This window comes from Heteronotia binoei, chromosome 7, assembly GCF_032191835.1.
Source record: "Heteronotia binoei isolate CCM8104 ecotype False Entrance Well chromosome 7, APGP_CSIRO_Hbin_v1, whole genome shotgun sequence".
Taxonomy (NCBI): Eukaryota; Metazoa; Chordata; class Lepidosauria; order Squamata; family Gekkonidae; genus Heteronotia; species Heteronotia binoei.
The window spans coordinates 65,439,497-65,551,124 of NC_083229.1; the positions used below are offsets into that span (position 1 = coordinate 65,439,497).

General features: G+C 42.0%; 2 protein-coding genes and 1 long non-coding RNA gene across 13 annotated transcripts; 1 reads left to right on the forward strand and 2 right to left on the reverse strand.

Moving 5' to 3' along the window:
• Nucleotides 1-7,032: 7,032 nt before the first annotated feature.
• LOC132574731 (uncharacterized) lies at nt 7,033-9,328 on the reverse strand. The gene is made up of 2 exons (XR_009555644.1): nt 9,153-9,328; nt 7,033-7,069 (listed from the first exon to the last, which is right to left on the reverse strand). It is a non-coding gene; the product is annotated as an uncharacterized LOC132574731 (long non-coding RNA).
• Nucleotides 9,329-13,950: 4,622 nt separating this feature from the next.
• Nucleotides 13,951-25,288, reverse strand: CHCHD7 (coiled-coil-helix-coiled-coil-helix domain containing 7). Of its 4 annotated transcripts, none has more exons than XM_060243776.1 (5): nt 25,234-25,288; nt 22,396-22,504; nt 21,575-21,696; nt 20,257-20,355; nt 13,951-14,323 (listed from the first exon to the last, which is right to left on the reverse strand). In XM_060243776.1, the coding sequence occupies exons 3-5, from the start codon at nt 21,626-21,628 to the stop codon at nt 14,219-14,221; spliced, it is 258 nt and encodes an 85-aa protein (XP_060099759.1). In that variant the 5' UTR covers nt 21,629-21,696; nt 22,396-22,504; nt 25,234-25,288; the 3' UTR covers nt 13,951-14,218. The 4 variants fall into 4 exon arrangements, with proteins under 4 accessions (XP_060099759.1, XP_060099760.1, XP_060099761.1 ...); XM_060243777.1 differs by having other exon boundaries at nt 25,015-25,288; XM_060243778.1 differs by lacking the exon at nt 25,234-25,288 and adding an exon at nt 24,742-25,039.
• A 165-nt stretch (nt 25,289-25,453) lies between these two features.
• PLAG1 (PLAG1 zinc finger) lies at nt 25,454-69,204 on the forward strand. 8 transcript variants are annotated; one of them, XM_060243764.1, is made up of 4 exons: nt 25,454-25,792; nt 60,951-61,113; nt 65,697-66,055; nt 66,568-69,204. In XM_060243764.1, the coding sequence occupies exons 3-4, from the start codon at nt 65,814-65,816 to the stop codon at nt 67,829-67,831; spliced, it is 1,506 nt and encodes a 501-aa protein (XP_060099747.1). In that variant the 5' UTR covers nt 25,454-25,792; nt 60,951-61,113; nt 65,697-65,813; the 3' UTR covers nt 67,832-69,204. The 8 variants fall into 8 exon arrangements, with proteins under 8 accessions (XP_060099747.1, XP_060099749.1, XP_060099748.1 ...); XM_060243766.1 differs by having other exon boundaries at nt 60,951-61,092; XM_060243765.1 differs by having other exon boundaries at nt 60,951-61,054.
• Nucleotides 69,205-111,628: the final 42,424 nt, after the last annotated feature.

Genomic DNA, 111,628 nt, shown 5'->3' on the forward strand with positions numbered 1-111,628 from the left:
GCTTTCTAAATCTGTCTCCTCAAACACTAAGCTATCCAAACTATTTGAAAAATACCATCTGCACGATACTTGGGGGGCTTTAGATGGGAAGCGGTGGTGCGCTTCCGACGAGTCGCCAACGATGGAGCGTTCAAACAGAGAAATTCCGGATTTAAAGTAGTATCAAATTAGTCCGCGCCCCAGTCGTCTCAACACGGGACTCGAATGAGCTAACCACCATTCACAGATGCTGACGTTTGGACAACCGCTTAAAATCCGACACACTTCCGGACTCCACTCATGCCCGTAGTGGGATTTTCTGAACATCTGACCTCACCCTTGGTGTAGCAGGGTTCCTGTACCTTTGAAAACTGTATAGCCAGAACACAGGCAGAACTGTCCCTATGATGGCATGTCTCTGATAGGTACAACTGTGCTAGTCAAATAGATTGCTATGGTGCAGGACCAGGACAACAAGAGAGCTGACCACATTAGCATAACAGTGCTCTAAGTAACTCAGAAACAGAATAATCATATAATACCAAAGTAACATGGAAGATCAATATAAAAAGCTTGCACAAACTACTCACTTTTAAAGAAATGATACAACAATTTTAACATACGTAGATCATAGGTATGGCATGTACACTGGCACTCTGCTTCCCATTTCAAGCATAAATATTAATGAATAAATTAAGCTATTTATTTTAGGCTTAGTAGTTGTTGAAGAACCTGTTTGACTAAAGACTTTTAAGGGCATCCCTATCCAGCATGTCTTGAAACTGAGAATCATAAGCAAGTTCCCGTATTCAGACTTTAACTTCTGCTTGCATATCTCACCACAAGGAGGAGATAGAACTCTTTGAGTATATGTGAGCCACACAGTTCATTTGAGGCAGGCTTATGGGAGGTTCAGTTGTCCTAGACAAAACTTCAACAATTCAGCAGAAGAGGCATATATACTGTGTCTGATGGGGCCATGAACAAGCTTGCAAGACACATCAGGAGGGCAGACTCAGAAGCGGGAATAGAATTCTTTCTTAAATTATAAGGCAACTAGAAGTGACATGGAACACCCACACACACATACATAGACATTTGGTTGGCTTTAGATGAGGGAAATGTTTTCAGAGCAGACATGCTAAAATAAACAGGGAAGGTTCATTTTGTGGCCAAAGGCAAACTAATATAGTTACCAGAAGTTCTTAATTGTGATCTGAACATCTCCAAGCACTGGTATCTTGAGTGAAGAATGCCTCCTGCTTCCTTAGGCTTTTCTAGAGATTGCCATTCTGTTCCAGCAAACGTTGGTCCCTCCACAAGCCAGAGTTTTATTCCATCACCTTGATTCAGGTTTAATGTAAGTCAGGGTGAAAGCACACTTCAACACCAGAGCTGGGTCCTTTATATAACCTGAGACCATTTGTGCGCCGGTCATAGGCTCTACCACTGGGACACTGCTTCTAGATTCTCCTGTAGATATTCTATTCCTAACAGTGACCAAGACACAGGAATATGGTTGTGGCTCCAAGTGCCTGGTCTTGGCAGTGAAAAGCAATACTGAAATATATTCCTTTTTTCCCATTAAGCTCTTATCTACAATCTACCTTTGCTGTTGCACCCTGATGTTGAAAAGCAAAAAGGAAACTTTGGACACCACCTATTAAAACATTTCTGTACGTTCAAGAAGTCTAAAAGAAAGGCTTTCAATAGGATCATATTTCTACCCAGAAACTGGCAGAGAAACTGGTGAGCACCATGCAATTAGAATATCAGCCAACAGCATCTTTACGAAGGATCCAAGTTGATAATATAGTTCATTGAGATAGTTCTGGGCTTCGGTAAAAGCCATTTTTATTGACCATTTTCCTCTGATTTTTAGTCTGCAACAGAAATTTACTAGATTTGGTGAACAAAACTCTCTAGATGAATATCTGAGAACTTTATTGCTGTTAAAGGCATAGGACTATGGACAACCACCCCCCCCCACACACACACACACACAAACACTTAAATCTGGAACTCTCTCAGAACCCTTGGCATCAAAGCTTTCATTTTCCCCCTCAGCTCATCCAATTATTTCAGTATATATATTTTAGTTCATTCTCTTCTTAGAGGTACAGTCCTCAAGCCACTCACTTTGTAGAGCTTCTACAATACTGGCAAATTGGCTATGTCATAGAAGTGATTTGAATATTGCAACTAACTAGTCAAACTTCATAAAACATTTATTTTAGAAAATTAAAATGATTTCATCTCAAGAAAGCTTTATCTCCTCAAAAGGTTATTTTTTTCTAGGACCTTAGATAAAGGAGTATCTCAACTTTGCAAATACCTCCAATTTACTGAATGCACGCTCCTGCTTTTCAGAGAAAATCAAAGCTCCCTCTTAATGAGAACCATGTGATTGGCAACAAAAGGAAGCATTGTTCCAGCTTCAGTAACCAGGAAATGATGAAAGAACCAGAAGAATGTATATATGTTCAGAAGTCCAATGCTGAACTTTGCATTCCACAGTATCCGCCGCTCACCCCATAATATATCTTTCTTTTTTGGAGCATGGTAATCATAAGCAACCACTGATACCAGCAAGATGGAACTAAAGTTCTTTTAGCTATTTGAGAAAATATGTTTAACTTTTTACTTTGTTTTTTAAACTATGTAAATATAGCTTGACTCTTAGGAGTATGAAGAAACAGGAGAATATACTATAGGTATAAAACAGGATAGTACTTGAAATCAGGGGAAATTAGGGAAAAACACAAAGTTCACATGAGACTAATTAAGTTGATACAATTTTCAATAAGAGGGAGAAAGTCTAGTATCTGTTGGTGATATGGAGATAATGCTGACATATAGAATGAACCCAGAAAGTCTAGGCCTAATTCTGAGTTCATTTTGCACTTTCTAATATTTTTTCTTGTTTATGAAGATACAGAAATTCTTCTTACCTACATGTTTAATGTGGTACTTAATTAAGTTTTGATCTAGAAATATTAAACTTCAGCTGTTAACTTTCTGTATAGAAAACTAAAATGCTGAACCAACAGCTCTTATTCATTTCAGACACATAGCTGGGCAGCAGTAACCTCTGAGTGGTGGAGCAGGTTCACCCCATGGTCAGGATACCCCATTCCTTTTTTTAAAGGAAAAAAACAAGTTGTGATATTTGCACAACTGAACACAATGCTGTACAGTATGACAACTTCCACTGCCTTCAGTGTCTATCTGAGCCAAGCCAGAGAGCAGCATCAGGAATGCCAATGTCATTACTGAGACATAACTGGTAGGATAGTGGGGAAACCTTGCAATAGAATACAAATATTGGCATTTTCATATAATTAGTATTACATTTTGCCCACTGTATAGGCAGCAAAACCTTTGACATTTTTGAACTCCACAAATTATATCAGATCAGTCCCTGAATAAAAAGCAGTTAATTATCTCATGCTCTTTTCTTGTGGTGAAGTTTATAGCCCATAAAATAGCTCATCCTCTTTTCCAGATAATTTCTTCTGGGAAAGGGGAGACTATAAAGGACTAACAGCTTTCAGCTATTGTGGTTAGTGGTTAAGAGTATTGGATTAATATCTAGGAGAACTGGATTTGAATTCTCACTCATTCCATGGAAGCTCAGCCTAACTTATCTCACAGGGTTGTTGGAAGATAAAAGCGACAAGAGAGCAATGATGTAAGTCATGTTGGGTCCCAATTGGGGAGAAAGGTAAAGTGCAAATGAATTAAATGAATTAAAATAAATACTAGCTGTAGAATCCAATTGCACTAAATCAATCTTATTCCATCATAATATTTTCTTCATTTAATTTCAAAAATAATTTACAAAATGGCTTCTCATTACATAGGTACTCATTGTGACCAGTGGACATGAACAAAGAAGAGAAGTTTAGGTGCTTTGAATAATACTCCCTCCTCACCCCAAAAAAGACAGAGAGAAGCAATTTGTCCTGGACTGTGGAGACAATGTGTAAACCCCCTCCACACACCTGGAACATAGGTTGACCCCACCTAAGGGGTGAACATAGGTCCACCCCCTTTTAAACAAAAAGCTTTTAAATTTGTGGTATTAAAGAATGTGAACGTTTTTTAGAATAAGAAAACCCCACAATGTCAGTTTTTGTAGTCTTCTCCCCACATTGTAGTACACTAAAATCCACTCACCTTATTTAGAATTTTTTTTTCACTGAAGGGACCCAAAACATTTCACAATAGTACAGAAAATACATTTAAAAAAAAAAGTACAATTTGAGTAAAACAACAACAAATACAACTAGTTATATCTTGGGCTGGCCCCAGATCCAAAGACCCAGTACGTCCAAGACCAGACTTTATGCCTGGAGACAGGAATAAGCAAGCAAATGCATAGCTTAGTGTTGTTCCCAGTCCTCCCTTCCCGACCTTGGTTTATGATGGATTTTTTCAAGATTAGTATAGTCCTTAATGTGCTTAAGTAGGGCTGACTCAAAGTTGGGGGGGGCACTCCCTTCAGCAGACCTCCTTTGTATACAGATACACTCCTATACCTTGCTGCAGAACTTGGGCTCATTTCTCTCTCATTCTCACTGAAGCAGCAGCTGCAATACCACCAGCCAATCCAGACTCTGGGATCTCACGTGCTGGAGTTAGTAGGGGGCCTACTAGTATCTTATTGTTAGATCTGCTGAGTGAAAGAAACAATCTTAATCTTCTTTCATGCAGTCATTGCCTGGTTCTTCACAGTGGAGCATATACTCCTTGAGGTACCTTCTTCAGTCTTGCCTGCTCCTTAAATACAATGGAGCTGCCTGGGGTATTCTCCATGCCTGATCATACTTGCCACCAGTGTAGGTCTATACTTAAGCCTTTAGTTCCTGTGTGAACATGACAGGATGCTTGCAAATGGTAAGAGTGCAGCTGAAGATACAAATCCTTGCCAGTCAAGCTGCTCAGGAGCTGGACTCCCCCTAGAGGGAAGGCTTCCCCCACCCCACCCCTGTGTTAAGTGTGAAGGTGCTGATTTTCCGCTAATTTTCACTGAGTGGAATACCAGAGTAGTCTTAGCCAACAGGCAACAAGGGCAGTTGCCCCAAGCCCCACCCCGGAAGAAGCAAATGTTCACAGCCTCAGCCCCCTGACAGAAAATTCCCAACACCACTGTTGCTCATGCCTTCCCTGTCTGGAATTTGAGCAGCTTGAGGTCATTCACAACCATCTCAACCAGGGCTCAGGGCTGGCTTCCAGCAGTCAGGGCCGGATCTAGGGTGGGGGGGCAGAGGGGGGTGCTTGCCCCGGGTGCCAACAGAGGGGGGGGCACCAAACTGGGTATGGAGTCCATTGTATTCTGTGGGACCATAGGATAGAATGGCCCATAAGAGGGCGTCTTTTTTTAAATTAGCCCCCCCTCAAAACACTTGTAGATCCGGTCCTGCCAGCAGTAGTTCCTATTCATATCGCATAGGGGGCCACCCCTTGCTGGGTCCTGGTCAGAAATGGTGGCAGTGATTGTAGGGCCCTGTCCTGAACTTTTGCCTAGGGTCCCAGAAGCAGTAAGATGATTCCTGGTACTAGGCAGAGCTGCCTTTTGCCTGACCACTTTTCCCTGACCACAGATTCCTGACACTGGTCCCATTCTCATTTACTTCCCTCAAACTATTTTTCCATCCCTTTCCTTCACGTTGCAATTACAGGCCTGGTCCTAGACTGTCTGGCACCCTAGACAAGGCTACCTTCTGGCACCTCCCCCCTGCACTGATAATGCCACCAAGTCACATGAGGGGTGCCCAGTTCAGCACCCCCAGAAGACTGGCACCCTAGGCAATTGCCTAGATTGCCTAGGGGCAGGGCTGGCCCTTGACAGGACACTTCAGGACCAATGGAGATACTACGGATAGTGTCCTTATTTTAATTTGGTGCCTACTCAATGAGTAATGTTGCCTCCTGCCTGGAAAAATGCTGCATCTGACATTTCTACCATGGTGTTTTATCACTGGGTTAGAATCATGCTTTAGACGATGCTTTAAGTTCTCAGCAGTTACCATGCACAAGAAAAGAGGACATCTAAGAAGCCTTTGGAACTTTTAAAAATTACACTACAAGGTAGTGACTTCAAGAAGAAAAACTAAAGGAAGAAGCAGTAATAAAGGGGATATTGAGAAGGAAGTCCAAGAATGGTGCTAAACAGACAAACAACAGACTTCCCTTCCAGCAGGTAAGACCCTCCTCCCTCAAGTGAGATGCAGGGAGAGCTACAGTAAAATTGGAGAAAATCCACGTTGCTCCCAGTTTATGGCACTAACTTAAAGAATGCATTTTCAGGCTCATTGACTTTTAGGCTCATTGATTTCAAGCCCCATCCACCTTTACACATTAGTATTGCAGTGTTTAAAAGGTATTTTCAAATATGATAGTGATCACAAGGGATGATTATGTACAATTAAGCTCCAGTATGTTTAGTTCAGTTCCATATTAATATTCCATTACACCATTCAACTTGTGTATAGCTTGCACAAACTAAACAGTAAATCTGCACAAAATGTCTAGTTGAGAGAAGTGCTTTTAATAAGTATTCCTTCAGAACGTTAACACTTTTCACTCACACAAAGATGTTAACATTCATAAATACCCATTGACACTTTGGCTTGGCATCAAGGTTAGTGAAATTCTAGAGGGATGAGACTGCTGCAAACTGTTGGCAAAGTAATTCACAGCAACGGTGCACAACCTGATTAAAGAGCAGATTTATTATTAAGGTAAGATTATTAAGATTTATTATTAAGGTATTATTATTAAGGTTTATTTAGGAAAGAGGAGAGACAGAGATAGGTTCCTAATTGTTTCTCTAGCAGAGAGAGAGGGTAAGACTGAGTGTGGCACTTCTGAAAAGAAAGGGGAAATTGCCCTAAGAGTAGCAATCTGAAGACAGACAAGGAACAACAAGGAAGGTGCTGACCTCACTATCCTAACTGTCTTCTAGATGCCCCCTGCAAGGTCTTCTTCTCTTCTTTGTACATCAGGCATTGCCTTTTCCAACACAGCAATGTAACAGTCTTGTGGCACCAAAAACAATTTAAGCATAAATTGTGCAAAGTACTTCCTTGCATGCCAATCACTTCCAATAAATGATCATGAGTTCTAGTATTACAAAAGCTCTCTAGCCACTTTGTAAACCAATTTCTCGTCTTCTTGACTACTTTGGCCATTTGTGTTTTTTAAAGCTAAAAAGCACCAAATCTTCCTTGTTGGAAAGATGCTCCAGCTCCTCAATCATTTTAATTGCCCTTCTCTGCAACATTGCTAATTGTTTTGTCCTTTTTGAGATAGAGTGACCATAAGGTTGGATGCAGACTAAATTTTCCATTAACCTAAGGGGGGGGTATGTGCCAGGCCTCATTTCCTGCTGCAGACCCCCAGTTTCCTTCTCATGCTGTTCTGAAGGGTCCTCCATCTTATACGAGTGGCGTTTGGAGTAATCAGTGAGTTGCAGTGGGGAGAGCAGCTCTCTTCCACTGACAGAAGTGTCTTCTGCTAAAAGGAAATGTAGGGGGAGATCCAACCAATAGCACTGCAAATGTGGATATACCACATGTTTATATAAGGGCAGGGTGCCATAATATTATATTATGGCAGGGCATCTTGCCCTATCAGTATTGGTATCAGGCGGTTTAAGAAGCTCTAAAAAGAGAAAACAATAGACAGATTAGACTGAAACGTGCTACTTTTTTTCTTTGTCTCACCACTGGCAAGAGAGAGAAGAAAGGAAATGACAGCTCTGGCACTGCTTCTTCAGGGCTGCAGTTGAGCTCTTTAGATATAACTTGCCTACATTATCTACCTTTAATAATGCTTTCCATCCATTTATCCAGAGCAGGCTTTAGGGTAACTAGCCTGTTATCTCTAGATTTCTTTTCAAAATCTGAGTGACATTTCCTACTTTCCGGTCCTATGTCCAGGAGTTTGATTTTTAACCATAAATTTCATATTTTCATTTCATCACAATTTCACATCTATGTTCGAGAACACTTGGTTTTGTGTCATCTGGACGCAGTAGCTTGTTGGTTTTTCAATCTTCAGTCTGTTCTAGAATTTTCATCTTGTCACCTCTTTTTGACTTAATTCTGCAGACATCCTTTGCCAAAGCAAAAGAGTAATAGACAGAGGGTCCAGGGTAGAGCTGTGGCTTTCCCCCCACCTTTGTGGAGACCAGTCCCACAGCAGTCAGGCAGGGGTGGTACAAGGCCCTCTTCACTGAGGTTGGAGCACCATCTACAGAGGTGCCTGAGGTAAGTACCAGCACTGGGCAGGGGTCAACTGTTCAGTCTATCTTTCCTCCAGCTGCTGGGACTCAGCAGAACAAGGAGCAGACTGAGCTGTTTTTGGGATAAATTTGAGGACACAAGGAGTTCACTCAGGGACCCACAGGCTGCTGGAGGAGAGACTAGGCACCCCTCTTCCACCTCCTCTAGAGTCCAGCAACCTTTCCAGTGAGAGGGAAGAGGAGAGCCTGGATGTTGCACATGATAATGAAATGAAGGTATATGTCAAGGTGCTGCCATCTCAACCCTTTCTACCTCTGGCATCTCCTGTCCCTTTGACATGCAATGTCTTCCTATAGCCCCTTCAGGAGGTGACTCCAGTAATGCCCACAGCTGTTAGTTAGCATTGGGTGCCTTTATTCCTTCACAGTCTGAAAGCACTTCCAGAGGATGCTCCACAGTGCCAGCTGTGTAGTGCTAGGATCAGTTGAGGGAAAGCCTTGGTCATCTCAGCGACCAGGCTCAGAAACCATTTGAAGAAGCACCACCAGGCAGTGCTTCTTCAAAGGCTCGGAGAAGTTGGTGGGGTGGCTGTGTGGCTGCCGGCCAGCCAAGAGAACAGTTGCTTCCAGATCTCCTGTAGGGAAGGGACACTGAGCATCTCAGACAGAAATGCTTGGTGTGGCTGGCACTAGTGTGTCAAGGGGTGGGCAGAAGCAGACAGGGTAGAGAGTCACCAAATTGGCAAGATGATTACTTTAGAGGTTACTTCTTTCTGTACAAGTTACCTCTTGCACAGTGTGAAGACTACATGTCTGCTGCACCAGAAGCAGATACTTATAGGCATGCCAGAGCACTGCCTGATCAGTCAAATCAGCACTTGCAGGAACTACATCTGTGCCACACTTAAGCATCTGGTGGAACGTAAGAACATGAGAAGAGCCCTGACAGAGCAAACTAGTGTTCCATCTAGTCCAGCAATCTGTCTCATACAGTGGCCAGCCAGTTACTCTGGAGGTCCAACGACAGGGCATGGAGGCTGAAGCCTTCCCCTAATGTTGCCTCCTGGCACTGCGATTCAGAGGCTGACTGCCTCTGAAAATGGAGGTTCCCTGTAGTCATTACAGCTAGTGGCCACTGATAGATCTCCCATGAATCTGTCTAATCCCCTTTAAAAGCCATTTATGCCTGTGACTATCACTGCATCCTATGGCAGCAAATTCCACATTTTACTCACTTTCTGTGTAAAGAAGTATTTCTTTTTGTTTGTCCTCCTGAATCTACTGCCCATCAGCTTCATTGGATGCCCTCACGTTCTAGCATTTTGGGAGTGGAGAAGAAGTTCTCTTTAACTTTCTCCACAATGTGCATAATTTTATAAATTTTTATCATGTCTGTTCTTAATTGTCTCTTTTAAAGTTGATATATGTAAATTATGGTTTTATGTTTTATTGGATTGATTGTTTTTATGATGTTGTAAGCCGCCCTGAGTCCGCTTACGGAGAGGGCGGGATATAAATGGAAAGTAATAAATAAATAAATAAATTTTCTAAACAGAAAAGTTCAAGACTCTTCAACCTTTCCTGATAAGGAGGGAAGGTGCTCCAACCCCCAATCATCTTGGTTACCCTCTTCTGTATCTTTTCCAGCTCTGCAATGTCCTTTCTGAGATAGTGAACAAGACTTTGAACAGTATTTCAAATGAGGTCATATCATTTATCTATTCAAGGGCATTATTATATTGACTGTTTTCTTTTCAATCCGTTTCCTAATACTCCCTAACATGGAGTTTGCCTTTTTCACTGCTACAGCACACTGGGCTGACTTTTTAATTGAGCTATCTATGATCCCAAGATCTTTCCACTCTGTCATCAAGTTCAGATCCCATTAGCCTACACTTGAAGCTGGGATTCCTAACATGCATCACCTTACACCTATCAACATTGAACTTCATTTGCCACATTATTGCCCACTCACCCAATTTGTGGAAATTCTCCTGGAGCTCTTCATAGTTATCCTTTTCCACCATCCTGAATAATACTGTATCATCTGCAAACCTGGCCACTGCACTACTCACCCCTAGTTCCATATCATGTAAGAACAGACTAAGTAGTAATGGCACCAATACTGATTCTTGAGGGACCTTATTGCTTATTTCCCCCCATTGTGGGAACTGCCATTTATTCTCATATTCTTTACTTCCTGTCATTTAACTAGTTTTAAATCCTTTTATCCCACAACTGCTCAGGAGTCTTTGGTGAGGTATCTTGTCAAAAGCCTTTTGAAAGTCCAGATATATAATGTCTACATGCTTATTCACTTTCTCAAACAACTCCAAAAGGTTGGTGAGGCAGGACTTCTCTTTGCAAAAGCCATGCTGATTTTCCTTTATCAGGCTTAATGGAGCAGAATGCCCTGTATAAAGTAGCCTCAGTGGGAGAGACAGCATTCATCAATGAGGGGTGCCTGACTCTCTCCCAGACAGTGGAGATCCTGAAGCCTTTTAAGGAGCTCAGCAATGGCAGGCTAGGTCTCCTTATTCCCTTGATCTGAACACTTCAGGGTAGATGGTCAATTTTCTGGACCCAGGCACAGGACATGCAGATATTCTTCCAGCAGTGCCTGCACTGATGCAGAGGCTGCAAGGGAAATCAAGGCCCACCAGAACCCTCTCACCAAGCAGAGGACTACATGTTGGTGACCCATGCATCAATGGCAGCCTCATTCTGCACGCCTGCCAGCTCATTCACTGGAGATGAGCTCTCTCAGCACATGGGGCATTTGTAGGCAAGAGAGGCATGCTGCTGTCAGATGAAGAGCATGAAAGCAGCTCTGCTGTTCCCCTATTGCCATGCTCTGGATGTCCATTGTGATGGAGGCCACTGAGGAGGCATTAAGTTTCCAGTTTTCCCTGATGGGACCTGAATTAGTTTACAGCATCAACAGTACTTTATCCTCACAATAATACTGTGATGTAGAGATCGGCCCAAGGTGACCCATCAGGCTTCAGTGACTGGAGATTCACACATGGGTCTTCCAGACCTTAATCATGCCCTCCAAACACTACATCACTCTGGCTAGCTGATCTCTGATTATCTTTCCCAACACTTTTCTTGAGGGTTCTTTTTCATACCTCATGGGCATCAAAGGACCAGAAATTAAAGCTACTAAAAACAGTAAGATTAAAGCAGACATTCAATGCAAGGGAGTGGTAGTCAGAAGCTCTGCACAGTGAAATGGGACCAAAGTTTCAGGCCTTGCAACCCATAATATATTTTATACTTTTAGGGAAATGCCTGGCTTGTTCCTTCTTTGGAAGAACTTTATGGGACTTTGTTGTTGAAGGACTGAAATCATTCCATCAAGAATCAGGTAGAAAGAAATGGGCTACTGGGCAGTCAGCAGCAATTAAAACTGTATTAGGTGAAGTTTGCATCTACTCTGAATGATCTGCTTCACATACTCTGATTGTATGTCTTGGAATAGTATAGTGTTTTCTAAATGGCCCAAGGTGCCACTAAGATCATCACAGATCTCAAGTCTTATAGTTTTTGTTTTTCCCCAAGGCTGTAGTAGGACCTTACCTAGATTTTCAAGTTTGTTGGAAATTATCTTTTTGTACTCTGTACATACTTAAAATACACCTGGGGGCATTGGGGTTATAGCCAGCCATTCTTTTTAGGTAGAACTGCCATACTTCCAGAAAGGGTTCCAAAGAAGTACACGTGATTTACTAGTAACCAACAATAATCTTCACAACATCCAGCTAAGTGAGCACAAACTCATGGAAACTTGCATCACAGTATATTCATTGCCACATGATGCAATGATAGCCACTTGCTTAGATGGCTTTGAAATCAAAATGAAGACTAATCAAGGATGTTTATCACTATTACCCAAGATGCATAACCAAAACCTTCATTCTCAGGAACTATGTGCCTCTGACCACTACAACTGGGGGGATGGCAGTAGGAGGAAAGCTATCACTTACTTGTGAGCTATTGCCTGCTTTGTGAAAGAGATCTGTTTGGCCATTGTAAAAGAATACTGGAATAGTCTAACAGGGCTCTTATTGCATAGTTTTAGTTATTTTAATATTTGCCAATGAAGAAAGGCTGCATAACCAATAGCCTAGGCATATTGCAAGACACTTCTTAGCATCTTTCCAATAAGTTCCTCCCCTCTTTCTTTTGCACTGTGAACTTTTCTTGTCTAATACTATAGGTTCATATCTCATTTTTAAGTAGAATTTGAGAACATGGAACAGGCATTGAGTGGAATCAAAAGAATTGGGCTCAGATGAATGAGCACAAACCTGAGGTTATACTGAAGCTTTCTGGTAGGTAAGCAGACATATTAAGTGTTTCATGATGTAGCAGCAACTCCTCTGTATCTCAGAAAGGATATTACAGAGCAGGAAAGTGTACTGAACAAGGCAACCAAGATGACCAAAGGCTTGGAGAACCTCTCTTATGATGAAATGATTATGTGCATGCAGCTTTCTAGTTCAGAAAATGGTAAGTAGTTCCCTCCCAATACTAGAAGTTTAAAATGTATGGGATTGAGAAACTGAGTTTTTTTCTTTCTACCCCAATTCAGAGGCACCATATGAAGGTGATATATAGAACAGACAAAAAGAAATAATCTACTCACCCAGTTAAATAGTGGAATTCACTGCTACTGGATGTAGTGATAGCCATAAGCAGATAGTTTTAAAAAGGAGTTGGACAGATTCATGAAGGATAAGTCCACCATTAGTCACTAGCCATGGTTTGGTTCTATGGTGGATCTCCATATTAAGGCAATAAATCTAGTGCTAGAAGGCAACATCAAGTGATAACTTTGGCGTCTATGTTCCGTTTGCTGGCCCTCCAGGACAATTCATTGACTCCTATGTGAAACAAGACACTGGACTAGATGGACCTAGATGTCTCTTCCAGCAGGGTTCTTTACGTTAACTAGGCCCTGTTGTGCCAAAGACTGACATCTAGTAAGTGATAGTACCAGCTTCAGTTGCCCAGCTTCAGTATGTGAGCTGTACACTTAATTTATCTAGTATGTTTTAGAGCTCCTATAAGGGCAGCTGATACCTTTATTTCAGAACTTCTACAGATACCATAATCCAGATTGCAGGCATGAATTGAACATTGGGCAGGTACAGCCAGGAAATCCAATATGACTGTAGTAGTTTCTTCCCTACCCCAACAGAAGTCATAACACACAGTGCTGGATTCATATACAGGTGTTTGTATAAAAGGGAGATTTTGAACCTTGTAACACTTGTGGGAGAAGAGCAAAAAAAAATATCAAAGGATGGAATTGAATTCAAGTCACTCCAAAATTCTGGGGATCATGGAAACTATGGTTACTACAGCACTACTCAAAAGTCTCCAATACTGTTTGCACTGCAGTACTGCAGCAGCTATCTTCCTTCCTTTCAAAGCTCCTCTGAACTGAACCTACAACTGGGCCACAGATAATATACAAAAAAGGGCTGTTTACCTGTATGGTTTAGTAATTCTCATGGCTTACATGGCTATTGCCCAGGTGTGGGCCTAGCTTCATGGGTGTGCATATAAATGTTCAATGGTATGATTCTTCAGGTCCAAGGCCATTGGTGTCAACAGGATTCCTGAACAGGATTACAGTTAAACTTTTTTCTGGCCTACATGCCTTGGCAACGGGAGCATGGGATGCAAAAACTGCTCTTTTCCTCACTAAGCATGGTTATAAAAAGGTCAGAATTTATTAATGAATTTCTGCTATATGCAACAAAGCCCTTCATTTTGATAGAACCAAAGCTTCACATTTCTGCTTTAGTTGTAATATAAACAGTTTGTACAGGGAACAGCCTAAATTATACTTCAGAAGAATAGTATATAGAAGAATTTACAACTTGTCACTCTATAATGGCAGTTTTCAATATTCTTTCCAGAACACCTTATTTACAGTAAAACCTCCATACATCTTAAACTACTAGCACTGGTCTATCAATACGGTATTCTTTCTCTTGATTCCAGGATGTTTTTTCTTTCTTCTGCTGTAGGCATAGCTGGTTTTATCCCATCCTTTCTTCTCTGGATCATGATCCCATTCTAGTAATATAAGAACTGGTATGTTAATACCAATTTAAATCAATTTCATTTAAACCAAACACATTTTTAAATGTTTTAAGTATCAGACTCTCAAAATGTTTACTAGCATGAAGAAAATCTCTGTTAAAACAAGTTGCAATGCTTGAGGTAATTCAGAATTGAAGCACCTTGCCATGAAGATGTGAAGGACAGACTGGAATAAAGCTGATTAAATGACAAAAATATCAAGAATTAAAAACCAAATGAACATCAAGTAGGCTGCTTGTGATCTACAGTTAGCAATGGCCAACTGGCTGCCTGCACATTTAAACCAGAAAGTGATTGTGGTTTCAGAAACACCTAGAAAGAACCATCATTTTCTGTCTTCTGTTTTGACTATACTGCCAGAGAGGAGTCAGAGATACACTGACATTTAGGTGGCTCAATTCAATAAGGCTATCAAGCTGAAAAGTTTTTTTTCTGGACTAACCTGAGAAACAAAGAATGTGATATCGCATTGTTTAGCTACTAGCAAGAATTCCTTGCCAGCTCTACTCAGCTAGAGTTTTAACTTACATTACCTGCAGAAACTCACACCCTGGCAGACTAGTTAGCCAACTGGCAGACTGGCACACACTAGTTAGCCAACTCCTGATCTGCATTAGGTTGGCTCAGCATAGCACAAAATCATGCTTGATTTCAACTATGTAAGGTGATACCACAGATCAGCTTACAGACAGATGATCAGTGAAAATCTTCGCTTCAACACTGTCACTATTTCTTCTGCCTCTGTTGGAGACTGAGCTGCTATCCTAGCTTGCCTCATGAGCCCCACTAACACATTACAGTGAACATACATGAGTATGTCCATCTGCAAGAAAGAACACATTCACTTTACTAATGAAACCAATGACTTGGATCTCGATAAATATGGGATTTAAATCATACATTCAGCTATACATATGTTGAACATGAGAATTATTCAACATACCTATGAAAAAATATCAGTTGTACCCAGATCATACATGTGCTCACTAAATCCTGGGAATGTGGTTAAAGGATGGAAAGGCCATACCATATCACCAACATGCTTACCAGCGACAACTGATGTGTGTGAAAATTCAAGGCCACTTGCAGAATTTCAGTCAGCTGCCAAGTTGTACACCACCCCCCGCCCCACTCAGAGCTTAGTCAAGATTTGGCAAGGCTTTCATACTAACACTTTGCTTGCCAAAACACCAAGAAAATAAACTCTCATTGCCAACTGCAGTGCAAACCCCATCCAAGGAAACTAAAAAACTCATCTCAACTTTCTCACCAGTGCTCTAAGGTGTACAATAGGCTTGCAGCAGACTATGGATATCACCCCCGTCTTACTCGTTTGTCCTGGCATGTTTCTGCCTCCATGCATCACCGTGTGCCTGCCACATACTTAGAGTACAAACAAGTGCTTATATAAAACCTTGTCATACTGCTGGAGAACAGGCATCCAAGATAGCCAGGGTTCCCCTGGAATTTTTTATTTTCCTTACAAATGCCTGGAAGAAACTTGCCACGTTGTATCTTTCAGAGAGCCAGGATGAAAAGAGTCCTGTGTTATTAGACAAACTGGGAACTGAAGGCAGAGACAGCCTTGATTCTAGTGAGAGTAGGGTAGTGAGAGTGGTTTCATTGTAAGCTGCTCTTTCCATGTAACTCATTCGGTGGGGTGGGCATGAAATATTGATCGGAAACAAACAAGGATTATGTCAAAATGTTATGCTCTATGTAACACAAAACCATGATGACCATAGTTGATAAACTAGCTTCATTTCCAAGCCACAGATTCTGATCTGCACTCAGGAGCCTGGGAGTTTTACTGGAGCCTTCACTATCAATGGAGGCCCAGATTGCAGCCACTGCCAAGTCAGCCTTTTTCCATCTGAGGCGGGCAAAGCAGCTGGCCCCCTTCCTAGAGCGCCAAGATCTGGCAACGGTGATTCATGCAACTGTCACCTCGAGACTAGACTACTGTAATGCCCTCTACTTGGGGCTGCCTCTGTACCAAATCCGGAAGCTGCAGCTAGTGCAGAACGCGGCGGCTAGATTGCTGTTGGGGCTCCCAATGTGGGGTCACATACAGCCTGGGCTGCGCGAACTGCACCGGCTGCCAGTTGTATACGTTACAAAGTGCTGGTTATTACCTTTAAAGCCCTATATGGTCGAGGACCTGCCTACCTTAGGGACCATCTCTCCCCGTATGAACCCCAGAGAGCACTGAGGTCAGCCGGGAAAAACCTGCTGAACATTCCCGGGCGAAGAGGTGACGTTGCAAAGCACCTGCAACCGAGCTTTCTCTACTATGGCTCCACGCCTATGGAACCAACTTCCAGAGGAAATGCGGGCCCTGCGGGACCTTGAACAGTTCCGCAGGGCCTGCAAGACTACCCTCTTCCAATTGGCCTTCACTGATTGAGAGGGAAACTGGTAAAGAACTCGCCATCATAAACGTAAACGTAATTATAGCACTAATGTATTTTATTAATTTTAAATTTTAATCAGAATTTTAATTAAACTGTCAATGTACCGTATTTTTCGCGCCATAAGGCGCTCCGGACGATAGGACGCACCTTCCTGCGGCGGGGGGGGGGGTGTGATCTGCTGCCTCCGCCTCCGATCCCGGTGCTTCCCCCGCGCCTGTCTGGCTCCAGCTTATTGCAGCAAGCGCTGGGATCGCTCCACGTGGCCCCACCGCAAACCCAGCACTTCAGGAGCGCCGGCTGCGGAGGGGGCAGCGTGCTTCCTCCTTGCCTGACTGCCTGGCTTCAGCTGTGATGCTTAAAGCAAGCGCTGGGATCGCTCCCTCCGCCCTCCAATCCCAGTGCTTCCTTTAAGCATCACAGCTGAAGCCAGGCACACAGGCAAGGAGAAAGCACCCACCCCCTCCGCAAACCCAGCGCTTCGTGAGCGCCGGCTGTGGAGAGGGGAGCGTGCTTCCTCATTGCCTGACAGCCTGGCTTCAGCTGTGATTCTTAAAGCAAGTGCTGGGATCGATCCCTTCTCTAGCCAGGCAGCCGGAGGAGACCGTTTTGTCAGCGCAGCGGTGCGGAGAGGGAAGCAGATCCTGCGGAAGGCTCCCGATTCGGGTCACTCTAAGGCATTTCCCCGGCGGCACAATCAAGGTGCCGTTCTATCCCCTGCCCTAGGTTTACCCAATGTCCCCCGCATTGCCGTTGTTCTTTTCTGTGTCGGTAGAACGAGTTCAAGAGACATCATGCGAAGTCGCGATCTCACCAAATTTCTGTCCCCCACCCTGCACTCCACTGGTGATATGATTTCTTCTCCCCCCCCATTCTCAGTGGCATGGGAAAGCTCCCTTTATGGGGGCGGGCGGGCGGCTTGGGAGCTGACGATCTGCTGGAGCCCTGAAGCGGTCTTCAGCCTCCCTGCCCTCACCCAGCGGCTCCCCTGCCTTGAGTCCTCGGTCGGAGACTGCCAGGCCCCGAAGGGTAGCCACCTCAATCCTGAGGCTCTGCCCTCCTTCCGCGCCCGGTCGCACCTGAGGGCTTCCTCCCTCCAGTTAGTCTCCGGGGCGCCCGGGGGGCATCGGCCAGGAGCCGGTCGAAGAAGGAAGGCCAAGGAGGAGGAGGAGGCCCATGTGAAGCTCCCGGACTGTGAGGCACAGGCACTGGCGCGGCAGGGGGTGGCGGGCCAAGAGAGGGGGGTGGCCGGCCGGTCTCCTTGGCAACCCCATTGAGCAAGGCCGGCTCCCCCGGGAGCGCCATCCCCCCGCGCCGCCCAGCCTGGCCGCTGCAGCTGCTGGAGCCCAAGCCCAAATCCAGCTCGCCAACGCCCTCTGCTCCGGCTCCAGCGCCGCGCGCTGCATCCCGCGGCGGGTCACTGGGGGACCTCTCCGTCAGCATCCTGGCGAGAAAGCGGGGAGAGCAGACGGCTGGAAGAGGCGGCGGCGGAGGGGGCGCGCACCCAGCCAGCCACTCGCCGCCGAGGGGAGGGGAGCCCAAGAGGAAGGGAAGGAGGCGCGCCAGAGAGGAGGGGGGCGGCAGGGAGAACACCAGCGGAGAAATGCCCAATCGAGACACGCAGCCAGCAAGGGCTGGGCGAGGAGGGCGAGCCTCCTCCCAGCCGGCTGGGCTGCCTTTCGGCCCGGGAGAAGCGGGGGGGAGGATCTGGCGCAAGGATTTCCCGGCCCCGCTTTCCCCAGGCCGAAGGGCAGCCCAGCCGGCCGGGAGGAGGCTCGCCCTCCTCGCCAGCCCTTGCTGGCTGCGTGTCTCAATTGGGCATTTCTCCGCTGGCGTTCTCCCTGCCGCCCCCCTCCTCTCTGGCGCGCCTCCTTCCCTTCCTCTTGGCTCCCCTCCCCTCGGCGGCGAGTGTCTGGCTGGCTGGGTGCGTGCCCCCTCCGCCGCCTCTTTCAGCCGTCTGCTCTCCCCGCTTTCTCGCCAGGATGCTGACGGAGAGGTCCCCCAGTGACCCGCCGCGGGATGCAGCGCGCGGATTTGGGCTTGGGCTCTGGCAGCAGCAGCGGCCAGGCTGGGCAGCGCGGGGGGATGGCGCTCCCAGGGGAGCCGGCCTTGCTCAATGGGGTTGCCAAGGAGACCGGCTGGCCACCTCCCTCCCTTGGCCCGCCACCCCCTACCGCGCCGGTGCCCGTGATCGAGCTGGTGCACGGCAGCCACCCTTTAAAAGGCAGGGAGACGCCGGCTGGAGCCATGCAGAGCCAGCCGGGAGACAGCGGCAGCAGCGCGCCCACAGCCCTCGCCATGGCCTCCGCTGGCAGCGGCAGCAGCAGCTACGACGCCCGCATGGTGCAGCTCAGCCCTGCTGCAGCGCCCTCCCTCCCGCTCCAGCCGCCCACCAGAGCCATGCTCTAGGGCCTCGGCGCCCCACTCAGCGCCGCCAGCAGGTCCGTCGCTCCCGCTCGCCAGCCGGCCTCTGTGCTCCGAGGCAAGGAGAAAGCACGCTCCCCTCTCCACAGCCGGCGCTCGCGAAGCGCTGGGTTTGTGGAGGGGGTGGGTGCTTTCTCCTTGCCTGACAGCCTGGCTTCAGCTGTGATTCTTAAAGCAAGCGCTGGGGACGGAGGGAACGATCCCAGCGCTTGCTTTAAGCATCACAGCTGAAGCCAGGCAGTCAGGCAAGGAGGAAGCACGCTGCCCCCTCCGCAGCCGGCGCTCCTGAAGCCGGCTGCGGTTTGCGGTGGGGCCACGTGGAGCGTTCCCAGCGCTTGCTGCAGGAAGCTGGAGCCAGGCAGGCAGGTGCGGGGAAGCGCCGGGATCGGAGGCGGAGGCAGCGGATCACTCCCCCCACCCCAGGAAGGTACGTACCTTCGCTCCATAAGATGCATCCACTTTCCCCCCCACTTTTTGGGGGGGGGGGGAAGTGCGTCTTATGGTGCGAAAAATACGGTAGTTTTATTAATATTGTATGACCAATGTATGAAATAATGTTGTTAGCCGCCCTGAGCCTGCTCCGGCGGGGAGGGCGGGATACAAATAAAAATTGTTGTTGTTGTAAAGTTCAGATAATCAATTAGTTTTGATTAGTTTAATTAAACCATGGTTATCTGTTATGACTGCACCAACTCATTAGGTTCCACAATCCCACTGAATAGAATCCAGTCTGTATACTTAGTAAATATACATATTCTACTGGTTTAAATGTCTATATATATATATTTTGAAGATGGTTATTAAGAAGTTAGCTTTAAAATTATTCTGTTGTTTTCAATTTAAGATCACACTGCAGAGCACTGAGCAAGAAAACATTTTTCTATGCTGTTATGTGCTGCCTTTAACACATACTGTAAGTGACACATTTTCAATTTAAGTAGAATATTTTTCATTGTTAGATGTAGTTTCAACCTTTTACCATAATGATCTTGAATATTCAGATATGAACACACCACACATGCAAGAACATCACAGTGCTATTAATGCGGGATGTTTCTCAAGTATACCTACCCAAAATTTTCTGCAGTTTTTGTATCTTAAAAAATGGACAGTACACATATCCTTATTGTAGTTACTGTCATCCATGCATTTTCGAGAAGCATCTGATTCCTTCAATACAAAAAGAAATTACAGCTGAAGAGCCAACAGGGACCAAAAGTCTAATTTTATTTCACTAATAATAATTACAATTTTCACAACCATTTTTCTGAAATGTTGTACACTGACTGAAATATTACTGAACACCAAGGCTGAAATCCCAAGCACACATAGCAAAAAGCATATTGTGCTACATTCACTGGGATATGTGTCTGAGTTTAGGCTGTACATGAAAGGCTTGCTGAGATGTGACTCCACAGTGTTTTGCAGTTTTTAAGACTTAGGTAGCAATTTGTCATGTAAATTACACTCAAAAATACATATGCAGCAGACAGGGCATCCTGTGTGACTGTACTAAAATGCCATAAACTGACTGAGCTGTAATTTAATGCTATCCTATCCTTCTGAAACTCCATAACATGGAATTTTAGAAATAAATCTCATCTTCAGCTGAATGTATATTTATGTCCTCTACTGTATTTTAAAGGAACGGTGGGAAACTTGGGTCAAGCAGTTATCATAACTGTTTATGCCAAACTTCTGCCATAACTGTCAACGGCAAACTTCTAGCCATTGTACAGGAATAAAAGCAAATGGGTCTCTATTTGTTGGCTTGAAAACATTCTATCTCTTTGCAAATTTAAAGATCTGAAGTACTGCATATATTATAACAAGCTGATATATTAAACAAGTCAAAATGATACATGTTGTATGATGTTCCAGACACAATACAATGTGAAATTTCTTACAGGTTAACTGATACAACTGTATAAATAGAGAGGATTTGATTCTTAATACCCTCACTTTAACTCTTAAGCTAACTGCATCAGTTAAATACAGCTAATCCTACTTGGTACTCAACTATTTGATGATTTAACAATTTCTGCTAAAATTCCACTACCTCCCACTGAGAGACAACCAATATAGCTTAAACAGCACAGAATTTATGATTATGTCTTTTCTACTCCAAATGGTTGACCTCTCTGTCAACTTTGAAACAAGTACATTGACAAAGAAAAAGTGTAAGTGCCTGATTACTTATAAATTAGTAGCAAGGTAAAGTTAGCCGCAAGCATTAAGCTATAGATTCAAAGAAATCCCATTAGCTTTCTTTTAGTAATACATCATGTGAACACTGCAGATGCATTCATTATAAAGAGAAAACAAATTAAATGCCAAAATAGAAATGGAAAAATTATTATCAGTACTATATTAAAGTTCAGTTTCCTACCAATATACAGGGATTGGTATCCTCATCTCGAAGTTGCTGCAGTTTTCTGGACATGAAGTTTTTGGGGTTTGTTTTTTTTTAAATAAACACAGCTACTAGAAGAAGGTGGCTTTGAAAGTTTCCTAAAAAGCACACATTCCATCTTGGTTAGAATTTAACAAGTTGTTTTCCTACTGAAATATTATGTCAAAAGTAGTGAATGATTATAAAGCACATATGCCCTTCAGCTCTATCAAGAAATTTAGCATTTAATATTGTCACACATACTTCTTAACTTAGAAATGAGACAGACTTTGGGAAGCAAGCCACTTCACCACACTGGATAACTAAGTACCTTAAGCATATCCATCTATGATTAACTATCTGGAAAAACTGAAGAAACCTCTTGTTTTTTTCTCAGAATTTTAGTTAAATATTTTGCATCACAGTTTTTAAACATCCTACTCATACTAGTAAAAATTCTACATTGCCATTTTAAAAACTAGAATCAGTGCAGGTACTTCAGGGAGTCCATGAGCCCTTTAACAATAGAAGCCAAGCCCTTCTTATGACTATCTGGCTAACATGGAAATGGGGCTCTCTAAGTTTCATAACAATGTGAATATAATCAGTTTTCCCTTGTTCGGAGAGCCTGCAGTCACTTAACTTTCAGATAACCTGAGAGCACTAGCCAGAAGGGGAAAAAACACATCATCAGCACTGGGAATTCATATTATTCTGCTGACTGGAAGGGCTTAGCTATAAGTGTTAAACTGAAAGTTCTCTCTTCCCTTTTCCCTATGAGAGATCTATTCATGTAAATGTTAAGGATAGGTTCTTACATGTAATCCTTTTGCTTCTCTTTTTGGGTGCAAGCTACACAGTTGTAAAGAACAACAGAAGAACGCTTCAGGAAAGATCAGTTCTTCTCCCAGCAAGAAACTCCACAATCTGAAAGCAAAAAGAAAGCAGCCGTTTAAGTATATCGGCACCAATGGGATAAGAGTCAGATAAATGGTAGACTAGTAGATTCCTTAAGAGGTACAACCAGTCCAAGGCAGTCATCAGAAGAGACGACTGTTCATGTACAATTCAAAATGCAAGCCATTTTAACACACTAGGGCTAAAGCAGAACTGGAAGAACATTTCAGATTCCTACCTATTGGCACTCTGGATTTCCACATCAAAGACCCTAGCATAATTAAAGAATTATCCATATGCATATTGCTTTGTTTTACAATGTTCATAAAAATATATAAAAATTAAATGATTTAAAATACAAATATTAGTAAGAAACAATACATAATTTTAAGCCATTCATGTAACCATGCAGCTGTTGCAATAATATGGATCAAGCTCTTTGTTCAGTTTTACTAGATCTATAGTGCAGTCCAAAGCAGATTTATGCTTTTCTACTTTCAGAGAAGTCAGTGAGCTTAGAATGGTGTTACACTGTGCTTATAACTGCAATGCAAGTCTCATAGCTAAGGGTCCCCTAATATTATGATGACTGATATTGCAAGTTTTTTTTTAAATTAAAGACTGTACATGGCTCGCTACCAAATCCCAACATTCCCTTTAGAGCAATGGTTTTATTTAGTGAAAAGTCTAAGTCTGTGAACATGGGATCAAATCCAAACACCTGTCTAGAGTGTTTATCCATGTAAAAAATTTATTTCTTACCATACCCATTAATACTAACATACAGACAACAAGTTTTCTTACAACCATTGGCCCCAGGCTGTTTTTTTCTGTTTAGACCTACCAGAATATTTCCTGCTGCCTTCACCTGTGAAAATGTTTTTGGCAGTAATTAAGTATGTCAGCAATGGCAGAAGCTCTGAAACCTACAAGGCTGTTTTTGTGCAGTAAGTAAACTCTGGCATGAAAGTTTAGGCTGCTTCCACATGGAAGCCTTCACCCATGGGAATACCACTGCATTTGCCTGTTCTCAAAATGTACAAGGGAAAAAGGTTAGTCATGCAGCCTGAGAAAAACATTTCAGTGATAGAAGTATTTTATGCCCATCACTGTGTATCACAAACAAGCACCATTTACTAACAACTTGGAATCCACGTTTTAGTACTGATAAACTGTGATTTCCCCCACAAACTAGTATGGAATTAGCCACCTACTTATCTCATTCTTCCTGATATAGATTCTGACAGTAACAGCCCCAAGGATTTTTTCTTATTATTCCACACTGAAAGTCTGCTTGTTTTGTAACTGGGTAGAAAATCTTGAAGATATGGGGTTGGATCCAACCAGCTTTCCATCTGCTAAAAAAGTGAAGAAGCCACCTAAAAGACTATACTGAGGATGTGAATGAACAAAAGCCTTGTGGGACAGGGACTGTAGAAAGGAAACAAAAGTAGATGACACTGAGAAGGAAAACTGGATGGATCAAACTCAACTAACAAAATAAAACTACCCCCCCCCCCATTTTTAGTTTTCCAAACTTAGTAATACCCCAATAGATATTTATTGTTTACAGAGGTCTGTCTTAAGTTTTATCACAACAGCTAAATGCCAAGTGGAAAGGGAGAACATTAACACAGCACTATGTGTTTCTGGGAAGTGAGAGGCCATATGGAACCTCAAGAAAAAATTATTTATACTGACAGGAGGCACTCCAAACTTGCAGCATGCAGGCAGCCACTGGCTTAGTTAAAGTTTCACGTTAATATTGCTGCATACAGCACTTACTAATTAGTCGTGACCACATAATACTTCATAAAGACAGCAGGGGGTCTAATCCAGCAATCCGTTCTCAAGAATGGCCAAGGAAACACTCCAGGAAGCCCACAAGGGAGCCAACAGCCCCTCCAAATGCTGAATAAACTGCATTCCCTATAACTCACGAAAGAACCTCCAAGTTATAAGGTGGCGTTTAGGCATCAGGAATGAAGAGGCAACATTCCGATTGCGACCTGAGACCTAAACGTCTCCTCCCCACCCCAATTTCGATCCGAAACCGCTGGCAGATCGAAGTACTTCGAAAGTACTGCAAGTGGGGTGAACTCTTCCATGCACTGTGACTGAGCAAACCGCGCAAGTGGTCACGGCCATCTTGTCCCCACACATGCAGGTAAATCGACCTCACGCCGAGTCAGACCCATGATCGGCCCAGCTCAGTATTGTTTTCCCGGAAGGCGAAGAGAAAAAGGTCTTTCTCAGTACTCGCTTACCCGAGTTCTTTTTCGCCCTGAAGTTGCCAGGGAGGGATCCCCACTCTTTCAAAGTCACGGCGAAGGATATCCAGCCAGGAAGGGCAAAAGGAGGAGGAGAAGTCAGTCCTGACTGACTGACGGAGCGACAGGAGAACAGCCACGGACTACACCCCCCTCCCCCGGCGCCTCTCAGGCCTACAACTTCTATCAAACCGGCTGCTTCTCCCGCGCAGAAAAGGTTCCGCCCCTCAGCCAGCACCCCTCTACCTACCGCTGCCCCCTCGACCTCACCTCTGTTCCTGGCTCCCTCTCGAGGGCTAAGCGCGCTCCCGCCCCGCATGATCGATGAAAGAGCTGCTGGGGGAGGGGGGAATCACCCTTAGTAGATTTTTCGTCACTCAAGGGGCACCAGCGGCCGGCGACCCTAGGTATGTTAGCGCACCACCGCTAAAACGGCTCCGTTTGTGCTAAACGGCTCTCAGGTACGACTCCTCGGGAAGCGACGCTCACCTCAGCATCTACAAGCCCAGCAGACAGGCGAACTGAACACTGGTCTCCAATTCGAAAGACGTCAACGGCTTGGGCAACTACCTTATAAGCAGCGCAGCCTACCCCAGTGATGGGCCTCGCAACCCGACAGAAATTGACAAGACCTGTGCCCAATCGATCTCGCCCGAGCTCTTGGAGTGACAACTCGAGGGCGCTCTATGGTCGCCTATCCGCGCGGCGTTCCTCCTCCGCCTCCCTCGAGCGGCGTTTCCTTCGACCAACCCGGCTAGCTGTCAGGGCCAGAAGCGCCACCGTCTGGGTGAGGCTTGAGAGCTGAGTGACAGAGGGAGGTGTCCAACCCGCGGCGCGTGTGGGCGGCTGGGGGTGTGGGCGCGGCGTGTGCGGCAGGCTGAGCTGCACCGCAGCGCATACACTACAATGGCTGCTGGAAAGAGGGGAAAGCAAACAATTTCCAGGCCCGCCGCGTCCAGCCCGAAATATGGGGAAAAAATTACAGAAAAATCGGAGAATCCTGTAAAAGGCGGGAAGAGGGCGTTGAGGGGATGCTGAGGCTCCCGCGGTGAGTCTGCTATGGGTTTGGGAGTCAGGAGCCGGGGTTCAGCAGGGAAATATTAGGGTTATTTAAATTCTGAAGGGGGAGGAGGAGAAGGAGGGGGGACCGAAAAGAGCGGCGCGGCGGCGAGGGAAAAGTTTGTGCGGCTCCATCTCTGTCCCTTGCACCTCAGGGCTCTGCCGTCCTCCTTGTGTGGGTTCCAGAGCGCGAAGTGAGAGAGCGCCCAAAAAATAAGGCTCACTTTTTCTCAGCTCTTGGGCTGGAGTTTCCCTCTCCCCCCCCCCCCCCCCCTGGTCTTCTTGAGAGAGCTGTAGGAAGAGGATCTCCTCTCGCGTGCTTCTCCCTCGTCTCTCGTTTAGTGGATGGGGGAGCTCGGATGTAACTTTGCGAAAAGTTTTTGGTTTTGTCCCCTTCCCACCTTCTGCTCTCCGTGTGGCTCTCTTTCCTCCCCCCCCCCCCTCTCAGCTCCAGGGTATAGTGACAGCAGCGGTAGCCGCCAGAAGGGAGCGGAAGACATTAGAGCCTGTGGTGCCCAAAAATGAGAGAAAATTAATATAAATTCACCCGAATCGCCAAACCGGCCACATTTTGCCCAGAAACATTCCGGGGGGGTTGCACTCTCTGGAGGGGGCGCCAGGGACCCCCTTGACAAAAGCTTGAGGGGGATCTGGAGTCACTTTGGGGCATGCAGCGCCCTTTTCCTCTCTCTTTTTATTGGACAAAACTTCCCCCCTTTCTTCTCCACCCTATAAAGAAACGAAATTGCCTGCTTTTCTAGCTCCGACCGGCCCGTGAGACTTTCTCTTCGCTTTTTGTGTGAGTTTAAGAACATGAAGGCAAGCAGGATTGGAGGGTGGGTTGCACTGGGGAGAGGCGGGGGGTGCGTTAACTGAAAGCAGGAGAGATCCGGAGAGAGAGCAGGGACAGCTTGTTGTCAGTATCATAAACAACCAAAATGGAGGGAGAACTGAAACATATAACAAAATAAAAAATAGCCAAAAAATTATCCAAAATTGCCCCAAATAAAATCCGATATCCAGTTTCTTCGTAGGAGATCAGGCTCAGCCTCACGGCTTCTTATGTCGTGTTTTAAACTCTCAGAAAGCAAGGAGTTAATATTGATGCCTATTTTTGTTGTTGATGACTGCTTTGGAAGGCAAAAGCCCTTTTACAGCTCGTTCCCGGCAATGCGTGAACGTGAAAATCCCCTTGCTCCCTTGAATGGTGGCGGGAGGTGGGAATGCACAAGCTACTCAACTTTGGGGCAACGTAGAGCAATTGCAAAGAAGATAAATGCTGTATTTGCCGCTTTGTTACCTTACTTTCATGTCTTTTGTTTGTGGGGGGAGGGGGTGGGCGGATAGAAGAAGGGGGAGGTGGCGGGAAATGTAATACCTATGTATTTGCCTTTCCTCGGTTCTAATTGGGATGTGTAAAACAGAAGAGTAAATCTTCTCGTTTATGAAGTACTTTTGCTGCCATTGGATCCCAAGGTTATTTCTGGTTTCTGACTCTAAAGTGCATTCTTTAAGAATAGCATGGACTTGAAGTAACGTGCCATAGAGAATTTTTTTAAGTGCACCATCATGAGGTCACTAGTTCTGGGGGAGAACTGGTGACTCTCCTTTGACTGTTATTTCATTTGTTTGACTTTCATAAATTATCTCCAGTGTTCTCATTTTATTTATAAAAATGATGCGTGTCTTGCATCACATTGAAGTTGGTAAAGTGCTGATGATGTTGGTTTCCACGTGGGATCAGCGACAGAGTAGGGTATCTTAAAGAGACAGCTCCTTTTTTCTTCTCTCTGTTCTCACCTGTGCAGACTCTCTAGCTAAATCAAACCAGTGGTCTTGGATTTATAAAAATGTGAAGATGAAGGCAAGTCAGTTCCACTTACACTAAGTGGTGTTGCCCATAGCCAATGGGGCTAAGTGTAAATATTGATGGGAGGTTTCCCCTTTGCCTGAGATGTTAAATCTTTGAACTTGAGTATTCTTTTCTTTGGGTGGGGTATGTTTAACAACTCTTTTGGAGTTTGTGTTCTTTGCAATTTAGTTAAAGTGTTATGGCTAAAAATTGATTTTTGAATGGAGTGTAAGCAGAAATTGAAGTAGCTTAGTGCTGTACTATTGTCTTGTTAGTTCTGAATTCCATGAAGCAATGTGTGAAGTCTAGTAGGTCCTGTAGTATAAATTTAAAGCAGTTTTGTAATCATGGACAAGTGCATAGTTTTTGTTTGAATATCTTCAGTCTTATAGGTTTGTATTTTGACTGATAAATCTCTATTTTAAATCTGGGAATAGTGTTCTGTTATTGTTTTAAAATAAAGGGTCTGAGCATATAGCACAGTAAGCAGCTTAACTTTAGTCTTCTAGTCTTGGAGTATTTAAACAGCTAGGGTGCCCCTGTAAAGTTACAGCATTCCTGGATTGGGTTTTGATAAATGTGATTTAGAATGGAAGCAAACTTGTTATAGATGTGTCTCAGGTTTGTTGATTGGCACCAGGTTTTTGTTGGGGTCAGCTTCCAGAAGATATCCATGGTAGCTTTTGTTGTGTTTTGTGATATGAAACTTTGTCCATTTATTTGTACTCTACATGTTTGTTAAAATATTTCTGAGAGTATAATGCTACTTTAAAAATAACTGCTATCAGATTCATGTGCTTCTCATGCACAATTACATTTTCATTAAAGACGTTTGCTGTTACAGTACCTAGATTAGATAGATTAGATTAGATAGATAGATAGATAGATAGATAGATAGATAGATAGATAGATAGATTAGAATCTGAATTGGTCTCAAATAGCAGGTACTCCAAAGGATGGACTGCATTTTGAGAGAAACTTCATCAGTTGTACTTATTTTTGTTTCATATACAAAAAAAAATCTAGTTTGGTGTCATTTAGTTCATTTGCAGACCAGTGGGACTTAAATTTCAAGGATGCATAGGACTGCAGCCTTACTACAAATTGACAGAAATAAATATACTATTACTAATTTGTGTGCATATGTTGTACAGTTGTGTAGAATGCTATTGAAATGTAGAGTTTTGCAAGAAAACATCAAGTTTTTCAGTAACTTGTGTTTTTTTAAAATCATATCACTTCATTAGGAGGTAGGTTTTCCAATCACTGTAGAATCATAATCATAGGATTTTTTTGTTTTTGTTTTGCTAGATACTTCTTCACTTTCACCAGAAGCCTTTTTTCTACTTTAAGTTAAATGATGGGGATCTGGAATCTATCAGAAACTTAGAAATAGCTAAAATATGCCGTATATTTTAAATATGTCGCTTGAATAACTAGTGTTTGTAGATATGTAATCTTAACCAACCAGTAAAAATGCTGCATATAGGACTGTAAGTAGCAATCAAACTTGTAGTCTCCAATTTCTATCATAAATTTCTATCTTAAAATTGTTTGATACAGTACAGAGTTTGAAACAAAAAAGTTTTTAAAACCACATGTGTGGCATAAACTGCTGAATCCTTTAGAAAGCCACATCAAGGTCTAGTGGTCTTTTATAGTATACATTTTGAAGCCATTTTGTAGACCAGGATAGCTGCATGACTTGTATTTGGGGATCCTGAATTATTATATTAATTGTGTCTTTCAAAGTATATTTTAAGAAAAAGTGCATTCTCTTGAATAGGGTAAACCAGATTACATTCTCACTCTTTTATGGAAAGTCTGTATGTATGTATGGAATCTCTTTAAAAATTTGAGTGGTTTACTAGATAGTGAAGTGATGGACTGATAACTGTTGTAGGCAAAGAATGTTTTATTTTGTGTATTTAAAATTTTGTTCATAATAGCTTGGATCACTTTCTAATCTATCAAGTTAATTTATGACTATTAGTAAAGACATTGATTTCTGAGAACATTTAGTGATTGATGCTATTGAGAATTTGTATAGACTTTTAAAATTGTCCCTAATAATGTTCTATGAACTTATATAGATCCTAGACTAGGTAAGTTCCATTAATGTAAAAAATCCCTATCAGACAAGCAAACACTTCTTGTTTCAGTCTTATTGAACAGATGAGTGTAAGATGTAAAACTACTAAACAAAATTGAGTTCTAAATATAGCTTTAACATTTTTCACCTTTATTTAAAGCTGACATTTGGTATTTATAGAACTTAACAGTAAACTTACTAGTAAACATTTTTTGTCAAAATGGTGTCCTTATAACCCCCCAATTTTACAATGATAGAATGGATGCTTGAAGTTGCTGTCTTTAATACATTTAAATTTGTCTGATTGATTCATGTTCTAAATTTGTGTTGCACCTTGTAATGAATTTTTATAATCTGTTTTTATTTTGAGACTTTAAAATTTTGGAGAGATTTCTTGAATAAATTTCTATGTTTGAGGTCATAGTACTCAAATCTTTCCTGTGCCCTGTAATAAAGGAAGATCTGACTACATGGGAGAATATGGTTTTAAAAGCATACATGCAAATATGTTGTACTGTGTTTGGTAGAAGGATAAAAATGTGTGTTTGAAATCTAACAAATGATTGAAGACTACTGCACTAAGCAGATAAAATATCTCTGTAACCAAATATCTCTATTAGGAAGAAAACCTGCAATTAAGGTCTAGTGCTTGATTTGTAAATGGTATAGTTTTTGTATATGGAATATGTGACTTTTCTCATTAGAGAGACAAATGCTGTTTTCTAATTATGTGGATAATTTTGTTCTTTTGATGAGCATCAGAAAATTTTTAAATACATTATTGTTTGAGATGTTGTGTAGCTATAGCAGTGTAACTAAAACTACTGGACAACTGCAATCATAGTTACAATGTGGTATTTGTCCATTCTTTTACATAATTGTTTGATAAGTATTTAAGTTTTAGCTATTCATCCTCATCCTGTCAGTGTTTCTTATGTAGGGCATAGTTAACATAACTTGTGAACATTCATAGTAATCTAAACTTGTGTGCTCTTGGGCACCTTTTATCAATACAGTTGTAAGTATATTTATTGCATCTGCTTTTTAAAAAATCATTATAGAATTGCTGTGCATGCTGTAATTTGAGTTGATTAACTGAGGTATATTTTGTGTAAATACAGAAGGCTGTCTCTTAAAAGACATTTAGCTGAACTCATAATCTTAAAACTATATGTACTGAACTCTGATAAATAATAAATGTATAAGCAGTATGTTGCATTTAGATGCACCTTGGTCAGCTGTTCAGTTCTATTGATGAGTCCAGACATCAAGTTATTACTGAAGATAATATACCAAGCATAATATGGGAGAAGAGAGAACAAGCTGTGTGAATCAGAATCATTAATTTATTTATAAAGAAATATATTCTAAGAATACTCAACATTGGTAATACACAATTAATAAATGAGAAGTTGAGGCAGATAAGAATGAAACAGTGAAGGATAATTAAGAAACATTTTTAAGGAAAATTAGATGTGCCATTTGAGAAGAAATATCTTGTGATGATATATACCATCATAATGGCACTTACTGTATCAGAAGTGTCACTTAGAGAAGAATATTTTTTGAAATCAGATTAGAAAGTGTTTAATAAGAATTAGTTGTCAGCTTTTTGGACTAGCTTTTTTAAAAAGTGTCTGACGTGCTGACAGGGTGAGAGTTCATTAGTAATCCTAGTTTTTAATTAAAAATTATTCTTCAATTCTAGGATAACATTAAAAATTCAGAATTACTTAGTGTATTGAAATTCTGGTTTTAAGCATTGTAATTTGTAATAAGAAATTGTTCTTATTTGTATTTAATTTTGTAATCTGTCACTAACAGCATGTTGGATTATGAAATGTTTTCCACTTGTTCAAGAAGTGCAATAATTATATTCTGTATTCATTTATGTATATAATGGATTCTTCATACATTTGTGTGTGATCAATAGATTACTGTAATATTGTACGGTAATTTTTTTAAGTAGAAGGAGCTGATCTTGTGTTACAGGGCACATGGTCTATAGAATAAAGTAATCCTGATACTATTGAAATATTATGTTACTGTTTAAAAATAGGACCTTTAATATGTAATAGTGGTATCCTGGTAATCAAAAGAAGGATTTAGAAGAACTGTTAATCATCCTTTTATTCAAATGTATTCTTTAGGATATAATTCTGTGGAATCATTCAGTTTTAGAAGAATGGTGATTGTTACTAAAGTATGCCTTTTAGGATAAAACTAGTTATTTTATATCATTTTATTGCACAAAAAAGTGTAGAGTGCCCCCTCTGTTTTTAGACTGAAGCTATAACTTGAAAAGGATGGATACAGTCTAATTAAACCATAGTTTTACTTTAGTACTCTTAACATATGAGCATTACTTTGCTGCATGTGAGAGCTTAGCTAGAATTTGAAAGAAATGTTAAAGTAAATATGAACAAAATGATCTGAAACCTTCAGAGGTTAAGCTTTTTTGTCAGTCAGACAGATATTGTTATCACTGATTTCTTGTTGGAAGATTGTTAAATTCATACAAGTTTAATTGCTGCTGTACTCTAGAGGACTCTGTGAAACTGTGAACCATGTAGCTAAAGAACAACTCTGGCATGGCTTTCTTGTAGAAAATGCCACCTTAGCTAGATCTGTGTTATTCAATGACTTCAACCTAACTTAACTTAAGAAACTTAACAGGAGTTGGGCGAAGCCTTTAGTGTTAATTTTTTAATAACTTGGCCCTGTTTTAATTCTTAGGGTGAGGAACAGAATTGCTTCATCATTATTCTCAACTGTTACTTTTGTTCATCATGTTTTGATATTGTTCTTATATCAAAACATGGCTATGCTACATAATACGCTTTTTTAAAAGGTAGCAGTTGTATTGTATAGTGTTTTGAGGATAGAGATCCTGTGGAATTTTGAGGATAGAGATTGTATGTTCTAAGGTATCCCTAGAATATAGCTGTATTCATTTTAATTGATTTCTGAATAATTGATGTAGTTTTTGTCGTGTTAATTGCATTCTAATACATGATACTCTTTAGTCATTTTTGCTTTGCTCTGTTTCCTATTTTGTTTTATTTCACTTGTTGAGGAAGTGAATAGCTGCCTCTCCTTACAGAACTGAATTCAGCTCTGTCTTCTTAGAATTTGTCTTCTCAGGGTCTATATTTTGTCTAAGATTTAAAAAAAAATCCAAAGTCGGAGTCAACAGGGTGCAGATTAAACAATGAGTTTAATCAGGAAATGTGTCCAGTAGTTAGTGCATCACCTTCTAGTGAGAGATATACGGAGGATTAAAACAAAATAAGAGTCCAGTAGCACCTTAAGAACTAACAAAATTCAGTCCTAACTTAAGTCTTCTCATTTCCTTGAGTGTTTAGGTGTGCTATTCCATCAGGCTGTTAGAAAACAAGTATTATTTCCAAATTATTAATTCATGCTTCGGTTTTCCAAATTCTGACCACATTGTGTCCTTTCTTTTATCTAGAACAGTGTTAACCTTGTGCATTGGTATTGAATTATCAAAAAATGCTGAAACATGTGAATTTATCAGGCATGTGAATCATAGCTTTCCTGCAACAGGTATTGGAATTGTGTAAGGAAAGACAGAATGTTGAAGTATTCACTAAATAAGTTGATACCCATTACTTCTATAATGCTTATATCCAAACCTTGTAAAACACATACCTCAACAAGAAATTCAAGGTATCTGATAATCATTGCTTCCCTTCTTAAACATTACATATTTTTAGACATATACAGGACTCTAGGTAAGCTATCAGGTATACATACAACCTCCACCTATTCAAGTGGAAGTTGCCTGCTTGTATCTCACAAATCCAGACACTGGTCTGAATTCCAGCCCTTTAATATTAGCATTTCTTAGAGGATAAAACTTTGATATAAAGATTTACATTTTTTTGTCTTATAAAGCCTTCATGCCATAGATGTATTTGGCAGTGTTAAACTAGGCAGTCAGTTTGCGAATAGTGTTATTTGAACTGTTTTATGTGGAAAAAATTAATTTAGTGCTAATCAGTTTTCCCAACTGGGTAATTCTTGTTCCTGCCTGGAATGCAAGGATTGAAGCGTTTGATATTGACTTATCTTAAAGTCATGCTTTATACAAATTTTATTTATTTTAAAATGTATTCACTTCTACTACCTCTCAAGAAGTGGCTTCCCAAAAAACAGTACAAATACAATAATATAAATCAATAAAGTAAAAATCAGACAACCACAATCAAATAGGTATGACTCAACTCCCAAAATCAGCCTCCAATACTATCTAACCTTCAAGCCCAACGGTAACAACAAATCAGCAGCCAACAGAAAAATAAAACTAGAAAATAGTGGAATTTTTTCAGCAGTAGAGCTTTGTAACAATATTTAATTAGCAAAGGCTTTGCATAGCTTCTGAAACCTTGCCAGTAATGGCACCCAGTGCACCACCTTCCAAAGTGTGAGTGCTGCTGTAGGGAAAACTGTAGATGTTATGGGGGCCAGATGTGCTTCCGAAAGAAGAGTATGTCTGACAGAATCTATTGGATCAAAATAAAACAGAAGTCCATTGGCACTTTAAAGACTAATAACATTTATTTCAATACATGCATTCATGAGTCACCACTCACTTTTTCAGATATGTATAGAAATGAAATCTCATGAGGCAGGTTACAGAGTGGGGTGGGAAGTTAAGGCAGAGTCTTTCATGTATAGATTTGTGGTGTGGGAGAAAAAGCAGGCAAAGGAGATATTGGAGCAACTTAAGTTGGTATGTAGGTACAAATCGATCTTCAAATAGGTGGATCACATGTCATGAGTTTTAAAAAATAAGGCAAGCACCTAAGTCACATCTAGAAAAGATAAGCAGTAAATGCAGCTGTTGTAAAACTCATGTTATATATGCATAGCACTCTACCCAAATGTCATTTTGTACATGCCAATGCTTCCAAGTTACTATACAGGGTAGCCCCACACAGAATGTAGTGCAGTAATCAGATCAAGATAGGCATATAAGTGCTGGTAGAGTCAAGAGCTTTCATACTGGGTGTAAATGATGGAAAACTTGCCTATTGGAATAGTCATTGTCTCTGAGAAACTGAAGATATTTTCATAGTGATGTTTCTGTCTTTGTGTGTGGCATTGTGTATAGGAAGCTCCCAACTTAAGTACAGTATACTTTAACAATATTTCCACATTTATGGGAGGTATTTGTATACTGTGCAGAATTCATATATTTCTGAACATATCCATCCAAGGGCTCTTCTGGCACTATATTTTGAATAAACAGTAAACTGCAGTTTTGCAAATCAGTCAGAAGCTAGCATTAACCCCACCATCTGATTAGCAGCTTGTTTCACGTAAACAGAATATACATGAATGAGATTGTCCCTCTAATATATTTACTGAAAATGATAGCAATAAAATCAAAATTGTGACTTATTACATCCCCCAGGATTTGATACTGGCATTGTTTTTTTTAATATAATAATGAAAATAGTCAAGGATATTTGGGTACAAAAAACCTTCTTTAATAACCCATAAAAGAGTATTTTTAACATCTTATGATCCATCTTACATTGCAGTCTGATATGCTGTTGGTACCTGATAAAAACAGCTGTTAAAATAAAGACCATGATTAACATAATCCACAAAGGAGTATGTGCCAATTGGTGAGCAGATGCTCAAGCTTCTATAACAGCTGTAGTATCCTCTTCCTTTTTTCCAGCTTGAATATGCTGGGTAGGGTTAAGCAAAAAGTCTACATATGAAACTTTCAAGTAGTAGTAAATGCTAAACATTGTTATCTATCCTGACCTTTATGGACATGAAAATGACACAGGCCAGCACTGGACTTCTTATAGTGGCACTGCTGGAGAATAATCTGTCAGCTGGGAAGCTCCTGAATTGATTTTAGCTGGCTTTCCATCCCTAGGTTAAATGCAGCTTTAACAGAAAGTGTTTCCTAATGGGAGACATCTCATCTTGTTTTTATAATTTGCAGAATTTTACCTGACTGCTAATGCTACTCCTGGCCATTTCTGATTTCTAAATATCAGCTTTTACATGTATAAATACTTTTATTTTATTTCAGTTGTACATCATTTTGGATGTCAGTGCATTGCATAAGTATAACAAAAGTCAACGCCAATAGTCTGGTTTACTTCTCTTGGTTACATTTGGTCACTTACCTTGGAAAGGAACGGCAGTACTGGAAAAAAGGGATGAAATCTAAATATACTGTTTTTCTGGTGAGTGATATCACTGAATCCATCTGATGGATTTATATGCTGCTTCTTCAGAGACTTGCTTGAGGCATATTACAACAAAAATATTAACAAAAATCAAGATCAATAAAAGTACAGTTTGGGGAGGGGGGAACCAAACTGATGTCCTTGCACTGAAACTATTCTGAGATGTTTTCTGAAAATAGCATTCATAGATTCCCTGTTGCTGCTTCCACATGGTAGGTATCCCAATAGTTGCCCTGCCTCCCCTGCACTGGCAGTTCCTCCACATATACCACCAGGCGTTTTAAATTGGCAATTTGATACTGTTATCATTTTTTTTAAACACGTCTCTAGCCCTTCATTGCAGAGTTATGCTTTTCCCTTATGTACAACAAAATGTGCTGAGACTTTAAAAAAATTCAGAGAACTTGTTACATATATTGTTATAATGTTACAATGTTACATATTCAATGGTTTACTTGGAAAAAATGGTGGTGGTGAGGAAATGGTTGCCATGTGGGAAGAACCTAGAAAACCTTTGAAGCAAAGTGAGTTCAGGAAAGATTAGCCAGGGAAGCCTCAAGAGGTGTACAAAACTTACCATGATGCTGTGAGGAAGAAGGAAAAAATCTGCTTCCCAACAATATCAAAACCAGGACAAATAATTTGTGTGGAAATAGTTCAGTTTAGTAATAAGCTGCTGTAGATGTCACAGCAGAGTACATGTGTGATAGAGGTAAGAAAGTAATGGATTTGAAAATAAAAATAAGGGACCATGCAGATTATCTGCTTGGCATATCCCTTTACCCTGCTGGGTTTTCACTGAAGTCAGGCCAATAGGGTTGTCAAAAGTACTTTGTAGCCATAATGAGCCAAAATCACACCACAGTCCATGAAACTTCTGTGCCTATGGCCATTATTTTTGAGAATTCGTGGAGAACAGGTGAGGTGCTGAAAGACTGGAAGTAGGCAAATGTCCACATCATCAAGTGGAAAAAGAAGCATCTGGGTACTACCAGTCTGTCAGCTTGACATCTATACCTGGAAAAGTTTTAGAACAAATAATCAAACACAGTCCTTGAGATTTAGAAAAGATGGCTGTGATTGCTAAGAGCCAGTATGGGTTTCTCAAGAACAAGTCAGACTAACCTGATCTCCTTTTTTGAGAAAGTTACTACCTTGCCAGATCAGGGGAATGCTGTAGACGTTGTTTATCTTTATTTCAGTAAGACTTCTAATAAAGTTCCACATGATATTCTTGTTGACAAATTGGTAAAATGTGTTTAAATCCTATTACTATTAGGTGGATCTGTAACTAATTGACAGGTTGCACCCAAAGCGTGCTTGTGAATGGTTCTTCATCCTCTTGGAGAGGAGTGACTAGTGAAGGGCCTCAAGGATCAGTCCTAGGATCATAGAATCATAAAATCATAGTGTTGGAAGGGACCTCCTGGGTCATCTAGTTCAACCCCCTGCATAAATACCTCCTGTTTTGTATAAACAATTTGGATAAAGGCACAGTGGGAATGCTTATTAAATTTGCAGATGATACTAAATTGGGAGGAGTAGCAAATACAGTTGAAGACCAAATCAGGATACAGGATGATCTTGACAGGCTGGAAAACTGGGTTAAAACAAAATGAATTTTAACCGGGATAAATGTAAAGTTCTGTATTTAGGTAGGAGAAATCAAGTGCATAATTATAAGATGGGGGAGCCTTGTCTTGGCAGTAGTATGTACAAAAATGATCTAGGGGTCTTAGTGGACCATACACTGAACATGAGTCAGCAATGTGATGTGGTAGCTAAAAAGGCAAATGTAATTTTGGGCTGTTCGACAGGATAGCATCCAGATCAGTGGGGTTCCCAACCTTTTTGGCCTTGGGGACCGGCCCCAGGGCCGGCCTGCCAACCACGGCCCCAGGGCTGTCAGGGGAGCACCCAATTTGGCCTCCCCCTGCGGTGTTTCCTCCTCCCTCCTTTGCCCCCCCTGCACCGCCTCGCCTCCTCCTCCCGTTTTCCTCCTTTCTCCTTCGCCCCCCCCCCGTGCACAGCCTCACCACCTCCCCCCCATTTTTCTTCCCCATTTTCTCCTTCGCTGCCACCGACTGCACAGCCTTGCCACCTCCCCCCCATTTTCCTCCTTCCTCCACTGTCCGCGCAGCCTCGCTGCCTCCTCCCTCCATTTTCCTCCTTCCTTCACCATCCGCGCAGCCTCGCTGCCTTCTTCCCATTTTCCTCCTTTGCTGCCACAGTCCGTGCAGCCTCGCTGCCTCCCCCCTCCATTTTCCTCCTTCACTGCTGCTGTCAGCACAGCCTTGCCACCTCCCCCCCCCCCCCCGTTTTCACCATTTTAATGCCGGGGAAGGAGCCTTCCCTTTCCCAGCCTTAAAATGGGGGGAAAGGGGGGGGTGAGGCTGGGCGGCCCATCTCAAACAGGCCATGGCCAGGTAGTGGTCCTTGGCCCGGAGGTTGGGGACCCCTGATCATGGTCATGCAAAGTGATGGTTTTGTTTTACTGTGCTCTAACTAGACCTCACCTAGAGTATTGTGTTCAGTTTTGGGCACCACAGTTTAAGAAGGATATAGGCAAGCTGGAATGTGTCCAGAGGAAAGAGCAACAAAGATGGCGAGAGCTCTGGAGTCCAAGTCCTATGAGGAAAGGTTGAAGGAGCTGGTTATGTTTACCCTGGAAACAATTGAGGTAATATTATCACCATTTTCAAGTACTTGAAAGGTTGTCATATAGAGTGTGGTGCAGAGTTGTTTTCTGTTGCCTCAGAAGGTCAGAGCAGAACCAATGGGCTGAAATAAATAAGAGTTTTCGACTAAACATAAGGAAGAATTTTCTGACTAAGCGGTTTCTCAGTGGAACAGGCTTCCTCAGGAGGTGGTGGGCTCTCTTTCCTTGTAAGTTTTTAAACAGAGACTAGATAGCCATCTGACAAACAATACTGATTCTGTGAACTTAGGCAGGTAATGAGAAAAAAGGCAGGAAGGGTTGCATCAGTGCTTCATTTTTGTGGCCCTTACATGCCTAGGAAAATTTTGTTTATCACTTCAGGGTCAGGCAGCAATCCTGGACTGTGTAGAGGGTTAGACTAGATGATCCTGAAGGTCCCTTCCAACTCTATGATTCTATGAACGGAACCAGTTACATTGTGTGTGCAAGCTTTTGAGTTCACCAGAAGTCTTCCTCAGGCTAAATGTTATAAAATAAAAAGGAATGGAATAGGAAAAGATATTCCAGGCTCTGATTTTAAAAGCCTTCTCTCATGGCATTTCTGTGCTGAATGCCAAGCTGTACATTGGTGCCTTTGATGTAGGTTGCGCTATAGTTCTGAGCTTGATAGAGTCAAAAATTGCTATTGTTCCATTCATATTACAAAGGCCAGCTGTCTCAGCTAAGATGATGGCAGAGCACTGATTCTTAGAAGAGATACTAGAGAGGGCTGATAATCCTCTGATGAATTAAGTATCATACTGCTAGGCATCAAGTGCATGTTGGCTAAGTTCCAGAGTAACAATATTTACTGCATGCTGCCAGCCTCAGACTTTGAGGGTGGAGAAAGCTTTTATTGTATTACCTGTTTTTTTGCACAAAAATAACAGTACAGCCATTCTCTTCTAGGGACCAACAAGCAGCTTGGTCCACTTCAAGGCTTCTGCTTTGGCTTCAGAATATAATAGAACTATGGCACAAGAGTTGTTGCTAGAACAGTACCAAAGCTGGCATCATAATACTAGAGATAGTATTATGTCCCCTCTTCCAAAGGAGCCAGTGAGGGGCTCAGCGTGCCTTTCTAAATACAAAATTCATCTTGGCCAAAATTTCCAGTCAAGGCCAGTAGGGAGCAGCAAAACCATCTAGGCCAGCTAAAGCAGCAAGGAAAACATCGCAGTCTAGCAAAGCCCAGTCTATTATTGCCATGCATACTAATTTAGATGAGGTTATTCTTATTGACTTGGAGGACTCATAATTACTTTCAGATAAGAAGGAAATAGAAATAACTGATGAAGTAGAGCACCACTTCATGTGTCCTGTAGATGCCATTTTTCTTCAGAAAGGCTTCCCTCATTAAGGCAATGAAAGGGTTTAGAACTCTTTGAGCTATCTACGGCTCTCAAAACTTCCAAATGTGCCAAGGAATTGTTTTCCTTAAAGTAAAGGAGCAGATAACATGTTTTTTGTTCTAGGTGTTTTTCAGGGTAGATTGGTCCTTACCTTTGTCCACAAACTTAATATTGGCCAGATTAAACAGTATCATTCTTTTAGGAAAGTATGAAACCCTTACAGATTTACCTAGTAGTGGCAGTGATATCAGTACCAATGGTATTGAAAGTCAGGGAAGGTTCACTGAAAGAGCCAGTGGATCACAAAAATAAGCTTATACTGCAGAAGCAACACCCTTTGCCATTTCAACCTTCATGTCGCAAACCTAAATGATATGGGTGTGCAAGCTGCTGAATGGTGGTTCAGTAGAAGTATAGTGGAAAGTAGAGGAGCTATATTCATAGACTAGAGCAGGGGTGGCCAAGCCCCAGCCATTGGCCATGCTGGCTGGGGCTGATAGGAGTTGTAGGCAAAAAACATCTGGAGAGCTACCGTTGGCCATCCCTGAACTAGAGCAAGCATTTACTTCTATGGTGATTGCTTGGCTTCAATGAAATAAACTTCAGAGCCACTCTAACCTGTAACTTAAAAACTAGGCTTCTCCTGTCTTATCTAGCTACATTTTTCTTCTTGAGGAGTAAAGTCTTTAGGAATATACCTAACACACAGCCTGGCTAAGACCAAGGATAAAAGTACCTTTACACAGAGGAATAACCTTCTGGTTTTCTCCCCTCTTTTGATACAGAGAGTGCTCTGAAAGATCAGAAGCTATTTCAGGAGACTTACCTGAACCAAATCAGAGTCCTAGGGCCACCCTTGTTTAGCTGTATTCTGCTCTGATGAGACCGTCTCCTTTTTTCCTTTGTTGAACCTGCTATATTTTTTCACTAGTGTCCTCTGTTCTAAATTGTGCTTAAGTTCCACTCTAAGAGCAGAGTGACTTTTTTTCTACACAAGGCAGACATCATGTACATCATGGAGTCATTTGACAGCTGGGGAAATCTCTGAACTAAGCCTTTCCATCCCTTTGGAGATAGAATGCTCAGCCTACTTCCAGCCTCCAGGGCTTATGGAAGGAAGTGTTCATGTATCAAGACCTCACCCTTACTTTCAAGCAGAAGGAACTTTCGTTATAAGTCTGATGTTCTTACAGGATGGAAGCATGTCTCCATGCTGTGATAGTCCAGTCCATTCACACTGAAATTGTTCCAGTTATGTAACAGAACAACAGTACCAAGCTTTACCATTAAATTCAGTTTCCACTCTTACAATATTCACCATAGCGATACTTGCATTGGTAGTGGTTTCTAGGATATAGGGTATTTGTATACACTTACATCTATAGAAGACTTCTTGTGAGATCACTTTCTAGGAATAAGACAAACAAAGACATCAGAATCTGAAGGACCATGGCTGCTTCATAAATCAGAAAAGCTTCTTAACACTATTATAATGGAGTGAAAATCTTGGATCAACCTGGTACTGTAGTCCAAGACCATGAACTGATATTCAGCACACCAATACAAGGTTTGCTTTCTTCAATGAATGTGGTGTCATAGGTCAGGGAACATTTAGAACATTGCAGTAGATATTTTCAGTATGACATAACAAAACACCACCTGTAATTACAGACCATGATTACAAACCTTCTGTAATGTCATATGCATCATGAGACAGTTGACCAGTGATGTGTCTTAAGAGAAAATCTTGATTAGGGACACATGATATTGTTTGTACTTGGCCATTTTTTAAGTCTAGAGAGTATACTGCCATCAGGTGTACACTCAGGACTGCTGGAATTAATTGGAGATTAAAGACAGCATCAGTTGGCTAGAGCTGTGAATAACTCATCCAACTTTGCTAGGATTCCAGTGCACTGTCCAGCACTTCCGTATGTGCACACTTATAGATGTTATAGCAAAGGCACACAGCAGCTGGGAAGGGGAGGAATGAGATCAAGATTTGTTCAGAAGGAAGCAAAACTGCTAATGCTCTGGGCAGAAATGCATCTCACAACCAGTGTTTCCTTTAAGCTGAGTTAGTGTGAGCTAGCTCAGATATTTTGCCTCCAACTCACACATTTTTGTCTTAGCTCAGGAAAAATAGCCCCAGAGCAAACTAATTTATGCAGTACCTCACAGCTTTAATACCAGTAGCTGACAACTTTAATACCAATAGCTCACGAAATAGAATGTTTGCTCACAAGATTCCATGGCTTAGAGGGAACATTGCACAGTGATGGCAAAGCATGTAAAAGGGACCAGAAACATCCAAGCTGATGGGCTGAGTTTACAGAAACTAGTCTTGGGAGAATGGTCTCTGAAAATTTCCATTTACTGGGAGATCACATTCTTTACAGTTCTCGAGGATGGATCTTTTCACATTGTCCCAGAATGTGCACAAGTATGCTCATGTGCTCCAAGGCAGAACCAACTGATTGCTTTACCTTGGGTTCATAAGAACATAAGAGAAGCCATGTTAGATCAGGCCAATGGCCCATCCAGTCCAACATTCTGTGTCACACAGCGGCCAAATATATATATATATATATATATATATATATATATATATATATATATATATATATATATATATATATATATATATATATCTAACCCCTTCTTGAAGGTGGCTATGCTTGTGGACGCCACCACCTCCTGTGGCAGTGAATTCCACATGTTAATCACCCTTTGGGTGAAGAAGTACTTCCTTTTATCCGTTTTAACCTGTCTGCTCAGCAATTTCATCGAATGCCCACGAGTTCTTGTATTGTGAGAAAATTGTGAGTGTTCTCCAGAAGTTGGTACAGTAAACAGCAGAACTGATCTGTGTAACACCCGCTCCACCTAGTGGAGCTCAGTGTGAGATGAGCAAGATTGTTTCTATATACATGTCCAGCATGGTTTGTCTGATCCTGTGAAGACTGACTGGCAGCTCCTAAGGTCATAAAGTTCTTCAGAAGTGGTTGTTCTGAAGATGTTGCTTTTTTTGTTTAGACAGTCAAAATGTATGAAGAGCCTGCACCATATGCTGCATGTGTAGGACAGCACATGTAAAACATTAATCACCCTCTGTATTTCAAATGTCAGGTTTAGAACTGACCCACTATCATGCCCAGAATAATCACTATTTTTATAGGGCTCAAGAAGAAGAGGAGTTGGTTTTTATGCCCCACTTTTTTCTGCCTGGGGAAAGCAATGGCAAACCACCCCATAAAAATCTGCCAAGGAAACATCCTGATGTGATGTCACCCCATGGGTTGGTAACAACTTGATGATTTCACCTTTACCTTTTAAGAAGTGTTAAAGCGGCTTACAATCACCTTTCCTTCCTCTCCCCACAACAGTGAGGCAGTGGGCCTGAGAGAGTTCTGAGAGAACTGTAACTGGCCCAGGGTTATCCAGCAGGCTTCATGAGGAGGAGTAAGTTAATCAAGCCTAGTTCTTTAGATTTGAGCTGCCCTTTTAACCACAACACCAAGATATCAACTTGTTTTCCTTTTAATTCCAGCTGTCTTCTGTAAGCATAAGTCATGGTGCATGCTGGCACGCTTTGCATATGTATTAAGACTCCCATCTGTTAAGAATGCCCTCCATATTTCTAAATAGAGGGAACAATCACTACATTCTGTTTTCTGTGTATGGGAATATCTTTGCATAACATGACACTGAAACCTTAGATTCTATTAGCTTGAATTTCTAAAAAATTTTTAAAAGTTACAACTTCTATGCTGTTTTACGGTCAGTATATCTTTTTGTACATTTTGTTGATATTTAAGCCCTCAAATAATGCTCCAAATTCAGATATTAAAAGTGTTAAATTGAAGATATTTGTGACAGTTATCATCAGGCTTCTCTAATAGGCTTTTTTGAAACTAAGGAACAGTTTCTACATTATCCTTCATATCAAGCACAGTCATGTAGATTCCTGGATTTTTTAAAAAACTTCATCTATTATGAAATTCCTGTCTTAGTTGTAATAATGTGGGTTTTGCCGTTCATATCTTTAAGCAGTTGAAAACTGGCTTTATAATGCAAAACTTTCCGAAGACTGTCCTTAGGTTATAGATAACACTACCAGTACCACTAGCACTAGCGCACTAGTTTGTGATCTGTTCCAGCAACAACCTAAAATAAGATCGGGTAATCTGTACCTTTTAATCAAATGAAGAACAAGGAACCAGGAACTAATTTCACTTTCTACTTCAAATAGCATTAATGCCAGCCATTGGTAATACCATGGAAATGGAACAGCTATAAAATACCCTCAATTTTATTATTTTGTTGCAAGAATCGTCTTTAGAAACTCAAAATGACTTTTCTCTAGGCTTTCTGTAGCATAATAACAAAAGATGCTGCTTAAAGCAGCACTGATGGTTAGAAGATGCTTGCTTAAATTAGAATTGATGGGGTTTGATGGATGGTGGTAATTAGGTATTGGTTACTGCCTACCTGCATGGAAAAGGAAAGGAAGGTCCCCTGTGCAAGCACCGGTCGTTTCCGACTCTGGAGTGACGTTGCTTTCACAATGTTTTCACAGCAGACTTTTTACGGGGTGGTTTGCCATTGCCTTCCCCAGTCATCTACACTTCCCCCCCAGCAAGCTGGGTACTCATTTTACCAACCTTGGAAGGATGGAAGGCTGAGCCAACCTCAAGCCGGCTACGTGAAAACCCAGTTTCCACCGGGGATCGAACTCAGGTCATAAGCAGAGCTTTAGGACTACAGTACTGCAGCTTTAACACTCTGCGCCACGGGGCTCTTTATGCCTACCTGCATGAGTGGTGACTAAAGGGTAAAGTGAAGGAGAAACTCAGTCTTGCTACCCACTGGCATGAAGTAGCTGGAAGTGTTTCTTTTTGATCAAGGCAGGTGCTTTTCCTGTTCTCTCCCATGTTCATTATGCATATTTGAACATATATTTCAAATCCCATAGCTTTTTGGTTCTTTTCAGAAGACAATATCTTGGAGAAGGCTGGTCCTGCAGCTTTCTATTGAAAAAACAAAATTTAAAATGTTTTTAGGCTGCTACCCCAACCCCCCAAAATACAGAAATTTTCAGACTTTATTAACATGTTAGCAATCACAAATGCAAACAAATAAATCCTGGCCAGGCCCTTCTTCACAAGGTTGGCTATCGTAGGCTCCAACACTGTGAGCCAAGGGTTCTTTAGTTCGTGCCTCTTGGACTTGCATACAGGCTTCCTGAGCACTTCCATTCAAGGCTTTTGAACAGAAGTATGCAGAGAAAGTTTTTAGGAACCTGCTACAGTGGTTCCAGTGGTTGTGCTGACAGCTTCTCTGCTGTTGTGGAGATTGAGGGGCTTGAGTTTGGAGGGGGTCATGCTGACTGTGACCACATGGTGGCCTTCCAGCCTGGTGCAAAGGTTGTGGACATCACACTCTTTAGATAGGTTGATATATAATGCTGGGCAGGGTTAACAGTCGCGGTGCATGTTAGTACCAATTAATGTTGGGGAATGCCCTGTGGTTCTTGAGGGAGGGGAAAAATTAGGTGACTAGGCAGAAAGTTAAAGGCTTTGACCTCAAAGGTGGTGTTCTCAGAATTGCTACTGGTTCCACACACAAAGCCAGCTAGACAGGCACAGATTAGGGTCTCAATCTAATTCTGAGAGGGACGGCTCAGGTTTGTTAAGGCACTGGGGAAGTTTCTGGTACAAGCCAAACCCATTCAAAAGAGATGACTCCTGAGCAGCTTTTAAACTAACCCATAGGGAAAGCAAACGGGGGTTCAGGAACCTTTGGTTTGGGACAGTGTTCTGGAAGTCAAGATGGGGGATCTGGAGTGCTTGGTGCTAAATGATAATACAGTGAGTGTTTCAGAAACCTGGAGACCTGGTGCAAGATGTAGATGATGTTACACCAGTTGAGAACAATTACTTCAATGCTGTTAAGTTCACCATTCATGTCAATAGAAAGTTACGCCTGAAGTCCAAAGCAGTAACATTGATTTCGAAAGGTTTTTTTTTTTTTTACAAAAATGAAGGGACTAATTATGAAGCTAAAAGGGAAATTAAAGGGACCCAGGTTGCTTGATTGCTTTTTCAAAACCATACTGAATGAAGGTTAGATTGAATGCACCCCTCAGACTAGGAAATGTTCTTCCAAGTCTGAAAGAACATATCTAATAAGCATTTCTTTAAATATACCTGGAGCAGAAAACTAGCCTTATAGGAGTTCTGTCCTTGGCTGACCAAGGAATAAAAAGAATGCTAAAGGAAGATGGGGCATGGTGAAGAAGCTAAAAGAACCCACCACATCTGTGTCACTGTGGAAAGTGTGGAGCTCGAGCAAGAGTGGCCAAACATGTGGCTCTTGTGTGGCTCTCAAAGCGCCCACCACCCCACTGGCCAGCTTGGAGAAAGCATTTCTCTCTTTAAATCACTACTCCAAGCCAGCCTACAGTTTGGAGAATGCATTTAAAGTTGCTTTATTTCCCTCTCTTTCTTCCTTCTCCTTCCCCCATCTTCCTCCCTCCAACATCTGACATTTATCCTATGTGACTCTTATGTTAGTAAGTTTGACCACCCCTGGGTTAAAGCAACTGGTTTCAAGAAGGATGTCTGAAAATCTGAGTCAAATTGTAGTAACAAGACATACTAGTCCTATTGGAGAAATTAAAAACCACTAGTCTCAAGGTCCTGATGGCATTTGTTTGAGGGTTCTTAGGGAACTCACATGTGAAATGGTTGATCTATTAACCAGTGTATGTAACTTGTCACTATAATCAGCCACTGTACCAGAAGACTGAAGGGTAGCAAATATTAGACCAATTTTTATTAAGGGGTCCAGAAGGGAACCTGAAAATTACAGGCCAGTTAGCCTAATAAGTATTAATGTCTGTTTCAGGCAAATCAGTAGAAACTGTAATCAAAGATAGACTTATTAGGCACATAGAGAAACAAATGAGAAAGCAAAATAGCTTTTGCGAAGGAAAGTCTTGCTTCACCAACCTTTTGGAGTTTTTGAGAAAGTGAACAAACATAATGGTGACCCAGTAGGGATTATATACTTACTCTTTCAAAAGGCGTCTCATCAATGTAGCTCACCAAAGACTCCTGTGTAAGCTTAGCAGTGATGATAGAAGAGTGTGGATTTTTCTGTGGATTAAAAATTGCTTAAGCTAGCTGTGATTATTTTGCAAAACATTTTTCAAGCAATTTCAGTTGCATCTATCATGATTTAGACATTCCTGTTGGACTGGCTTAATCTCAGGGAGCTGCTGTAGCACAATCTGGTCTTAGTTGTATGAATGTCTGTTGGTGAAGGCTGATGAATTGGACAAGGTGCTTCAAAGTCTGGGGCTCCCACATCCAGTGTTATTTCTTATGGCCAATAATATCATGCTGGACTGGATCCAGGAGATAATAATGCTTCTCTACAGCTTTGAAAAACCCCTCCTGAAGAAGGCATCCTTAGATCCAAACAACCTAAACAACTACCACAAGGTGGTTAATATTCCATTCTTGGTCAGGGTGTTCCATTGGGTGGTGGCTTACCCAGCTTCAGGTGGTCTTGATGGAGATGGACTGTCTATACCCATTTCAATCTGGATTCAGGATGGAAACAGCCCTGATTGCCTTGACTTATGATCCTTACCATAAGGGTGCATTCCTGATGGTTCTCCTAGACCTCTCAGTGTCTTTGAGAAACCACTGACTATGGTGTATTTCCAGGGAGGCTGGCTGGGCTAGAAGCAGCGGGCATTGTGCTTCAGTGGTTCCGCACCAATTGTGGTAGGGGACTGCTGCTCAGCTATGTGGCATGTGTGCTGGGGGGGGGGGGGCGGGGTACAGTGTTCCATCTTGTAAGCCATAATGTTTATCTACATGCAACTTTTGGGAGACATTTGGAACAAAGTGTCACCAGTATGCGAATGATACATAGTTCTATATCACCTTAACAGCTAAGCCAGGTGGGTCTGTGGAATTTCTGAATACAGAAGTGCTACTGGTTGGGGAAGGAAGTGTGACTTGGGAGATGGGGTCGCACTTCTCTTGAAGGAGCAGATTTCAGGGTGGACCTGGCTTGGGGTGCTACTGGATCCTGGTCTGTGGTTGGAGGCTTAGGTCTTATCTGTGGCATGTAGCACTTCTTATCAGCTCTGGCAGGTTTGCCAGCCATGGCCATTCCTTGAAAAGCATGTTCCAGATGGCTCTACGGGACCCCTGGCCCTCTGGCGATTCCCTCGATGGCCTGATTGAGACCTGGAATAGCCGGCTCTCTAGGGCCATCGAGGAAATCGCACCTCGGCGCCCTCTGCGACCTCGGACTAAGCTGGCTCCGTGGTATACCCCGGAATTACGCCAGCTGAAACAAGGCCTTAGACGGCTAGAGAGGCAATGGCGACGTACTCGTGACGAGGCGATTAGAACATCTTACAGGAAGTTTATGAAGTCCTATGAGATGGCAATCAAGGCCGCAAAGAAAACATACTTTGCGGCTAAGATTGCATCCGCAAATTCGCGCCCAGCCCAATTATTCAGAATAATTCGGAATCTGACTAAATGCCTCAAGGCAATTCAAAGCTAAGGAATTGGAGATTGGCTGTGAGGCTTTTGCAAAATTCTTTGCGGATAAGGTCCAATCGCTCCGCCAGGACTGCCCCGCCAATTTTGAGGCAGTAAGTGGACTCGAAACCCAATGCGTGTCTTCTGAGTTAACTCTGGATTGCTTCGACCCGCTCAGCTTGGAGGAAGTCGACAGAATTCTTGGCACTGCACGATCCACAACTTGTGATCTGGACCCATGCCCCTCCTGGCTAATTAAGGCCTGCCAGGAGGAATTAAGATATCCTATACGGGATATTATAAATCGATCCCTTTCAGAAGGCGTTTTTCCAACACCCCTGAAAGAGGCATTGGTCCGCCCTCTCCTGAAAAAACCGTCATCAGACCCGGCCGAATTGGCACACTACCGGCCGGTCTCAAACTTGCCCTTTTTGGGCAAAATTATCGAGAGGGCTGTGGCGGTGCAGTTACAGGAATTTCTGGAGGACGCTTCCGTCCTAGACCCATGCCAGTCCGGCTTCCGCCCGGGCCATGGGACGGAAACAGTCCTGGTCGCCCTCATGGATGACCTCCGACGACAACTGGATCGAGGCGGCTCGGCGGTATTGCTGTTGCTAGACCTATCGGCTGCGTTCGATATGGTCGACCATCAGCTGCTGACCCGCCGCCTCGCCGACGCAGGAATTCGGGGGCTAGCCTTACAGTGGCTCTCCTCCTTTCTTGATGGTCGGGGACAAAGGGTGGCAATTGGGGGGGAGCTGTCTCAGAGATACCCACTTCATTGTGGTGTGCCTCAGGGGGCAGTTCTCTCCCCGATGTTGTTTAACATCTTTATGCGCCCCCTTGCCCAGATTGCACGGAGGTATGGGCTGGGTTGTCATCAATACGCAGATGACACCCAGCTCTATCTATTGATGGACGGCCGGGCTGGCGATGTCCCTACAAATTTGGACCGGGCATTACAAGCCGTGGCTGACTGGCTCAGGCTGAGCGGGCTGAAGTTGAATCCGGCGAAGACTGAGGTCCTTTGCGTGGGCCGCGGCGGACCGGGAGGGGAGATCACTTTACCGGCCTTTGACGGTGCGCCACTGGTACCAGTGCGCAAAGTCAAGAGCCTGGGAGTGCTACTGGAATCCTCTTTATCAATGGAGGCCCAGGTAGCCGCCACTGCTAGATCCGCCTTCTTTCACCTTAAGAGGGCGAGGCAGTTGGCTCCCTTCTTGGAGCGCACCGACCTAGCAACTGTGATCCACGCAACGGTCACTTCGAGATTGGACTACTGCAATGCCCTCTACATGGGGCTGCCCCTATACCGAACACGGAGACTTCAGGTAGTCCAGAACGCGGCGGCCAGGCTACTGGAGGGACTACCACGGTGGGAACCTGCGCGGCCTGGGCTGCGGGATCTGCATTGGCTGCCGGTTGTCTACCGTGTTCGCTATAAGGTGCTGGTCATCACCTTTAAAGCCCTATATGGCCGAGGACCTGCCTACCTAAAGGACCGCCTCTCCCCATATGTGCCCCAGAGAGCGCTGAGATCCGGTTCTCAGAACTTACTAACAATCCCTGGGCCAAGAGAAGCTAGGTTGAAGGCTACCAGGGAGCAGGCCTTCTCAGTGATAGCCCCTCGTTGGTGGAACGACCTTCCTGAGATGGTGCGAGCCCTGCGGGACCTGAACCAGTTCCGCAGGGCTTGCAAAACATTTCTTTTCCAGCTGGCTTTTGAGATAGAACTTGACTAATCCAACGAATGGACATCTAGCCATCTTGCGTACACTATGATACAGTATTTTAGCACCATTTTATATATTTTAACTATTTTAAATAATTTATTTGTGACTGATATATTTAAAACTGTTTATCTTGTTTTATGTGAATCATGGGATCCCCATGTCTGTTAGCCGCCCTGAGCCCGCCTGGCGGGGAGGGCGGGATATAAAAATAAAATATTATTATTATTATTATTATTATGTTCTGGCTTTAGTGATCCATGCTCTGATCTCATCCAAGTAAATGTACTACAATGCACTCTATATGAGGCTGCATTTGAAAATGGTTCGGAAACTTTATTTGGTACAAAATGTAGTTACTAGGCTATTTTTAGGGGTAGTTTACAGGGATCATATCACTCTTGTGCTAGAATATCTTCACTGGTTTCCTATCTGTTCCTGGGCGCAATTCAGAGTGCTGGTTGTTACCTGAAAGACCTTAAAGAGCTTGGGGACAGGGTAACTGAAGGACTGTCTCCTGTCATACTATTCCAGTGGCCAGTTAAAATATGCCTCTCAAGCCCTGCTTTCTGTGAAGTGGGTGGCAAATAGACTAAGGGCATTTTCCGAGGTGGCATCTTGCCTTTGGAATGCCCCCTCCCGGCACCAACTTTACTTTACACCTACTCTTTTAGGCACTAGGCCAAAACTAATCTTTTAACCCAGGTTTTTAATTAAGAGTTTTATCTTATCCGCTTTTTAATGGTCTGTGTTTGTTTTTGGGATAGTTTTAATGCTGCTTGCTTATAAGGGCTTGTTTTTAATATTGTGATGTGATTAAATCGTAAGTCACCTTGAGCAAGGCTCTGGGGAGACAGCATAAAAAAATCCTAAATAATAATAAAAGGGAAAAAAGGTAGGGATAAATGGATAGTCTTTTCAGTGGGGGACAGTAATGTCCCAGAAGAAATGGTATTGGGGCTGGTGCTATTTAATTTGTTTGTCAGTGATCTGGAACTGGGGGTGGGCAATGTGGTGGCCAAATTTGTAGATGACACAAAATTCTTTAGGATGGTAAAAACCAAGGCCAACTGTGAAGAGCTCCAAGAAGATTTTTGCAGATTAGTATGGCAAATGAAGTCCAATTTAGGTAAGTGCACGGAGCTATATATTGGAACAAAAAAATCCAGCTTTTAAGTACACACTAATGGTGTCTGAACTTGGTGGAATCATAGCTGAACAAAAATCTCAACTTAGTGTGCCACATTGGTGAAAAGGGCAAACTCCGCTGGGGATTATTAGGAAAGGGACTGAAAATAAAACAGCCATATTATAATGCCCCTGCATAGATCTCTGGTGCAGCATTCTGTAGAAAGCATGCAGTTCTGGTATATCTCAAAATAGTCTGTGGTCCAGACCAGATGTCAGTATCAGGTAAAGTGGCAAAAATTTGTCCCATCCCCCCGAAAAGTGTGTGTCTCTTTTGATGTGATAACCTGTTCTGATTGGTAACTTAAGGTTTTATGATATTACAAAGTTGGCTGAATCCAGTTTTCAAATAGTTTTGACCTGCAAAAGCATTCACTCTCTGAAAAATGCCTTACCTGATACTGATATGTCAGGTTTTTAATCTTGTCCCATGGACTAAAAAGAACATAGCAAAAATGGAAAAAAATACAGAAGATGGCAAGAAAGATTATTAAGGTGTTGTGTTGTACCTTTCCTATGAAAAAAGGCTGAAGAGTCTAACTTTTCAGTTTAGGCGACTGTGGGGATGTGATAAAGGTTTATATACACACAGAGTAGAAAGAGTGGGCCAAGAGAACTACTTTTCCCAAAATACTAGAACTTTGGGATCCAGTGCAATTGATAGCAGTAGATTCAGGATGGACAAAAGAAAATACTTGTTAACAAGTGATTAAAATGTGGAATTCACTGCCAAAGGATGTAGTTAATGGCCACAGACATAGATGGCTTTAAAAGGGGATTAGATGGATTCACCAAGGATAGGTCTATTAGTGATTTCTAGCCGTGGTTCAGTGCTGGGCGGCAATATAAGGGAAAACCTCAGCCTCTAGGACCTGTTGTTGGACCTACAGAGTAACTGGTTGGCCACTGTGTGAGACAGGATACTGGACTAATGGGCCACTGGTCTGATCCAGGAGGACTCTTATGCTATTATACCTGCAGGCAGGAAGGAAGCAAAAGCACAGCTGATAAGCTGTGCAGCTGTCACTGTTTTCCCAATGTACTCTTTAGTTGTGCAGAGACATGTATGGGGGAAGAAGCAACCAAATTGTTTTAAATAAGTGGGAAAAGAAGGGATTCAGTGACTGTTGTATTTAATTAACTTCTGAACATAATACAGTGCTATATAAGAATAATAAAACTAGGATAATTAAACTAAGAATAATTAAACAGACATCTGTGTAGGCCTTTTGTATAGGATTGAATTGGTGATTTATCATTTACTATTACAGTGGTTTGAAGTTTCTTTTTATTCACACTAACTAAACATCTTCCAAAACTCCCTTATTGGTAACAGTATGTTTGTCAGTCAGAATGCATGTTTATGCTTTCTTGAGTTGATGGCACCAAGAAGGAAACCTGAACCACGTGATTCAGTTCACATCTTAAATATTTTCTGAGTGATCTAGGGTTGCTAACCTCCAGGTGGTGCCTTGAGATCTCCTGTTATTATAGTTGAACTCCAGATGACCCCCTGGAGAAAATGGCTGCTTTGGAGGGTGGATAGTATGGCATTACATCCTGATTCGGTCCCTCATCTTCTGAAACTCTCTCCTCCACAGGATCCACACCCAGAATCTCCAGGTATTTCCCAGGCAGCACTATCTGAGTCTTACAGTATGTAAACATTTTGTATAAAGGCTGAAAAGAAAACTTTTCAAGTCAGCAGCAGCTTGCTTTTACACCCACTTACAGAGCTTGGATTGGGGAAGGCAATGGCAAACCACTCCGTAAAAAGTCTGCCGTGAAAAGGTTGTGAAAGCAACATCACCCCAGAGTTGGAAACGACTGGTGCTTGCACAGGGGACTACCTTTACAGAGCTTGGCTGAGCACTGCAGTATTGAAGAAGTATTCTGCAATGCACAGCAATGGTGTCCTCTCCCAATATGCTGTTTACAGTCTTCTTCAGTGATTTTATCTCAAAGAGGAAGCAGGCCTCCAGTCTGATTCCTGCCTGATGTTTCCCAAGTCCAACCCTTGAAGAAAGCAGAGAAGAAGCTCAAGCAGACAACCCTAAATTTACAGATAAATCCTTCCAGTTAATGGAATTAGATCATGTGCTTATCCTGGTTCTTGGGGAGCCAGTGAGTATGTCATCAAAGGAGTACCCCCCACACACACACCAGACCTTTACTCTGAACCTGATGGGAAAGGGGTTTTTTCTTGTTCATGGCTGAATTGGTTATGTTCTACTTCAAAAATAATAAAGATTTGTTCTTGTTGTTGTGTCAAGTTCAATTCCTTGCTTTGATGAAACATCCAAAGCTGGTGACTATTATTATTTACTTCATACTCCTTTCTGATTGAGGCTCAAGATGAATTGAGGGAGTGGCAGAATTGGGGAGGGGCAAAAATGCAAAAAATAGTCCACATAACATAGACAACAAATGATGCAGTAAAACTTGATTACAAGACTAGAGAGCAAGGAAATTAAAGCAGTATATAGGAAGATCTTATTAACACCTGTCTTCTCAGAACCATTACAGGTATTGTACTTCAAGACACAAGCCAACAGAAATTTCTGTTCCAATCTGGGATGCAGGGCAATGCAGGTAAACATAGTTTTACCACACAAATAAACAGGAAAAGCAGTTTTATGTTTCCAAGTTTAACTTCAGTCATTGTCTCCCATATTTTCCCTGCAGTATGAGTTAACTCATGATTGCCTTAAAAGCCCTTCTTCAGCAGCTGCTAGCAGTGTCTCCCACACAGGGGCACAAAGTAAGTATGCTCTGTATAAAAAGTGAGGGAGATTGTAGCTCAAGAAACACCATATACAGGTAAGCTTTTACCAGCCATTGGTAAAGACTACAGGGAGCACCAGACATCTTTTGTGAGTGAGCACCATTCACTCCAGCCATTGTTGCTGTTAGCCAAATCCTTATGACTCCTTTGTTTTTTCTTGCAGGATTACAGCCTGGACACATGGAGCATCATAAATTGCAGCCAGAATTCCATTGCTACTCCCTACAAGGGAGGGAGTAAAGGTAAGTTTTATTTCAGACTACACATGAAAATGAGGGAAGGGAAGAGGGAGATAAGGTATAAGAGCTGGAAGAGTGCTTAGGTAGTACCACTTGATTTGATAATTACTATCAGCTGCGAGTTGGAGCTTAGCTGCTCTTTCTTGCAGCTGTTCACTATATTACTCATTACTGTCCCTGTGTCTCCCTTGACTGTTTGCAGGCAACCTTCCAACTGGTGCAGAGGCAAGGATTTTCCCACTTCCAGTGCAATGCAGAACATGAGCAAGGCTTTACAGCAAGACCAGCAGTTGCAGTTACCATTGTGTATCCAGGTGTTCTGCAGGGTTGCCACCTTTCTTGTTGTTGCAGGGTTTCTTTACCATTTCAAACTGCTTTATGGACAAGTATCCAGTTAAGCCAGCCCTAATATGCAGTGATAAGGAAAGGTCTCTTTCTTATTCTCCAATTTGTCAAACAGCTTCCAAAAACACAGGAATGCTGTCAGAACAGGAAGACTTGCAATCCTATTAATATGTCTTTCTTACAAAATTCTATTTCTAATGTTGTTTAATAAACGTTTGGACTGTTTTACAGCTGAATCTGTGTGTTTATAATGATTGGCAGATAAGGATCCTTGTTGTTTAGTGGTTTGAGTGTTAGACTAGGATTAAGAAAACCTGGGTTCAGATCACCTATTCTTCCATGAAGCTTACTCTGAGGCCTTGTATCAGTCACTTTCTCTTAGTCTAATCTATTTTACAATGTTATTGTTAAGGTATTCCTTCCTGAGCTCCTTCTCTGCCTCCACTTACTACTCACCTGTTTTCTTGATGAGAGGTACTTGCTATAAGGGAGAAGATATTCCAGTGTCCTGCATTAGGCAACTGGACCTCACAATCTTCCTGATCACTGCTGGTGTAATGAACTTTCTTAATAGCAAGAGGAATTAGTGGAATAAGAAGCAACAGATCACATCCTAATGAACACAGGAGGGGTTGAATAGGGGGATAGAGAAAAGTTAATTTTATGCGTTTCATTCCCGCTAGTTTTGACTGGATTACGTAGGTGCACCTATGTGCTGATAGCATCTCACTATGAGTGACCACAACCAAGGTTTCAACCAGGGACTTCAGGTGGTGCTGTTGTACAAATCAGTATCTGATTTTGTGTCTCACAGTGCTAAGCCTGGACTATTCCAGTGCTACAATTTATATACAGTGAATTCAGCCTAGTGTATATGGTAAGATTTCATCATCAGGGCCAGTGGAAGATTCTAGTTGCAGCATATGTTCCCCTGTGGCTATGTGCTTACAAAGTTGCTCTGTGGTATGGATTCTCACCTTAATTTGTTTCCGTGTTCTGTGGTTGGTGAAGAGGCAGGGTTTACCCAGCCATTGCTTATAATTATATACACATATATGTTTATGTATGGAGTAGTAGGCAGTTCTAAAATGTGGAGGTGCTGCAAATTCCACTAACCCTAACAAGCCCCTCTCAGCTCCTCCTATCTGTCCACAACTGCCCACAGAAGCTACTTTTATCAGCTCCTTGATCAGAGATGGTGTGCTTTAAAGTACCTGGTGCTGAGATAAACTACAGGGGAAGGCTATCACACCTCCACTTGAGAGCTTCCAATGACTGGCCACTATTGGAAGAAGGATGGTTCAATCTAGCAATGCTATTCCTTCTGTCTTGTGCAGCAATACCAAATTTACTGCTGTCATCTCAATATCTTGGTTTTATATATTCATATCCTATTCTGTCTCCTGTTCAGTTGTTTTTAACCCAAGCAGGCAGGCTAATCAAAACATTTTTGTAAATAATTGTGTAAATGTTTCAAATGGGCACCTGTTGGTCAACTAAGCCTGTGATCTACTGAGGCATTCTATGCACAGTGCAACAACATTGGCACCCATGTGGTACTCAGCCAGCTTTAGGGAACTCACATGGAGTAAACCCTTCAAATCCTTCTCATACTCTTGTCTTGCTATATTTTTGCTGAAACTTTGCATGTATGTTTAATTTGCTGTTATCTACAGTGGTGGGTTTAATCAAATATTTATAAACATAATTTGTGACAGTATATTGATCATATAAGTATTCACGTAATTAATGTTTGAAAGTTATAATCCTGTTTATTATTTTCATTTTTCTTACTGCCCCCTGATATGATCAGTTTTAACGCGACATGCTAGGTTTTTCCCATTAAGTTAATGTGGAAATATAATTTATCCTTGCTGCAGTGATACATTAAATCAGTTTCTGATAGGTGAATGGTATCTTCTTAAAAGTGAGCAGGAATATTGCAGAATTTAACAATAATTGATTTCTTCTCATAGCAAACTTGATAGCTCCATGCCTGTTAGCAGGAAAGTGAAATGAGGATAAGACAGCATAAGGGTTTTGTTATATGTGGAGGAGTCTCCATGTATGCAGGAAAAAAAATAGTTTATAGGCAGTACTTTTTTTAACAATTCCAAGTTGCCCACAAACTCCCAAAGAAGGATTCAGCTTGCACAATGCCCTTCAGGAGTCAATGCATGTTCAGGCCGTGAAAGGAGGGGACATGAGAATGGGGGTAGGGTAGAAGAAGCTACCCCCATCCCCAGTTTTGTGTTCCCTCCTCTGAGTTCTGAGCAGCATCTGGGGTGGGATTTTAGTTGCAAAGGATACACGTTTCTAATCTCCTTTTCAGTTCATGATCCTTTAAGATTTCAGATCACTTTGGAACTAAGCATCCTGACAAGATTATAGAAGTGTTTTTCTTTTGATAGTTTAGGGATCCATCCCCAAGTTCCCTTTAAAATACAGGGGAAGGAGCATCCATAGTTTATAGTATCCAAGAATGGGGAGTAAAATTGTGAGTGGGGAGTACATGCCATTTAAAAAATGCAACCATTTGCCCTCAGTTATTCAGTTCAGGGATGGAGAGGTAAAAATGTGTGTGTGTCTCACACTGTATCACACAGTTTAGGGGTTACATGAGTACCTTTGTGCTCACTGTGGCCATGAACCTCAATAAAGCACTAAAGAAACATTGCGGTACAATGCTAGACTGTTAAAAGTCCATGGCTAGTAGGAAACTATTAATCTAGCCCTTGCTCTCAGTCTAACAATATTGCTATAGAAGGGGAAGAGAATTTCCTGATGTTTCTTCTACCTCCATCTTCCCTGTGACTGGAGCTTCCAATTTGTCTTCATTATCTTCTTGATTACTTTCTTGATAATATTCCAAAATGTCCAAGCTAACAGACAGGACTGCGACTTTGTGGGAATAAGTACTACTTTGTGGCACTTCCAGCATAATGGACTGTTTGAACCCATTATCAGATACAGTTTCTTAGATATGATATACTGTCTGGTCATTTACTTAAAACTTTAAATTGGTACATAAAGAAAAATTGTCATGTTTCCAAATATAATACCATATGTCAAAAAAGATTTTCTAAGATGTTGTCCTTGGTTGATCACAGTTATTACTTATTTATTCTGCTTCCAAGTCCTTTATTACCTTGGTTTGATTTTTGGTTTAACAGTTTGTCTTCATGCGTTTGTAAACTGTGCTCTCTCCATAATGTGAAGAAGCCAATCTGACTGAAATCAGGATTAAAAATTTGAATCGTTAAATATTGTGGCATGTGGTTTATCTTTTCTAGTTTTAAGATGGTTTGGGTGGAGTTATGCCATTTTTATTTAATTAATCACTTTGGGTGCTGCATAAATAGAGAGAGATCTCTGTAGGTATAAAATGGGGGTTTATATTATTATTTTACAGAGTCCTGATGGCAGAACTTTATTCACATGCCCAGACACCCAAGTTTATAGCTTTCTTTAATCAGCATTCTGTGGTTGTAGACTGAGTAGAGTAAATGGCAAACTTGGCTATGTCACCTTTTGTCTTTTCTAGAATAGTATATTTTGAAATAAATGCAAGCCTCATGGCTGCTTTTAGTTTCCTATTTTTAAAGTTTTGTTTTTTGTATGAGATTTCATAAAATTATGTGTGTCCACTGTGCTGTACTGCGCTACACAGTACTGTGCCCCCAGCCTTGGCTGTCAAAAGCAGTAGTTTTCAATTGGACATGAGTTGTTGTTTGCAGTGTGTCTGTGAAACCTGTCTATTAAAAATTATCAGGATCATAAAAAGGCTGTGATATAATCATACTCCATGACCTGTTTTAAAGAATAGAATCCTACAAATATCTACATTGCTCAGTCAGAGCAATGCAGCCTCAGCTAGTGGCATACAAAGACTGTGAGCAGTGGTTCTAATATTGTGGGTTGGGATTACAGCCCTCATGTGGTTCTGAGGCTAGGAGAAAGAACAGGATAAGCTGAAAGAGGAGGTTTTGGAAACCTCAGTGGTAGAGATGGGTTTGCTGATTTATGCATTGCAAATTTATGTTACTGCATATATTGGGGATGGTCCTGTGGATCAGTAGTAGAGTATTAGATTAGCATTCAGAAAGTTCCATGTACAACCCCTGCCATCTCCAAATAAATGTATCAAGTAGTAGGTAATGTGAAAGACCTCTGCCTGAGATCCTGGAGAGGTGCTGCCTGTCTAGGCAGACGAAACTGACCTTGATGGAGCAGGGGTCTATTCAGTATCATACAGTTTGTGTGTTCAAACAGAGCCTATTTCTCAATTATGTTATCTTCAGTATATCTAGTTTTCAATATGGCCCCTTCTGTGGATACTTAATTCTGGAGATTGAGACCAGGGACAGACAGAAAAGCTGCAGCTTTGCCGAAAAATCTGAGTTCTAAAACAAAAAATAAATGGGGGAGCTAACCCCCACCCATAAAAGAGTGCCTGTAGCTTTCAGAAATGGATGCCCTCAGTAGCCATTGCTAGGTGACCACAATGGTATTGCTGGCTTTTAAGACTTGGTTTATATCTGGAAAATGCAGAGGAGGGGGTCAGGGCCTTTGCAGGGCTCTTTTGGCCTTTGAGGGAGGAGTCACTGGGGTCAGGCACTCCAGCACCCGCTGGTCAACTTGCTATGATGCAGTTTGCATGATTTACAGTGGCCTAGCTGTTTGCTGTTGTTCAACAGCAGCCACCCTACAAAAGCCAATGTGGTATAGTGATTCGGAGCCTGAAAACCAGAGATTTGTGATGTATGGGTTATAAGTACTTCTGAAGAATATTCATTAGTTCTGTATGTTCTACAAAAATGATTTTTTCAGTGAAGAAAGATTCAAAGGCACTTAAGAAAGATTCAAATGGCCATAAAAATTAACATGCCAGAGCTGTCAGGCACATTCACAATAAACATTGCTTTTAATGTGGTGTAATGGTTAAAATGTTAAGACTTGGACCAGGAAGACCTGGGTTCAAGTTCCCACATATGATGGACCTCACTGAATGACCTTAGGCTAGCCATTCTGTCTAAACTAGCTCACAAAGTTATTGTGAGGATAAAAATGGAGGAGAGAACCAAGTAGGCTGCTCTGAGCTGCTTGAAGAAAGGTGGGAAAAATAAATACAGCAAATACTTTAAACTGAAATTGTTGTCTACTTTTCAAATTCTGATTTAGCTTAAAGACCAAAAATTGTTGCATTTGTTCAAACACCATCATATAATGATAGGCAATTTGCTCTTCGATATCATACTTTAACAAAGTAACCCCATGGCTCTCTTTATTTTGGAAACCCCTTTTGGGAATGGAATGAATTGAATTGGAAAAGGTAGGGCAGAGTTGTTTCACTCTTCCCTTGCTTCAGATCATACACTCTACATTGGCAATCAAATGTATGTTTGCTCTTACTACCCTTACCACCTTCTTTGGTTAACCATACTGTTTGCTTATGTGAATTAATTTTTAAAAATGGTAAGCTATTCTTAATAGACAAATATTTACTCTGTTGTGCTGAGTGCACTCTCTATCTTCCACATGCAGAAGACTGGAAATCAGTGAGAGATGGGTAACTGGCAAGCAAGAGGGAGGCCAGTGAAAACTGGGAATAGGTTATTTGTTGTGACCTGACATTCACCTTCCTAGCTCTCAGACAGTGGAATCACATCACAGAATATTCTTCTGGGCCCATCCAGGAATCCAGACTATATGTAGAGCTACTCCTCTCACTGGTGCACGTAATCTGATGAGGACTGTGTCACTGAATGAGCCCAAGGGAAGAGTGGACTGTCAAACAACGCTGTTGGCACCAATAGAGAAGAATCATGTCTTTCTCCCCTCTGCTTGCTTATTGGCTTCTAGTCCTTTTTTGTGCATAGCTATTAAAGGCTGTTCTCTGCGTGCAGGGGATCGAAATGATAGTTATGGTTCTAGTTATCCATGCTTAGTTTAACAACTGTTAAACTATAAATAGTTGGGACGTGCATTTTTTTTTCTGTTGTGGCATCTAGCCAAATATTTTCACTAATGTGTAGCCCCTTCTTCTTTGTTTTTCAGATCAGCAAAAATGGGAAGCTCTGGATTTTGGTTTGCGCCTAGACATGTCAATGGAACTGGTTAAGACCAAAATCTGAAGGTTTTTCTGCATTATCCGTCACCAGGTGTGCACTGAGCAGAGGCTACCATAAATCTGTTTTGAGTATGAACACCTTTTAAAATGGTATAAACTATATAAAAGAATTGTTTTGTAATATAGAACTGAATAGTTTGTGAAGTAATAGCATTCATTCATTCTATAGTTGTGAAAGAGCAAATGTCAGTAATTGAAAATATACTGAGCAGAGAATAGGCATTGTTACTCAATTTTTTTTTCAGCTGGTCTTTGAGAATTGTAATATTTAAGCATCACTGTTAAAAAACAAACGTCTGCATTGCTCAGCCTGTACATCCACAGATGATTAAGTCTGTCTTGCTATTTAAAAAAATGATAAATTCCACTATTTAGACATCCAGGTAGGACTAGTAGAAAAAGATTAAAACAGCAAGGATCCAGAGGACTGTGTGTAATATTCCATGTGCACATCCAGGTTTTTCCAATACTCCTTTCCCTTCCACTCCCATTTTAATATCAGGTCATGCCACTATCACATCTAATTAGGGGATCATACTAAACAGTTTTTTGTTTTTTCATTTGCTTCATAATAAAACAGGCTCTTTGGGGGGCCCTTGAGAAATTATTTATTAAAATATGTATACTCCACTTTTCTTCTTGGCTCCAGGTGGGGCATAGCATGAAATTTGGGAGGGTCACAGCCAGAAGGGGAATTGTGCCACACACAAAGCCCATCATACACAACTGATTGGATATGACTTAATATATATTTGAGACATATCAGAACATTGTAGGTCCTTCATATTAACTAGTTTTGCTCATAACAGAAAAGTCAGAGTGAATTCCACCCTAAGGTTCTTCTTAGAGCTTGTGCATAATGCAAGTTTTTCAGAATCATAAAGGTGAATATTGAGAGACTAACCCTTAAAGAACTTATGCTCCATGATTAGGCAAAATAAACTTCAATTAACTATACGTGGTATCACTTTTTTTAAGGCCTGAGATTGTATTTAATGAAGAAATTGAGACAATATAAGAGTCACATAGCTTTAAAATTATGCTTTCTTTCCTTATTTGTGAAGCACTTCTGTATACTTTGCATTTGATTTTTCTGCTTCTAACTCAGTTTTGCACTGCACACTCTTGTAGTGACCTATAATAAATCCTGAGGTAAGAGTGTTTTTTGTGTGCTGCTTCTTAATTCTCATACTTTTTTCATTAGCTAGACAGGCATGATTGGCAGCAATAATTAAGATAGCAAATTAGGAATTAAATCTACTGGTTTTTGTTTAGATTTGCCTGAGATTGCCTGAAATGCTAATTAAGGAAAAAATTAATAGTTGAAACAGATATAGCATCCCAGTTCATATAAGGCCTTTGTAGACTGTCAGTTTTAGTGCAACAAACATTCAGAAGTTACTTATTTGTTGTAGGTGTTCCCACAATAAATATCTCAGTAGATCGCCCTTGCAGACATTATACTTTTCTGTACAATAATCAATCATTATTATAATTAGGATATTCCTTCTCTCACACCCCAGGTTACTTATCAGTTGCAATTGTATGCTCTTAGAAGCAAGGCCAGCCCTAAGGCACGGGGTGCCCCAGGCAGGTTTGCCGCCTCCCCATCCCCCAACCTCACTGCCTTCCTGCACCCACCCCCGCGTGTCAACCAGGCACCCTCCCCATTCGCTCTCTGATGACCAGAGTCATCAGAGAGCGAGTGAGGAGGGCGCCTGGCTGGAGCACAGTCCCTGCAGCATGTTCTCTGAGCTTTGGACATTCAGAGAATGCTACAGAGACTGTGTGCCGACCGGGCACCCTTCCCGCCCACTCTCTGATGATCAGAACTGGGAGGATGCCTGGCTGGCATGCAGTCCCTGCAGCATTCTCAAAGTCTTGGGCATTCAGAGAACGCTACAGAGACTGCATGCCGGCCAAGCACCCTGCTGGCTCGCTCTCTGATGATCGGAGTCATCAGAGAGCAGGCAGGGAGGGTGCCTGGCTGGCGTGCAGTCTCTGTAGCGTTCTCTGAGCACCCAGCGGGTGCCTTCACCATCCACTCTCTGATGATCAGAGTAATTGGAAAGCGGGCAGGGAGGGAGCCAGGTGGCAAAATTTGGGCATTTGCCTATGGTGCTGGGTCGAGAGGGTCCAATTTGGCACCTTCTCCAGCCCAGTGCCCTAGGCAAATGCCTAATTTGCCTAGTGGGAGGGCTAGCCCTCATTGGAAGTATGAACAAAACTTGAGTCCACTGGTCTTAAAGGTGCCACTGGACTAAAACTTTATTCTATTGCTTCAGACCAACACGGTTACCCATTTGTTGGAAATATGGTTAAACTAAGTCTGCAGGCTTGTATTGAATCATGTCTCACATTTCAAGAGATGAACAACACAACCACCCCTGTTATACTATTTTGTCTGCACCAGTTCTTTTGTGAATCATACTTAATGCTAAAGAACTGTTTGTAAACCTGTTTCACAGTGATTACAAATTATGTCTTGATATTAATTATGGTTAACAAAATGGCTGGGCCTTAGGTGACCTCAAGATTGTCTGGCCAATAATTCCCATCATCTCCTATCCATCTTTTTTTGCATGTGGGACAAAAAGGTTGCATACACCTAACCTAATTAATGATCAGGCTGAGCATTCTCCTGTTGATACCATTGAAAAATGCGTTACATGAGCATTCCCACGTTTCATTCATACAAGCAATGCTACCCCCCTTTACATACAACTCTTTTGGGACTTTTAGGTTTATTTTTTTTCTACCAAAATGTATATTCCCAGTGATGAAATTTACATTTTTGCTGATTCCTTCACTCAAAGCTCTACAAGGTTCAGAGTCAGGGAGGCTTTTTGCTGACTCTCAAAAAGGGTAAAATGTACTGGGGCCAGTGTTTCTTCTAGGCTGAGTTTTAAGCCTCTGGCTCACACATTTTTGTCTCATTTCAGAAAAAATGGCCCCAGAGCAAGCTAATTTTTGCAGTAGCTCACAACTTTAATGCCAGTAGCTCACAAAGTAGAATTATTGCTCACAGGACTCCACAGCTTAGAGGGAACATTGACTGGGGCCTGCTTTGAATTGATTATCTGGATAAGTACCTACTATGTATGTAGATAGATGAGATAGGAACAGATAACAAATGAGAAACTGAAATCTGATACCTACAGAGGGTTGTACCTCAAATCACCACTTCAGTTTGCTATTAAAAATATTTACTAGTTTGTGGATAAAACTGTCAGGAAGACAACTGCCACTTTTCTCAAGGCAGGCAAGAAAAATGGCCTTTATTAAGCTCTTACATGTTAATTATTCAGTTCATCTAGAAACCAGTTGGCATAATGTGGAGATCAAAATGTTTTCATTGGCAGGGGTGGAACTGGGAAAACAAGAAAAGCCTGTTGGGTTAGTTTGAAGGTTCCAATAAATCCAGTAGGGAGTCCCCCACCCCCCAAAAATATATCTTGTTTTATTGTCTTTGGATAACTGGCTTTAAGACAATATCTTTTTTAACATTAGTGTGCCAAATTATGTGTTGAGATTGCAACCAGGTTTTCATAAGACCACAGGATTTGTTTAAAATGATCCTTACAGAATTTGGAGTAATCATTCTATTTAGAGAAACTGAAAACTTCTTATCCTAAGCTCTAATGGTGCATTTTGTGCTTATGCTTGTCTTCTCTCATGCTATCCATCTAGCTTCCAGTCTGTTTTCTTCATAGTTTTTGACCATGTTTATCTGTAGTCCCAAAAGTTAATATTTAAAATACTAAAGTGCCTCTTGAGATAGAAGACTTCATAGTAGTGGTAGCGTTTAGGAACTAGATCATGATTTCCAGATAATTCTTGGGAATAAACACTTAAAGCAGTCTGAATCATTTTTTAAATTGTTTTAGCAAGCACTGGAGACATTTATATATTGTGAAAAAAGAAATGGTACAGCCCAGTGAGGAATACAGCTGGAGGAAGAACGCAGCTGGAGGATTTGCACATGTGAATGTCTGCCCATATTTTTTTAAAAAACCCAAGCCCTGCATATAAAAAACCTAGGATGTCAAAAAAGGCATGACTAGAAACATTCTCCCTGATTTTCAGCCTTTCCACAGAAAAGAAGTATATAGAGGAGCATTCAAATACAGTTCTTTCAGATGCATGCTGTTCTGTAGTTCTCATATTGTTGTACCATGAGACCTGCAGATTGCACAACTTAGCATTCATTTTCACTACTATGTACAGTGTTTCATGCTACAGTCCTTCCAGATTCCGCAATGTTTTTTTCCCTCGTAAGATGTAGAAGTGATTATTGTATTCAAATGTTATCACTTTTAGCCATGTCACATCAGATTTGCTACAGGTCCTTAGAAAACTATTGAAATTATATTTGCTAAAATATATGCACAGCCATTTTCGTTTTTATAGGTTTAATAAGATCCTAAAAAGTTGCTATCGTATCTCAAGAACCTGACAGAAAATTGAAAGGTGTACTTTTAGGGTACATGTGGATCTGTCCAATCTGAGCAGTGAATTTTGAGCTGTGATAAACAGCTTAAAAGAGCCTAAATATATTACATTAGACCAGCTGAACCTAACTTTATTTAAGCTTTAATCAAAAGCATCACATAGCAAGTAAACTTCAAAATTAAGTGTAGTTACAAATAGTTGTTTCTTATTTTTTTTTCCAGTCCCCTTTTGCTTTCTTTAACGACCACATGAAACTTGAGAAGCCATCTAAAGCTAAATCTTTTAGTGGAGTTGGGCAATTCCCAAGTGTCCAACAAGAAGGCCTGGTTTAGGCTGCGATGGCCACTGTCATTCCTGGTGATTTGTCAGAAGTAAGAGATACCCAGAAAGTCCCTTCAGGGAAACGTAAGCGTGGTGAATCCAAACCAAGAAAAAACTTTCCTTGCCAACTGTGTGACAAGGCCTTTAACAGTGTTGAGAAATTAAAGGTTCACTCATACTCTCACACAGGAGAGAGGCCCTACAAGTGCACACAACAAGACTGCACCAAGGCCTTTGTTTCTAAGTACAAATTACTAAGGTATTAAACTCTATTTATCTTTCAGATTATATTATAGTTTGTTGGCCATTTTAAGCTTTGTAAACGTATATGTCTCTGTACACATCAGTTGATTTTCAGGAAGTTAATTTAGACATCAGATCATAGTATTATAAATTACAATGCATAATTTTATATGCTAATGTATTTGAATCTGTTGTTTGTGTGTTATTTTCAACGAACCAAGTTTAAAGGTTTTCATTTGTATAAACTTGTTGCAAAGATTTGTGCGGAATGTGCATTTCACTATGGACATAAATGAAATATTCACACTTAACCAGTTATCATTAAATTAACATAAAATCTTAAAACTAAAATGTGTTTGACATGAAACTCCTTGTGATTTATTATATTTAGGTATGACATTCAGTATCTGTAGTGACGTTTCCTCTAAATATACTGTTGAAAATGTTCTAGCTTAGCATTTACTGTTAAAATTAAACACATAACTTTTGATCAAAATAATTACTTACAGAATATATCTGTGTTTAAAGGCATATGGCTACTCATTCTCCTGAGAAAACCCACAAGTGTAATTATTGTGAGAAAATGTTTCATCGAAAAGATCATCTAAAGAATCACCTACATACACATAATCCTAATAAAGAGGCCTTTAAGTGTGAAGAATGTGGAAAGAACTACAACACAAAGCTTGGGTTTAAGCGTCACCTGGCTTTGCATGCCGCAACAAGTGGTGACCTCACCTGTAAAGTATGTTTGCAGACATTTGAAAGCACAGGGGTGCTACTGGAGCATCTAAAAACTCATGCAGGCAAATCATCAGGTGGAGTGAAGGAGAAAAAGCACCAGTGTGAACATTGTGATCGTCGGTTTTACACCCGAAAGGATGTCCGAAGACACATGGTAGTGCACACTGGAAGAAAGGACTTCCTGTGTCAATATTGCGCACAGAGATTTGGCCGGAAGGATCACCTAACACGGCATATGAAGAAAAGTCACAACCAAGAACTTCTGAAGGTCAAAACAGAGCCAATGGACCTTCTAGACCCATTTACTTGCAATGTTTCTGTGCCTATAAAGGATGAGCTGCTTCCAGTGATGTCTTTATCTTCCAGTGAGCTGACATCAAAGCCATTTACAAACACCTTGCAATTAAACCTTTACAACAGTCAAATTCAGTCAATGCAGAGCTCAGCTTCTGCTCACCAAATGGTTGCCACATCATTACCATTAGGAATGCCTTGTCCAATAGACATGGAGGCTGTCCACCCTTCACACCAGCTTTCTCTAAAATATCCACTCAGTTCTACCTCATATACACTTTCTATGACTGATAAAGAGCAACCATTGAAAGGGGAAATTGAAAGTTACTTAATGGAACTGCAAAGTGGTATGCCTTCATCATCCCAAGATTCTCAAGCATCTTCATCTAAATTAGGGTTGGATCCCCAAGTAGGGCCTTTAGATGATGGATCTGGGGATGTTTCCCTTTCCAAAAGTTCTGTTTCCATTAGTGAACCTCTAACCACCCCATCACTGGACTTTTCTCAGTTGTTCAATTTTATACCAGTCAATGGACCTCCTTTTAATCCTTCTATTTCTGTGGGAAATCTTGGAATGAGTTACACACAAGAAGAGGCACATTCTTCTATGACTCATCTGCCTCCACAAGCACAAGATCCACAAGACCCTAGTAATAGTATAGGTCTTGGATCTTTACATTCATTGTCAGCAGCGTTCACAAGCAGTCTAAACACAACCACAACCCTACCACGTTTTCATCAAGCTTTCCAATAAGATGAAAAACCAACCATGCAACAGTTTTTGTAGAAATGCCTTAGATTACTTTTATTAATGTAGTGCCTACTATGTCATTGTAAACCTACTTTTGTACAGTACCAATTGTGTTAAGCCAGTATGAAATTCAAATTTAAGTTTTAAAGTACTTTGAATGTGTTTGTTCATGGATGTTTACTGGGTTTTTAAAGTCTATCAGTTTTCACTGCCAATAGACCCATGCTTTTAAATATAGAACCATTCCCACTAAATGTATGTATCCCATGTTTAAATTTTCATTAAGAATAGTTAATTCTGTTTGTCAGTAAGTGGTGGCTATTTTAATAACTAAGAATAGCAACAAAATATTGATTTTAAAAAACAGAAAAATTTCTGCTATATTCATAACATGAAATATTTTAAAGTAAAATTTTAACTCTTGTATGACAATTGTGCAGCATATACATGTAGACATCAAAAAGTCTGGATCTATTGTTTTTGCAAAAATAACTTCAGGTTTTAAAAGAAAGAAATATAATTTAAGTGCAATTATAGTATTTAAGTAATTCGGCAAGAATAATGTTCCTAATTGGCAAGTTTAAGTTCAAAAAGAGGCAAAAGAGTTGCCTTTGAAACAGAAATACATTCAATTATTATAGAATACATTATTCTTCACTTTAAATATTCATTTTCCCCAACTGACTCGCAAAGGTGTGGTCAAGTCTAGCCAGAAAGTTTAGTTCCTATCTTGTTCATTTGATTTTCCTTCGTTTATAAATGAATGTAAATTTGGAAATAAATGTTTCCATATTTTCATTGATGCAGATCTCTTGAATTGAGTATCTGGTGTGTAATGTCACCCTAAGCAACAGCTTAGATGGTAATCACGCTTACTACACCTGGGTATTTGGTTAGTGATTTTTTTTCACTGCCAAGAATTAAAAACAGGACTCTTAGGAGTGAAGTAAAAGCATATTGCTTATGTCACTTTTATCTCAATACTAGGGTATTTAGGAAAGTAACGACAAAATGACTACTTATTCTGTATGTCAAATTGCTGTTTCTTTTCAAAAGACCCTCTATGTTCCCTACCCCTGATAACCAAAAGAGGGAAAAACTGATGTCTAAGTGCAAAATGTTGTTTTGCTATAACTTGGTAACATTCTATTCTTGTCACTTTTAGGAGGAATTTAAAAAATACATAAATATGTCCCATCATTTGCATGAATTAATATAAGGTTTTAAGTGGTTAAAATAAATATACTTCACAAAATAAAGTTGCTCCCATTTAAGGAGCTTTGGCTCCCAATATTTGTATCATTAGTTCCTACTTTTTTACTGTAGGAACCATATGCAGGTGTGATTTTACTATTTTATACTGATATGTATTTAAATTTTATTACTGAATAGTAACTTTTTTATGTTTGTGTTCCAAAGGCATTAAAATAAGGATGTATTAATAAGGAAAATACCTTTCAAAATTCTGCAAGCTGCTCCAATATGCTGTGGGAATACTTTCTCAAAGTAGACTTTAGCTCTGCTGCATGATTGCTTCCTTTAGTTTCTATGAAACAGATTGCTCAAATATGTCTTTAGTGGAATGATTTGTTCAATATTGCTTTCCAGCATTTTAGCACCATAATTTTAAGGGGGGAAAACAGATGTCAGAAGATTAGAAATATTATAAAACTACTTCATGGTAAAAAAGTGGAAATCTTTTTGGATGTTTTTCTTTTCTTTTTTTCCTCTTTAGGGGACAGAAAGGTTTTATTTCTTCAAAGGAATCAGACCTCATTAGGAAAATTAAACATCCTTATGTTTTTTGTAGATGTTGAATGTATTCAACACTTTACAGAATCAGCACCTGAGGAACTGAACTTCTATCAGTCACTGAAACAATTGTATAATTCACTTAGAAATGCCATTGGACAAGTATTGAAAAATGCATTTCATTGATTTCAGAATTGAGTTGAACTAGTTTTAACTTTTCCGTTTCCAGTAGAGGCTTACCACTACGTTGTTTATGGTATTTGACAGGGAATGGTATGTACAAAGCATGTTATGACAATGTTATCTTTTCAGTGTTAGTTGCTGGTTAACTTGATTTTGTTTAAAAAAACAACAACCCTAAACTAGTTTTGCCAGTACTCTTTAGTACTCCTAAAGGCTCCAAATTGTTATGGCTGTTTGTTCGGGTTGTCAGATGGGATTAATTAGAGACAGGTGCACTTCAAATTAGTAGTTGGGACCTCAAGACAAGATATTGAACCTCATTCAGTTACTACTTCAGCAGTTGGCTACACCTTGTGTATGCACCACTGAAGCAGGATGTATGTGTATGTGGAAGCAGTTTGACAGTGTAGGCAGTATTTACACATTAGTGCTTTATGGCTATCATTTAGGCAGTCATTATTGGCAGCTTCAAAATGTCAGTTTTAAAGCCTGTTTTATAGTTACTGGGTTGATTCTTAAGGGTGGAATGTGGTGTGTGCTGGCTGATCATGCACCACATTTTTTGCAACTTCTAAATTTCTACTATGGATTTTAAAAATATTATATATATATATATATATATATATATATATATATATATATATATAATATTTTTAATATATATATATAATTTGCTTGTGTTTTATTAGTAGTGAATTGTGGAATAGAGTGATTTATTCATTTGGCAGTAGAGGTTTTCAGAAACCATATACTGACTAAAACATGAGCCAGACCTGATTGCTTTATTAAGCTAATAATGAATGTTAAGAGTACATATTTTCAGGATCTTTTGCCTAGTGAGCTCTATATGTATTGTAGGCCAATGTTGTTGTTGTTGAGGAATGTGTGGCTGTGTGTGTTTTTTTTAAAATAAAGTTCGATCAATTTCTGTGTTACACATAATACAAAATATAGCACTTTCAAAAGAGAACCTAAACCTTTTATAAAAGAGAATTTCTTACAGGTTATGCTTTCTATTATAAAATCTTTTGTTATAATTGTTCAAGTGCCATTAGATGACATATGTGGGCCTTTAATATAATGCTTTGGGTACAAAAAAGGTAAACAATGTAATTTTAAACAGGTACATCTTGCAGTGTTTTTGTTATCAATTTGCTATATTGCACAGAACCAGTGTGTCTTTTAAAAGGGTTTTAAAGCAGACTTCCCTAGGTTTACATATTTCAAATTATGCTGTTTTTCTACTGCCATTTTTAATACAAGTCCAAAAGTAAAGTAATCAACAGTTGTTAAATGTATACTCCAGAGTCTTAGAGTTTGCAGTTGTATGCCCACTAATGCTAGGTAAGTCTCATGTGTTTCAGTGGGAATTACAAATTTATTAGGCACAGGAGTTCAGCATTACAGCCCATTCCTATGCATGTTTACTCAGAAAACACTGAGTTCAATGGGACTTATCCCAAGTGAGTGTGCATAGGATTGCAGTTTTCAGAATGTTTGATATGCAGTATTTTAAAGATTTGATGTCGTACAATAATTATGCTGCTGTTGGAATTCAACATAGGGTTGGTCCTGTGCCTGTTAGTATAAAGAGAAGGATTAAGCTCTTAATTATTTGTCTCATACACTGGTTTATCAGCTAAAAATGATGTGCCTCTTAGTAATGCAGCCTAGACATTATACTCACTTGCTATGAAGTACATTGTGTACGTTCAGCTGCCTATCTGCATCCTGTCAGTATACAATTCAAAGCCACCCATTTGACATTACAGAGGAAGACCATTTGGAGCGATGTCATAGTTATTGAAAAGTGTATTATACAGTCAGTCCCGTAACCGTTATAAAATAAGGGTGGTGTGGTGTTGAAGGCCATGTTTTTAAATCAGTTATTTAACCCTTAAATTGACCCAGGCTTGTTGCTAATTGCTTGCAAACACTTTTCAGTATAAGCTTCAGTGGTACAGTTGAACCAGAATGAATGTTTATCTTCTCAGAAACACTCCTGCAGAATCATTATAGTGGATCATGCTGCTAATGTAACGTGGGATACAACTCCTCTCATGGTGCTACAGACCTCCCTGTCTCATTCAGACTGATGTATTTTTATCCATAGAGAAAGGCCTATACTAGATTTATAGATGTATGATATATTTTTATACTGTGACTTAATTTGTCATTAATAAATTTTTGTACACCACCATGTATTCATATGCACTTGTAATACAAAAAAAAAACTTGGACATGCAAATTTATGCCCAGATAAGCCTATTATACTCAAAACTAGAAGATGGTAAATGAAAAGGGGGCTTTTAATATAGTGTGACGTGAAGAGCATGCTTGTTTCTAAGAGTCCTTTAAATACTGACAGACTAAGAAACATTGTAAAAAAGAAAGACACCTGAATCTTACTTGGATTGCTGAAATTATATTTGTAGGTAGTGAAATGTTTGGACTTGTGTGCTAAAACATTTAATGACACAGATTTTGAGTCAAAAATAGAAAAAATGCATTCCAGAATGAATTTGTGTATTTCACTTAAAGTTACTATCCTGTGATATGGGAAATTGAGTTGCTTATCATGTATATGTACTTTAAAATGTATTCACAAACTACTGTTGTATTTGTATAAAATATAGACAAAAGATTGCATATATATTTTTGTGTATAAGCTCTGTAAATTAGCTATCACATTATGAAGCTGCAGCAAAAATTCATTTTAAACATTCATATCCAAAGAAACAGACTATTTATTGTCCACATACCCTGATAAAAATATAACTTGCTGCTATTAAACAATAGTGCTGCAGCTTCTTGTGGCCTACAGTGTTATGTTTGCTGTACAGAAATATGTGAACTCCACAAAATATCAATAAAACTACAGAACGGTTTTAGTTATGTACAGAATATGTCTGAAATTACATGGGTATATTACAAAAAAAGTCTGTAAGTGGGATATACCATGCTAATATATTTTAACATTCTAATTTGTGGGTGCAGTTAACTGAAAATCTTTGGCCTAAATTTGAACCTCATTAATATGATGTCCCTCTGCAAAACAGATGAAAATGTCAATAAAATGAAGTCTGTGGCAATAGTTTGCTTTAAGGGGTGTAGGTACTGGCCGAGAACTCTTCTTAAATGAGACCTCCACAGAAAGGGGCCGTGGATGTGTACCATTTTATCTTCCTGCTATTTCCTCATTTTTCCAGGTTCCAGCCTGTTGGTATCCACAGGCACCACTGATATCTTTCTTGGTGTCCACTATGTGTTTTTTAAAAAGCAGGTGGGGATTTTGCCCAGCTGGGCTTTAGGTTAATGATTGGAGATTTGATTGGCTTTGCAGATTTTTTTTAAAATTTGCTTTGATATCAACTGCCAATAAAGTAAAAAACGGTAAGCTGTGTGTAAGCAAGGAAATTCTTCTAAACAATACTTATTTTAAAAGGCATTCTGTTAAGCAAAGCTTCTGCTTGAAATATTGAAGAGTTACTGTTATTCATAACTTCACTCCCTGACTTTTTGTAGTTACCCCCTTGCCTGCAGCGGCCGTTTTTAATTGGCTTTGCCCCCTGCAGCAGCCATTCTGTGGTTGTGCCAACCACCTTGCATCAGAATTCTAAAGTTGCTTGCAGGCTAGAAATATGTGAACATGCTTCTGTTACTCTCACTTCCAATCCTAACATCTTGTCTTTCACTACTTTCCTAATTGACTTGATTGAGCTACCATGCTAAAGGTAACGATTTCCCAAGATTAATAGCAGCACTTTGATAGACCAAGGTCTGAAATTCAGTAACAATGAAAGAAGTCAGTGTATAATAACACCAATATCCAAAATGGTAAAATACCACACTTTATACACTGTTATAAAGAACTATGTATATATCAAAGATAGTGTGACACATTTTGCACATTCTGTCTTTGGGATATATATAGTTCTTTATAATACTGTATATAGCATGGTGCTCATTAGTATTTTGGTTTATGGCTCAATATAAGAAACTTCAGTGTGTAATAATTGTATCAGTAGATGTTTTGTGTTTCTTTTCAAGATGCATGATATTTGCATTAGTACTTGTTTAACCTTTCCCTTATCTTTCTTTTTTATATTCTAATCTAAAGCAGGGATGTCAAACTCATTTGTTATGAGGGACAGATCTGACATAAAAGAGACCTTGTCAGGCCGGGCCATGTCAGATTGCGCTGAACTATGTTGGGCCAGGCCATATGCATACCTAATTAAGATTAGGTAGCAGAGATACAAACTTTATAAAGGACCCAGACAAACACAATTTTTTTAAAAAAACACCTTAAAACATGCTTAAAACGTTAGCACAATGGTCTTAAAGGTGCTTTCTTTATATTTTCCCCATGGAATTCAGGGGACGGGGCAAAAGAAGCTGTGTCTCTTTCCTCCTTCCTCAGGGGACTGAGGGAAAGGAGCCTCAGCTGAGAGCCTTGGCTCAGTAGGTCTGCTGTGCGATTGAGAGAGTCTGGCAAAGCAAACTCTGCCTCCCCCCCCTTTCTCCCCAAGGGAGGAGCCTCAGCCTATGGAGAAAATAGAGGTTTTGTTCTGTAGCTCCTGAATGATTGCGCAAGCCTTGCAATGCAAGCTGTTATACAGAAGGAAGAAAGAGAGGGAGAAGGAAGCAGATGACATCCAGTTGCTCGGGGGGCTGATAGGAGCCCTTCTAATTTGGCCCCCAGGCTACATGTTTGACACCCCTAAGGAGTACCCCCCCCCAAACAAAAAGAAAGGATGACATAAATGGTGGTTGAGGAAACTGATGAATTAAACGTGCTTTTAGAACATATTGGAAGGAAAGCTGCTTCAAGAGGGATAACTAGCCTTGAGAGGGGGTTTTCTTTCTCCAGATATGATTATTACACATTGAAGCTGCCTTACTGAGTGTCTCTTTGGTCTATCAAGGTTAATATTGTCTACTCATTATAATAAGGCAGGAGCCTTCCGGAGTTTCAGGTAGAGGTCTTTCACATCTTTCATATTAACTGGAGATTGAACCTTGGACCACTGAGCCCCAGTTATACCTTGTTTTCATTTAACATGCCATTAATCACAGATTGAATACATCTTGCAGAAGTGACCTGTGGTGTAATAATTCTAGACTGAGGTTGAATGGACATAATAAAAGTTAAATAACAGGTAAACGAATGTAATTTAAATTTAAAAGTTAGATCTGCAGTGGTTTGCATATTTTGACAAGATGTTTCTGAGGAAAATTTGTACAGTGGTAACAGTTTGCTAACAAGGCTGAAGAACAATGTTCTGTCCCTTTAATGGAGACTTAATAGTATGTTATTTATCAAGTGATGGTGTTTATCTCCATGCCATGAAAACCCTTAGTTGCCAGTTTCCCTACATAGTATGCCTTTATTAAAAGGCAGAACATTTTTTCCCATGCCTGTTAGCAATTCTGTGTAGGATTCTTGGACATATTCCAAGATGCCTTGAGAGGGTGTCACTTGTGTGTGCAAACCTGATGTACTTGTCTGATGTTCTCAGATTTTAGATTGTAGTGAAAGACCAGTAATTGTGGGTTTTTCAGGGAACTTGACTTCTTTGACTGATCTGCTTCTACCTTGATAAATGCCTGCCATATTCTCAAGGAATCCCAGCACACAATTTAAAATTGGTTAATCTTTCAACAAATGAAACGGCTAAATGATGGAATCAAACATCACTCATGGTATTTAGGTAAAGTGTTTTTCCCGTGTACAGTTTAATTGAGAGGAATCCATTCTCCTTGGGCCTACACCTGCAGGTGGCTGGACTCTTCCATTGACACTAGTTATGCCTTTGATAAATACAGAAACTAATGGAACAAAATAGGAGGCTTTAGAGCTACATAAACTGTTACACTGCAGACTGCTGTACTTTTATTTGTTGATCAAGTAAAACAGGTTGCTCACCTGCAACATGATCTTCGAGTGGTCATCTGTGTATCCACACACTAGGTAATGCATATGCCCAGAACAGCCTCTTGAAAGCTGGAATAAACATTCCATTTAATGCAGGGGAAGGACTGAAGGGCGGGGGTTAAAATTGGTCCTGAACACTAGAGTCTTCAATTTACAACTTTCACTGATTATGGAACATGCACAAGATACTAAATATTAGAAGCGGAATTATTTTCTTAACAAACTGAATAAGTTTATACTAACTACAGTTAGTTTAGTTAACACGAATACCAAGGGAAAGACAAGGTTGCCCCCTTGTGTAGATATATCATATTACTTTATTAAAATATTACTTTTATTTTAACACTATTAAGCAGACAACAAGAACTACAGTACGTCATGCAAATACCATAAATAAAATATTGTCAGCGTCTGCTACAGCATTTTAAAAATGTTTCTGTTCTTGATTCCTCCACAAAGCAATAAAATATTACCACTTCATATAAACGGTGATTATATTTGTATTAATTCAGGTGTGTAGCCATGTTGATCTGAAGCATCAGAACAAAATAGAGCCCAGTGGCACCTTTAAGAACAACTAAGGTTTATTCAAGGCATAAGCTTTCATGTGCGCACACACTTCTGATACAGTGAAATAGAAGTTAGCAGTCCATATATATAGGTAGTTAGAGGGGGAGCAGCAAATTAGCATACAACATAATAAAGATGTTTAACAAATGCAAGGACCAAACAGGAATAACAAGCTTAGTTTATATGGTCTCCATTTCTTTGGATTTAATTTCAAGAGGGAAACATACTGAAGCAAATAAATGCATCAGAATTGGAGACTGATGTGTAAATGTACCCTTTTTAAATTGTGGGATGCTGGGAGTAATCAACTGAGACCCTGTTACACTCCATCTGTCACCTCTAAAGAACTGAGGTGATGAGGCACATCCTTTTTTTAAGGTGGGGTGACTGGTTCTGTAGCGCAGGGGTGGCCAACGGTAGCTCTCCAGATGTTTTTTGTCTACAACTCCCATCAGCACAAGCCATTTGCCATGCTGGCTGGGGCTGATGGGAGTTGTAGGCAAAAAACATCTGGAGAGCTACCGTTGGCCACCCCTGTGTAGTGTTATACCTCTTCTGTCACCAGACCAGAGAAATACATTCCAATCTACTATTCCAAATAATAAAAAATAAGCTGAATTTTTAAAAATATTGTAACAACTTTTCCTGTAATTGTAACATGATAATACACTTAAGAGCCAACCTATTCATTTATTTCGAATATGTACCTTTACGTACTATTATATGCATACCCTATATCCTCTGGGACAGTTTTTTTTTCCTGTACAAACTTTTGCTGCAACCAAGACATGTTGAACTGAACATTAATATCTTAGAATCTTAAAGTAGATATCAAATTATATTGTAGAATTGCTACCAAATAACTTTAATTCTTGTTCAAACAACACACTCTCCCTCTCCATGTGTGTGCGTGCGTGTATAGACACAGTCTATATCTGAAGAAGTATGCTTGCACATGAAAGCTTATACCTTGAATAAAGCTTTGTTGTCTGAAAGGTGCCACTGGACTCAAACTTTGTTTGTTGAATAGCAGAAACACTTGTTGGTAGGGGTTGTTTCATGGACAAATAGGTGGTAGAGTTCATTAGCATAACTCATTAGCATATGCCACCCCACCCCCACCAGCCAAAAGCTACCTGATGCAAGAAAAGAACCCCGGATGAGCAAGACCTGCTTGGGCTGGCTAGAGATTCAGCCAGCCCAAGCAGGCCTCGCTCATCTGGGGCTCTCCTGGGCCACCTCCCCCATGCACAGTCAAAAGGCCAGCAAGCCACCCGCCACCCAAAATCACATTAGAAGTGAAGAAAGGGTGGCATGGGCTTCTCCAGGGGTTAATAAGGGCTACTGGGTTTGTGGCAAAGCTCCTGGTGACTGGCTGGCTTGCTGCCTGCTCTCCTAATCCACGGATTGTTATGCAGCTGCACCTACTATTCAGTGGACAAGGTAGGTGGGCAGGGGGTGTGTGTCAGAAAGGCTCCTGTGCTCCTGCTGAATCTGAGGACTGCTTGTTGGCAATTAATTATCTGGTGTTTGTGTGAATACAAAGTTTTCTGTTTTGTTATCTGTTCACCTCATACATCCTACCTGCTTCCACCTGACCTTTCCTCCTCCAAGTTTAGAGAGAGCACCACTGAGGGGAACAGCTATAGACAAACAAGAAAATAGATAAAAGGGCTACTCAGCAAGAAAGAAGACAGAAAGAAAAACCCTGCATGTGAGGAAGGGAATGGCTGAGATCATCATATAGACCAGAGGTGTCTGGCCCGTGAGCCAAAACAGGGCTGCCCAAGGCTTTAATAAAACCCCTGGCTCTTTTTTCTCCCGTCCTCCCCCTCCTGCCCTTACCCTTTTTAAGTTTGGAAGATATTACACTGGACAGTCATTGCCAATCTGAGTAGACCTGGGGAGGGGAGGTAGAAGCTTGTAATGCCCAGCCATTTAATGTTTTCCTAGGTTCAGAACATTTTATATTTTTAGATTCTGCTGTGATCTTTGTGCTTTTTCTTGATGTTTTATTTTTAAAATTGCATTGCTAAACCCCACTATTTTTCCACCTTTCCATTTTAAACAAAATATTGCAAAAGTTTTAAGTATGTTTATACTTTAAGTAAAAAAATAATACCTTTAATTGTGTTTATGTCCTTTATAAAGTTTTGTCTCTCCACTGCCCAGCATTACATTATATGACACACATGGCCCAGCCCCGCAAAGTCCCATTTATTTCAGTTCCAGCCCTCCCAACACTCTTGATACAGACTCAAAACGTGCATGAAAACTTGGAACCATTCAACCCCAAGTTTACAAGATTAGAATGGTGGTGTGCATCTTTTGAGGAAAAGGTGGAGGATGTAGAAGAAGATGATGATGATACTGGATTGGTATCCAAAAACCCAAAACCTGTTCAAGCTACATGCTCTCTTACCTCTCTGTCTTTACCCCAAACTGGAATTTCCTGTTTCCCAAAAATGTCCATGATACTTCAGTTCTTGGAATTCACATTATACTGGATCCAGATCAAATTTCAAAAGAAGGATGTGTCATTTTCAATCCTGGCTTTTAGTATATATAACTTTTTAAAATTAAATAGTAAGGCCACAAACCTCCTCAGCTCTTTTGAAGGTCAACAAGCCCTCCAAATAGTTTGATAACACTTTAGTTTGAACATAGGTAGTTGTAGTGATCACACATAGCTTTTAACCATATGTAGATTGTTTCAGTTTTAACTCTGTTGTTGCTCCTGCTCTTAGAATCAGAATTGGAAGGCCCTAAAAGCCATCTAGTCCAACCCCCAGCTCAATGCAGGATTAGTTTAGAGCAGGGGTCTCCAACTCCTGGGCTGTGGACTGGTGTTGGTCCATGGCCTGTTAGCAACCAGGCCATGAGTTGTATAATTATTTCATTATATATTACAATGTAATAATAGTACCCTGCCCTCCACTCCAAATCTCAGAGTGGCTCATAATCTCTTTTATCTTCCTCCCCCACAACAGACACCCTGTGAGGTAGGTGGGGCTGAGAGAGCTCTCACAGAAGCTGCCCTTTCAAGGACAACTCTGCGAGAGCTATGCCTAATCCAAGGCCATTCCAGCAGCTGCAAGTGGAGGAGAGGGGAATCAAACCTGGTTCTCCCAGATAAGAGTCAACACACTTAACCACTAAACCATACTAATAAAAATAAAGTGCACAATTGTATCATCCCAAAACCATTATGCCCCCCCCCCCCAGTCCACGGAAAAAAATGTCTTCCACAAAACCGGTCCCTGCTGCCAAAAAGGTTGGGGACCTCTGGTCTAGAGCATCCGGAACAGGTCGTCGACTTCTCCTACACTTGTTTCAATCCTTTGTCAACATGGGATATTCAACAATACTTACACAAAGTACACTTTGCAAAGTTTAAACATTATACACAGGAACCGAACAGTCTCCACAACATGCTATCTCAATTAGGGCACACGCTTCCAAATGGCTCAAGTTGTAGTAATCACACATAGCTTTTAACTGTATGTAGATTGTTTCAGTTTAACTCTGTTGTTGCTCCTGCTCTTAGAATCAGAATTGGAAGCCCCTAAAGGCCATCTAGTTCAACCCCCTGCTCAATGCAGGATCAGTCTAGAGCATCCCTGAAAAGTTTTCGTGCAGCTGTTGCTTAAAGACTGCCAGTAAGGGGGAGCTTGCCACCTCCCTAGGTAGCTAATTCTACTGTTGAACAACCTGTACTGTAAAAATGTTTTTCCTGATATCCAGCCGATACCTTCACTCCCTTAATTTAAACCCGTTATTGTGAGTCCTATCATCTGCTGCCAACAGAAACAGCTCCCTGCCCTCTAAGTGACAGCCCTTCAAAAACATAAAGAAAGCAATCATGTCCCCCTTCCCCCCAACCTCCTCTTCTCCAGACTGAACACTCCCAAGTCCCTCAGCCTTACCTCATAGGACTTGGTCTCTAGGCTCCTGATCATTCACATCACTCTCCTCTGCACCTGCTCAATTCAGTCCACAACCTTTTTGAAGTGAGGCTTCCAGAACTGCACACAGTACTCTAGGTGTGGCCTGACCAATGCAATGTACAGCAGGACTATGACATCCTGTGATTTGGATGTTTATGCCTCTGTTGATATACCCCAAGATGTAATTAGCCTTTTTTCTTGCTGTATCACATTGGCTGCTCCATACCCTCATTCAGATCATTGATTAAAATATTGAAAAGAACTGGGCCCAGAACCAAGCCCTGTGGCACCCCACTGGACACTTCCCTCTATACAGATTGAATGCCATTGACATTGACAACTAATCTTTGAGTGCAGCTCTTCAACCAGTTCCCTATCCACCTAACTATCCTGGAGTCCAGTCTACAGTCCTCTAATTTACCCGTAAGAACATCATGGGGAACTCTGTCAAAAAACTTTACTGAAATCAGGACCGGATCTACATGATTTTTGAGGGTGGGCAAAATTAAAAATGGCACCGCCTTATGGGCCCATGCTACCTTATGGGCTCATAGAATAGAATGGACTCCATACCCAATTTGGCGACCCCACTCCGGTGGCGCCCGGGGCAAGCACACCCCTCTGCCCCCTAGATCCAGCCCTGACTGAAGTCCAGGTAAACAACATCAGCAGCATTCCCTTGATACAGTAAGCTCATCACTCAATCAAAGAAGAAATGAGGCTGGACTGGCAAGACCTATTGGGGACATATTTGTCCTGACTTCCCCAGATCCCCAAGTTGTCCTTTAAGTGCTCACCGACTGATCCCTTTAAAATCTCCAATATCTTCACTGGGAGAGAGGCCAGACTGATTGGCCTGAGTCATCCCTCCTCCCTTTTTTGAAAGTTGAGTTAATATCGGCCCTCTTCCAGTCCTGTAGCACGTTTCCTGCTCTCTGGAAGATGGTTGACAAAGGCTCCATAAGCTCTCTAGAAACTTATTGGAGCGCTCTTGGGTGCATACTATCTGGCTCAGGGGATTCGTACCCATTCAATGCAGCCAGGTGCTTCTCAACTACCTCTCTGTCCACGTCAAGCAGCAGCCCGGACGGCATACTTTGCCTACTACCATCTTGACCAATTGTTCCCATATTTAAATGATTAGTATCCCTTGTTCACAAAATGATTTAAGTGTATGCTTAAATAAGTAACAAACCAAAAGTTAGACACACAGTGTCAAATAACTGTATAAATCAATAAAGACTGTTATTTAATTCAAACACAGCAGGGGTGGCCAAACTTGCTTACTGTTAGAGCCACAGAATAAATGTCAGATGTTTTAGTGCTGGAAGAAAGGAAAGAAGGAAGGAAAATAGATGGGAGGGAAAGGAAGAAATAGAAAGAAAGCAACTTTAAATGCATTCTCCAAGCTGCCAGCTGGCTTGTGTTGGATAAGTGATTTAAAGAGAGAAATGCCTTCTCCAAACCGGCAGTTGGGGCAGTGGGGACTTTGAGAGCCACACAATGTGTATGTAAGAGCCACATGTGGCTCCCGACCCACAATTTGGCTGCTCCTGATATATAAGTTCTTAGAAAATAATTAATTCACCAATCAAAAGTGCTTCTTGCTTTGATGATGCATACAACTTTTTGGACTTCCCTCAAGTCTAAGTAAGAAGCACTTTTGACTGATATTGTTTGATTGGTTTGTTAAGATTTGTTCAGTGTAATGCATATTTGATATTTCCAGTCATTTCATCGATTTTCCTTTTGTACAGTCTTTGGAATTATTTTCTTATATATGAATTAAATATTGCAGTCTTTTGTATTTTCATAGTATTGTGTTTAGTGATTTCTACAATTGGTTAACTCATTTACACACAGTTATTTTGGTTTGAATGTCACTTAACAATATGTCACTCTAACTAGATTATGACTATGTTTTATTTTGCATTTATTTTCTGTTTTCCATTTGTAGAAGCAACAGGGCTAATCTAGGAGTATTGCAATTTAGAAGTAAGACCAAAGGAAAATTACAGCCATGTATAGCAAGTGAAGTACTAATTATTTTGGGTAAATATCTCATCTAGGAAAATAGTAAAACTCTTTCACATGAATACTATAAACATAATAACACTCCATATTGTATGGTCATTTCAAATATTCCCCGGATTAGTACAAATAACAATTTTGCAGGACATTCATTACCACAGGGGACTGCTGAATCCTAGAGTAGTTCCAAAATCTGAAACGTTTTAAATTACAGGATCACTAACTTCCAACAAATACATTTTAGTACCTGCAAAATAACCAATATATCTGACTTGCACCAGATGAACAGTAGAAGAAAGTTAAGTGCAAAGTCACCCAGCCTGAATTGAATTCAAAGTGGTAAACCCTAAACATTATAGACACAAACACAGTACTGAAAACTGTATTCAGGTATATTATAGTTCCATAAAACATTAAGTTTAATGAATTCCCATCCTGCAACTATATCATACTAGCTATCCCAGAGTTGTTTCCACATAGAAACAATTATCTGTATTCAGGACTTTTTTTGCGAAAAAACCCCAGCAGGAACTCATTTGCATATTAGGCTACACCCCATAATATCACCATTGTTTCACACAAGGCTTTTTCTACAAATTACAGGATCACTAGCTTCCGACAAATACATTTTAGTACCTGCAAAAAACCAATATATCTCACCTGCATCAGATGCACAGCAGAAGAAAATTAAGTGCAAAGTCACTCAGCCTGAATTGAATCTTCAAAATGGTAAACCCTAAATATGATAGGCACAAACATGGTACTGTAAACTGTATTCAGCAAGAACCCATCTGAATATTAGGCCACACCCCCTGTCACCAAGCCAGCCGGAACTGCATTCCTGTTTGTTCCTGCTCAAAAAAATCCCTGTCCGTATTATTTTTCCTGGACTTTCCTTGTTGCTACCATTTTCCCTACTGCCATTGGATGACTTTTTAGGGCTTAAAAGAATCAGTCTATTGCAACAATGTTTTCAGGTTTTTAAAAAAACAAGTACCAAGATTTTTTGGTTGTAGAGTTAGAAGAAATGTGGAGCCAGTGCTTTTCCCCCTTATGCTTACTTAAAAAAAAATACCTTGCTACAATAGACCATTATAATGCCATAGCAATATTGCTATTACTTTGTTTTTTAAAATTACCCCAAAGTCCTTCAGTGGCAGAGGAAATGGCTACTACAGAGAATGAGATAAGGAAAATGGCAGCAATGTGAGAAGGACCTGAAAAAAATGTGCAACTTTTTACCTATGCAGAGATCTTTCCCAAGAGATTGTATCAAACCAGGTTTGGTAAAGATCACCGTGAAGTGGGGGGGAACATGGGAACAGGAAAGGGGATAATGCCATGTGAATGCTCCTGAAAACAGAGCTGTAAGGAACCCAAGGCACAGCAAAACAGCTCATACAGTAAGTTTCCTGAGGGAGTAGACAATAAACAAGCTTTATATAACTATAAACTAACGGAGCAGCTTTCAACACTCTGCTGAATTTACAGTGGAATATTAAACAAAGTTTCACCCTTCTATAGCCCAGGCTACCTGGAACTTTTCAGCTATCAGAAGCTAAGCAGGTTAGATCCTGGTTAGTACTTGGATGGGAGACCATCAAGGAAGTCCAAGGCTGTTAGAGACAGAATATGGCAAACCACCTCTTATAGTATCTTGCCTTGGAAACCCTAAAGGGTTGCTTTAAGGTGGCTGCACCTTGATGGCTCTTTCCACCACCACTAAGTCTATTGAAGGCAATGGGCTTAAAAGGGTGTTGGGTATGCCACAAAAGGCTGGAGTAACAGGATAAGTAGGTCCAAATAGGTCTACACATGTTAGGGCTGTAATGTGCAAAAGTGTCCCCATGGTAGCATAGAACAGGGGTGGCCAACGGTAGCTCTCCAGATGTTTTTTTGCATACAACTCCCATCAGCCCCAACCATTGGCCATGCCGGCTGGGGCTGATGGGAGTTGTAGGCAAAAAACATCTGGAGAGCTACCATTGGCTACCCCTGGCATAGAACAAACATGTATTCTGAATACTTCAAAAACCAGGATCTTAACGTGTGTATACCATGTCCATATTCAGATCAACATTCAATAAAATGAGGGGGGAAAGACTCTTACTGAATAAATAGAAAAGCCAGATTAATTTATGCCATATGGTAGAAAATGGAAATTTCAGAGTGGAACAATTCAAAACAGCAAATAAAGCACAAAAACCTGCCTGCCTGAAAGGAGGAATAAACATATGAGCCTGTTCCTGAAGAGAAGGGGGTGGGGAGAAATGGGGGTTGACCTTGGCAGTGAAGAGCTGCTTCAGGAGCTGAAACCAGGGCCAGATCGATTGTTTGGCATCCTAGACAAGGCTAACTATTTGTGCCGCTCCCCGCACACTCTCTCTGTCACACACACACAGGCCCATAGGATAGAACTGACTCCAAGCAGGAAGAAAGCCCCACCAGTTTGTGCCTCTCAAGAGACTCCAAGATGTGAAAGGGTGGGGGAGATATTTTTCCTTCTTTGCACACCAGGGTGCAAAAGCAGGAAGAAAGCCCTGCCAGCCCATGCCTTTCAGACACTGGTATGTGTGAAGGCAGGGAGATCTTTTTCCTGCTTTTGTACCTTGGGGTGCAAAAGCAAAAAGAAAGCCCCGCTGACCCCTCTCTCTTGGAGACTCCAAGAGAGGTGTGGGGAAGAGAGATCTTTTTCCTGCTTTTGCACTCCAAGATACAAAATCAAGAAGAAAGCCCTCTCGCCAGCACCTTTAAGAGACTCCGAGAGGCATGCAGAGTGGCGGGGGAGGGGGGTTCCACATGATACAATTCTGCACCCTGGACCATTGGCACCCAAGGTGATAGCCTAATTCACCTAGTAGGTGGTCCAGCCCTGGCTGAAACTGACCAGGTGGAAGAGGGGGCAGCAGCAGGTCCATGGATTGAAGAGGTGAGATTGGAGAGATGTAGGGACAACCAAAAGACTGGGATAACAGGATAACTCCAAAACTGGCTTACCAACATTGGAGCTGGGAGTATCTTTTTATACCTTTTTGCCTGGGAGGAGGGAGGATGGTTTGTGGGCATTGAAATGTGATAACAATTTTTAAAAGTGATATTTAGAGGATGAACCAGGTTTAAAAGAAAGCTCTTTGTCTATGGGATAAAGCAGGGGTGGCAAATGGTAGCTCTCCAGATGTTTTTTGCCTACAACCAGATGTTTTTGCCAGATGTTTTTTGCCCATGACACACATGGCCTGGCCCCAAAAAGCCCCATTTGTGTCAGATCTGACCTTCCTAAGAAATGTGTTTGACACCCCTGCCTTAGGGAAAATGGGAAGTTAGATCTTTGGCCTCTTTGAGGATGCTACCCAAACTGGACCCAGAGAAGGTAAACTGGCTTTAAGAGGACTCCAGAAAGGAATAATGTGAGACCTCTGTAGTCTCTATATACCAGGGCAGATCTCAGCAGTTGTACCCCAGAATAAAACTTATAAAGAATTAAAGTGTTTGTAAATGCAAACAAATAGTGTATACAAAATAAACAAAAAGAATAAAATAGAAAGAACCTACACTAGGCACCTGAGAACTAATTCCCTAAGTAACTACACCCACATGCCCACACATAGCAAGAGGGCATACTTATAAAAGGTAGGAGGGAGGGAACTGGGAAGTTTTAGGGAAGGGACATACAACCTGAAATCCTGGGCTTGAGGTCTGGAGAGGTCCAGGGACTACAGCTGAGGTCCAAGAAGCTAAGCAAGGAGAGGGAAAAGGAGCTGTTATGGGAAATGCTTGGGGTCTCCTCTTTTTTTGGGGAAATTAACAAAATGGAGATTTAGGTAGTCAATTTGAGTGGGGATCTTTTCCACCAATGATACAGAGGTCCAGTTATGGAAAGAAATACTCCAGAGCAAATGTATTTTAAATATGTTTACTAGAAAAATATATAAAAAGGTACAATCACATTTACAAGCAATAAAATACACACAATCAAGGGCTAGGAAAAATAGAGATAGGGATTTTTAGGGATGGTTGAAGAGAGTGGTATTACCTGTTCTAGATGTGCAGAAGTCCGTGTAGCAAGAAAAATGGAGAGAGGGGCATGCACAACCAGCATGACACATCCAATAGACCCAATTATAGAGAGTAACAGGGGGTACTGACTGTATAATGGCGCCTTACAGAATGCACATGGTAAAAGGATTTGAACAGTTTATATAGATTTTGAGGGATGGGGGCCCTCCCAGGCTTCTGATAGTTCTTGTGTCTTCCTGGGTACCTGAATAGATTCCCAGCTCAAGACAATAGGTGAAGATGACTCTTAACGTTTGCCAAGATGGGTCATTATAGTTTTAATGGCTGTAATCAATTTAACTTTGATACTCTGAAGAGGAGTCAGCATAGAAGACAAAAAATTTGTACAACCTGGCATACATTAGCACAGGAGCAAACAAGAGAAGTTAAGTTGTAGCAGGAGGGTGGGAAAATAGGCTATTAACAGCTAGCCAGGGATTAAGTGGCGAGTAATACTTTACCTGTGAACCCTTTTGTTCTATGCATTCTATGAACTCTCTGTTCCTCTCTCCCCTGCTCTGGAGGGAAAACTCATTAGGGCCAGCAGTTACCACCTTACTTACTTACTACCATGCTTCTGCACAACTCACCCTGGTGCAGCTGTGGCTATGACTTAAGAACATAAGAGAAGCCATGTTGGATCAGGCCAACGGCCCATCAAGTCCATCAAGTTGGGAGGGGGAGAGAGGCCAACCAGGAGGATCCCTTATGTTGCAATCAGAACAAGCCTAGACATATTTCTCTGACCCTTTGCAGAGAGTGGCTTCACTTGGTCTGTTTCTGACAAGCAGTATCCATTTTGTTTCCAGAGTTGGGGACCCTATTGCTTGTGGGTGCTCCCATATGAGGCAGGCAGCAACACAGTTGCAGAGCTGTTCAGGTAGTGCTAAAATCTGGAACACTTCCTACTGACTTGGGATGGTCTTTTTATCAGTTTAACTCTGCATAGGATTGTACTGTTAATGTGCCAACCACCTAGAAATTGCATGCCTAGTGTAATACAAACAAAATGCACCTCAGCTGTAATACAAAGTTTTCAATCAATAGCAATAGGCAGTACAAAACAGAATAGGAAATAATGACAATCAACAAAATTTGTATACAATTTTAAATATAGTATACAGGAATCAAAACCATATATAAAGGCTGCTTCCCTTGCATTAAAAAAAACAACAACCCAATCCAGCAACATTAAAGGAAAACTGGCTTATCTAATTGGTAATTGTGTATGTTCTACTAGCAAAAAATATTAGCCAAAAAAAAATTCTTGTGAAACTTCTGGCCAGCTTTTATATTAAAACAGCACAGTGTAAAAAGATCGGTGTCAAATTACCCAAACAATAACATCTGATGTTTTGTTATGGGAGAAACTGTCATTCAGCTATATTCTTTGCAACTCTCCAGAGTAAAAGAATTTTAAACTTGTGAAATATCTCTATAAATAAAGCTTTTTCTACATACTTCTACAATTTCTGCTTTATGCCTACATCTCAGTATTAAACGAATGCAGGAACCACAAGGCTGCTATTGAATATAGGTTTGTATTATATAAAAATAATGTTGCTTACTACTAAGAATGCTTACCAGGAATTCAGTGGGATGTATTCCAAGTGTGCATAGAACTACAGTTTTGGATTCGAAGATGTTTTGGAGAAAATGGATCCTTTGGAGCAGAGGTGTTGAACTTATTTTTTTTTTACAAGTGCTGGATCTGACATAAAAGTGACTTTGTAAGGCTGGGCCATTTGTACCATAAAACATAATGCCAGGTACTAGAAATATAAACTTTATGAAGGACAGCAGCTCCTAAGCTCTGAGTTCATCAGTCCTCACTGCAAGGCCCCATGGGCAAGGGGAGGTGCAGAGGAAAACCTGCATGGGTAGACTGGAGAGCCAGCAGTGAAGCCCTGAGCAGACACACCCACGCTGCCTGGAGAAAGGCAAACACCTTCCCCAGTGTGCCCCTGCCACAAATGCTGTGAGCCCAGATCGCAGGGTATTAAAAAAAAAAAAAGCAGCTGGGTATTGCGAGCTTCCCACTGCTCCTGAATCACCATGGAAGGTGTCATGATCTGGGCTGTACCTTAGAGGCCTATGGGCTCAGGAAAGCCTGAGTGGTAGTAGTGGGAAGGGCCTACAACTCTCTGAAGCCCTGTAAGGTTTTGGTGCCATTATAAGCCAATCAGAGAAAGAGAAGAGCTTACATAAAAGGTCTAGGAGGTAGAAGCCTTTGTTCTTTTCCTAGGAGGCAGATCTGAGGAAGGGCTATTGCAGGGAGGAGACCCTTGCCCTGAGAGGAAGGGTGAGATGGCCCAGGTCTGTCTCAGTCTAGGGACAGTAAGTCCAGATGCATTTGTTTATTTTTCCTTCACTACTTTGACAGTTGAATGCACCTTGTTTATTTATATTGTACTGAATTGTTCTCCCGCAGAGGTGGATGAAATCTGAATGGGTTGTTCCCATGATCCTTCAGGGAGGCAGGAAACTTTTTTCTCCTTCCTGTAGGTGCCCTTGGGACAACCCACCCCTTCAGTTTAGTTCCTCCCTCTATAGCAGGGGTGGGGGAACCTCCATCCCGAGGGCCATATACGGCCCTCGAGGTCACTTGGTGTGGCCCTCGGGGATTGCTGGACCGAACCAAGCCATGTGGCAGCCTCTCTGGGGCCTGGCTGGCCAGCGAGGATTGTGGGGCCCAGTCACACTGTCCAGCAGCCTCCCCAATGTCAAGTCGACGGATTCAAGGATGAGTCAAAGTTGATACTAAGTTCCCATTTATTGATAACCGGTACTCTGGCGCAAGCCTCTAGCTTGCTAAGAATGAAACCAATACAGTGATACATGGGTTTTAAGGTACAGTTCAAAACATTCCTACGGGGGGGGGGGGTTACAGGAGGAAACATTCACACATAACTACTAGATACTTCCTCAGACGATAGCTAGCAAATGCTCTTGAATTGTTATGCAAGGCTTCCTCCCACCTTAGGCCCTGAGAAGGCGCCGGCTAGTTCCTTCACCCCAGTTACAAATCAAAATAAGAAAAGGGGGGAAGGGGAGCAACTAAGGTTGAACATTAGTAGCAGTGGATCCATTAAGATTTTAACAGGGCCTATTGCTTAGGCCATGATCCCCCAGTCTTAAGTCGTTCTTAGTCGATCTTGACATACTGCCCCCCTTAAGCTGACTCTCTCGGCCTCTGAGGGTGTTTAGATAGAAATTTCTTGATCAGGTCAGGGGCTGACACATCTTTCTCTGCTACCCACTCATTTTCACTAGGAGGGAAATTTCTCCATCTAATTAGATAATACAGTTTCCCATGTTTAAGCTTTGAGTCCAAGATTTCCTGGATCTCATGGTGACTCTGGCTCCCCATCTGGATAGGTTGGGGTGCTTCCGGCTGAGGATGCCAAGGGGAACAACCAGAGTCTTTCCGAAGAAGACTACAATGAAAGACAGGGCGCACTTTACTAAACATCTTTGGCAACTCCAGTTCTACTGTAACTTTATTTATCACCCTCTTGATTTTAAAAGGACCCAGGTATTTGTAAGCCAACTTTTTGGATGGTTGAGTGAGTGGAAGGTTTTTTGTAGACACAAACACTGAGTCTCCTACTTTGAAATCCCAGGCTGGGACATGGCTTTTGTCATATTGCTTTTTGTAAGCTTCTTTAGCTACTTCCAAGTTCTCCTGTATTTCCTTCCAACTCTTAGTCAGTGTGCCCCACCATTGATCAAAAGGGCTCGCCTCTTTCTTTACTTCCCCCCCTGGTAGTAGCAGGAGGGGCTTTCCCTCATACCCACTCACTGTCTGAAAGGGGGAGGCTTTGGTGGAGCTGTGGACACTGTTGTTATGGCAGTACTCTGCAAAGGGCAATAGATCCACCCAGTTGGATTGTTGATGGTTTATATGGCACCTTAAGTACTGCTCTAGAAGCCCGTTCACACGCTCAGTCTGTCCGTCTGTCTGTGGGTGGTAGGTGGAACTCAACCCCTGCTCCATGCCCATCAGTTTACAGAACTCCCGCCAGAAGTTGGCAACGAATTGCGGGCCGCGGTCACTAATAATCTTGTCGGGGATTGAGTGTAGCTTGGCTACATGGTTGAAGAACAAATAAGCCAGCTTCTTTGCTGTGGGGAGTTGGGCACAGGGAATAAAGTGGGCTTGCTTGGAAAAAGTATCTACTACCACCAATATTACTGTTTTGCCATGAGAAGGCGGTAGTTCTACAATAAAGTCCATAGAGACTATCGACCAGGGTCTAGAGGCGGTCTCCAGCGGTTTGAGTAGCCCAGGGGGTTTCCCTCCCCTTCTTTTAGCTATTATGCAAATAGGGCTGGTAGACACAAATTCAGATACATCCTTTTTCATGGAGGACCACCACAACTGCCTGTTGACCAGATGTAAGGTTTTGATGTACCCAAAATGCCCAGCCAGTTTGTTGGAGTGACAGAACTGCAATACTTCTAATCTCATAGTTTTAGGAACGTATAGTTTTTCTCCTTTGTACCAAAGCCCATCCTCTCGTTTTTGGATTTCCCCTGGCCATTCGTCCTCCTCCTTTTCGGTCTCTGCTGCCATTTTTTCCATTCCCCACCCCTGTAGTTGCCACTTCTTTTGTGACCGTGTAGTTACAACGGTGGCCACTCGGGTGGGCGGAACTAATGAATCCACTATCTCCTCCCTTTGACTGTTGTGCTGGGGCAAGCGAGACAGCGCATCTGCTAGAAAGTTCTTCGTGCCGGGGATGTGCTTTAGCACAAAGTCGAATTTAGAGAAGAAACCAGCCCACCTGATTTGTTTTTCGCTCAGTTTCCTTTTCACTGTGAGGGCCTCGAGATTTTTGTGGTCGGTCCATATTTAGAACAGCACTTTATTTATTTATTTATTTATTTTTATTTATTCGGGATTTATATCCCGCCCTTCCCACAAGTGGCTCAGGGTGGCTTCCAACAATTGATCAAGCATAAAATTTAAACAATTTTAAATATAAAACAATTAGATACTTAAACATTTAAAACCTTAAACCCCCCCCCCTAACGCCCCCTCTAACAAAGACCGCCATGTTTTTAGGGCAAACATTACTGCAAACGCCTCCTTGTCCCACACTGACCAATTTCTTTGTTCTGCCGCGAACTTTTTTGAGATGTAAGCACACGGCCTCAGTTTCCCTTCCTCATCCCTCTGCATGAGAATGGCTCCAACGGCTACATCAGAGGCGTCGCATTGCACGACGAAGGGTTTGAGCTCGTTGGGGTGGCTCAGGACCGGCTCACTTGTGAACAGCTGCTTCAATTTATCAAACGCCGATTGGCAGTTTGATGTCCAATTTAACCGGGCTCCCGGTCGCTTGGCTTCCGGGCCCTTCCCCTTCGTCTTTAACAACTCAGTTAAGGGAAGGATGATTTGTGCGAACCCCGGTATGAACGTCCTATAGAAATTTGCGAACCCAAGGAACGATTGGAGTTGTCTACGTATCCTCGGGGGAGGCCAATCTAATACTGCTTGCACTTTTGCCGGGTCCATTGCCAGTCCCCTAGCGGACACTTGGAAACCCAAGTAATCCAGCTCTGTTTTGTGAAACTCACATTTGGACAGCTTAGCATACAAGTTATGTCTCAACAGGGTGCTTAACACCTCACACACTAATTTCACATGGGATTGTTCGTCTTGCGAGTAAATAATGATGTCATCCAGGTACACCACCACCCCCTTAAACAAAAACTTTCTTAACACATTGTTTATAAAACTCATGAACACCCCAGGGGCCCCTTGCCAAAGGGCATCACCAGGTATTCGAACTGCCCCAGTGGTGTGTTGAACGCCGTTTTCCACTCATCCCCCTCCTTAATGCACACCCGGAAATACGCATCTCTCAAATCCACTTTGTAAAAATTTTCCCCTCCGACACAGTACTCAATAAGTCCTTAATGAGGGGGATGGGGTAGGCATTGGAGGTTGAAATCGCGTTTATCCCGCGAAAATCTGAGCAAAGTCTAAGCGAGCCGTCCTTCTGTTTCCGGAACAGGACTGGAGCTGCGTCGGGGGGCGTGGCCGGCCTAATAAACCCCCGTTTTAAGTTCTTGTCCAGAAATTTGCACAGCTCCGCCTTCTCCGCCCATTTCATTGGGTACAGTTTGGCTTTTGGGAGCGATTCCCCCAGTATTAACTCGATAGCACAGTCCGTGTCCCTACGGGGGGGGGGGGTGTTTACAGGAGGAAACATTCACACACAACTACTAGATACTTCCTCAGATGATAGCTAGCAAATGCTCTTGAATTGTTATGCAAGGCTTCCTCCCACCTCAGGCCCTGAGAAGGCGCCGGCTAGTTCCTTCACCCCAGTTACAAATCAAAATAAGAAAAGGGGGGAAGGGGAGCAACTAAGGTAGAACATTAGTAGCGGTGGATCCATTAAGATTTTAACAGGGCCTATTGCTTAGGCCATGATCCCCCAGTCTTAAGTCGTTCTTAGTCGATCTTGACACCCAGGGCCAGGCAGGGATCATACGGCCCAGATGTACTATGCGGCAGGGGCCTGGCTGGCTGGCCAGAATTGCTGCAGGGCCTGGAAAAGTTACTGTCACAGTTCAGTTTGCACTTGATTATCCCAGATGGTGTCGCCTAATATGCTAATATTAGGGAATGTGGTCTAATATGCTACTGAGTTCCTCTTGGGCTTTTTCTGCAAAGAAGCCCTGGACTTATGTATTTGTCTTGGGCAGCGGGCTGTGTGTGTGTGTGTGTGTGTGCATGCAAGATTAGGTTCTCCCCAATGACTTCAAATAGAAAAACAATTATTTGCATTAATTTTGCTGGCCTGAATCATTCTCCCTCGGTGGAACACTGTTTTTTAAGGTGATAATTTTTTATGGCCCACGAATGATGTTATAAATATCCATATGGCCCTTGGCAGAAAAAGGATTCCCCACCTGTGCTCTACAGGGAGAGCACAATATATCATTCAAAACCTCACCGGTTGAATTATCACTCTCACACAAAAAGTGTGTAAGCAAACATTTAGTGTACGATTTATAAGAAGTCCATACAGCAAAATAATAGAACAAACACCCTCACAGCGCTCATATGAACATATGAAGCTGCCTTATACTGAATCAGACCCTCGGTCCATCAAAGTCAGTATTGTCTACTCAGACTGGCAGTGGCTCTCCGGGGTCTCAAGCTAAGGTTTTTCACACCTACTTGCCTGGACCATTTTAGTTGGAGATGCTGGTGATTGAAACCGGGACCTTCTGCTTACCAAGCAGATGCTCTAACACTGAGCCACCGCCCATCCAAATAAGTCAGTCTTGTCTACTCAGACTGGCAGCGGCTCTCCTGGGTCTCAGGCTGAGGTTTTTCATGCCTACTTGCCTGGACCCTTTTTAGTTGGAGATGCCAGGGATTGAACCTGGGACCTTCTGCTTACCCCCCAGCCTGTTTTCCCAAAGTGCGTCTCAGAGGCACCGCCTTCAGCTACTTCTCACAATCCGGAATCTGGGTGAAGACAGGGGCGTCGTTCTGTTCAACTTCTCACAAAGAGATCAAAAGACTGTATTTCCTGGATTTCCCTCGGTTTCGTTGGTTTAACTCTTCATCAGTCTTCTCTCAATGCTGCTTTAATTGGAGCCACAGTACAATGAATGCAGTCATGGATCAATGCATACACGCTCAATGAATTCAGTCACGGATCAATGCATACACGCTCAAGTCTCTGCTGCCGGATTGTGAGAAGCAGCTGAAGGCGTTGCCTCTAAGATGCACTTTAGGAAAACAGACGGCGGGGGGAGCGCCATGAGGTTGTTCATTCTATTATTTTGCTGTATGGACTTATTATAAATTGTGCACTAAATGTTTGTTTACACACTTTTGTGTGAGACTGATCATTCAACCGGTGAGGTTTTGAATGGTATATTGTGCTTAATACACCGGTACCTGTGCTATTGGATTACTTCTATCTACAAGAAGAGCAGCTAGTCAGCTACGCTGAGAGTTATTAATTTCCATCTCTTTCTCTTTTACCTATATTTCTCCTTCACTTATTTATTCCAACAACAAAAAAAAGCCTTTTCTTTGCCCTTTCCATCTTCTTTTTCTTTCCCTCTACCTGCCTCAGAGGACAGAGGATCAACGGCCTACAAGTTGTCTCATAATGGCAACCAATCATGAGGACGGGTTCCTCTTGGAGGAGGAACAGGTTTCAGGTGCCGCAGATGTGGCTCAGCTGAACATCAACAGGGCCGACATGCCTTTGCTGCATGATCGTGTTACCCAGGGCTGGCTCGCTAAAGACGTGGTTGCTGGCAGCAAGCAGCACCGCTTACATGAGAAGCACGCAACTCTAGTCGGGAGCACAGCAGCGAATTGTGGTGGCCATTTTGGGGCTTTGGTGGCCATTACTAGATCCTTCCCTGATGCAGCAGGATTCTTTGGAGGCAGCTCTCCTTCTGAACCACATACCAGCAGTTCCAGGTCATTCCACAACAGCATGAGTAATGTGCCCCCTGGGTCTGCATCTCCCTCTGGAGTTTTTTCAGACTGTATCGCAAGCTATCCAGGAAGGGATGGGTAGTTTTTACTCCAGAGTATGTTTTCAACTCCCTTGCACCCCCTTGGGATCAGCATCAAGCGTTCTTCAGCCTAATCCTTCTTGGCCAGCCAAGGCAGCCCACAAGGCTAAACCCACAGGGAAGGGGTCTTGTACTAGAGGAAGTCCCTAATTCCAGACACAGGCTCCACTCTGGTGAGGAGTCTGTTGCTTCTGGGTCCACAGAGCAGGGCAGTGAAGAGGGTGAATTCCTCTCAAGGGATGAAGAGGAAGAAGTTAAGCCTGAACAGGCTACTCGATTTTTCAAAGCAGAGGACTACCAATATTTATTATCAAAAACGTTGACAGCCCTGGAAATTTGTGATCTCCCCTCTGCGGATGATCCCAAAACAGCAGGCTCAAAGAAATTAAGATCCAGAACTAGTGGTAATCCTGAGTTCCTTCCGAGGGACAGAATACCTGAGACTATCTCCCCCTTTTCACAATTTTTTGAACGCCAACTTCCAATAGAGTGGGAAAAGCCTGTTGCTAGCAAGCAGTTCCCTCAATTAGTCAAAAAAAATTATATGCTTTGCCTAACTACACCTCTAAGCTTTTTCAGGCCCTGCAGTGGATGCTCCAGTCGCAGACCTCCAGACCTCTGGTCTTCTCTCAGAGGATGGCCATGGAAACATCAAGGATGCAAGCAGAGGTCTCTCTGAAAAGAGTGCATGAAGCAGTAGCTACAATGGTCAGAGCCTCTTCCCCGGCATCCTTGGTTTCTTGGGCCACCATAGTTTGGCTGTGTAAATTAATCCAGATGCTTCCAGAAGATAACAGATGTCTGTTGGAGGGTGGTACTCACTTCCTCAAGGCCATTTCCTTCACAGCAGTTGCCACGCTCAACATTATTACATTTGCTTCCAGAGCCATTGCTTCAACTACAGTCACTGGACGCCTGGATGCTTTGGCTCAGGGCTTGGCAGGCAGATCTCTTGTCAAGTCAAGTTAGCCTTTATTGGCATAAAGTATATAGATGTATATATCAGAGCAAATTGTTTTTTAAAAAAAGAAGATAAAATGGAACGATTGTCTACATATACATCAGGAAAATCATAAACATAAACTATTTCTATGAGATCCTCTGACGTGCCTTTAAAACAGAAGAAACTTAGCCACTTTCTCAGTGACACTAGGGCCGTTTTCGCACTAGCGTTTACTCCGGCGTAGCACCCCATTTACCTCCGGATCTTTTCCTGGTTTTCCCACCTGTTGCTCCGGCGCTGCGGTTTGCTCCGGCGCTGCAGGGGTTTCACGCCGGAGTATCTAGATCCACCTCCTTCCGGAGTTTTTGAAAACCTCCGGATCCACACCGGATCCACTCCTCAGAGTTTGCTGTGGGAAATCCATCCACGCCGGATCGACTGCTTTGTGGGCGTCACCCTCTCCCTTTCCGTCCTCCCACCCCATCCACCCCCTTGGCCAATCATCAGCCTTTCGCGGCGCTTCCCCAAAGTGCCGGCACGGCCATTTTTTTTTAAACTTCACAGTTTTGCGTAATAGCGATATTTCGAAATTAACAAATAGAAAAAAAAAAAAACCTCCTGGAATAGCCTCAATTGCCACTTCAATTGGTTTCGTTAGAATTTTTTTTAATTGTTATTGACTTTAGTTGCATTATTTCGCTGTTGTGTTATCTCGATAATGCGAAAACGACCATTGTTGGGGGGGGGAATCTAGTGCCGGTGCGGGCCAAAGCGTTCATGTGTGTGTGTTTTAAAAAGGGAATGCCTCCCTCAGCTGTGCCACCAGGATTTCTGGACCTGCACAAAATCGCCATGTATAAAATGGGAAGTTGGAGTCCTGCATTCTTCTCCCTGGCTACATTCCGCTCGGTTAGAAAATAGACGCGAGCTCGCTCTTCACACGCGCCACAGAAGGGGAAGGAGAGAATGGGGCGCGGGGGGGGAGCTCTGGCAGCAGGAATCAGTCAGGTCCCCGTTTCAAGCGCCAGCCGGGGAGGAGAAAGAGAGCGGAGAAAATCCCAGCTTCGCCACCCGGGAGGGAGCGAGGCTGGGAAAGGAAGAAGCTGCCACACACACACACACACACACAAACCCCTCGATTTCTCTCTCTTCGTTATTGCGATATTTCGCAACTTCAGAATTTGGGGGGGGGATCTAGTGCTAGGATTCTCCACTGTGAATGCTTCTGTTAATACATAAAGGGCTGTGGAGGATTCTATAGCTGCAGCCAATCCATAAGCAGCAGCAGCACACGTGATGCGGTTTGTCCACGAAAAGAAGGGGAGGGAACAGCTGTGCCTGCTCGATGTTACGTTAGTACGTTAGTACATCCTTACGCAACCAGACTTGCGCTTAAAAAAAAATGATTGACAGGGCATCGAACTCAAGTTGATGCCAGTGGGAAAACGATTTGAGCCGGGGCTTCAGGGAAGGCGACTCCGCAAAGAGTCACTAGTGCGAAAACGAGAAAAATGATCCGGACATAATTGCGCCGCGGAATAAGGGGAGCAAACGCTAAGTGCGAAAACGACCTAGATGAAGTATCGTTCAAAAGAATATAGATCTTAAGTGCATCAGAACAATCAAGCATGCTAACTAAAAGAGGATTTAAATACTTGTGACGAAGATCTGTATACAAATTACAATAAAGAATATAAGTAACTGACTCCACACATTTTTGCTTACATAGACAGTATCTGACTGAGTAGGCTGTCTTGTTAAATCTGCCATAAAGAATGGCAGAGGGCATGGCGTTGCATCTGGCAAGGGAAAATGCTCTATGCTGCTGTGGCACCTGCAAGACGGATAGATATGAGGCCATTTTTCCAGAACTAAGAGAGATCTCAAAACTCAGTGGGGAACAAGTTTTCTTAGCCAGAATGTATAGGTGTTGGCGCTCAATATCTAGCAACCTGTTTTTAATTTGTTGGACTGCAGTAGTGAAGGACAGCATGGACAATAGTTCTAGGGATAAACCCATTGCTTTTATTTTTCTCTCAATTTATGCTGACCAATTTGACAAATTAAATTCAGAGAGCATTTGAGAGATATAGCTCCCCGGTTCAGAGTTGTAGTGCAAGCATAGCCAGAATTTGATGGTCATGAGCCATGCACCAGTAACCATTAAAGACATGCCAGTTTCTAAGCAGATAACTGCATATGGGACACATTTTGGCATGCCCAAAATTTTACGCAAGAATTTGGATTGGACACATTTGATAGCACCTTCATAAAATCCAATCCAGATTGGGATGCCATACAGCAGTTGTGAGATCACTTTGGCTTTGAATATTTTTATGGCAGCTGGCACAAATTGGTTATAAAAAAACAAGCTGTGGCAGATGCACTGATGTTAGCTATCTTCACTGCATACTTGCAATGGGTAGACCAAGTCACATTATATTGAAAGTAAACACCCAAGTATTTCAAATACTTGACTTGCTCTATCTCTTTACCATCAATAACCCATTTGTAAAGTCTCCACTTTTTTGAGAAAACTAAGATTTTGGACTTCTTATAATTGAGCTGGAGCTTATTACTAGTAAAACATAGAACACAACGGGACAACAGACGTCTTAAGCCCACTGTAGAGCAGGACAACAGCACTGTATCGTCAGCATAAAGTAACAAGGGTACATGTAATGCACCAAGTTTTGGACTATGGCAATCAGGACCAGACAACTGAATAGCCAGGTCATTAAGGAAGAGATTGAATAAAAGGGGAGCCAAAATGCAACCCTGTTTGACACCCTTATTGGCAGCAATCTTTGATGTTAGGTTGCCTGCTAATGAGCATTTGATCTGGCAGGTGGTAGAAGTGTGTAATCTCTTAATAAACATAAAGAGGCTTTTATCCATGTTTAGTTTATCTAGCTTAATCCAGAGGAGGTCCCTGTCAACTGAATCAAATGTGATCATAGATTTTAAATCTAAAAAAGCAACAAATAATGTCTTGTTATTATGCACAGTGTACTTGTTGACTAGATGGGATAGGGTAATGCAGTGGTCTAAAGTGGTCTTCCCTTTGCAGAAGCCCAACTGTTCAGAACCTAGAATTTTTTCCTGCAACATCCAGAGATTGAGCTTGACTAATAGATGTTTGGAGTAAAGCTTGCCAATGATGGAGAGTAGGCTAATTGGCCTGTAATTGGCAGGGTTAGTGTGATCACCTTTTTTGTATAGCGGGACCACTATTGCATTCAACCATACCAAGGGAATTATGCCAGTTCGATCTACAATTGTAAACAGAGATGCAAGGGGAGAAGCCCACCAGTCTGGTCTAATTTTAAGATTTTGGAGGAAATGGCATCTGGGCCAGGAGCCTTTGCTAATTTCAGTTGTGTAATTAATTCTTTTATTTCCTCTGGAGGGATAGGAGGCCAGTCAGGTAAATCGGCTAGAGGAAAATCAGATGGTTCAGCACAAGTTAGATCTTGATGGAACAGAACTGAGAAGTGCTGAAACCAAACATAAGAGGAAATGGCAGACATAGATGGGTCATCGGTCCGGAATGCACCTGAGACTATGGCCCAGAACTTATTAGCATTTTTAAGGTAGTAGACTGGTATAGCTCTTCCCATTGAGTTTTAATATAATTGTGCCTCTTTTTTGTAATAAGGTGGTGCAACTGAGTCTTAAGCACAAAGTATTGTGATGGCAAGGTCAGGGCCTTTGAATTGCGGTATTAGTTGTAAACTTTATGCAGAAGAGTTTTTGTTTCGTTACATTCTCCGTCGAACCATTGGTGTGTAGAATTTACTATAATAGTTGCACCTCTGCTTAGGCACCCTGAACTGACACTCAGTGATTCAGAGATATAAGATGTTAAAGAATTGTAAGTTGATACAGATACATTAGGGTCAGATGCACATATTAAAGAGGATCTGTATTCTATAGCGGGACCAGATCTGAAGAGCTGTTGGGTTTCCAAACTGTGCGATCATTCCATGGAATTCTGGGCAATAAGTCAGTCTTATAAGGTTGCAAGGACAAGTTACAGGAGGGATAAATGTGAGGACCAATTTGAAGAGTCAAACTGAGGGGAAAATGGTCACTAATAATAAAATCCCCTCAGGGAGACAAAGGTTAATGAGAGGCTTGTTTTATTTTCATTTAACCTTGAGATTCCTTTGTAAATTAGATAAGAGATGCAGCTGCTGTTGCTACATATTGAAACCTCTTGGTTAATAAGCTAGTACCAAAGACCAAAATTTGATTTTTTCTTCCTTCTGTTGCTTTATGTAGATTAAAGATACATAGATTTGGTTTTGTATGATCACAGATATGATAGATAAGAATCTGGAATCTGCCACTAAATAGTTGGTAAAACAGGAGGATTTTACAGTAGTATCAAAAGATCATAATATATTTGTAGACTTTAAAGGTAATATCTATTTATAATTTTGAGTACTTGCAGGTATAATCAATTATATTTTTTCTTGTTTTTCTTGATATAGTAATAACTGTAATCTATTCTTTTATTTTTTGTATCCTATCCCTGATCCTTCCCCTAATTCCCTAATTTTCCCTCTTAAATTTAATAAAACTTGTAATCCAGTGAAATAGTCTCTCAAGGGTACTCCATAGAGTTCAGGTCCACCCAACAGTTTTGTAAGATCCCCTTCAAGCAAAAGATTGGTCAACCACAAGGTGCTTCAATACCTCTTGGACATTCAAGCCATCGAGCCTGTTCCACTCAGAGAGGAGGGGCAAGGTGTATACTCAATTGTCTTTACCGTCCCCAAGAAGAATGGGGACTGGAGAGCCATCCTGGACCTCAACTTTCTAAACAGATTCATCAGACTATGTCATTTCAGGATGGAAACCTTGAGGTTTGTTATGTACTCTCTTCAGGAGGGCAAGTTCCTCACCTCCACAGACCTGACCAAAGCGTATCTTCACACTGGCCAAATTGGGTCTGATGGTTTCCTGCATAGATATGATGCAGTGGGCCCGCCTCCATGCCAGGCCACTCCAACTATTTCTCAGACCTTATCAGTTGGCAATAAAAGAGTGCAGGGACATGCCCTTGCATGTTCCACAGTCAGTCTCCTCTGGTGGACTCACTTCTCCAATCTTCATCAGGGCAAGATTTTCCACACCACTCCTTCCATGGAGTTATTCATAGTCTGTCCAGCTGAGGGGCAGTCCTTCAGGGATGGCCAGTCCAAGGCCTCTGATCTTTCAGGGAGAGTTGACAACTGATCAATGTACTAGAGCTCAAGGCAATTCATCTAGTGCTGTTGCACTTCAAGGGGTGCCTCCAGCGGCAACATGTTTTAGTTCAAACAGAAAGCATGTCATCGAAGGCGTACTTGAACAATCAAGGGGGGTCCAGGTTGTCCCATCTTTACAAGGAAATCCTAATGATTCTGCAATGGGCAGAGAAACACTTCAGCTCGATTCGTGTGGAACTCATCAAGGGTCTGGAGAATGTACAGATGGATTAGCTGAGCTGGGAGACCATCGCGGAGGGAGAATGGGCTCTCAATCCGAAAGTGTTCCAGTTCATCTGCCTGCAGTTAGGATCGACCTCTTTGCCTCTTCTCAGAATCATCAACTGCGTCATTACTTCTCCAGGTATTGCCACGAGGAGGCAGAGGGGACAGATGCTCTGACAATGCCGTGGCCACAAGGTCTTCTGTACATATTTCTGCCCATCCCTTTGCTGCCAAAGACTATCAGGAGGGTGCGAGAACTGCTGGCGGAGATAATTCTGGTAGCTCTGTGCTGGCCACATCACCCATGGTTTTCAGTGCTGACAGAAATGTCCATATAGGATCTGGTCACTCTTCCAACATCACTGGACATGCTTCAACAGGGCCCAGTGTGGCATCCCAACCCAGAATAGCTGTGTTTGACCACCTGGTGGTTGAGATGAACTACTTCCTAGACCTGGGCTATTCAACTGAAGTGACGGACACCACCCTTGCATCCCAAAGACAATCTGCTATCCGAATATATAACATGACCAGGAAGGCATTCGTGAGATGGTGTAAGTGAAAAAAGCTAGATCCTATCTCTCCATCCGTTTCCTCCATTCTAGCCTTTCTGCAGTAGGAATCTGCACACAGGTCTCAAAGCTGCTAACTTACATCGCCAGATTACGGCATTAACCACTGTTATTCCACAGATCGGGGGTTACCATCTGTCCAGGAATCCCCACATTCAGCTTTTCATCCAAGGTGCTAAGGCCATGAGACTGCTACAAGTCCACCAGTTTCCCACTTGGAGACTTAATGCTGTGCTGACGGTTGTCACTAGGCCCCTATTAGAACCACTGAGAGAGGTGGGCCTGAGATGGATGCATATGAAGGCCCTCTTCTTAGTTGCAATAACGTTGGCCCAGAGAGTATCGGAGTTACACGCCTTATCTATCAGAGCAGGACTGTGTATCTTTCATAAGGACAAGGTGGTCCTCAGAACCGAGCCAACTTTTCTACCGAAGTCAGCATCCAGTTTTCACAAGTCACAAAAATTTTTTATATTAACCTTCTGTCCCCAGCCTAAGCACCCAAAGGAGTTTACTTGGCACACACTGTATGTTAGGAGGGCTATCAAGATACACATCGCCAGGACGGAAGAATTCCATAAGACAGACAGCATGTTTGTCAACATCACTCAACCTAAGAAAAGTGAAAAGATGTCTAAGAGCTCCATCAGTTCCACCTTGAAGACTTGCATTGTCAAGTCCTACAAAGCTTCTAACTTACCAGTCCCTTTAGGCATTACTGCACATTCACTCAGAAGTGCCTTAACCAATGCTGCTTTTATCAATCAGGAGTCGGTGGAAGAGGCCTGTAGAGCAGCCACTTGGTCTTCTATCTCCACCTTTATCAGCCATTGTAAGATCCACTTGATAGCATCTACTGATGCAGCATTCAGAAAAAAGATACTACAGCACATCATGAATCCTAGTGAAGATGATGATCTCCCACCCAACTGAGGGACACTGCTCTAGGAAGTCCCATTCAGATGTCCTCCACCTCTGAGGGAGGACACACCATTGGAACTTACCGTGAGGGGTCCTTCTCCTCAGAGGACAGGAGGACATCTCATTGCTCCCTCTATCATCATCTGCTTTTTTCTTGCTATGCTGTGCTTTCTTCTTTATTGCTGCTTTCCACTATATGCCTGTGGAGTTTGTTCTGTATTTCATGTTCTCTATGTCAGTGCTCCCCATTTGCAGGGTCGTGACCTGGTACTGGACCATGGAAGCCTCACTACCGGGTCTCAAGAAAAGCCAAAGCTAGCCCCACCTCCAGCAAAGCATGACCTCTGCTCTTCCTTTCTTCCTTCTCCCGTCTATCTGTTGTGCAAAGAAAAGCTAGCCTTGAAGACTGACACAGGCTGCAAAGCCTGAGCTCTGTTTGGCTTCCTTCCTTCCCCCATCTCTGTGTTGTGCAGAGAGGAGCTGGGCTGCCTCTCCTTCCTTCCCCTCTCCCAGTGTTTGAGAGAAAAGCTGGCACCACTGGCAATTTAGACCCATGAAGTGTTCTTCAAGGTATGAGCTTTCATGTGCCTTGCAGTATGTTCTTTTGGGAATATTTCCCCAGGAGGCCTGGGCAGAAAGTGGGCAGGGCTGAGAGTGGGCATTCCAGTAGCTTTTTTTTTTTTTTTAACCAAACTACCACTGGGCAGAATTGTTGCTGGCTGGGGTCATCTGATGGTAAGTAAGGCTTTTTTTTCTCCCTTTGTCCCCCCTTCTTTCTTTCTTTCCCTGCAAATGATGCTTTGTCTGTATTCTTGGTGTTGGGGGGGGGGAGCAACAGTGGGAGGGCTTCTAGTGCCCTGGCCCCAATGGTGGACATTCTGGTGCTTTTGGGGCATTGTATGAGAGAATTTTGGACTGGATGGTCCACTGGCCTGATCCAACATGGCTTCTCTTATGTTCTTTCTTTCCATGGCTTTCTTTTCCTTTCCTTTCCTTTCCTTTCCTTTCCTTTCCTTTCCTTTCCTTTCCTTTCCTTTCCTTCCATTTCATTCTTTTCCTTTCTCTTTCTTTTCTTCCATTTTTACTGGATAAAACTTTTCTGCTCATCATGCTGTTGTTGCAGACATAGGAGCTCTGCCAATAAAAAGTTGACACCCCCAGTTGCAGCCAGCTGGCCTTTCTATGAGATTGCTGAGTGAGTGAGTGAGTGAGTGAGTGAGTGAGTGAGTGAGAGTGCGAGGTGTGGGGCAGGAAGAGATTATTGGAAGTTATGGTACTGGAAGTTATGGTACTATGAACTTGGCACCATTTTACTGGCCCTGTTTTTAACAACTGTCTGACACCAAAATTAAAGTCCTCCTGTAGATATTAAAAAGGATGCAAAAAGTTCATTGGCTAAATATCTGCACAACAGGTTGCTTTTAAAGGCGTGGGAAACACAGCCAGTAAAAAGCTGCAAGCCCCTCCTAAATATCCTTTTTGGGATAACTGCAGAAAAGCTTGTATGAACTTCATATAACTTGAAATTAATTCATTAATTGCAGTACAATTCTCTGCTACCTTTCACAGCAATTTCCCAGTGTTTCAGCCAAGGAAAAGTATGAAAAATAGCTGTCAAAAGTTTTTATTGAAACCAAGCAAGCTTGGTTGTAGCTTGAGGCAGGGTTCCAGTAGTAGCAACTGAAGGAAGGGCCTACTAAATGTGTCAGCATGTTTTGAGGTAGAGCAGCTGCCAGGGCCCAGTGTGGGTGATACACAGTGCTGGCATTCCTGATGGCAATGGCAACAGCACACCCCACTGCACACACTGGCCAGTGCTGTTGAGGAAGCGGTGTGTAGGTGGTGCAGGCAATTGAACATGGGTATTAGGAGTGCCTGAAAGCTGGAGAAGAACACACAAACAGATAGGTGCATGCAAGTGTGGGGGTGGAAAGAGAGTACCGCCCACTTTCCACCCCCATTTTGGCTCAGCATGAGTTTCAGAGAGATTTTTCTGAAAATGAAGTTACTTCAGAAGAAGAGGCAGGTTCGGGGGAGTGCCCTGGAAGTGACATCACAGGAAGAGGTGTAGTTTTGGTTCAGTGTGCCCCGGAAGTGACATCACTTGGCTCTTGACCTGGAAATGACACCACAGGAAATGACATAATTCCTGTCTCCCAGCTTCACCCCCAAAGTCTCCTGGCTTCATCCCTGAATTTTAGTGGGCCACGAAGAAGTGGTGTAAAAATAACCAGGCCACAGGGAAGAAAAGTTTGGGAAACCCTGCTCTATGTTATTAGTTTACTGTAAACTCATTTTTGTCAGTTTGCCTTTTTATCTCTACAGTTTATTTAGACAGGTTAGAGTGTTCTCACTTCTTTTGGCATCCCTAAACTGAAGGGGCAGGTTGTCTCAAGGGCACCTATAGGAAGGAGAAAAAAGTTCATTGCTGTCAGATGGCCATCTAGCCTCTGTTTAAAAACCTCCAAGGAAGGAGACCCCACCACCTCCTGAGGAAGCCTGTTCCACTGAGGAATCGCTTTAACGGTCAGGAAGTTCTTCCTAATGTTGAACCTGAAACTCTTGATTTAATTTCAACCCCTTGGTTCTGGTCCTACCTTCTGGGGCCACAAAAAACAATTCCACGCCATCCTCTACATGACAGCCCTTCAAGTACTTGAAGATGGTGATCATATCACCTCTCAGCCGCCTACTCTCCAGGCTAAACATGCCCAGCTCCTTCAGTCTTTCTTCAAAGGACTTGGTCTCCAGACCCCTCACCATCTTCGTTGCCCTCCTCTGGACCCATTCCAGCTTGTCTATATCCTTCTTAAAATTGATTTCTCCAATTTTCTTGAAGACATCTCTTGTCCTTCCCATTCTATTATTTTCCTCTATTGCTTTGCATTGTTCCTTCAGGAAGGTCTCCTTATTTCTCCTTGCTGTTCTCTGGAAATCTGCATTCAGTTGGGTGAATCTTTCCTTTTCACCTTTCCCTTTTGCTTTCCTTGTTTCCTTGGCTATTTGTAAAGCCTCATCAGACAGCCACTTTGCTTTCTTGCATTTCTTTTTCTTTGGGATGATGCTGACTGCTGCCTTCTGTACAATGTCACGAACCTCCATCCATAGTTCTTCAGTCTATCAACTCTAGTTCCTTAAACCTATTCTTCACCTCCACTGTAAATTCATAAGGGATGTGATCAAGGTCAAACTTGTATGGTCTGATGGCTTTTCCAGTTTTCTTCAGTTTAAGCCTGAATTTTGCAATGAGTAGCAGTCAGCTCCAGGTCTTGTTTTTGCTGACTGTAAGGAGCTTCTCCATCTTTGACTCCAGGGTATATAATCAATTTGATTGTGTTATCCATCAGGTGATGTCCATGTGTACAGTTGCCTTTTAAGTTGTTAGAAGAGGGTGTTTGCTGTGACCACACCATCCTCTACATCAGGGGTTCCCAACCCCCGGGCCATGGACCAGTACCGGTCCGTGGCCTGTTAGCGACTGGGCCTTGAGTTGTATAATTATTTCATTATATATTACAATGTAATAATAATAATAAGGCAATGATGCCATTGGATTGATAACCTGCCCTCCACTCCGAATCTCAGAGTAGCTTTACCTTCCCTCTCCCCCATAACAGACACCCTGTGAGGTAGGTGGGGCTGAGAGAGCTCTCACAGAAGCTGCCCTTTCAAGGACATCTCTGTGAGAGCTATGGCTGACCCAAGGCTATCCCAACAGCTGCAAGTGGAGGAGCGGGAAATCAAACCTGGTTCTCCCAGATAAGAGTCTGCACACTTAACCACTATACCAAACTAATAGAAATAAAGTGCACAATTGTATCATCCCAAAACCATGGCCCAACCCCCACCCCCCAGTCCATGGAAAATTGTCTTCCACAAAACCCATCCCTGGTGCCAAAAAGGTTGGAAACCACTACTCTACATGACAGCCCTTCAAGTAGTTTCAGTTTATTTCAGTTTATATCTCGCCCTTCCCACCGAAGCGGCTCAGGACGGCTCACAACATATAAAAACTAACATAAGGTTTGGTTTTAAAAATACATCAATTTACAACAATTTAAAACAGTAAAATAGAAACATATAGAACAAACGATCTGCCAAAGTGCTACACTACAACCTTCCAAAAAGTTTCCAATGTCAGTTAGTTATAAGCCAGCCAGAAGAGGACTGTCTTACAGGCCCTGCGAAACTGCCCAAGGTCCCGCAGGGCCCTCACCTCTTCCGGCAGCTGGTTCCACCAGCAAGGAGCCATTACCGAAAAGGCCCTATCCCTGGTGGATTTCCAATGGGCCTCCTTTGGCCCGGGGATTACAAGCAGGTTTTGAGAGCTCGATCTCAGTACTCTCTGGGGAACATGTGGGGAGAGACGGTCCCTAAGGTAGGCAGGTCCAAGGCTATATAGGGATTTAAAGGTAATAACCAGCACCTTGTACCGGACTCAGTATATTATGGGCAGCCAGTCCAGATCCCCGGCGGAATGTGCTCCCATCTTGGGAGCCCTAATAACAGCCGGGCAGCGGCATTCTGCACTAACTGCAACTTCCGAGTTCGGCACAGGGGCAGCCCCATGTAGAGGGCATTACAGTAGTCCAACCTCAAGGTGACCGTGGCATGAATCACCGTGGCTAGATCGTCCTGCTCCAGGAAAGGGGCCAGCTGCCTCGCCTGCCTGAGATGAAAAAACGCGGACTTGGCAGTGGCTGCTATTTGAGCCTCCATTGTTAGGGAAGGCTCCAAAAGTACCCCTAAACTCTTGACCTTGTGCGCCGCTGTCAGTGGTGCACCATCAAAAACTGTCAGGGGGATTTCCCCTCCCGGGCCACGACGACCCAAGCAAAGGACCTCTGTCTTTGCCGGATTCAGCTTCAATCCACTCAGCCTAAGCCACCTAGCCATAGCCTGTAACGCCTGGTCCAAATTTTCTGGGGCGCAGGCAGGCCGGCCGTCCATAAGTAGATACAGCTGGGTGTCATCGGTGTACTGATGACAACCCAACCCATACCTTCGGGCAATCTGGGCAAGGGGGCACATGTAGATGTTAAACAACATCGGGAAAAGCACTGCCCCCTGAGGCACTCCGCAATCAAGCGTGTGTCTCCGGGACAGTTCACCCCCAACCACCACTCTTTGTCCCCAACCCTCAAGGAAAGAGGAAAGCCATTGTAAGGCCAGCCGCTGAATCCCCGCGTCGGCGAGGCGGTAAGTCAGCAACCAATGGTCGACCGTATCGAACGCTGCCGATAGGTCTAACAGCATCAGTACCGCCGAGCCGCCTCGATCCAGATGCCGTTGGAGGTCATCCACCAGGGCAACCAAGACTGTCTCCATCCCATGGCCTGGGCAAAAGCCAGACTAATGGGGATCAAGAACAGACGCATCCTCCAGGAAACTCTGTAGCTGCATCGCCACTGCCCTCTCAATAAGTTTGCCCAAAAAGGGCAAATTCGAGACCGGACGATAATGCGCCAATTCGGCTGGGTCTAACGCTGTTTTTTTCAAGAGGGGGTGGACCACCGTCTCTTTAAGCGGTGTTGGAAAATGCCCTTCCATTAGGGATCTATTTATGATATCCTGTACAGGATATCTAAGCTCCCATAGGTTTTAATAAGCCAGGAGGGGCACGGGTCCAGATTGCAAGTTGTTGGGCGTGCAGATAAGAAGATCCTGTCAACTTCCTCCAGGCTGAGAGCACCGAAGCCATCCAGAACACAATCCGAAGACAGGCATGGAGCCTCGGGTTCGCAAACTGTCTCTAATATGGCAGGGAAGTCGCAACGGAGTGACGCGATCTTATCTGAAAAGAAATTCGCAAATGTACTTGAAGATGGTGATCATATCACCTCTCAGCCACCTCTCTTGACAAAACTCTTTTAGCCTTTGCCCAGCTTCATTTTGTTCTCCAAGGCCAAACTTCTCAGTTGTTCCTTTTGACTTCCTGCTTTGGTATTCCAGTCCCCAATGGTGAGAAGGACATTTTTTTTGGTGTTAGTTCTAGAAGGTGTTGTAGATCTTCATAGAACTGGTCCACTTCAGCCTCTTCTGCATCAGTGGTTGGGGCATAGACTTGGATTACTGTGATATTGAATGGTTTGCCTTGGATACGGATGAGATCATTCTGTCATTTTTGAGATTGTATCCCATTACTGCTTTCCTCACTCTCTTGTTAACTATAAAGGCCACACCATTTCTTCTACGGGACTCTTACCCACAGTAATAGATGTAGTGATCCTGTGAGTTAAATTCACCCATTCTCGTCCATTTTAGTTCACTGATTCCCAAGATGTTGATGTTCAATCTTGTCATCTCTTGTTTGACTACATCCAGCTTACCTTGATTCATAGATCTTATATTCCACGTTCTAATGCAGTATTGTTCTTTGCAGCATCGGACTTTCCTTTCACCTCAGACACATCCACAGCTGAGCGTCCTTTCGGCTTTGGCCCAGCCGTTTCACTCTTTCTGTGGCTACTTGTATATGCCCTCTGCTCTTCCCCAGTAGCATATTGGGCACCTTCTGACCTGAGGGACTCATCTTCCAGCGCCATATCTTTTAGCCTTTTGTTACTGTCCATGGGATTTTCTTGGCAAGGATACTGGAGTGGGTTGCCATTTCCTTTTCCAGTGGATCACATTTTGTCTGGGTTCTCAGCTGCGGCCTGTCCATCTTGGGTGGCCCTGCATGACATAGCCCACAGCTTCACTGAACCCCGCAAGCCCTCTCGCCATGTCAAGGCAGCTATACAGTGGATTAACTGCAAGAACTAACACTGGCAAATTCTTCTGTCCTGCCAGCATTACATTTAAACCAGGCAAGAAAACTGTGGTACATATTTAGTGGTATAATGTGGGAATAAAACAAGCATACATATATAGTAGTAAATAAACAGCATCCATATATACATAGCATACACATTTATATGTAGTTATTAGTGGTTATTTGTATTGAGTTCCAGTGGCTGTTCTGCATTTTTTAAAAATCTGGACAATTCTGGATAATTATATCTTTTTGGGTACATTTCAGAGAAGAATTAGTCATTACTGTAAGTAAACAATGTAAAAGACATACAGAAAAAGGAATGTAAGGAAACCACTGGACTTAAAACCTTACTATTGTATCACAAAACTTACCATTTGATACTTGTAGTTATAATACATTTTAAAAGGAAGAATGCTGCCTAACCGGATTTAATAAACAACAGTCACAATTAATAGGCCCACTTAAGTCAGTATGCTTAAAATACTGCACTTGAGATCACATCCCATCAATACACAGTAGGATACTTCTGAATAACGTAGGTAGGTTTTTAGCATAGCACAGAGCAACTTAGAGAGCAATCTTCAGCAGGTCTACTCAGAATCCTACTCAAATATATTGAATGGCGCTTACACCCAAGGAAGTGTCCTTAGTATGACCCAGTGTGATACTGTGAGCACCCACGCAAGATATTTACTAAAACTGTCTAACCCAGGGGTGTCAAACATGTGGCCCTCAGAGGGCTCCTATCAGGCCCCCGAGCAACTACGGTAACTCTTGTTTGCTTCCTTCTCCCTCTCTTGCTTCCTTTTGCATCTCAACTTGTTTTGCAAGGCTTGCTGAATTGCACACAAGCTACAGAGCAAAACCTCTTCTCCACTGGTTGAGGCTCCTCCCCCTTCTGATTCCCTGGGGAAGGAGGGAAAGAGCCAGAGCTTCCTTTGCCCAGTTCCCTGGATCCCATGGAAGAAATACAAAGAAAGCACCTTTAATACCAAGTGCTAATGCTTTTAGCATGTTTTATTTTAAGGGTTTTTTTAAAAAAAATCTTTAGTCATGTTTGTTTGTGTGCTTTAAAAAGTTTATATCTCTGCTACCTAATATTAAATAGGTACACACATGTCCCGGCCCAACACAGCCCAGCCTGACAAGTTCTCATTTATGTCAGATCTGGCCCTCATAACAAATGAGTTTGACACCCCTGGTCTAACCAGTACATTTTTATCCAACCATTCCTCCTAAGTCCTCAGTACAGTATACATGGTTCTCCTTCATTTTATCTTCACAACAATTGTGTGGTAGCTTGGGCTTACAGAGAGTGACTGGCCCTAGATAAGGCAAAACAAATGTTCATTATCAAAGCTACAGAATAATTTGAAAGTTAATCTCTGTTAATGGAAAAATTCCACCAGGCACCGAACCAAACCACAATAATGGCTCGATTCTCGCTTTTTTCTGTGCTTCTGTGATTTTATGTCCCTCTAAACTGGGCTCATATAAATACATTCCTATGTACAAGATTTTTACCTCACCAGGAGCTCATTGTGGAAATAACAACCCTAGGAAGTCAGTCAGGCTGAGAAAGAGTCCTTGGTCAATATAACCCAGTGATCTTCATGACTGAATGGTGATAAAACTCAAACTTAGTCCGACAGTCTAATCACTATACTGTTGTATACATATGGAATGAATTGTCTTGATTATAACTAGCTGATCTAAAAAAAACATGAAGTACTATAAGGTCTTCTCACATAATTGTACTTCAGGACCATCATCTGAAAAGAACTTGATCCTGCAAAATGGACTTCTAGCTTGTAGCATGAATGGCAACCATGTCTTGGCAAAGTCTGTCTGAGTCCCATGGAACACAATGAATGCTGAGCCCTGATAAAATTAAATGACCTGGTTTCCATGATATTTTATTTAAAAGATGTTATAACGATAATTAACTTAAACTTTTGTGATATTGCAATGCCAAGTGATGTTACTGCATATGATTGCTAATATAGTTCCTATCTGTAGCTGTTAATGAAAAATAAAAAAAATTCTGACTTTAAAAAAACCTGTAAGAGTTCTATGAGGTATCAT

Excerpts from the sequence above, each read along its gene's own strand:
- CHCHD7 (XM_060243775.1), bottom strand. Across the intron at positions 20,356-22,395 it reads GAGAAGCAAAAGGATTACAT|GAATCAGATGCTTCTCGAAA; the intron begins GTAAGAACCTAT and ends TTTGTATTGAAG. Across the intron at positions 14,324-20,256 it reads AAAACTGCAGAAAATTTTGG|AATGGGATCATGATCCAGAG; the intron begins GTAGGTATACTT and ends TTATATTACTAG.
- PLAG1 (XM_060243764.1), top strand. The coding sequence starts at position 65,814 with ATGGCCACTGTCATTCCTGGTGATTTGTCAGAAGTAAGAGATACCCAG. Across the intron at positions 66,056-66,567 it reads TCTAAGTACAAATTACTAAG|GCATATGGCTACTCATTCTC; the intron begins GTATTAAACTCT and ends CTGTGTTTAAAG.